General features: G+C 40.7%; 6 protein-coding genes and 1 pseudogene across 12 annotated transcripts; 3 read left to right on the top strand and 4 right to left on the bottom strand.

The window, feature by feature from the left end:
* The first annotated feature begins 697 nt into the window (after positions 1-697).
* On the top strand, positions 698-20,631 carry LOC121305395 (mitochondrial carnitine/acylcarnitine carrier protein-like). Of its 3 annotated transcripts, none has more exons than XM_041237010.1 (9): positions 698-940; positions 5,488-5,580; positions 11,562-11,689; positions 12,106-12,196; positions 14,067-14,184; positions 14,817-14,889; positions 17,207-17,316; positions 17,948-18,069; positions 19,580-20,631. In XM_041237010.1, exons 1-9 carry the CDS (start codon positions 830-832, stop codon positions 19,640-19,642), a joined length of 909 nt encoding a protein of 302 aa, XP_041092944.1. In that variant the 5' UTR covers positions 698-829; the 3' UTR covers positions 19,643-20,631. The 3 variants fall into 3 exon arrangements, with proteins under 3 accessions (XP_041092944.1, XP_041092945.1, XP_041092946.1); XM_041237011.1 differs by lacking the exon at positions 19,580-20,631 and adding an exon at positions 18,338-18,648; XM_041237012.1 differs by lacking the exon at positions 5,488-5,580.
* Positions 20,632-27,287: 6,656 nt separating this feature from the next.
* LOC121305397 (tafazzin-like) lies at positions 27,288-51,486 on the top strand. Of its 2 annotated transcripts, XM_041237015.1 has the most exons (12): positions 27,290-27,347; positions 30,654-30,775; positions 32,499-32,638; positions 33,775-33,903; positions 35,824-35,869; positions 37,259-37,344; positions 38,070-38,150; positions 38,967-39,008; positions 39,165-39,227; positions 42,460-42,512; positions 49,075-49,152; positions 50,156-51,486. In XM_041237015.1, the coding sequence occupies exons 3-12, from the start codon at positions 32,530-32,532 to the stop codon at positions 50,258-50,260; spliced, it is 792 nt and encodes a 263-aa protein (XP_041092949.1). In that variant the 5' UTR covers positions 27,290-27,347; positions 30,654-30,775; positions 32,499-32,529; the 3' UTR covers positions 50,261-51,486. The 2 variants fall into 2 exon arrangements, with proteins under 2 accessions (XP_041092951.1, XP_041092949.1); XM_041237017.1 differs by lacking the exon at positions 30,654-30,775 and having other exon boundaries at positions 27,288-27,347.
* Positions 51,487-58,995: 7,509 nt separating this feature from the next.
* On the top strand, positions 58,996-79,165 carry LOC121305385 (V-type proton ATPase subunit S1-like). The gene is made up of 10 exons (XM_041236998.1): positions 58,996-59,149; positions 60,143-60,269; positions 63,831-63,905; positions 64,683-64,876; positions 65,505-65,545; positions 68,255-68,340; positions 68,729-68,991; positions 70,967-71,017; positions 74,304-74,529; positions 77,410-79,165. The coding sequence occupies exons 1-10, from the start codon at positions 59,031-59,033 to the stop codon at positions 77,617-77,619; spliced, it is 1,392 nt and encodes a 463-aa protein (XP_041092932.1). The 5' UTR covers positions 58,996-59,030; the 3' UTR covers positions 77,620-79,165.
* Positions 79,166-79,945: 780 nt separating this feature from the next.
* On the bottom strand, positions 79,946-82,037 carry LOC121305381 (annotated as a pseudogene).
* Positions 82,038-85,615: 3,578 nt separating this feature from the next.
* usp21 (ubiquitin specific peptidase 21) lies at positions 85,616-104,060 on the bottom strand. The gene is given in 14 exon segments (XM_041237097.1): positions 85,616-87,339; positions 89,317-89,431; positions 90,946-91,053; positions 91,586-91,664; positions 93,110-93,196; positions 93,556-93,659; positions 94,222-94,286; positions 95,064-95,186; positions 97,608-97,719; positions 98,487-98,604; positions 99,174-99,233; positions 102,093-102,124; positions 102,127-102,255; positions 103,202-104,060. Coding segments are annotated over 13 exon segments (1,158 nt in total). The 5' UTR covers positions 102,212-102,255; positions 103,202-104,060; the 3' UTR covers positions 85,616-87,269.
* Positions 104,061-107,285: 3,225 nt separating this feature from the next.
* Positions 107,286-126,614, bottom strand: LOC121305394 (tapasin-related protein-like). 4 transcript variants are annotated; one of them, XM_041237009.1, is made up of 7 exons: positions 126,174-126,614; positions 124,925-125,320; positions 113,432-113,797; positions 109,855-110,139; positions 109,010-109,123; positions 108,313-108,356; positions 107,286-107,675 (listed from the first exon to the last, which is right to left on the bottom strand). In XM_041237009.1, the coding sequence occupies exons 3-7, from the start codon at positions 113,553-113,555 to the stop codon at positions 107,529-107,531; spliced, it is 714 nt and encodes a 237-aa protein (XP_041092943.1). In that variant the 5' UTR covers positions 113,556-113,797; positions 124,925-125,320; positions 126,174-126,614; the 3' UTR covers positions 107,286-107,528. The 4 variants fall into 4 exon arrangements, 3 of the variants coding, with proteins under 3 accessions (XP_041092943.1, XP_041092942.1, XP_041092940.1); XR_005948074.1 differs by lacking the exons at positions 124,925-125,320; positions 126,174-126,614 and adding an exon at positions 116,764-116,901 and having other exon boundaries at positions 108,313-108,862; XM_041237008.1 differs by lacking the exons at positions 124,925-125,320; positions 126,174-126,614 and adding an exon at positions 116,764-116,897 and having other exon boundaries at positions 108,313-108,353.
* A 364-nt stretch (positions 126,615-126,978) lies between these two features.
* Positions 126,979-135,620, bottom strand: LOC121305407. The gene is made up of 5 exons (XM_041237062.1): positions 135,388-135,620; positions 131,573-131,733; positions 129,808-129,906; positions 129,290-129,426; positions 126,979-128,091 (listed from the first exon to the last, which is right to left on the bottom strand). The coding sequence occupies exons 1-5, from the start codon at positions 135,489-135,491 to the stop codon at positions 127,954-127,956; spliced, it is 639 nt and encodes a 212-aa protein (XP_041092996.1). The 5' UTR covers positions 135,492-135,620; the 3' UTR covers positions 126,979-127,953.
* Between the last annotated feature and the right edge of the window lie 8,559 nt (positions 135,621-144,179).

Here is a 144,179-nt window from a genome sequence, read left to right as displayed (position 1 = left end):
TTTTTCCACTCTGCTCAACGGGTATAAATTCCAATCTTTGGCTCTGGGGCGAATTCAACTTGATAAAGCGCTGCTGTTGGATGTCAGTGACGGGTGAGTGGAATCTGAGCCCGATCCACCTTATACAACCAAACTACATGATCCGGCTCCAGTGAAACCAAACTCCATTCCATATTTTTTTTAAAATCATGTTACTATATGTGCTACTGAATCACCACATAATCCACTGTACTCACTGACACAGGCACCATATAAATACCCACCTTTCCCAGCTGACACAGTTGCTGTTCAGTTAGAAATATAAAAACAGTGTAATACAATGGGATATACAACATACTAAAGGTCTTCACCGTGTTAACAATTTTGCAATGCGTTGCTCTTATACTGATTACGGTACACTTGACTGCACGGCCAAGTCGGTCTATCCCTCCCAGGAAAGAAAAAGCACGCAAAAAACAAACTGGTTATAACTCTTACTTTATTTATGTACATTGACAATCACGACAGAGTAACACCAGAACTCAGTGATGCTACAAATATTATTAAGCATTCATAAGCAAATTATCTAGCAGCAGCACTGATCCTTCTTTATTGATTAGCATGTCACAACCGGCGTTCCGTAGGTCTGCATGTTGTTTCTACGGGTGAAGCCGAATTGAAGCTGACATTCTGCCAGTAGTGCGCCTCCGGCGGGAGGAGGTACTGGCAAGGTTTTAAAGTCCACATATCTGTCCCCAGTAAAATTACTGAGCGCTCATTGAGGATGTATGTATTTTTGGAAGAGTGCTTTTGAAGTTCTACTGAAAGAAAGTAATTGTTTCTGGAAAGAATGGGAGAAGCAAGGAAAGAAGAACGGGTGTCTCCTGTCAAAAACTTTTTTGCTGGAGGAGTCGGGGGAGTGTGTCTGATTTTAGCTGGACATCCCTTGGACACTATCAAGGTAATTCAGACATACACCGTATCTTTAAATTCAATAAATACAACCCCGAAACGTGTCAAAATCCGAACTGCTGTTGTATTTCCATTCTGGAATGTTATTATTATTATTATTATTATTATTATATTATTATATTATTATTATTATTATTATTATTATTATTATTTAAGCCGGCTGTGTGGTTCGGTTACACGCATAGCTTTTACGTGTGTCATAAATCGATGTATTTTAATGAATTCATTAGTATGAAAGAACAGAACAAACGCTGTGCCTATAAAATATCTGCTAGTGATAATGAAACACGGAGTTAATATGGATGTATGAGCTCGAATATGAAGATACGTTTTCTTAGTGAATTCAGCTGACTAACCCATTGTGTATAATAATAACTTTATTTTTTATTTTCTGTACTTCCTGATTATCCTGCAATGAAAGATCGCCTGAATGAAGCGAAACTCTTTGAAACTTGTGTGCGTTACCTTGAAAACCTGCCACATATTCTGTGCGGTACCGTACCCTCTAGCTTTCATAGGCGGCTGAATGTTTTGGGTACTTTGGAAACCGATGCAGAAGGCTTTATGTTATCAATTCTCGTACTACAATAAAATAAAATATTAAATAATTGCAATTCGATTGCAGTTAAAGCTGACCCCAAAAAGAGTGTTCTTCTGTTTCAATGGTTTTGTATTCTCTCAGTTAGTCAAAACACAGTGAGCCCCACGGTTTGGAAGAAACAATATAGGCATTATATCGCCCGTTTCCTAGGAATTAGCCCCTGCAGCTTGAGATGTGAGTGGGATACCAAGCGGTTGGTTTGTGGTGTTGGTGGGCTGCAGGGTGCATCAGGCCAGAACGCTGGCATGTTCTGTATAGGAGAGTTCTCCACTCAGGGAGAAGTTGAACAGTGTGCTTGTGTCACCGTTCTGGAGAGTTAATGACAAGCCAAGCTTGGTAATACCTGCAGAATCCACTGCCCTCTCTTTCTGTTTGTTTTGTGGCGTTGATTCTTTCCGGTTCCATCAAGGAGCTGACAACCCAGACCAAAACTTGAAGGATGCACAGAAACCAAAGGAAACAGCTGGAAATGGTGTACAGATAGATAGGATACCGAGGAGGAGACACGTGGTGAGGGAGGTGGAACGGCTTACCTGCTCATGTTGATGCAGAATTTGTTCTAATACAACAAGCAGGTTTCACTTTTGGGAATGTGTACAAACTGGAATGTAAACCAGACCCACATTTTGGCGAAGTTGAGTACACAGAAAGCTGAACTATGGAATAAAGTGGTAAAAACAAAAAATGCAATTCTTTTTAAGTTATTAGTATATTTTTATTGATTTTTCAATAAAGAACTTTGCATCCGGTAACAATTATTCATTCAGTTCATAAATACATCCTAATACATATAATTAAATCCCTCCAACCTCACCCCGTACAGTCAGATAACAAATAGGTCATAATATAACAGATTTAAACATGCACATATCATAACCCTTCCTAATTAAGGAATTACTGACCGTCTGTGTGTTTGTGTTTCTCAGTGTTCTGTGTTAAAATGCTTTGACTGTGAGTTCAGTTACATTGCACAGATGCGTAAGGTGTGTGTATATTGACAGCAATGAGGTATCACATCACTAGATGGCACTGGTTCTTCTATTAAGATGCATTGGACAGGTTTCTACAGCAGGCATCTAGAAGTAAGGAGAAGGCCCTGATTGAAAACAACACAGGAGGGGAAAGGGACAGTAAAAACATACAACAATGAAAGTTCAAGATCCATGAGCTGTGATTGTTATCAGTGAGGACAGTGGCCCTGTGGTTGGGTTCACCAGACCAGACAGTATGTGTCTTGTATTAAGATGCATTGGACAGGTATCTACAGCAGGCATGCTAGATGGCACTGGTTCTTCTATTAAGATGCATTGGACAGGTTTCTACAGCAGGCATCTAGAAGTAAGGAGAAGGCCCTGATTGAAAACAACACAGGAGGGGAAAGGGACAGTAAAAACATACAACAATGAAAGTTCAAGATCCATGAGCTGTGATTGTTATCAGTGAGGACAGTGGCCCTGTGGTTGGGTTCACCAGACCAGCCCTCTCTTATCTACAGTAATTCACTGTGCATTTCTGCTGACTCATGGCATTGTGTGCTGTATCTGTCTTCTGGCAGTTTGTAATTGTCAGTGGGAATGCTGTGGAGCACTACTGTATTATACTGATGTCGTTATCCCCGGCAGGGGGTGAAGGCTGCTGTCTGTAGGCATGTTTTCATATAACTGGGAAACCGCTCATCCAGTTGTGATGAAACTTAACATTATTTAGCATAAGCTATTGAGAGCATGTTGAGGATATATAGGAGTGTCTCTCTGGACACATATGTATTCATTCACATGTCACACACATGAGGAATGTTTTAAAATTAATTTTCTTTGACAGTGTTACTCCTAGCAAAATCAAAGTGCGATACACTTCCAACCCGGTTTCTCTAGCCTTTTATTACATTTCAACAAAATACGTACCAACAGAAGTGTGTGGTTTTTTTTTTTCTGAACAGACTTTTTAAATAATTCACTGCTGCAAATCGTTCTTTTGAACCTCGACAAAGTTCATCATAGTCTTTTGCTTCGGTGAGGCAAAATAGGTTTGCTTGGGATTCACAAAGTGTCTGCTTGAGGAACTAATTTTACAGAATCTGCATCATTCTGCTGCTTATACCAAGAAATGAATCCTGAGACTGAAGCATGCGTTGTTATGTGTGTGTGTGTGTGTGTGTTGTGTGTGTGTGTGTGTGTGTGTGTGTGTGTGTGTGTGGTGTACTGCTATATTCACTAACCTGTGGCAAATGACTTTGCATGCAAAATGAATCGCGTGGAAAAAGATACCGCATGCGAGTCATTTACATACAATGAATAATGGTAATCCATGGAAATGCATTCAAATTCAAAGTCCCACAGAACACTACAAATAACATGTCAGATATAGGCTACATAGGATGTATTTCACTTTGTGGAAGATGTTGCCGGCTGTCATCCTTGTCGCTGTCATTCTGACAAAGTGAGAACCGGACTACCTGTCCTTTGGAGTGCCCATATACTAAAATAAAGGGTGTGTAACGCTTGCCGCATTTCCCACACATTGCGCCAACGTCGTAAAGTGAACGATACTACAAATGTCCGTTTAGCTTGCTTTATTTCGCACGAAATAAACACGTTAATCAAATAATCACACATCTTCCTTTCTGTGTATGGGTTTCTCTACCCACACAGATTTGGTGTGTAATAAAGTCCATTTAAACGAGGTGTTAATCATCTCTGCTGCGGACAAATTAGAGAAGAGACAACGCCTGTTTGAGTTCCTCTTGTCAATGACCCTATCCCAACTCAAGGTGACCCTCTTACTGTTATTTCCAAGACTCGATGACAAATCAATAAACTTTCAGTCCACGTCACAAATTGAAAACAACCTTTCAGGTTTAACTGGAGTCAAGAAAGTCCAAAGAAAAAACTAGACTAACGTCAAACGGTTTCCAAAACAAAGCTAACACAATCCCCGATGGAGCTAGCTTACAATCTTTAAATTGAACCTGAGGTGGACTATATGCCATGTGGCTGTATCCACCACATAGTGTAGGTATATATAAAAAGAAAAAATTGAAATATAATATAAGGGACTTTTTTTTTCACTTTTTTCATTCCTTCCCTGGACGACAGAATTTTACACGTTCGTTGTCGTATGAACCGTGTGTCGCTACTTTGGACTGGACATGTTTAATGTTTGGGGTTGGGGTCCGACTCCACTTTCCCACTCTTCAAGAGTGGTGAGGGGATGGAATGGGTTACCTAGTCATGTTGTTGAAGGAGACTCTTCTTCACACAGAGAGTGGTGAGGGGATGGAATGGGTTACCTAGTCAGACTCTTCTTCACACAGAGAGTGGTGAGGGGATGGAATGGGTTACCTAGTCATGTTGTTGAAGGAGACTCTTCTTCACACAGAGAGTGGTGAGGGGGTGGAATGGGTTACCTAGTCATGTTGTTGAAGGAGACTCTTCTTCACACAGAGAGTGGTGAGGGGATGGAATGGGTTACCTAGTCATGTTGCTGAAGGAGACTCTTCTTCACACAGAGAGTGGTGAGGGGATGGAATGGGTTACCTAGTCATGTTGTTGAAGGAGACTCTTCTTCACACAGAGAGTGGTGAGGGGATGGAATGGGTTACCTAGTCATGTTGCTGAAGGAGACTCTTCTTCACACAGGGAGTGGTGAGGGGATGGAATGGGTTACCTAGTCATGTTGCTGAAGGAGACTCTTCTTCACACAGAGAGTGGTGAGGGGGTGGAATGGGTTACCTAGTCATGTTGTTGAAGGAGACTCTTCTTCACACAGAGAGCGGTGAGGGGATGAAATGGGTTACCTAGTCATGTTGTTGATGCTGAGTTACAGATATGCTTTAAGATCCGACTTGACAAAGTTTTGAGATTAATCTGCTCCTCGGAACCAAACCCAATAACCTCTTCTTGTTCCCAAACGTTTCTTGTGTTTGTTGGTGACAGGTGCGTCTGCAGATCCAACCAAAAGCTGCTCCGAACCAGGCAGTGCTGTACTCTGGGACCATTGACTGCTTCAGAAAGACTGTGGCCAGAGAGGTGAGGAGACCCACAGACCCACAGACTCACAGTCATGCACACAGGACCAAGCCCATTCGCCTTCAAAGTGATTGCTGATTTTTAAAAAAAGGGCTCCATACATCTCCTCATGTAATTTAAAGGGATATTTGATAATCTCAAAATGACTAATCAGCTGCTTCCCCTATTGACTGACATGCTTTCAGCCAGTAATATGACCCAAAGGGCACTGCTGAGGTGAAATGACCAGGGAAGTAAAGCAAACAGACTTCCTGGAAGGCAAGGCAAGCAAACTGAGAACTTTCTTTAGCCCAGTGTACTACCAGTTTCAAAATGGGAACACATGTTCGCTAAGACATGTGTTTCTTTTAAAACTGTGCCTACTAGACCTATGTAGTTAATGGAAGTCATCAATTGGTAAGATTTATGGAATTGTGTTGTTATCTGCAGTACTTGAAAAGACAAAGCACATGCTTTCTGCTTTTTAATTCGTTTTCATTCCCTAAAAACTTCCATAACTTCAAAACACTTCCGGAACAAAGCAGACGTTTTAGCGAGTGACTTCTTCTTGACTTTCTTATCTCCTAACCCCCCCCCCCCTTTGCTAAAACCTAAATGTTTTTTCCGTTGGGCCCACAGCCATACAGTACTATAAACCTTATCAAAACTCATAATGCCACAATGTGGCCCACAAATATAATCTCAGAGTACATTCTCAAGATGCGCTTGTATAATGCACTGGTGAGATTGCACTTGGAGTACTGTGTTCCATTCTGATCACCACAGCACCAAAATGAAATCGTGGCCCAGGAGAGAGTCCAAAGAACAGCAAACAGGCTAATCCCAGGGCTTCAGCTGTGAAGATTGAACAAAGAATTAAAAGGAATTGACAATGGCAACCATGGCTTTAAGCACCGCCCAGAAACCAGGACCAATAGATAGTTGGAAATGAATACTCCTTTTCCACTGGCACATCCCAGGCCCCAGGCCCACAATGTGTGGCTGCTTTTCCACTGGCTGCTGTATTTCAACTTAAATACAAGATCTCTTAATACGGCATCATGTACATGCTGCACCAGGCTGTGGACAAGAGGTAGAAGCAGAGATTTAGGATAGAGAGTAGAGCGGTGAGGATATGACACCGTTCATCAATTATATTCTTATGTGCTTATAGAGAAAACATGTTTGAGAGTTTGTGAACAGGCTGACTGTAGGGGCGACGTCAGGCCAGAAAGGAGTACACAGAAAAAGACAGTACTGGCAGGTGAAAACTGAGACGCTGCCCAAATATTATAATGAGATGTACGAAAGCTGCATCCATTTTTTAAGAACTTTTGAAAGCACGTTTTCAACAGTCACAGTTGTTGCAAGCCCTATATTTCTAAATATTATCCATAATAAATGATGGACCTGAAGTCCAGTAGCTCACCATCTGCGTTCCAGTTTGCCAGGCATGCGTTTGTTCATACGTGTCGTGTCGTTAAACCATGGGGAGAATCTTTTTACACCTGCTTTCTTCTGTTAGTTTTTATATGGTGCTTTTTATCAAAGTGCTTTACAGTGCATACAAGACATAAATCCTACTATGTTTATCATTAGGCCTATAGGCTACATTTAGGGTTACCAGATTTCCAGATTAAAACCTGGGATTTGTTCAATTCACTACTTGCATTTTCTGAACAAGTGAAAGCACACAAAAGTATGATACAGTAACATTCATTTTCATGGTGCGTACACAGAAGTAGCCCTATTTCATTAAGTGTCAATAACTGTACCTTTTAAAGTGTATAGACATCATAGCGATAAGAGATCCTTTGTAGTATAGACTTGCAGATTTTTTTTCCTGTGCGAACTACAACACTTATAATTGTTAATTCAATCACTGTTCTAGGATAAAAAAGTATACTTATATAAGTAGGCTTTGTACTTTTCTACTTTTATTTCTGTCCTCTATACATCTGTAATTAGCATTGTTAACCCATCTCCAGTTTTTTGCAATGTCAACAAAACAAAACTACCAAACAGCTACACCCCATTTTTGGGGAAATGTTGCGCCTGACAAACTGACCTGAAAGAAAACATTTCAGCCAGATCGAGTAAGGTTAACCCCCTTTTTGAACTGTGCAAAAAACAGGTTTAACATAGAAAGTTAACCTTAACTGTAGTGGCTCTACAGTATTAAAATAAGTAAAATAAAAACGGAACAGAATGCATTATACAGGTGACATTTGATGTTTGACAAAAAGTGTTATTTTGATTCTTTTTTTCTGCTGTGTACTGTACCGATACTTTTTTTTAATATAAAAAAGCACTATATAAATGCAATAAATAAATAAAAAAATTAAGTGTTGCCACGAAAATGCAAATTGCGGTATGTTAACTGTTTTATAAAGGAGTCTGTGTGGTCCAGCGGTTAAGGCTTGTAACCAGGAGGTCCCTGGTTCAAATCAGCCACTGACTCACTGTGTGAGACCCTGAGCGAGTCACTGAACCTCCTTGTGCTTCGTCTTTGGGGTGAGACGTTGTTGTAAGCGACTCTGCAGCTGATGCACGGTTCACACGCCCTAGTCTCGTATCTTGTAAAGCGCTTTGTGATGGAGGTCCACTGTGAAAGGCGCTATATAAAAATAAAGATTATGATTTTTTATTATTATTATTATTATTATTATTATTATTATTATTATTATTATTATTAATGTTCAAAAAAGAAAAGCAGGTTTTCATTTTAATCATACTGACAGCTCTGATTTACAGCCGCAGCAGGGGTCGAGCGCCCCTGGCAGGCTTGTTTCCTGTTGTAGACTGTTACAGTTGTTTAAGCCTCTCTGACAGTTTGGCTTGGCCTGTGCACTTCAAAAGTGGACCCCGAAGCTGCACTGGTTAGTGGTTTGTATTGTAGGGATCCACGGACACCTTGTGATACATGAAGAGTATTGAAAGCGTGGCTGTCTGCTGCACACGCCTGCAGAACACTCCCAGCATTCCTACCCCGGCATCGTGTTTCATAAGAACATGAGCAATATTACCAGCAAGATTAGGCCACTGGACCTGTCTATGCTTGTTGAAGTTGACTGATCTCAAAACTTCAGCTCCCTTCAGTATTCCCTGTTGATTCTGTAGTGCCCTGCCAACTGGAATCGAAATGCTTTTGTTTTGCAAAATAACCCAATTTCAATTTTAAATTAATCCAGAAATCATAAAGAGCTCGCAGGAACATACAATATTAAGCAGTGAGCAGCTGTACATGTTGTCTCACTTTACACTCCCCTCTTTGCTGTGTTACAGAGCTTGATCACTCGGAGGGCTCTGGGCTCTGTTGTTCCAATACTGAGTCTTCCCTTTACCTGACTTTGCCAGCGCTGCCAGATTGTTTTCTGTAAACCAGTGAAAAATCAGTACCGACATTTAAGATTTAAATATTTAATTAAAAAAAAAAAGCATATATAAGTGCTATGTATTTATTTAAACTAAAAAAAAAAAAATAACACAGGTAAGTAATGTTATACATTGTGTTTAATTTATTTATCTGACTTGTTTTTTTATTCTTTTTATTTTTTTACATTTCTCGCGATTAACAGAGTAAAGCGCCGCTGTTTCTGCGGTAGGTCCAGGAAAAAAAAAAAAAAAAAAAAAAAAAATCAGTTTTTAATTGTTTAATTGTATAGAACTGACAGCAGATAAAGGGTTTTTTTTGTCTTTAAATACATTTCAAAATCAATGATAATTCAATTTGTACTGGTACCGTTCTTAAATTGATGAGGTGTAAAAAATAACTTCTTATGTCACAACTGAAACAAGAACCCCAGCCAAATGCAAATGAGTGTCAATCATGTGTAAGAATCCCCATATTAACCAATCCTGAGGAAAGAAGTAGGCGGGTCCACAATTTTCTTGAGCTGGATTTCCAGATTTGCTGACTTCATTGAAAAATTACCTTTTTTTTCTGAATGTTTTTTAATCTTGTATTCGATTTTAAGTCTACTATTCAGTATTTTTCCGATATTTATAAAATTCACAATATTTTGATTAAAATGTTGTTTTATTTTGACTCTGACATTGTAATAAGCAGCCCTGCACTGTGTCCTAGGGATACACTGTAGCACGTATGTTTAGACAGAGGAGCAAGTGCAAGATGTTCAAAAAGTCACACGTGATGCGTTGGTAAAGCAACAGAACCAATTAGCACCTGATGCTGTTGGCCAGTGGCCAATCAAAGTCTGATTTGCTGGGCATAGTAAGTAGCTTGGTCAAAAACTAAACTGAAATACTTACACAAAAATATTATGCTTTCAGTGGATGAGGAACGGGGAGAAAACGTAAATCAGTTTATGAATATTAAAAACAAAAAAATGATGTTTCGAAGTATACAAAAAACGAAACAGCAGGAGTGGGCCACATAAGGCAGAGGATGGTTTGCATTGCAAATACAGTTGCATTGAGGTGCATGTTTGCGCTGACAGAATGTAAGAACTTAGCAAGTGACCAGGGGCCTATTTTACAATAGTGGTTTAAAGAGTTATCCTGATAACTTCCAGGTTTAATTGTAAAAGTCAGACTTAGTCTGTTGCACAAAACAAGATAATAATAATTCTGGCTTAAATCCACTTTATCGCAATTAAACTAAACCACTTTTGTGCAGTATGCCCCAGGTAACTACAGACCAATAAGCCTGACTTCTATTATATGTAAACTTATGGAAACTACAATAAGATCCAAAATCGAAAATTACAGTATCCTGGGAGACAGTCAGCATGGTTTTAGGAAAGGGAGATCGTGTCTAACTAACCTGCTTGATTTTTTTGAGGATGCAACATCGATAATGGATAATTGCAAAGCACATGACATGGTTTATTTAGATTTCCAGAAAGCTTTTGACAAAGTCCTGCATAAAAAATTAATTCTTAAACTGAACACAGTAGGGATTCAAGGAAATGCATGCACATGTATTAGGGAGTGGTTAACATGTAGAAAACTGAAAGTACTGATTAGAGGAGAAACCTCAGAATGGAGTGTGGTAACCCGTGGTGTATCACAGGGATCAATATTAGGTCCTCTGCTATTCCTAATCTACATTAATGACTTAGATTCTGGTCTAGTAAGCAAAAACCTGTTAAATTTGCAGACAACACAAACATAGGAAAAGTGGCAAACACCGTTGCTGCAGCAAAGGTCATTTAAAATGATCTAGACAGCATTCAGAACTGGGCAGACACATGGCAAATGACATTGCACGCAGGCAATAACAATGTGCTTTATAAATATCATATGGGAGATACTGAAATTGAAGAAGGAATCTATGAAAAAGACCTAGGAGTTTTTGTTGACTCAGAAATGTCTTCATCTAGACAATGTGGGGAAGCTATGAGCTATGAGCTAAAAGGCCAACAAGATGCTTGGATAATAGTGAAAAGTGTTCAATTCAAATCAAGGGAAGTACTTTACAATCAATGCATTAATAAGACCTCATCTAGAATACTGTGTTCAGTTTTGGTCATCTCGCTACAGAAAGGATATTGCTGCTCTAGAAAGAGTGCAAAGAAGAGCGACCAGAATTATTCCAGGTTTAAAAGGCATGTCATATGCAGACAGGCTAAAAGAATTGAATCTATTCAGTCTACGAGAAGACTACGCAGCGACCTGATTCAAGCATTCAAAATTCTAAAAGGTATTGACAGTGTTGACTCAAGGGACTTTTTCAACCTGAAAAAAGAAACAAGGACCAGGGGTCAAATGGAGATTAGATAAAGGGGCATTCAGAACAGAAAATAGGAGGCACTTTTTTACACAGAGAATCGCGAGGGTCTGGAACCTCCCAGTAATGTTGTTGAAGCCGACACCCTGGGATCCTTCAAGAAGCTGCTTGATGAGATTCTGGGATCAATAAGCTACTGACAACCAAACGAGCAAGATGGGCCGAATGGCCTCCTCTTGTTTGTAAACTTTCTTATGTTCACTGCTCTCTAAAGAGGCTTGGTGTTTAGTCTGGGTCCCTCTCGTTCCAGGGGCTCCGGGGGCTGTATAAAGGAATGGGGGCTCCTCTGGCAGGCGTCACCCCCATGACAGCGATCAGCTTCTTTGGTTTTGGACTGGGCAAGCGTCTCCAGCAGAAGGAGCCAACTGACACGCTCACGTGAGTCAATTACATGCAGTCGCAGTCCCAGTCTTGCAAAACCTGCAGTACAGTACAGTGCTGCAAAGTGTCGGCAGCTAACAAAATAATCCCATTCACTTCCATTTACTATCCAGGTCTTAAATAATGAATGGGTGAGGGGGTGCAATAAAAAAAAATAGGCTGCATTTTTGGGAAGATGAGCAAATTCAAGAAGCAATAAGGCCTAAGGACATCCCAGTCGTGTTTTGAATTAGCAGGTACTTAAGGTGTTAATTACCTAAGTATTCTTTGGGCCAGTTGATTGGAGTCACTATACGGACACCTTGAGGTATTGGGCTGACTTGCAAGGTAGTCAGTTTGTGTAAATTGTGAATTTCTCATGCCTCTATGCATGTATTCCACTGTACCTCTAATGCGTCTCTTTGCTCTCACAGCTACCCACAGATCTTTGCAGCTGGCATGCTGGCTGGTTTCTTAACAACATTCATCATGGCGCCAGGAGAAAGAATCAAATGTCTGCTGCAGGTATTGAACAGTGTTTCTGTGGGTGGTATTGTTACAGGCTTATTTTGTCCTTAACATTTGACTTGGGACTGTCTATTAGTGACTGGAGAGAGCATTCTTTCTCTTTGTGATTGAGTGAGTGGTTCAGTCTCCGTGCCTGAAGCCTGCCTTGGACTGGAGGGAGCACCCTTTCTCTTAGGGGGGTGAGGGAGTGACGGAGCAGTTCAGTCTCCGTGCCTCAAGCCTGCCCTGGACTGGAGGGAGCCCCCTTTCTCTTTGAGGGTAAGGGAGGGAGGGAGCACTTCAGTCGCCATGCCTCAAGCCCACCCTGGACTGGAGGAGCACCCTTTGGTGGAATCTTTGAATTTTGAATGATTGTAGGCTGCAAATGGAACTGTTGGCAGCCCTAGTTTAATATTGGAATGAGATGATTCAAATACCAAAGTGTGGTTTAAAACTAGAACAGACGCACGTAAAGAAATACCTTGATATTTGAATAGAATACAACTGAATAGAGTACAAATCAAAGGAGGTTACAATTAAGTTGTATAGTGCAGGTGAGACTGCACTTAGAGTGCTGTGTCCAGTTCTGTTGACCACAGTACCCAAGGGCCCTGGAGAGTCCAACAAAGATCAACCAGATTAATTCCAGGAGTTAAAGGAATGATCTACGAAGACAGGCTAAAATCTTTAAATATAGCACTAAACCAGGTTCAGAGGACAGTTGGAAATTAAGTGGAGATTATATATATATATATATATATATATATATATATATATATATATATATATATATATATATATATATATATAACATCAAAACAAACTTAACCCCTATATTTGGATAAAGTTCACTAGATGTGATCGAAAAATGACAAACACTGTTTTAGAACAGTTTTATTGTGCTGATTAACAATTGACACATGGAGATGCTGCAGAATGATCTGTCGCTCTTGGGCAGGTGTTCTGACTCTTGGTCTCCCAGTTGGTGTCCTGTCATTGACAGAGTGTGTCTGGTTATACCGTCTCGCCAGGTTTGAAACCAGTGGGTGCGAGCGCACAAGATGGCGAGCCACAGCCCGCTGCCCCAGTCCAGCCTCCAGCATGCCGATCGCACGAAGGCGCCGCTCTCTCGACAGACGTGGCAGATTGTTTCTGTGATTTTCTTTATTGCTTTTATTCAAGCTTGCAATTCGCCAGCTGAAATCACTCCACATCCAGTGTCCAATCAACTATCTCTCTAATTAGGGGATTAAGTGCATATGCTTCCGTCATAGTCATTCATGGTCAAGAATGAACGACCGAGTGATTACATTTTTTTCTTCCAAAAATAAATGTGTTAGAATAGTGATAAGGGCAATTAGCCCTCCGCAGGGAAAATGTGCGTTTTGGAGAGTGCCAAACTAAATTGTTAATTATTTTATTGTTTTAATTATCACCTGCACCTGGTAACTATTGCAAATTAGTGCCAGGTGCAGCGTTTAAAAATTGTGCAGCCAGCTTGTTGTGGGCTGCTGTGTGTGAAGAAGCCCCACTGACAAAGAAAAAGCTATTGTGTAAAGCCATTTTGTGTGTGTTTGCCTGAGTTAGGTTTCAAATTTATATAATGCTTCAAATGTGTATAATACATTGTAAGGGTTCGTGTGTGGCCGAAGATTTCTCACTGATAATTGACCCTTTCTAAGTCAAAACAGCAAGTTTCCCAGTATCTAAAAAGCTTAGAGGGAACGTCGGTAGGTGAGGTTATGGAAAGGGTTACAGTCCTGGTGTTGAGGCTGAAGCACTTGGATGGTTTCAGACCCAGTTTACTGCTAGGAACCGGATGACACTGTAGGTTGTCGAATGGCCTCTCCTGGTTTGTGAATGCTCTTGTCCTCTTCTGGTGTTCCAGGTGCAGACTCACTCTGGCACCCGGAAGTACTCTGGGCCGATGGACTGTGCTGCGCAGCTTTACAAAGAGATGGGAGTCCGCGGAGTCTACAAGGGCACTGTGCTGACACTCATGAGAGGTGCCAGCAATTGCATTTGGCTTCCTGTTGTAAACTTGGAGTGCCCCATGTCATTGCTTGTGATTTACTATTCATCTTCATAAAGTATTTAAAAACTTTTAGAAGTGTCTGAAAACTGTCAGAAGTGTCTCCTTCCCCCTCCTATCTATTTCTGTGGTGTGCTTAAAGTATTGAATAGGGTTAACTGTGTCAACTCCTTTTAATATTAAGACTCTCTTTTAAGATTAAGACTCATAGGTGCTCCCAAGCAGCGCAGGATGCGCCCTATAGCCTGGCGATCATAGGTTCAAATCCAGGCTATGTCATTGCCGAGCGTGACCAGGAGTTCCCAGGGGGTGGCGCGCAATTGGGCGAGCGCCGCCCGGGTAGGGAGGGCTTAGGTCTGCAGGGCAATCCACGGCACACCTTGCAGCAGCACCCCCTGTGGCTGATAGGGTGTCTGCAGTGGTCCTTTCAACAACATGGTGACCTGATCTGAACGCAGTGTTCTAGTGCGGTTTCAATCCTGCAGGGCCTCTGCATTGTTGAGCCTTACCACTGCTGTAGCAGAATGATTAGGTACTGAATGTCCTCTCTTTGTTAAACATACCAGCATGAATTTTTTTCAGCTAAACCAATCACTTCTCTTCCAGACGTCCCTACCTCTGGAATTTACTTCATGAGCTACGAATGGCTGAAAAATATCCTGACCCCTCAAGGCCAAAGGTGAGTCGTTGTCTCTTCTCTTAGCCCCTTGCCTGTCAGAAGCCTTCTCACTGTCCCTCACACTCACTCTGCAAGGTATATACAGTACCTGGGTTGAGCACATGCTCAAAACACCAGAGCTCAACAAATAACAACCCCATTCGTTTTTTTTTTTTTAAATTTTTTTTACTGATGCAGCAGAAAAAAGCAAGAGCCTGCAGCTCGTAAAACCTGAAATGGCTCTTCAAACTCCTATGCAAGGAGAATCTCATTTGCATCCCTGTAGCATTGTGTTTTGAGCTAATTTCAGGTTTTACGAGCTGCAGGCTCTGTACACATTGTACTGATGCAGCAGAAAAAAGCAAGAGCCTGCAGCTCGTAAAACCTGAAATGGCTCTTCAAACTCCTATGCAAGGAGAATCTCATTTCCATCCCTGTAGCCTGTATTGTGTTCTTGAAAAACTAATGTGTCGATACAGTTGCCTCCGAGAACACCCCTCAGGAAGCTAGCGAAGTGTGCTTGCAGTTGACCACCATACACAATATGCCAAGGGCAATCACAGTATGAATCGATAAACACAAATGTATATACATTGTCATGATCACGCACATGCATCAGCGTATGAAATGAACAGAATAGGTAAGAGAAAAGCAACAGGCAAGAGTATGTTAAGTTGTAATAATAAAAGTAACAGACCAACTAAACTAACTGATGACCAACTCAATTAACAAAGCACCCCTACATATTTGCAGCAGCAGCGCTAACAGTTATGAATACAGGAGCACTATTCAAGACAAGCGCACGTTTTAACACGTTTGATTGGTTACATCTCCAGTCATTCATGCAGCGCGCAGCTGAAACAGCAGTTTGATTGGTTACATCTCCAGTCATTCATACAGCGCGCAGCTGAAACAGCAGTTTGATTGGTTACATCTCCAGTCATTCATACAGCGCGCAGCTGAAACAGCAGTTTGATTGGTTACATCTCCAGTCATTCATGCAGCGCGCAGCTGAAACAGCAGTTTGATTGGTTACATCTCCAGTCATTCATACAGCGCGCAGCTGAAACAGCAGTTTGATTGCTAGGAAGAGGAGGTGCATGATGCTGTGTACGCTGCAGGAAGCACGTTCGCTTCTACAATGTCTTCCCACAAATATTTGAAGTATAAACAACTAAAGGTAAAGCTAATTCAGAGATGTTGATAACTCTCTTGCTTATGTTGCCAAAAACAGACTTTCCCAACCAAAAATATAAAAACAACAAATATCAAAACCCTGGTTTCTTGTATTTTAATGTGACATTTATTTATTTATTCATTCATTTATTCAATGTTTTTGCCATTTGACTTGTAAAATGATAGCGCTTTATAGTTTGGTTATTTTATAAGCAACGCTATAAAAAAAAATACTGAAGCTATAACATATTTTTGTTATCTGGGAGGCAGTGTGGTCCAGTAGTTAAAGTCCAGGGCAGAAGGTCACTAGTTCAAATTCCACATTTGCCACTGCCACTGTGTGTGACCCCTGAGCGAGTCGCTTCACCTCCTTGTGCTCCGTCCTGCGGATGAGGTGTTAAATCAACGTCCTATTGGAAGTGACTCTGCGTATAATGCGCAGTTCACAGCCTGTCTCTGTAAAGCACTTTGTGATGGTGTTCCACTGTGAAAGGCGCTATATAAAAATAAAGATAATATCTTCATGTTTGGTGATCAGATAGCTGATTGCTTTAAGTGTAGACTTCTCTATCCCTTAGCTATAAGATGCTATACACTTATACTCTAGCCTTAAGTGGTACCTACAAAAGACAAAGTCACGTTTGTGTGCCCCTATGTATTAAATTGGCATAGCTGAGAATCCGTTGGCAGTAGCTTTGTTATGGCTGTCGAATATTGACACCACCAGGCTTGGGCTTCCACCTGCTGTTGAAGTAAAACCTTACACATAATTCACTGAGGAAGATTTGTTTTAGAAGGACAAAAACACGAAAAGAAAAAAAAAAAAAATTTGTTTAAAAAGATGGGCCCTAACATTAGCTTGTTGCAAGACATAACGCAGTTGTCCCTATGAAATTCCTATTCAGGTATTTATTATTACTCTTAATATTATTATTATTAGCAGTCGTCATAGTAACAAGGTGGAGGGACAGAGCGTGATGGGGTTCATCCACTATGAGAATGACAGTGTGTGCGTATTGTATCAGTTCAGCAGTGGTATAAGATGATCCCAGTAACCCTGCTACGTATGAGATGTTTCTTGACTGTGGAAACCAGCAGCTCTGCTCCTCCTGATGTGTGAGTGAGCTCTGCTCCTCCTCATGTGTGTGTGTGTGTGTTTCAGTGTGAGCGAGCTGAGCGTTCCCAGGATCCTCTTCGCTGGTGGGGTGGCTGGTCTCTTTAACTGGGCCGTGGCATTACCCGCTGATGTGCTGAAATCCAACTTCCAAACAGGTACCCGCAGAAAAGCACAACCACACACTTCAGGGTGTTCAAACATGGTCTAAAATCTGCAAGCCAGATCCTTTTAATGGCATGGCTTCTCCTTGTAACCCTCAGGTGTGTGGATATTTGATTACGTTTGAACACCCTGTCGTGAGTCATGGCTTTCAAAGCAGCTTTCCTGGGCATATTCACACTCAAACAGACATCTGGTATTACAGACATAATGGCTCTCCTCCTAGCAGCTGAGTTAGTAATACTGACATCAGTACAAGACACGTCTTTACCTCTCCACTGGAGAGCTGGTCTTACGTTGAATGGTAAGACGCTTGTCTTTGAACAGTGTGGTTTGTGGTTCATGTCCAGCCCTGGCCTTTTCATTCAGTTCAATGGGCTGAGATGCCAATTCATTAAACACTAACCATGGAATTAGCGAGTTTACTGTGGTGAAGGGATATAACGGGTGGAGACAGCATTGTTGTATGGCATCTTGTTTCTTTTTTTAATAAATAATAAAGAAAACCTTTTTTTAATGTTCTTCAAAATAAGCGTCATTCTTTACACTAAGAAATAATACATTTAGTTATTTTAAAATGTGTGATTATTAAAGGAATGCCTGCACCCTCCCTCCTTGTTTGCACAGCTCCTGAAGGGAAGTACTCTGGTTTCCGAAATGTCTTGAGAGAGCTGATCAGAGAGGAGGGACTGGGTTCGCTCTACAAGGGCTTCAGTGCCGTGATGCTGAGAGCATTCCCAGCCAATGCGGTAAAACCGACTGTCTGTTGAAAAGGATATCACAGTGCCAACAATACATTTAGAAATGGTAGGATAACATGAGAAAATGCACGAACGAGAAGCGACCCCTCTATTTTTGGGCATTGTGGGCAACTGCGGAAAGGTCCATTATTCAGAGTGGACCTCAGTTCTCATTCCTCACATTGTAAAAACATTTGGAGTGCAAGGGGCATGTGTTGTGCAGGTTTAGTCAGTGAAAAAGAGATTACTGGCTTTGTCTGTCCGGTTCTTTCCACAGGCTTGTTTTCTGGGATGAGGAGTCACACATTGATCTTGCATAAGAACATGGGGATATTTGCAAGCAAGGTTCCTACTGGTTGAACTACAAACTTTGTCAAGCACAATACAAAGACCAGGTCCAGAGGACACAGAAGGTAGGAGACACCTGTTCACACAACGGTGAGGGTATTGAATGGGTTACCAAATCATGATGTTGATGTTGAATCACTGGGATCCTTGAAGATTCTTTAAGACTTGACAATGCTTTGAGATCAATCAGCTAACCTAAACAACATGACTAGGTAACCCATTCCATCCCCCCACCGCTCTCTGTGAAGAAGAGTCTCCTTCAGCAACATGACTAGGTAACCCATTCCATCCCCTCACCACTCTCTGTGTGAAGAAGAGTCTCCTTCAGCAACATGACTAGGTAACCCATTCCACCCCCTCACCACTCTCTGTGTGAAGAAGAGTCTCCTTCAGCAACATGACTAGGTAACCCATTCCATCCCCTCACCACTCTCTGTGTGAAGAAGAGTCTCCTTCAGCAACATGACTAGGTAACCCATTCCATCCCCTCACCACTCTCTGTGTGAAGAAGAGTCTCCTTCAACAACATGACTAGGTAACCCATTCCATCCCCTCACCACTCTCTGTGTGAAGAAGAGTCTCCTTCAGCAACATGACTAGGTAACCCATTCCATCCCCTCACCACTCTCTGTGTGAAGAAGAGTCTCCTTCAGCAACATGACTAGGTAACCCATTCCATCCCCTCACCACTCTCTGTGTGAAGAAGAGTCTCCTTCAGCAACATGACTAGGTAACCCATTCCATCCCCTCACCACTCTCTGTGTGAAGAAGAGTCTCCTTCAGCAACATGACTAGGTAACCCATTCCATCCCCTCACCACTCTCTGTGTGAAGAAGAGTCTCCTTCAGCAACATGACTAGGTAACCCATTCCATCCCCTCACCACTCTCTGTGTGAAGAAGAGTCTCCTTCAACAACATGACTAGGTAACCCATTCCATCCCCTCACCACTCCCTGTGTGAAGAAATGGATCCTACTCTTTGTCCTCAATCTATTTGCACTTAATTTCCAATTGTGTCCTCTGGTCCTGGTTTCCTTAAAGTTTAATCATCATGCCCTAATTCTTCTTTGTTCCAGTCTAATCGGATTCAGTTCTTCCAGCCTGTCTTCACCCTACGGCTCATTCCTAGGAATTAGTAACCAAAGCTTTGTCTGTCCTGTTCTTTCCACAGGCTTGTTTTCTGGGATTTGAGATCACCATGAAATTCCTCAACTGGCTGGCACCGAATGCATAACGAATGCCAAGATCCTGAGCCGCTGTCTTTGGGGTCCCTCTGGAACAGATCATAAAGGATGAGCACAACAGGCTCAGCTCCTGGAACACTCCTACACGTGGTCATGTGCTTCCTGGGGCAGGGTGTTTAGTTTTAGGAAGCATATTAGGGATCCCTACTGTGATTTTTATATTGCACACAATCAGTGCTGAGAGACTCTCATACCTGCGGACCAACACAGAGGGATTGAGACGCGCTTTCAGTCAAGTTCCAGCCTGTGCAGAACGATCATTTATTTTAGCTAGAGAAATCCTCACATGCACATTCCCATTTTAAGTGGTTGCAGCAACAGGACAGTTCCACAAATCTTTGGACTTCCACAAGCTGCGCAGGGCTCAAAGGTGCCGTTATGAAAGAAACAAGTTAAATGCAAAAATGCATTCATTTTAAAATCATGAGAACATTGTACTACATCAGGGTAAAGAAAGGTCTTCGTTTCTGTGCCTCAGGAAATATGTTTGCACTTCCTTGCGCATATGACCTCAGCAGTATCTTCATCGAGGTATGTTACTGGCTGTAAGAATGTCAATCAATAGGGGAAGGTAGCTGGTTGGTTAATGACAGGAAAGAGGCTGTCAAAGGGGTGTGGAAAATTTCATCCTCTAACACTATCTGAAAACACGGCTTTAAAACAGATTAATTTAACCTAATAAAATATTATAACACATGTTTCTTTGAAAACAGCACTTAGAAAAAATATATAAAAAATGAAAGTGGAACATGTCAAAATTAATATTTGTAGAATACATTTTGTTAGCTACAATCCATTTAAAAACACCTAAAGGACACATACAAAATCTCAAAGCAAACAAGTTATTTCAATACAGATACCCCTTTGATTCAATGTAAGGTTTATATTTTTACATGTATTATATGGTTACACCTCCATCTTCAATTTGCCATGTCTCAAAGCTATTTTCAGTTGTTCAGTAAACAGTGATTTGTTGTGTTTTATTCAATGTTTCCAGAGTCTTTCTGTATCAGAGAGAAAGCCATTGTTTTGCCTTGTGGTACATCAGCAGTGTAGAGGTTTGTCTGTTACATCAGCAGTGTAGAGGTTCTGTTACATCAGCAGTGTAGAGGTTCTACTATTACATCAGCAGTGTAGAGGTTCTATTACATCAGCAGTGTAGAGGTTCTACTATTACATCAGCAGTGTAGAGGTTCTGTTACATCAGCAGTGTAGAGGTTCTATTACATCAGCAGTGTAGAGGTTCTACTATTACATCAGCAGTGTAGAGGTTCTGTTACATCAGCAGTGTAGAGGTTCTGTTACATCAGCAGTGTAGAGGTTCTATTACATCAGCAGTGTAGAGGTTCTATTACATCAGCAGTGTAGAGGTTCTATTACATCAGCAGTGTAGAGGTTCTGTTACATCAGCAGTGTAGAGGTTCTGTTACATCAGCAGTGTAGAGGTTCTATTACATCAGCAGTGTAGAGGTTCTGTTACATCAGCAGTGTAGAGGTTCTATTACATCAGCAGTGTAGAGGTTCTACTATTACATCAGCAGTGTAGAGGTTCTACTATTACATCAGCAGTGTAGAGGTTCTACTATTACATCAGCAGTGTAGAGGTTCTACTATTACATCAGCAGTGTAGGTTCTGTTACATCAGCAGTGTAGAGGTTCTATTACATCAGCAGTGTAGAGGTTCTGTTACATCAGCAGTGTAGAGGTTCTGTTACATCAGCAGTGTAGAGGGTTACATCAGCAGTGTAGAGGTTCTACTATTACATCAGCAGTGTAGAGGTTCTATTACATCAGCAGTGTAGAGGTAGAGGTTCTACTATTACATCAGCAGTGTAGAGGTTCTATTACATCAGCAGTGTAGAGGTTCTATTACATCAGCAGTGTAGAGGTTCTACTATTACATCAGCAGTGTAGAGGTTCTATTACATCAGCAGTGTAGAGGTTCTACTATTACATCAGCAGTGTAGAGGTTCTATTACATCAGCAGTGTAGAGGTTCTACTATTACATCAGCAGTGTAGAGGTTCTACTATTACATCAGCAGTGTAGAGGTTCTATTACATCAGCAGTGTAGAGGTTCTATTACATCAGCAGTGTAGAGGTTCTTCTGTTACATCAGCAGTGTAGAGGTTCTACTATTACATCAGCAGTGTAGAGGTTCTACTATTACATCAGCAGTGTAAAAAAAAAAAAAACTTCTACCGAGTACAAGTTTTACTACTTAAAAAATACATATGCTTAACATCTAAAAGTTTTATTTGATTAAAGTAGTCTATAAATGTATGTGGGAACACAGTAAGGGTTACACTACAATAAAATAAAAAAACAGTATGATCCTTATGTCTATATGAATATAAGATTGAGAACAGGGGGGTATGTAAAAATACACACGAGTTCCCTGAGCAGCTTCATGCGCTGGCCGTTCTATAGGAAGAGCACCAGGCTGAGAATCCTAATGTTCCTGCACACATCGGCCAGTCCCTACGCCCTGCCTCTGCTCCAAGAAGCCAGCGACTGCTGGATCTGTAGCTGCGGTAGAAGTGCCAGGCGCAGAATCTGTACATTTACATTTGTTAACGATATCCATTACTTATTGCACAATATGCAAATTGATGCTAACAATTCATTCCAGTTCTGTGCGGTGGAAGAAGAGGTGGAGCTCTTGTTCCTGTGACATCTTAAAAGAATTATACAAAGAAAATATGACTACTACTACCACTACTACTATAATAATAATAATAATAATAATAATAATAATAATAAATAATAAATAATAATAATAATAATAATAATGAGGCTAAAAGTTCAGTTAGTTGTGCTTAACAATATGCATTTTTACAAACATTAATAACAGGCTGTACGAGGAGAGGTTTCCGTTTGCAGTGCCTTTTGTGTTCTTTCTTGTATGTGTGGTTTGGTACAGCTTTACTGAGGAATAACATGAGAGTCGACCAGTTAACAGGATCTTGACTGCTGAAATCTTGCGAGACACAAGCTTGATTCCTGCTCTGGTTTAAATGTGTCTATCGTGAGAAAGCGATTGACCCTGCCCTTAAAGTAGCATTAACCAAAGGACGTTTTTTTGCTGTTTCACAATGTATTCGCGTTACGTCACAGTCATGACTGTAGAGTCCATTTTCACATGCATTTAAACCCAGCCATTGTCTATGCCTTTTAGGATTTTGATTGCTTGAATCAGATCGCTGCGTTGTCTTCTCGGTTCAAGACTGAACAGATTCAATTCTTTGAGCCTGTCTGCATATGACATGCCTTTTTTTTTTAACATTACTTCCCTTGATTTAAATTCAACACTTTTCACAATGTATCCGAGCATCTTGTTAGCCTTTTTTATAGCTTCCCCATATTGTCTAAATGAAGACATTTCTGAGTCAACATAAACTCCTAGGTCTTTTTCACAGATTCCTTCTTCAATTTCAGTATCTCCCATGTGATACTTATAATGCACATTTTTATTGCCTGCGTGCAGTACCTTACACTTTTCTCTGTTAGATGTCATTTGCCATGTGTCTGCCCAGTTCTTAATCTTGTCTAGATCATTTTGAATGACCTTTGCTGCTACAACAGTGTTTGCCACTCTTCCTAAGTTTGTGTCATCTGCAAATTTAACAAGTTTGCTTACTATACCAGAATTTAAGTCATTAATGTAGATTAGGAATAGCAGAGGACCTAATACTGATCCCTGTGGTACACCGCTGGTTACCACACTCCATTCTGAGGTTTCTCCTCTAATCAGTACTTTGTGCTTTCTACATGTTAACTACTCCCTAATCCATGTGCATGCATGTCCTTGAATCCCTACTGTATTCAGTTTAAGAATTAATCATTTATGCAGGACTTTGTCAAAAGCTTTCTGGAAATCTAAATAAACCATGTCATATGCTTTGCAATTATCCATTGTCGATGTTGTATCCTCAAACAAGTCAAGCAGGTTAGTTAGACACGATCTCCCTTTCCTAAAACCATGCTGACTGTCTTTCCCAGGATACTGTAATTTTCGATTTTGGATCTTATTGTAGTTTCCATATTCATATAGAATACTGTGTTCAGTTCTGGTCACCTCGCTACAAAAAGGATATTGCTGCTCTAGAAAGAGTGCGAAGAAGAGTGACCAGAATTATTCCAGGTTTAAAAGCCATGTCAGGCTAAAATAATTTAATCTGTTCAGTCTTGAACAAAGAAGACTATGCTACGATCTGATTCAAGCATTCAAAATCCTAAAAGGTATTGACAATGTCGACCCAAGGGACGTTTTCAACTTGAAAAAAGAAACAAGGACCAGGGGTCACAATGGAGATTAGATAAAGGGGCATTCAGAACAGAAAATAGGAGGCACTTTTTTACACAGAGAATTGTGAGGGTCTGGAACCAACTCCCCAGTAATGTTGTTGAAGCTGACACCCTGGGATCCTTCAAGAAGCTGCTTGATGAGATTCTGGGATCAATAAGCTACTAACAATCAAACGAGCAAGATGGGCCACATGGCCTCCTCTCGTTTGTAAACTTTCTTATGTTCTTACATATAATAGAAGTCAGGCTTACTGGTCTGTAGTTACCTGGTTCAGTTTTGTCTCCCTTTTTGCAATTCTCCAGTCTGTCAGTACAACCCCTGTCTCGAGAGACGTTTGCATGATCTTGGTTAGCATTTGTAAATAACTTATTTCATTTCTTTGAGTACTATCGGGAGGATGTCATTCAGCCCAGGGGATTTATTAGTTAACTTCTACCGTCAGCTTGAGCTGGAGAAACAGAGCTCTCCCAGCCTGCACTCCTCAGGGAGGCTGATAGGATTAAAACGGATTTGATTTCGCTCTGCTGTTGATGGAAATTAACAAGCCTGATATCAATCAATCCCAGCAGCTTTTACATGGCTTCATCCAAGACACAAATTTATTAAGCTCTAAAAACATGATGGGCTATTTTGTGAGCTCTGGGAAGATCCTCCACAACGGGGCTCTGAGTCATTGTGCAGCTCCTGGTTTCCAATGCCAGAGCTAGCCTGGTGCAGCAGGCAGTGTTGTGCACCGCACTGCCCCCACGCATGCTGTCCTGTTAATAACAAATGACATTGGATTTAACACTCTCTAACCACCAATGTTTACAAGGCCAACTCTTTTGCATAGTGATTAAGATGCTCAATTATTTTACGCTTGACTTTCTATCCAATTTAGAGTGTCCAATATATGTTCCCTCATTGCAGCAGTTCCCCGCACAGCTCAGGAGAAGGTCAGGGGACATCCTCCCGTACCATCACCAAGCCAAGTCTATTGCCTCTTTACACCCAGGTACTCGAGAGCAGATGTCAGTGAGGGACAAAGGCCAGCCCAGCAGGTGTCCATTTGAGCTCAACAGGCACGAGGCCAGTAGGGTCCGTTGTAGCGTGATAAGCAAAAACAGTCCCATATGGTTTCCCCTCTCTAATCCCTGACCAGTATGCCACATGCGTGGCTGAATTTCGGGGGCTCTTTCGAACATTAGAAAATATGAACGAGAGAAGGCCCTTTGGCTCATCTATGCTCATCCAATTCCCAACTTTGTCAAGTTAACAATTCGGAATGAACAAGATGGCTAGATAACCCATTATGACCTTTTTTTGAAGACTTTAATGAAGTCCTGCCTATATATACTCCATTCCTTCTTCAGAACCAGTTTCAGTGCACATAGAACAAAGAACGGTTGTAAAGAGAGGGATGGAAAAGCACATTACAAAACATGGTAAACCAGTAATAGTAGATTCAGATAACCATGGGAAAAGCATGCACAGCTGCAAAATGACTGGGCAAATTCACCTTGGTAATCTTTTATTAAGTAGGCTATGTACCAGGTCCGTATTAGAGGACTTGGGGGACCCTACGCTAACCCATATTTTAGGGATCCTGTGCATATTATGGCGAATGGTGTTATTAGCGTATTGGTTGATCCGGCCTTGCGTTGGGGACAGAGAGTGTGAACGGAGTGGAGCGAGCCAATTCCAGCCCTCTCTTTCACAGCACTGAGCACGGTTTTTATTTTTCTCAAGTACATGTTCAGCCACAGAGTTTGCACAATTTTTTGCAGGAACATCTGCAGGAAAAATTTGAACTGCATGTGTTGTAAGCCTAACTTGGATCGCAGAATTTGACAGTTTTAATCGCCAATGCAACCAGCATACTCATTGCTAAATTTTACACGCATCGCACATTTTGAATGATGAGATATGTGTTTTTAATGCATTTGAGCTGCCAATACTATAGTCTCGTACATATTGTTTCACAACGACACCGACTCTACCCTTGCGCACCACACTCACAAAACTGTGTCGTCTGAAAAATTCACAGCATTTCAGCGTGAATGCAAGTAAAGCATAGATTGGCATATAACCTGTGCCTTCTGCCTATTGAGTACCCCTGCCTGAGATATTCACAATTTCATACGAATCATATGCAAAGTTTGAAACAGGTGAGTTCACGCACTCAAGTTATATTCCTAACTATTATATCCTCTGAAATTCGTAAATTAATTATAAAGGATTAAATGATAAACATTCAAACATCTATTATTAATTTAGAGTGACAATTACTAATTGTAAGTTTGTAGACATCCTTGTGGTCTTGTGTTTTTCTACCCCATTCCGAGTCCCCTGTATTTTCTTTCGAAGTCGGGGTCCGTCATTTCACGTTTTCGTAATACCAAAAACATCGATCTCTTTGTTTGTGCATCCAGAACCTGAAGAACGACCTACGTCTGTAGGTGTGGACTTAAACCAGTCGGAGGGCCTAACTGTGCCAAAATGGGTGGAAGAAAGGTTTTAATGTTAGGGGTTTATTATTATTATATTATTTTTTCTTGTAAAAGCAGCCTGTAACATTTCTCCGTCGGACACGTTTAAACTCTGCCTGTCCAAAAACTAAACTATTTTTATTTACTTATGCATTTACCTTCAGACTGATGTCTCTGAGAGACTGCATCTTCATCTAACGCCCGCAATTAAGTTTCATTATACGCATAAATTTCTAAAAGATTTGGAATTCTGATATATAATATATATATATATATATATATATATATATATATATATATATATATATATATATATACACACACACACACACACACACAAACACACACGTGTGTGTTTGTGTGTGGCTAAGGTTGCAAACTAGTGCGTTTTAGGACTTTACCAACTTCAAGTTAAACTGAATTTTGTGCAAAAATTTAAGAAGTCAATTTGACATGTTCTGAAGCAAGCACTAAAAGGCAAAGCTCATTGTCAGAAAGATTTGTTCTGATTTTGCAACAAGAAATGCTCGGTGCAGTTCGTTACACCGTTTGCCGTGTATTCTGCTTATCCACGTTATTTCCATACTGGGATGGACCCGAGAGAAACAAATTACACCAGTGAACTCATGGAACTACATTTCCCAGCATGACATCTTTCATTTTTAACAGTTAAACATTGCTTAAGTCAATAAATATACAATATTGTTGTTAAATATGCATTATTATTATTATTATTATTATTATTATTATTATTATTATTATTATTATTATTATTATTATTTGTTAATGATAATATTCTTTTTCTATTGTTTCCTGTGTTGATTTTCGATTATACTAGACTACAATTCCCACAATCCCGCGCGGTTTTGACCTGATTGTTTCTTTCAAAGAAGCGACGCTGTCCTACTGTCAACGGAAGGTGAATATTTACATTTTTTGTTGCATTTTTAACTTTTATAAATTAAAATACCAACCTTAGATAGCTGAACAGTGTGTCTATACCCCAAAATACTGCAATTTTACTGAGAATACTGTGTAGCAGTCTAAGTACATGTAAACATACAGTGGATTTCATGCAAAAGGTACTTAACCAATTATAGAAAACTGAAGGTTTCTCACTCCTGGTGTGTGTGTAAAAATGCATTACTGGAATTTGGAACAAGAAACTGTTTCAGAACACAAAAATAGTTAAACATCGCGAATTAATTTTAAACAGTATCTCTTCTCCACGAATAGATCAGGGCTGCCAGACTGCAGGGTCTTATTTTCATTTCCAACTTAAGCTCTGAATTATTTCAATTTTTATTCAATTTAATGTTTTTCAAGGTATTTTGCAGTGCAAAAAAAATGCACTTGATTCAAGGTACACTAAATATGAAACATTTTGCAAATAACTGCCCTTGGAGCTATTTAAACAAACATACTGAAATCAATGATAAGAATAAAATAAATTACACCAGACTGACTCTGTATAGGTAGGTAATCCAGACAAATACAAATAGGACGTTTTAAAATAAAAAAAAAACACGAACAACCATCACTAACACGTGTAATATTGTTTATATTGGCGTTTGCTCTGGTTATGCGATTCCAGGAGGCGTGGTAAATTGTTTGTCGACATTTCTGGTGGCTTCAGAGTCAGTGGCGGGGGAAGAGGAAGATGGGCCCCGGTGCAGGACCTTATTGAGGGCCCCCACCTCCCCAAACATTAATTTGACCTTTATTTCTAAGCATCAAACACACCAAATCAAGTGTTCATTATTGAACTTTGTTTAATTATCAGAATGTTTGCACGCGTGAAACGGCAGGCAGTAAGAACGTTTTCCACTCCCCTACTTTATTTTGGGTACATCTTTACATCCAAAACTAGACTACTTTTTAATCCTAAACAAACAGGTTTAATCACCAATCCTGCCAGGATTCCCCAATTCTGCAATCACAGAAATTATTACAGAATTCACAATTCTGCCCAGACATTTGCAGGAGTTGTCTCACATAGGAAACCGTTTATTATTATTATTATTATTATTATTATTATTATTATTATTATTTAAATCAGATATACATGCGTGTTGATTAGCTGTAGTTTATTTTGGTGCCCGCAGCAACACCCAACAGCTTCTGTCTGAACTACAGGATGAATCGTGCACACAGAATATAACTGCAAATGTGTGTGCTGAATAGTACCCCAAAACCTTCCATAAAGACGTGCCTCGTACCAGCCTCCAGGGGAAAAAAAGTTAGGATAGCGATACCTGTTGAAATGAGGGAGGATACAATCGGAATTACTGGCACCGCACACCGGCAGCTACAGTGACACGAATGTGTAACATCTGCAAATATAAACGCGAAGGATACTATCATTGTTAAAAACCCAAGACAGTAAGTTATCCAAGTATACCTGTGCGAGTGATTAGGGGAGTCTCCATGCTGTTGAAGTAAAAAAAAAAAAAGGCACAGTAAAGGTCTCCGCACACCACACGTGATGCAATTTTTTAAATTGGCGCTGAGACGCTTTCGGAGCGACATGACCACACGCCAGAAGCGACACTGAGGCGATAGGTTTGAAAACTGCCAGAGGCGTACAACTGTTCAAAATTGCCGTTGACAAAACTATGGTCAAGACTGGCACCCGGTCGTCAACATGATGTGGAAATTATGAGTGTGCCTCCTCTGACGGTATTTCAAGATAAGCCCCTTTAACAGTGGAGCGCCTTCCCAGGGTTGCCACATGAAGAACTCCAAAATTAGGAAGAGATTTGTGAGCCGTTAACAAATTGCCTCATTAGGCATGTCAGAAACTTGACAGTACTTAACAAGAAAATAAAAAAAAAAATGACAAGAAAATGTAATTGCATTTCTTGCAAACATACTCTGGAAATAGTCTTTGGCGTAATACTAAATTGGCTATTTGGCCCATCACTGCAGATGGAACTTGCACTTCCGTTAGACTAGAGAAAGACATTGAACTTGGTCATTGTAAAATATTTTGTTCACATTCTTTACTATAACACTTAAAAAATGGTCCAACATTTGCTCTAGAGTTGTAGTAAATGATAAACCAGACCCCTTAGGTCTTGAAATACTAAGTACGAGTTGCTGCATCACTGAGTCTTTTGGTTGTTGGTAATGTTTTGAGTCATAACAGCTTAACAGATGTTTAATTGACAGATGAGTTCAAAAGTAATATATTCATTGCAATCATTCTTTTAAAGTACATTACTCATGCTGTATTTTATTATTAGTGTCGTAGTAGTATAATAAGGGGTTAATCTGTGCCAAAGATCAGATCCAGTATCTTTTGTGTAACTGGTGAGAATCATCCAGTTAGCAGATCAATGTTTTGAAAAATAAAATCACCAAAAAAAAAACGTTATCTAAATAAATAAAATAAGCAACACCTGCACTTCCTCTTTCGAGATTGAGCGACTGACCGCAACATATATGATATGATAATATGCATCGCATCCTACAACGTGTTGTAGCGTTTTCGGGTTCTCCTGGGACAGAGTGAGACTGCAACCGGGAGTGGATAAAGGCTCAAGCCGTTTATTATTTACAATAATTAAAATGAGCACAAAATAAAACCATGAAGTGAGGGGAAGGGGACTGCTAGGATCTGTTTCCTTTGATCCCTTTTCTCCTCGCTGTCTCTCCCCACACACACCCTTCTGTGTCTCTCTTGCTGTCGCACTCCTGGTCTTTTCCCTGCACTCCCTTATATGCCCTCGCTTCCCCCGTCCCTTGTCTTTCACGCCAAACCTGCACCCCTGTTCTTCTCCACACACACAACATGCAACCCCGCCACGCACACACACAACATGCAACCCCTGCACGCATAAACCCATTATGCAACCTCTTGCATGCACACACTCTACTATCCTGATTCTCTCCCACTCCCAGGATCGCTACAGTATATATCCTCGACGCCCTCTCACGGCTGCAGATCTGAGTGGGATGTAGTTCTCGTGATAAGAAGCAGAGCGATCGTTCGACAATTTCATGAGTTCATACAAGGTGGAGGGAAGGATGCTCAGATGCCTCCAGCATTATTAACATTGCAGACAACTGTGGATTTGGTTTCCTGTCTCAAGTGAATGTGAGCAAGGATTCTCTCAAACGAACTTGATTGTCTTGTCAATAAGAACCACACTATTAACAAAAACAGTGTTTTCCCTCTTTATCCAATTGGTGGGTCTGCCACTGGCACTATTTAAACCTGAAGAATAGGTCAAAACTTGGCTAGGCAAAGGTCGTCATGCAGCTATCGACATGAACAGCAAGGCATGAAACCCTGATCCACAAGCAGACGATATGAAGGATATATGAAAACTACTGTAAATTCAGGTCAGTACATTTTGTCTATCAAAAAATGCAATGGTCATTTTTTAAAATTGAGATCCCGGACTTTTGTTTTATAAATTATAATTATTAGGTTGCTAGTGTTAAACACATTATCATTTAAAAAAAAAAAAAAAAAATGTAGTCAAATATATAAAAAAATGATGTTATTAAATTAATAGAAGCACAGTTGGTAAATTCAAGTTCTTAATGTCCGAGTAATAATGTGGAAAAACACTTTGCTTTAATACGGTTTTGTTTAAAAAAAAAAAAAAAAAAAAAAAAATGTATAGCTTGTGGATTTACATTTCGATTTGCATAAAAAGGCCATGTGCTATAGAAAGTGTTTTACTTAAAAAAACAAAACAGTAGGCTTAAATATATAATAATATTGTGCACTTTACTTAAAGTAACCAAGAGAATGTTAGCTTATTATCATAACCCTGGTTCCCTGAAATAGAAATGTAACCATTACTCGTGGGTATTAATCCTTTGATACTGTCTAACCTGAGCCCAAAGCTGCACGCTGTGCCCGTGATGCAGTCGTGTCCGCCCCCGAGGACACAAAAGAGACTGCTGGCACTCAAGACGTCATCATTTTTCCCTCAAGACTGCTGCAAGAGACACGGCGATCTCGGAGGTTAATGGTTACATTTCTATTTCAGGGAACCAGGGTTATGAATGTTGCAGATCAAGTGAAAAGCTACAGGGCTTGGCCAAGTCCACCTTTGCACCCAGTACAAGTAACAGGGCTAAATAATGGAGGGAGAACTTGCCTTGTGTTTAGGCAGTAGGGGTTCAGCTGGAGGCGCCCTTAACACTCTAAACAGGAGGCTGTCTGTGAAGGCATGAGCTGGCTCTTTGCAGAGTTTACTGACATGTGATCTGTGATGAGTTTCGTGCGAGCCCCTGCCTGTGCTGGAGATTGAGCACAAATGACCCAGTCGTCCAGGTGATCGATCACTGTGATGCCCCAGAGCCTCAATGGGTCCAGAATAGCCTTCATGCACTTTGAAAAAGCACTGGGGGCTAAAGAGAGGCCGAGCGATAGAATACGTACGCTGTCCCTTTAGAAAGCAAACTTGAGGTACTTCCTGTGCCCTGATTTGACTGGGATATGAAAGTAAGCGGTTCGGTACGGTACAGTGAACGGTAAATAACAGGAAGTTGTGGCATTACTCGCCTCCACTGTCATGTGTTTTCTTGGGGACGGGGAGACGTGTAAATCCATGATTGATTTGATAACCACTTCATCGTTCGTCTTTCATCGACAACATCGCTTGTAAGGTCGAAACTGATCGATCCGTTCACGATGTCCATGGAAACACAAGTCCGGAAACCGGATGCCCTCAGAGATTTACATACATAATAAATGATTGAAATTGCCACTGTTTTACTAGAAGAAAACATTTTTAATACTATTTAATGGAACGTACGAGCACCGTAAAAACTTTTTTACAAATAACTAATTTTCATTAGTTATCATTAGGATTCAGCGTGCATATATATTTCAGCAGTCTGACATTTAAAACCTGTATCTTAAACCCTTCGCCATCGGTTGGAGGGATCGAGTTCTGACAGCCTGTAACTGGGGCTCCCACTTCGATTGGATCTGCTCCTGGAAATGAATGAGTGTGATTTAGGTTCCAGGTCAGTCCCAGTGGTTTGCTCTTATCTGCACACTTGTAATGTGATCTGTCAGTAAGGGGTGTGTGTTGGTGTCTCTCAGGTCTGGTCTGGGAGAGAGCAAGCTGTCAGAGATGCCCCTGGAAGTGAGATGGCCTTTCCCACAGCGCCCCTGTCTGCCCCGGAGGATCGCCAGCACCGTGATCACGGGCCTGGTGGGCTCCTACAGCCACTTCTGGACCAGTGAGTTCCAGATACACTGGGGCTTATTTATCAAGCTTTTCATATCAAAATGAAATTGTGTACTTTTTTTGTGAAAGGACAATAAAACCGGTAATGTTACTTAACTTGCACATAGAGCACAAGAATGAGAGGTGGCCATTCGCTCTCTGTGCATGTCCAGTTCCAAAGATTGTCTACGTGATGTGTATTAGAAGAATTAACCCTTTAGTGGCAGTAATTGTACAAAGCTGTTGACAGGCTATGGAAACCAGACTTTGACCTAAATTGCCAGTGCTGTCAGTGATTTACATTCATATCAGGTCAGAAGAACACAAGGTACCTCCATATAAGACTCCAAAGCTTTTAATAAGAACATAACATTTACGAACGAGAGGAAGCCATTCGGTCCATGTCTGGTTCCTCATAACTGATTGATCTCAAAACTTTTGCCACGTTGGGTCTTAAAGGATCTCAGTGATTCTGGCTCAAAATCACGACTAGCTAACCCATTCCATCCCTTTACTCCCCTCTGCATGTAGCTTGTTCTTCCCTAGGTGCTAAGTCTGTTTCCATTCCACTTAACTGTGTCCTCTGGTCCTGGTTTCTCTGCTGCAGTTCTAGTGTTGGTTCGGGTTAACTGTGTTAGCTGCTTTTAAGATTTTAAAGTCTCCTCTAATTCTTCTTTGCTCTTGACTCAATAGATGCAGTTCTTTCAGCCTGTCTTCATCGCTCATTCCCTGAGCCCCAGAATTGGTCATATCAGTGCTACAAATGGTTTTCACATGCTTTTTTTTTAATTCATGTTTACCAACCATTTAATCAGAGATGCTGTTTCACCTGGGATGCCTTTTGCATTTGTTCACGCAACATTTCTAGTTCAATTACAAACTGTATCTGCTCTTTAGACATTCTTGGCAGTTCTGTGCACGCGGAGTGTCAAGGAGATATCTGGAATACCCAGAACTTTTAAAAACAACGAGAGCTGAGGTGATATTTTGCGATACATCTTAAAACGCTTGCAGGTGTTTCCGAATGAGGTATCAGGAGAATCTGAGACGTTGAGGTGGGAAGATCCAGAAATGCCAGTGTAACGAGCCTGAGGCTGCAAGTTGAGACAATGAATGCGTTCTTTACGCCCGCCTCTCTTGTCTTTGCAGAATACATGAACTATCTTACTGTCTATAACCAGGATGTCCTATATGAGCTGATTGACAAGCGGCCCAAGGACACACCACTCATAACCCTGTGTAACCACCAGTCCTGCATGGACGAACCACACCTCTGGGGTAACCATATATTTAACTTTTGTTAAAATAATTATAGCTAACAAAATAATTTTGTACTTCCATTACCACATAGGTCTCAAATGTGCAGTTTTGAAAGAAACACGTTATTGCCTTTTCATTTTTAACCCTTTGCGGTCCTTCGTGGGACCAGATCCGACATAATAATTTTCCCTTTCTAGTCCGATGTCGGACCCTGTCCGACATCATCAAAAAGACGTCAAGCACGGGTCTCTAGTCAGTTTTTCTCCGGAAAAAGCAGAGAAAACCTTTCAATGGCTGAGTGAGACCGACAGGAGCCGAATGAAGACGAAAAAAAAGGGTGCATCTGAGCAATACAGTAGCCCCATGCACCACAGAGATAAGACGAACACAAACAAAGGAGATAGCTGCTTCCGCATCCAGCACTCAAAGAATATCACAGACAGATCTGTAGAGCTTTTTGAGATGTTATAGTGATAAAATAATGATTTGGATCACATTATTGAGGAGCTTGGTGATAAAACGAGTGATCAGGAGAGGATTTATCAGTGCGCACGTCTATAAAGAGGTATGTGAAAAATACAGCGGACAAGGGGTGGGGCTTGGCTGGAGATACAGTACTGAGTTTTGCGATTCAGTGCCTTTTAAACCTGTTTCACTCTGAAAAAGAAAAAAATTGAAACGGCACGTGTAGCGCATGTGAAAATAAATTGGACCCGACGCGCCTGACAGGAGCGGAATAAATCGAATGCAAAGAGTGAAAACAGACATCTGGTACTTCAGATCAAAAGTTCTCGGTTTGCTTGCCTTGCCTTCCAGGAAGTCTGTTTGCTTTACTTCCGTGATCATTTCACCTCGGCAGTGTCTTCTGGGTCATGTTACTGGCTGAAAGCATGTCAGTCAACAGGGGAAGCAGCTGATTGGTTATTTACAAGAAAGAAGCCATTGAAGGGGTGGGGACAGTTTCACCCTCCAGGTGACCCAGGAACTGTAAGCATGGCTTGCAAACAAAGATTTATTTAAGACTATTTAAGTACTACCAGATATCATGTTTTAAAATGAAAATACATGTTTGCAAAAGCATGTGTTTCTTTCAGAACTGCACAGTTTAGACCTATATAGTTAATGGATGTGCTGTGGAGGCTGTGTGGTCCAATGGTTAAAAAAGCAGGCTTGTAACCAGCAGGACCCCGGTTTAAATCGGGGCTCAGCCACCGACTCATTGTGTGACCCTGAGCAAGTCACTGAACCTCCTTGTGCTGCGTCTTTGGGGTGAGACTTTGCTGTAAAGGACTCTGCAACTGATTCATAGTTCACACCCTTGTCTCTGTAAGTCACCTTGAATAAAGGCATCTGCTAAATAAAAAAGTAATAATAATAACGTGCATGCCAGAGAATTCACGTAACTGTGTTGGCTACAATTACTTTTGACTTTAACCCTTTGCAGTCCATTTATTCAGCGCTTGTCAGACGTGTCAGGTCCAATTCATTTTCACACGTGCTGTTTATTTTACAGGCGCTGTTTAAGATGTTTTTTTTTTTTTCAGAGTAAAACAGGTTTGAAAGGCGTTGAATCGGAAAAGAACACTCAGTACTGCATCTCCAGCCAAGCCCCACCCCTTGTTCGCTGTATTTTTCACATACCTCTTCATAGACGTGCATACTGATAAACCCTCTCCTGATCACTCGTTTTATCACCAAACCCCTCAATAATGCAAAGTATTAAGGGGATGCAGATTGCAGTTTCTGTTCTGCATTGCCAGTATTTACAGACACTGAGGATAAAGCTCTAAGAATTTGTCTACTAGTTGAAATACTTCCTATGGAAATTGTTTCACCTTCAGTGGAACTATCATACGGTATACGCTAACCCTAACCCTATTTGTAAACCCCATGGAACACAACATGTGTGGATCACTAAATGTGTTTGAACTTATTTAGGTATCTTGAAGCTGAGGCATCTTTGGAACTTCAGCAAAATGAGATGGTGAGTGAAACAGAACTAAAGCACGTCATCTGTAGCTGTCTGGAAACAGCCAGAGACCAGAGAGCTGTTGAGAAAAGAGGAAATGAAAAGGAGTAGAGCAGGGGCAGCAGCCTGGAAGAGGCGAGTGGGGATGGGGTCAGGAGCACACCTGGTGGGTGTATGGCTCTGGAGCAGGGAGCAGAGATCGGAGTTCGAGAGGGGTAGAAGGACAAGGTAGATTAGTAGGGGTTGCAGAGGGTGATGGGGAGTGAGTGAGTGAGTGGGGGGGGGTGAGAAAGGAGGTGGGGGTAGTGAAGAATTTGTGGATGTTTGTGATTTTGGAGGCAGTGTTAAAGTCATCAGCTGAGATAGAGGAGGGTGGTAAGGGGGGAGGAGAAGGTAGAGAAAAGTTTACAGGGATTCTTAGTCGAAGACTGAATGACAGAGTGGAGGAGCGTTTGGTGAAGAGAAGGAAGAGAGGAGCGAGCGATAGGTCCGAGACAGCAGGGAGATTGGTTTTTCTTCCGTTTCTTTTTAGCAGAACACAGTTTGGTACAGAGCCGAGCGGAGCACGGGGGAGAGCCAGGGAAAACTGAGCGGTGAAAATGCAAACGGAGTTGAGGGAGGAGAAGAGGTAGCGGAGTCTACAGAGAGTTGGGAGAAGGGAGTCGATAGAGAGGAGGTGCGAGAGGGAATGGAGGTTTCAACGGAAGGTGACAGAGGGGGTCTGCAGAGCAGGAAGGGATGGGAGCCACAGAGAGAAGGAGATAAAGTAGTGGTCAGAGATATTGAGGGGAGTGACAGAGAGGGCGGGGGGGGATAGCAGTCCCTGGTGAAGATGAGGTCCCGTCAACTGCAGTGCCCTCTGAAATGGGGGGGGGGGGGGAGCTGAAGCAAAGGATTGAAGGGGAAGTAAGAGCTAGGAAGTCAAGAGAGAGGTGAGAAGCGAAGGCAAAGGTGAAGTCAGCTTTGTTGGAAGCCAAGTGACAATTCCAGAGGGCACGTGAGAGAGAGCGCGCGGGTGCAGCAAGGGACAGGAAGATCAGGTTAGAGGAGTTATATTTGCAGGGGCAGGGAGAAGCAATAGGATGGGAATGAAAGGAGAGGATTAGAGAGAGGTATTGAAGTTAGTAATGGTAGGGAGCAGTAGAGGAAAGGAAGTAGAAATGGCTGCAGGAGAGGGTGGTGCCAATTGGGGGCTGAAAACAGAAAGCTACAGGAGGAGCATTAATTAATAAAAGAAAAGAGGGTTAGGGTTAGGGTGAGCTGGTGCTGAGTGCTGTGCATTAGGTTGGCATCAGTAACTTCAAACAAACACTGCAAGGGGTTCCAGAACACTTTCATATTTACCACCAGATTTAACCTTTCTTGTAAATATGTTACAGAGATGTTTTTTTTCATTTTTTCCAGGGCGCTGGCAGCTGCCGATATATGTTTCACAAACGAGGCCCATTCGAGGTTTTTCAGCTTGGGGAAATGTGTACCGATCTGCAGAGGTGATCTCATTTTGTGACCGACTTCACGTTTGTTTTGAAGCTAGCTGAATCTCAGATCCTCAGTGCTGTATCGGGAGTCGTCAGGATAGTCACCTGAAACTAGTAAGAGTAAAGAAGCACATCTACCTGCACAGGACTGAACTTCAGGGGAATTCTAGCGTTGCTTTATTATTTTGGTGGCATTCAGATTATTTTTCTGGACAGCGCTAAACACTGTAATGTTATATACAAAACAATATTTAGAAATATGTGCATATATATATTAGGTAGCTTAAAAGAATGAGCTATTACAGCCTGAGAGAACTGAATTTACTTAGCCGAGAACAAAGAAGGGTGGACTTCATTTGAAGTCTGGACAATCTTAAAAGGAGCTATCCCTAATCGGTACTTTTATGCGCCACACCGAAAGCAGGAGCAGAGGACGCAGTAGGGAATTAAATGGAGATAGAATTAGGACAGAGGGTAGGAGACGCTTCTTCACACAGCTAGTGAAAAACCCTGGCTGTCATGCAGCACTGCTCAGTTTCAGTGTGAAATGGAGTTAGTATACATGACATATTCCCTGCAGTGCATCTATAGTAATTTGCACAGGTGCAGTAATCCAGTGATGCAAATGAGTGATGAGATGGTTTGTTAGGCTACCAGGCTTTGCCTTATGAAGCCAGTTCGACCTCACCTTCTGGTCTGGAGCGGACTAGCACTCATGAGCTGATCTCTGTTCTTAGGTGACGGTGTTTATCAGAAGGGCATGGATTTTATTTTGGAGAAGCTCAACAGAGGAGAATGGATACATATTTTTCCAGAAGGTAATCGGAAGCTGAAAGCTGGTTTCCAAGCCCTTTTAAGCCTATTTTAATATTCATTTCAAAGGTTATAACTAGTGCTGGGATAAGTATTCGAATGCTGGAACAAACACTGCTTCAAATGTATTTGCTGGGCATGGTTTGTTCATATATAAATCACTGTAACAAATCATGTAAATTACTTAAAAAAATAATAAGTCACATACGCAGAAGACCCTTTCTCACAGTTCTTAATAGACAAAGGGATGGGATAGCCGCTTTGTTTTTGCTGTGATATGGTAGACAGTGTATCGTGTTTTACTAATTCTGGGTGGTAGGATATTTGAATATTAATTTCCATTTGAAACCTTGTCTCAGCACTAGTTGCATCACAGCACGGCTCATATATTTGTGTTTAGTTTCTTACCTGTTTAATAGCCCGTTACAGTATGCATGATCTGTAGTGCAGTTTCTGCTTCTTTTGCCACGCTTACTAACTTGCAGCTCTTTGATGCTGATTGTGGGGATGTGTGTTAGCGTTGCACCGTGCACTAAAGCTCATAGTTGAAGCATTGGGCCTGTGCAATGTTGATATGCTTCCTCAACTCACAGGACAAAGGGAAGGTGACACTAGTACTAGGAATGTGTGTGTATATATATATATATATGTAATACATACATGCATACATACATATACTGTTTATCTTATTTATTTTAAGGTGTATTTAATGTCTTGCAAGGTCAGTAAAGGTAAAATTGATCAGATGCATAGACGAATGCCTGTGGACTAGCACTATCGAATGGTCAATAAAATGAATCAATGTTTCTTGTATCTTCCAGGAAAGGTGAACATGACTGAGGAGTTTATCAGACTGAAATGGGGTAAGGGTTCCCTGAGAGGAATGTGTGAGGAGGAGGGATTTCATTGTAGATGCAGCTTGGATTAATGAGAATATAACTGCGTCCTAGCTAGGAGCTTTAACTGTAACGATAAACAAGTCCTTTCAAAGTGTTGCATTTTGTGTTTGTTTGTTTTAGGCATTGGACGTCTCATTGCAGAGTGTAATTTTAATCCGGTAATTCTGCCCCTTTGGCATGTTGGTAAGTTGCACCCTTTTTCAAACCTCTTTTCCCTCTTTGTATTACCCGCTACCTTCACTGCTAGGATTGACTGTCCCCTGGTGGTCACATGTAAACTGTTGCAAAGAATGCAGTAATCAAAACTTATTTCTGATAGTTTGGATATCTTTGTTATTCACACATCACAGGTAGGGTTCTACCTAATTTTGTGATTTCGTGGAAATCGGGAAGTTGAGGCATCTCTTTAGGGGCCAATGCAACTGGACAAGTAAAAAAAAAAAAGAAAATAAAAAAGAAAAAAGTATTTAAATGAACTAAGTGACGGAATACGGGACTTTATTCCTTAGATAGGCTTTTGATTATTCCTTCGCCGTCCCGTGTGCATAAAACACGTCCTTAGATAAATAGCATTTTTTCAAAATACTCCAAAGCGGTTAATTTTCTTGTTTACTCTTCACATGACTCTCTTCTGTGACCTATACTGTACAGTACGGGGTGGGACAGTGTTGCATTGTTATTTTGATTTAGGTAGCTAGCATTTCGGCTGAGGATCATGTGATGAAGTTTTCCAAAGAAACTTTACTTGCAGATGGAGGTGAATTGTTTTGCGCGTCTTTAATGTGACTTTGGAGAAATACGATCGATGGCTTCAGAATCGCACATTAAATGAAAGGCTGCTGCAGAGGCTGCTGAACAGAACATAAAACAAACAACAGCTTTCAGAAAACAAACTGGAAAGTCATCGCAGACAAAAAAAGTACTCCTGTCAGTTGTAGCCAGGTAAATCAGCACTACAGGTACGATCCAGCACAGCCACCTCGCGTCAAACAACCCTCTGCTTGCTCTTTAAATGCAGTGAGAATTTTAGACCAGAATTAGGCCTGTTTTCTTTCTTTTGACTCAATTCCTGAGTGGGACAAACAGCGTGACAACGAACGTGCTGCACATTGCCTTTATTAAACAATGCCAGATGGCCTTGAGTGTAAATGAGTTTTGGGACTGTTTCTAATCGATTTCCACATCTGTATAACTTGGCAAAGCTTTGCCTTACACTTCCAACCAAGCCAGTGGATGCAGAATGTGCAGACTTGATGCATGGGCAAGTCTTCACAACACAGACAGAGGATGTCGGCAGCAGGGGGATGTTGAATGCTTGCCTTTAACAAATGACAGCACTCCATTTTAGTAAGGAAGCAAGTACCACTGTTTTTAGGCTTTTGTAGTGATCTGATGTATTATCTTCTTAGGTCTATTTAATGTTTAAACTGTCTAAGGATCACAGTATATCCAGATCACGCTCCCTCCCGCAACAGTGCAGGTGATTGAAATGCGTGTTGTGGGAACAGAAGCCAGCATTGCTGCAGGAGGGAGTGTGATCTGGATACACTGTCATCCTTAGACATTTTTACCATGTTCAAAATATCCACAGATCCTCGTTTCTGTAAGATGTTCCCAATCTTCAGACAGACTACTGGGGGTGCGTCATTCATTGCTTATTGAACGCCACCCTTGGTTGCTAAATATTTTAGTACCCCTGAATAACTAAATGTGAGATGTAGGCAAAGGATTTTAATAAGCTAGGCAGTCATGCAAGCTTGTTTATTGAAAGCAGTTCTGGAAATGTAAGGAGGGATCTGTATGCACTGTTCTGAGGGTATAAGGAGGGATCTGTATGCACTGTTCTGGGGGTATAAGGAGGGGTCTGTATGCACTGTTCTGGGGGTATAAGGACGGGTCTGTATGCACTGTTCTGAGGGTATAAGGACGGGTCTGTATGCACTGTTCTGAGGGTATAAGGAGGGATCTGTATGCACTGTTCTGAGGGTATAAGGAGGGATCTGTATGCACTGTTCTGAGGGTATAAGGAGGGGTCTGTATGCACTGTTCTGAGGGTATAAGGAGGGATCTGTATGCACTGTTCTGAGGGTATAAGGAGGGATCTGTATGCACTGTTCTGAGGGTATAAGGACGGGTCTGTATGCACTGTTCTGAGGGTATAAGGAGGGGTCTGTATGCACTGTTCTGAGGGTATAAGGAGGGATCTGTATGCACTGTTCTGAGGGTATAAGGAGGGGTCTGTATGCACTGTTCTGAGGGTATAAGGAGGGGTCTGTATGCACTGTTCTGAGGGTATAAGGAGGGATCTGTATGCACTGTTCTGAGGGTATAAGGAGGGATCTGTATGCACTGTTCTGAGGGTATAAGGACGGGTCTGTATGCACTGTTCTGGGGGTATAAGGAGGGGTCTGTATGCACTGTTCTGAGGGTATAAGGAGGGATCTGTATGCACTGTTCTGAGGGTATATCTGTATGCACTGTTCTGAGGGTATAAGGAGGGATCTGTATGCACTGTTCTGAGGGTATAAGGAGGGATCTGTATGCACTGTTCTGAGGGTATAAGGAGGGGTCTGTATGCACTGTTCTGAGGGTATAAGGAGGGATCTGTATGCACTGTTCTGAGGGTATAAGGAGGGGTCTGTATGCACTGTTCTGAGGGTATAAGGAGGGATCTGTATGCACTGTTCTGAGGGTATAAGGAGGGATCTGTATGCACTGTTCTGAGGGTATAAGGACGGGTCTGTATGCACTGTTCTGAGGGTATAAGGAGGGATCTGTATGTACTGTTCTGAGGGTATAAGGAGGGATCTGTATGCACTGTTCTGAGGGTATAAGGAGGGATCTGTATGCACTGTTCTGAGGGTATAAGGAGGGATCTGTATGCACTGTTCTGAGGGTATAAGGACGGGTCTGTATGTACTGTTCTGGGGGTATAAGGAGGGATCTGTATGCACTGTTCTGAGGGTATAAGGAGGGATCTGTATGCACTGTTCTGAGGGTATAAGGAGGGATCTGTATGCACTGTTCTGAGGGTATAAGGACGGGTCTGTATGCACTGTTCTGAGGGTATAAGGAGGGATCTGTATGCACTGTTCTGAGGGTATAAGGAGGGTCTGTATGCACTGTTCTGAGGGTATAAGGAGGGATCTGTATGCACTGTTCTGAGGGTATAAGGATGGATCTGTATGCACTGTTCTGAGGGTATAAGGAGGGATCTGTATATACTGTTCTTAAATATGTGTGTGTCATTTATCCATGTACCTATTGTAGGCCATGGGAGATTTCTGAAGCATGTGACACCATGCATGCTGCATTATACATGTTTATACAGATTACAAAGACCAGTACTCATCTTACAAGTTAGGGGCCTTTATGAACTTTTAGAACATGTTTTAAGTGCTGCTTGTTCTCACAGGCATGGACGACGTCCTTCCTAATGAGCCTCCATACATTCCACGATACGGGCAGGTAAGATCAGCCAGCCCCAGTACATTACAGGATACAGACAGGATAGATCAGCCAGCCCCAGTACATTACAGGATACAGACAGGTAAGATCAGCCAGCCCCAGTACATTACAGGATACAGACAGGATAGATCAGCCAGCCCCAGTACATTACAGGATACAGACAGGATAGATCAGCCAGCCCCAGTGCATTACAGGATACAGACAGGATAGATCAGCCAGCCCCAGTACATTACAGGATACAGACAGGATAGATCAGCCAGCCCCAGTACATTACAGGATACAGACAGGTAAGATCAGCCAGCCCCAGTACATTACAGGATACAGACAGGTAAGATCAGCCAGCCCCAGTACATTACAGGATACAGACAGGTAAGATCAGCCAGCCCCAGTACATTACAGGATACAGACAGGATAGATCAGCCAGCCCCAGTGCATTACAGGATACAGACAGGTAAGATCAGCCAGCCCCAGTGCATTACAGGATACAGACAGGTAAGATCAGCCAGCCCCAGTACATTACAGGATACAGACAGGATAGATCAGCCAGCCCCAGTACATTACAGGATACAGACAGGATAGATCAGCCAGCCCCAGTACATTACAGGATACAGACAGGATAGATCAGCCAGCCCCAGTACATTACAGGATACAGACAGGTAAGATCAGCCAGCCCCAGTACATTACAGGATACAGACAGGTTAGATCAGCCAGCCCCAGTACATTACAGGATACAGACAGGTAAGATCAGCCAGCCCCAGTGCATTACAGGATACAGACAGGATAGATCAGCCAGCCCCAGTACATTACAGACAGGATAGATCAGCCAGCCCCAGTACATTACAGGATACAGACAGGATAGATCAGCCAGCCCCAGTACATTACAGGATACAGACAGGATAGATCAGCCAGCCCCAGTGCATTACAGGATACAGACAGGATAGATCAGCCAGCCCCAGTGCATTACAGGATACAGACAGGATAGATCAGCCAGCCCCAGTGCATTACAGGATACAGACAGGATAGATCAGCCAGCCCCAGTGCATTACAGGATACAGACAGGATAGATCAGCCAGCCCCAGTACATTACAGGATACAGACAGGATAGATCAGCCAGCCCCAGTGCATTACAGGATACAGACAGGATAGATCAGCCAGCCCCAGTGCATTACAGGATACAGACAGGTTAGATCAGCCAGCCCCAGTGCATTACAGGATACAGACAGGTTAGATCAGCCAGCCCCAGCATTACAGGATACAGACAGATCAGCCAGCCCCAGTGCATTACAGGATACAGACAGGTTAGATCAGCCAGCCCCAGTACATTACAGGATACAGACAGGTTAGATCAGCCAGCCCCAGTACATTACAGGATACAGACAGGAAAGATCAGCCAGCCCCAGTACATTACAGGACACAGACAGGAAAGATCAGCCAGCCCCAGTACATTACAGGATACAGACAGGAAAGATCAGCCAGCCCCAGTACATTACAGACAGGATAGATCAGCCAGCCCCAGTACATTACAGGATACAGACAGGATAGATCAGCCAGCCCCAGTACATTACAGGATACAGACAGGAAAGATCAGCCAGCCCCAGTACATTACAGGATACAGACAGGATAGATCAGCCAGCCCCAGTACATTACAGGATACAGACAGGAAAGATCAGCCAGCCCCAGTACATTACAGGACACAGACAGGAAAGATCAGCCAGCCCCAGTACATTACAGGACACAGACAGGATAGATCAGCCAGCCCCAGTACATTACAGGATACAGACAGGATAGATCAGCCAGCCCCAGTACATTACAGGATACAGACAGGATAGATCAGCCAGCCCCAGTACATTACAGGATACAGACAGGTAAGATCAGCCAGCCCCAGTACATTACAGGATACAGACAGGATAGATCAGCCAGCCCCAGTACATTACAGGATACAGACAGGATAGATCAGCCAGCCCCAGTGCATTACAGGATACAGACAGGATAGATCAGCCAGCCCCAGTACATTACAGGATACAGACAGGATAGATCAGCCAGCCCCAGTACATTACAGGATACAGACAGGTTAGATCAGCCAGCCCCAGTACATTACAGGATACAGACAGGATAGATCAGCCAGCCCCAGTGCATTACAGGATACAGACAGGATAGATCAGCCAGCCCCAGTACATTACAGGATAGAGACAGGATAGATCAGCCAGCCCCAGTGCATTACAGGATACAGACAGGAAAGATCAGCCAGCCCCAGTACATTACAGGACACAGACAGGAAAGATCAGCCAGCCCCAGTGCATTACAGGATACAGACAGGTTAGATCAGCCAGCCCCAGTACATTACAGGATACAGACAGGATAGATCAGCCAGCCCCAGTGCATTACAGGATACAGACAGGAAAGATCAGCCAGCCCCAGTGCATTACAGGATACAGACAGGTTAGATCAGCCAGCCCCAGTGCATTACAGGATACAGACAGGTTAGATCAGCCAGCCCCAGTGCATTACAGGATACAGACAGGATAGATCAGCCAGCCCCAGTACATTACAGGATACAGATAGGATAGATCAGCCAGCCCCAGTACATTACAGGATACAGACAGGATAGATCAGCCAGCCCCAGTACATTACAGGATAGAGACAGGATAGATCAGCCAGCCCCAGTACATTACAGGATACAGACAGGAAAGATCAGCCAGCCCCAGTACATTACAGGATACAGACAGGATAGATCAGCCAGCCCCAGTACATTACAGGATAGAGACAGGTAAGATCAGCCAGCCCCAATACATTACAGGACACAGACAGGAAAGATCAGCCAGCCCCAGTACATTACAGGACACAGACAGGATAGATCAGCCAGCCCCAGTACATTACAGGATACAGACAGGAAAGATCAGCCAGCCCCAGTACATTACAGGATACAGACAGGATAGATCAGCCAGCCCCAGTACATTACAGGATACAGACAGGATAGATCAGCCAGCCCCAGTACATTTACAGACAGGATAGATCAGCCAGCCCCAGTACATTACAGGATACAGACAGGATAGATCAGCCAGCCCCAGTACATTACAGGACACAGACAGGAAAGATCAGCCAGCCCCAGTACATTACAGGATACAGACAGGATAGATCAGCCAGCCCCAGTACATTACAGGATACAGACAGGATAGATCAGCCAGCCCCAGTACATTACAGGATACAGACAGGATAGATCAGCCAGCCCCAGTGCATTACAGGATACAGACAGGATAGATCAGCCAGCCCCAGTGCATTACAGGATACAGACAGGTAAGATCAGCCAGCCCCAGTGCATTACAGGATACAGACAGGATAGATCAGCCAGCCCCAGTACATTACAGGATACAGACAGGTAAGATCAGCCAGCCCCAGTACATTACAGGACACAGACAGGATAGATCAGCCAGCCCCAGTGCATTACAGGATACAGACAGGATAGATCAGCCAGCCCCAGTGCATTACAGGATACAGACAGGATAGATCAGCCAGCCCCAGTGCATTACAGGATACAGACAGGATAGATCAGCCAGCCCCAGTACATTACAGGATACAGACAGGATAGATCAGCCAGCCCCAGTGCATTACAGGATACAGACAGGATAGATCAGCCAGCCCCAGTACATTACAGGATACAGACAGGATAGATCAGCCAGCCCCAGTACATTACAGGATACAGACAGGATAGATCAGCCAGCCCCAGCATTACAGGATACAGACAGGATAGATCAGCCAGCCCCAGTACATTACAGGATACAGACAGGATAGATCAGCCAGCCCCAGTGCATTACAGGATACAGACAGGTTAGATCAGCCAGCCCCAGTACATTACAGGATACAGACAGGTAAGATCAGCCAGCCCCAGTGCATTACAGGATACAGACAGGATACAGACAGGATAGATCAGCCAGCCCCAGTGCATTACAGGATACAGACAGGATAGATCAGCCAGCCCCAGTACATTACAGGATACAGACAGGATAGATCAGCCAGCCCCAGTACATTACAGGATACAGACAGGAAAGATCAGCCAGCCCCAGTACATTACAGGACACAGACAGGAAAGATCAGCCAGCCCCAGTACATTACAGGACACAGACAGGAAAGATCAGCCAGCCCCAGTACATTACAGGACACAGACAGGAAAGATCAGCCAGCCCCAGTACATTACAGGATACAGACAGGAAAGATCAGCCAGCCCCAGTACATTACAGGACACAGACAGGTAAGATCAGCCAGCCCCAGTACATTACAGGACACAGACAGGAAAGATCAGCCAGCCCCAGTACATTACAGGATACAGACAGGATAGATCAGCCAGCCCCAGTACATTACAGGATACAGACAGGTAAGATCAGCCAGCCCCAGTGCATTACAGGATACAGACAGGATAGATCAGCCAGCCCCAGTACATTACAGGATACAGACAGGTAAGATCAGCCAGCCCCAGTACATTACAGGATACAGACAGGATAGATCAGCCAGCCCCAGTACATTACAGGATACAGACAGGTTAGATCAGCCAGCCCCAGTACATTACAGGATACAGACAGGTTAGATCAGCCAGCCCCAGTACATTACAGGATACAGACAGGAAAGATCAGCCAGCCCCAGTACATTACAGGATACAGACAGGTAAGATCAGCCAGCCCCAGTACATTACAGGATACAGACAGGTAAGATCAGCCAGCCCCAGTACATTACAGGATACAGACAGGTTAGATCAGCCAGCCCCAGTGCATTACAGGATACAGACAGGTTAGATCAGCCAGCCCCAGTGCATTACAGGATACAGACAGGTAAGATCAGCCAGCCCCAGTACATTACAGGATACAGACAGGTAAGATCAGCCAGCCCCAGTGCATTACAGGATACAGACAGGATAGATCAGCCAGCCCCAGTACATTACAGGATACAGACAGGTAAGATCAGCCAGCCCCAGTGCATTACAGGATACAGACAGGATAGATCAGCCAGCCCCAGTGCATTACAGGATACAGACAGGTAAGATCAGCCAGCCCCAGTACATTACAGGATACAGACAGGATAGATCAGCCAGCCCCAGTACATTACAGGATACAGACAGGTAAGATCAGCCAGCCCCAGTACATTACAGGATACAGACAGGATAGATCAGCCAGCCCCAGTACATTACAGGATACAGACAGGTTAGATCAGCCAGCCCCAGTACATTACAGGATACAGACAGGATAGATCAGCCAGCCCCAGTGCATTACAGGATACAGACAGGATAGATCAGCCAGCCCCAGTACATTACAGGATACAGACAGGAAAGATCAGCCAGCCCCAGTACATTACAGGATACAGACAGGATAGATCAGCCAGCCCCAGTACATTACAGGATACAGACAGGTTAGATCAGCCAGCCCCAGTACATTACAGGATACAGACAGGATAGATCAGCCAGCCCCAGTACATTACAGGATAGAGACAGGATAGATCAGCCAGCCCCAGTACATTACAGGATACAGACAGGTAAGATCAGCCAGCCCCAGTACATTACAGGATACAGACAGGATAGATCAGCCAGCCCCAGTACATTACAGGATACAGACAGGTAAGATCAGCCAGCCCCAGTACATTACAGGACACAGACAGGATAGATCAGCCAGCCCCAGTACATTACAGGATACAGACAGGTAAGATCAGCCAGCCCCAGTACATTACAGGACACAGACAGGTAAGATCAGCCAGCCCCAGTGCATTACAGGATACAGACAGGATAGATCAGCCAGCCCCAGTACATTACAGGATAGAGACAGGTAAGATCAGCCAGCTCCAGTACATTACAGGATACAGACAGGTAAGATCAGGTATTTTGCAGCTGTGCTTCTGTGAAGCAGCTTGTCTGTCCATGCCACTTTTAATTAAAATAGTAGCTGACTAAATAACTCCATCAGTCTTGGCCTTCTGGCACTTTCATTTGCTACATGGGTCTCAAATGGGCAGTTTTATGGGAACATGTGTTTTTTATTTTGGTAACAGACATCTGCTACTACACTAGGCTAGAGAAAGTTCTCAGTTTGCTTACCTTGCCTTCCAGGAAGTCTGTTTGCTTAACTTCCATGGTCATTTCCGCAGTGTCTTCTGGATCATATTACTGGCCGAAAGCATGCCGCTCAATAGAGGAAGAAGCTGATTGGTTATTAAAAAGAAAAGACAGTGAAGGGGTAGGAGCAATTTCACCCATCAGGGGAACCCAGGAAGCGCAGAGATTTCTTTAAACTAGCGTAGTACCAGATGTGTTTTTTTGGTAGGGGATACTGGTCTTGAATGGGTCAGAGGGTAGGAGGCAGAGAGAGATGCATGTATGAAATGGGTTATTAGTCATGTTTTTGATGCTAAATCATTAAGATCCTTTAAGATCAGTTTCTAGGAACCGGACAAGCACTGATGAGCCGAACAGCCTCCTCTCGTTTGGTCCCATGTTTACTAAAATACTTTTTTTAGATGCGCCCTTACAACAAGCAAAATACCTGCATATTGTGTAAATTACATTTCCTGTTGCTTTCTGTTCTAGAGAATAACCGTTTTAGTCGGAAGACCTTTCACTTTAAAGCATCTTGTGGAATCGCTGAAGTCTGAGAACAAAACGCCAGTAAGTATTACAATGTAAACACACACTGGAATAGGGTTGGGATCATTTTCAGCTATCGATTTGTCGTCTGTAAGTTATCACAGTAATCGTGATTATAAAATAAATAAAAAATTTAAAATTCTTGTAGTTTGTTACATTTATACTCGGACTGGTGGCTGTCATGCTGCTCAAGTCACTGAGTTTAGAAGGGAAAAAAATAGACAGTATATTATGCAGTTTTCCTATATAATAATAATAATAATACATATATTTTGTTATTTAAACATTTGTTAATTCGAGATTTTCATAAAAGAAAGTGCTACTGAATGTATTCTATAACGAAAACAAAATTGCAGAGGCTACCTGAAAGCATTTGATATCTCTACTTGTGTGGCGAATCTGCTATTACGAGAGTCACACTAGGGTTAAAAATAAAATACTGTTAGAAATATACTGAGTCCCCATGCATTGCACAGGCTGTAGTACAGTACTCATGTCTTTACTGTAGTTTAAAATACAGAAGCAACACATTGTGTAGGCTGTATAACACACGTGCCATATGGTTGTGTTTTACTTATTAATTTTTTTAAAATCACATTCAATTTTACAGTGAGCTAGCGTTTTGTTTTATTTTTATTTCCAAACAGTGATTGTGTTTTTATGTTAGAAAACCAGTCGTGCTTTGCCAGTGTACAACTTATCAAAATGAAACCCTGACGTCAATCTAAAAGCATGTTGTTTAAAATCAACACTTCCCAGCGTGCACGGTGCTCTGAGCACGTTTCTCGCCTCACGCAAACACTGCCGCTCCCTGCTCAATACAGAGCCACGTCCTGCCTCATTGGGTCACTAACGATAATTGTCAATCATTTTTCAACTGCAGAATTGTCGTGATTATCGATGTTATTGATTTATTGTTCCAACCCTATACTGGCATAGATCTTCTACAGGGGAAGCAGTGTGGCATTTAACTCCATCACGCTATCGGTGCATCAGAGTTTGTCTTTCCTTACTCTCTCTGCAGACGGAGATGCGGAAGGCAGTGACGGATTTTGTTCAGCAGGAGTTCCGCAGTCTGAAAACTCAAGCCGAGGCCCTTCACCAACGCTTCCAGACTACTGGCCAATAACAGGAGCCGGGCCTATGTGTGTGAGTGAGTGTGAGCGAGTGTGAGTAGAAGTCTGTCTGGCATCGGTGACAGCACTTCTTGAAAAAGAGGAAGTACTCTACATCTTTAAAGTAATTGTAGCTCTCAAAATAATTCTGTAAATCTCACCCCTTATGCACATTCATTAGCTACATAGGCCTTGCATTTTGAAGAAATACATTTATTTTATAGCAGAACGCTGGTACAGTACTACGCTAGGTTTAAAGAAAGCTAAAGTCTGTTACTGCTTTACCTCCTTGGTCATTTCAGCCCAGCTCATAGCATATGACTGACTGAAAGCGAAAGCAGCGTGTTGTGTATTTACAGGAAAGAATCCAGTAAAAGGGAGGGGACAAATTCACCCTCTGGGTGACCCAGGAAGTGTAAGACAGTCTAAAAGCATGGCTTGCAAACAGATTTCTATAACCTTTGGAGAATACCAGGTACCAGGTTTAAAATAAAAATACATGATTGCCAAAATGTGTTTCTTATGTGTTTTCAGAACTGCACATTTGATACCTATATAATGAATGGCTGTGCATGGTGGGGAACATCAATGGAATATTTTGTTAGTTAAAATCACTTCAGAGTTTAAATTTAGTAGTGTGATTGTCACCCGATTTGCGTATGTTATGCTTTTTCCTATACCTACAGACCTGCTCGTCCAACCAGGATGAAACTTCCTAAGGACCTTCTGTGGAGGCTGCCACGCTTGCATTTTTACAAATGCCTAGTTAACGAAACGCCAACAGGGCATTCTTTTTTAAAGAGTGTCGATTTGTAGCTGGCTGTGCATCGTTCTGTCACTCCTGTGTTTTTACTTGTAGATGTTTTTATTCTGCTGTGATGATAGAGCTCAAGTTATGGAGGGTTGCGGGATCTGGGGTGATATAGAGGTACTGGGGTGCGCTTCCTCATGCTAGCGATAGCTGTAGCTCTCTTGTGACACTTGGGGCTGTGTGTTACTACAGGGACTGGGATATAATGAACCCAGTTTGAGTGGAGCTTGTGCTGGACAAAACCACCAGCGCTTGAACAGTAGCACTTATAGAAACCTACTTCATTTTAGCTTGTTAAAAGTATTATGTTTCCAATTTTTATGATTTATTAAAACCAGGACCAGACATAGCCTATTTGCCAGCAGACCCAGCACATATAGTAGATTATTTGAGACCGGCGTTTATATTAGATCACTAGCTTCACATGCTTCATGCGGTCATTGAGAATCCTCTAACACGCAACCTTGTAGCAACATCGTAACTCAATTTAAACATTCCAGCAACTTTGTTAAAAGGCTGTATGTCAGTGGGAACTAAATAACAGTTTTGTTTTATAACAGAATTACATTGTATTGTACACCCTCAAGTTTAAAGCGAAAATATTATTAGTCTTTTTATATGCATTGGTTAGCAAGGATACGGTATGCAAAACACTGGAAAATGAACAAGCAAGCCCTCTACAAACTTTGACATGCCTGGAGGTGTCAGCAGAAGGGTATGTTAATATATATTGTGTAACAGGAAATTTTGGCTGGTATCTGTCGATTTGCTACGCTGGGGGATGGCAGTGGTTCACAACATAACGCAATATTGCCACGTGTGAAATCTTTAACAATAAAGCCGAAACGAAAATTATTTCCTTCGAAATCATTTTCCTCTTGACCAGCTCTTCTTTAACTTGTCCTGTGTACTAATCTACCAGTACTGTATGTAACCCTCTGATTGATTGGCGGCCCAATCAAAACAGCCAGTGAAGCCCAAATATATTATCGGTATTAAACGGTATAGCCTAGGGTAAGATATGCGTAAAACCCTGAACCTTCTATCACCCCCCTCCAGTCAATGATAAATTCCGCTGCCCCCTGTCGTTTTCCCTGTTGCACTGGCAATGCTTCATGTTTAATTTGAGATAGTGGCTTGGTATGCAGGGTTATGACAGGCCTGTAAACGCAAGGGTCTCTTATAATGACACTGACCTCTGATGTGGCAGAGCTACCATATTGAATTGGCTTTTCAGGGTTCCTGATGGAATCGGCACGCTTTGAGATTATGTCTTCACATCGATCCTCTTCATCAGTTTTGCTGATTTAATAACTGAAAAATAAAGCAACTGAACTTTTCAACCACTGCTTTCATGTTAGTTTTACTTCATGGCTACAAGTCATTCTTTCTGAGGCACCTTTCCTTTTAAGAAAGTTTACAAATGAGACGCCACTCCATCCAATTCCTATACATAGTTCTGCTGTGTTTTTCAAGTAACAAAATTACATTGGACTAGCAGTTTCCAAGATGTAGCCAAGTGGGTAACAATGGCCTATGTTGTAATGGCCTTGTGCAAAGGAGTGTCCGTACCAAGCTTTGACACAGCTAAATGAAATGTAGACCTAGTGTATGTGAATTTGTAAGTGTGGTGTGGTTACAGACGTGTGAAAGATCTAGAGCTGCAGACCTTATTCAGTACTGCTAAGTTACAAACTGTATTCAGCAACATTTACTAACTGGTTGCCAGACATGCTAATTATACAGTCCTGACTCATCTTTGCAGTAAGTTGCAAACGGAAGGACAGGGGTTTATAAGATGGGAATTATTGCAGCCGGGAATTAAATCTGTACAGTACTATGCAGCTGTTTCGCCTTGTTTAGAACTGCAGAATATCTTTGCAGAAATACAGAATATCTTCGCAGAACTGCAGCATGTCTTTGTAGAGCTGCAGCATGTCTTTGTAGAGCTGCAGCATGTCTTTGCAGAACTGCAGCATGTCTTTGTAGAGCTGCAGCATGTCTTTGTAGAGCTGCAGCATGTCTTTGCAGAACTGCAGTATGTCTGTAGAACTGCAGCATGTCTTTGTAGAACTTGTCTACTGCCACATTCTTTGTTTCCATGTTTATTGAATCCAGTGTGACCTCAGATTTTTATTACACAAAGAATTAGACAAGCTATTGCTGCAAATAAACCCTTTGGTAGTAGTCCTATTAAAGGTGAAGCAACTTCCAGAGGACACATTTCATTTTTGGCTGCACCTTTGTGGTATCTTAATAGACCCTTTGCAAGGTGTATAGATGGATGGATAGATAAATACATTCTGTTTGGATGGTCTGCAGTTTCTTGCTGTTAAATGAGCCCATTCATCTCTCAGCCAGAATGGTTGTTCCTTGTCTGTACACTCCCTGTTAAAACACGTGAAGTGTTTAAAAGTGAATCGCTGTGTGTTCCACGCTGCAGGGGGAAAGTGTTCATCTTGGCTGATTTATTGGACACCTATCTCACAAGCTGTAAATACACTATTCAAACTTATGTGGAAAGATTTTTTAAACTTGTTTATTTAAACAAAAAAAAAAAAAAAAAAAAAAACCCATTAATAATAATAATAATAATAATAATAATAATAATAATAATGTATGATGCTTGCTATGCTTTTTGCATGCAGCATTGCGTTTCCCTTATGAAAGTTCCCCCCATAGTAAAAGCACGGCAAAGTGTAATAAATCATAGTGACATGGTAAAGCATATTAAAATGCATGGTAAACCATTATAAACTATAGTAAATGCATATTATAATTTTTGGAAAAGCATGGGAAAATGACTTTTTAGGGCTCTCAGCACAAAAAGGTCTGGTTTCTGTTTTTTTTTTTTTATGGCATGTTCAATTGTAAAATGAGCTGAAACACATGTGAAATGTAAATTAAGGTTCTAGGTAAATTGTCACGGTTTCAATGTTAACACGGTTTCTGAAAGAAAGTCAGTATCAATCAAAACTCAGTTCTGGATTGATGTTAGTGTTCAAGTAATTTGATTTTCTCTAAGCGTAACAATACTTACTAAACCTCTCATAGAAATAGGATTCCCTCCCATGTTTCCAGGTGTCTTCATTTGCCTACTGCTCATGCTGATGCTTTTGCATTGCCCGAAAGAATGATCTGTGCTTCGTAAAGTTGAATGAACCCTGCTGAATAATGTGACGTTCACATATTGAATTACACACCTCTTTGTAGTTTTCCCATATACTTAACAAAAAAACTGATTAGTAGAAAACATTTTGAACATGAAATACTGTACTAGTATTATGGCTTCTGTCAGACTTTTCTGAAATCATTTTGCAGGTTCTATTACATGATGTCTCATTCCTAAAATTCTAGGTGATGCAAAACTTTTGACCATAGCTGTTTACTGTACCATTCTTCAGTATTATTTTGCCTCCATGCTTTAGTGCAGTGCTTCCCAACCCTGGTCCTGGGGACCCCCAGTGTCTGCTGGTTTTCATTCCAACAGAGTTCTCAGTTAACTAGACCCTTCATTGAACTGATCATGTGCTTAATTAGACTTTTGCAATTGTTTTCAGCTCTTAAACAGTTGGAGAGTTCAAGTTACTTCTAAAATCTTACAGCTAACTTGAAATCCAACTGTTTAAGAGCAGAAAACAAGTAAATTAAGCACATGATCACTTCAGTGAAGGGTCTAGTTCAGTAATTGAGAGCTTGGCTGGAATGAAACCCAGCTGACGCAGGGGGTCTGCTCGAAAGCACTCTTAAGCGCATGTACGTGTATCTCATTTTGTAACATTAACATGATTTTTTTTCTTCTTTCAAAAAGTTAATTAGTTTATAGAGGGAATGCTTTGAAAAGGACTGATGTGCTACTACACATGGTTATCTGCAGGGTGAAATTGTCCTCAATCTTACCTATCAATAACCATCTTCCCCTGCTGACTGCTTTCGGCCAGTAGCACCAGAAGATACTAGAGAGGTGAACTGACCCAAGAAGTGCACGTTTAACACATTTCTTTCTAATTAAAGTGCAAAATAGGTCAGATTTGAGAAATTATTTTGTCGGTTGCAATTATTTTATGGGAGCACTACCCAAGGTCTGGTTCAAAATCTACCTTTTTTTTTTTTTTTTCCTGGGTATCTCATCACTTCCTCTGTTGTAGGTTATGGATTGCAACATTTAACAGAAAAGAACACTGCTAATGAAAACAGGAGGCGAGACATTGATTTTAAAACCCTGGCTAGCACAAATGCAAATGTTTTAATGTAAGTTCCCATCAGAATGCTGCATACTCCTTTTGGAGATGTGCCTGCTGCCGAGTTTCTGAAGCACAGGACAAAATTGCACTGGAATGCTGGTGAACAGTTTGATCATTTGTGATTAGTGCAGGAACATGTTTTTTTTTTTTTTTTTTTTTTCATGTTTTGAATAGTATTATAAAATGTAATCGAATGTTGTATTATTTTGATTTCTGCTAATTCAATCAGTTTCCTTTGGTCTTGGAACATTTGTTTAAGCTCGTAGATTACGTGAACACAATCTTTTAATGGAAGCATAGCCATAGTCCCTATGCATTCAAACACTTGTATGCTTAACACTGTTGCAAGTACAGTCTGAAGCTTTGCCCTGCTTGGATTGTATTGTACAGTATGTGAGGTTAAACAAGGCATAGGGACTACACCATCCTTTACATAAGGCTTTGGCAGCTGATAATTCCCGATTCTGAACTACTGTATTGTAGCAAATGCTGTATAATCAAAGTATGAGCTGCTATTTGTATGTGTTTATTTTAGCACTAATATGCAAATATACTGTTTTATAAGAATACCCTTCCGTACCTGTAAAATATGTATTGCCTTATTGGAAAGAATCCCTGGGAAATGTTTTAATTTGAATGAATAAAGCTTGGACTTTGTATGATCTTGCATGGTTCCTAGTAGCTGATTTATCTCAAAACGTTGTCATGTTGGGTCTGAAAGGATCCCAGTGATTTAGCATCAACAACCTGATTAGGTAACCCATTCCATCCCTTCCCCACTGTCTGTGTGAAGAAGAGTCTCCAACAACATGACTAGGGAACCCATTCCATCCCCTCACCACTCTCTGTGTGAAGAAGAGTCTCCTTCAGCAACATGACTAGGTAACCCATTCCATCCCCTCACCACTCTCTGTGTGAAGAAGAGTCTCCTTCAGCAACATGACTAGGTAACCCATTCCATCCCCTCACCACTCTCTGTGTGAAGAAGAGTCTCCTTCAACAACATGACTAGGTAACCCATTCCATCCCCTCACCACTCTCTGTGTGAAGAAGAGTCTCCTTCAGCAACATGACTAGGTAACCCATTCCATCCCCTCACCGCTCTCTTTGTGAAGAAGAGTCTCCTTCAGCAACATGACTAGGTAACCCATTCCATCCCCTCACCACTCTCTGTGTGAAGAAGAGTCTCCTTCAGCAACATGACTAGGTAACCCATTCCATCCCCTCACCACTCTCTGTGTGAAGAAGAGTCTCCTTCAGCAACATGACTAGGTAACCCATTCCATCCCCTCACCACTCTCTGTGTGAAGAAGAGTCTCCTTCAGCAACATGACTAGGTAACCCATTCCATCCCCTCACCACTCTCTGTGTGAAGAAGAGTCTCCTTCAGCAACATGACTAGGTAACCCATTCCATCCCCTCACCACTCTCTGTGTGAAGAAGAGTCTCCTTCAGCAACATGACTAGGTAACCCATTCCATCCCCTCACCACTCTCTGTGTGAAGAAGAGTCTCCTTCAGCAACATGACTAGGTAACCCATTCCATCCCCTCACCACTCTCTGTGTGAAGAAGAGTCTCCTTCAGCAACATGACTAGGTAACCCATTCCATCCCCTCACCACTCTCTTTGTGAAGAAGAGTCTCCTTCAACAACATGACTAGGTAACCCATTCCATCCCCTCACCACTCTCTGTGTGAAGAAGAGTCTCCTTCAGCAACATGACTAGGTAACCCATTCCATCCCCTCACCACTCTCTGTGTGAAGAAGAGTCTCCTTCAGCAACATGACTAGGTAACCCATTCCATCCCCTCACCACTCTCTGTGTGAAGAAGAGTCTCCTTCAGCAACATGACTAGGTAACCCATTCCATCCCCTCACCACTCTCTGTGTGAAGAAGAGTCTCCTTCAGCAACATGACTAGGTAACCCATTCCATCCCCTCACCACTCTCTGTGTGAAGAAGAGTCTCCTTCAACAACATGACTAGGTAACCCATTCCATCCCCTCACCACTCTCTGTGTGAAGAAGAGTCTCCTTCAACAACATGACTAGGTAACCCATTCCATCCCCTCACCACTCTCTGTGTGAAGAAGAGTCTCCTTCAGCAACATGACTAGGTAACCCATTCCATCCCCTCACCACTCTCTGTGTGAAGAAGAGTCTCCTTCAGCAACATGACTAGGTAACCCATTCCATCCCCTCACCACTCTCTGTGTGAAGAAGAGTCTCCTTCAGCAACATGACTAGGTAACCCATTCCATCCCCTCACCACTCTCTGTGTGAAGAAGAGTCTCCTTCAGCAACATGACTAGGTAACCCATTCCATCCCCTCACCACTCTCTGTGTGAAGAAGAGTCTCCTTCAGCAACATGACTAGGTAACCCATTCCATCCCCTCACCACTCTCTGTGTGAAGAAGAGTCTCCTTCAACAACATGACTAGGTAACCCATTCCACCCCCTCACCACTCTCTGTGTGAAGAAGAGTCTCCTTCAGCAACATGACTAGGTAACCCATTCCATCCCCTCACCACTCTCTGTGTGAAGAAGAGTCTCCTTCAGCAACATGACTAGGTAACCCATTCCATCCCCTCACCACTCTCTGTGTGAAGAAGAGTCTCCTTCAGCAACATGACTAGGTAAACCCATTTTATTTTTATATATATATATATATATATATATATATATATATATATATATATATATATAATGAAAGGCAGTTTAATCCCATCAGATTCTATAGCGGGTCCCCCACCTTCACCCCCAAAAGCTTTTCATAATCATACAGCAGCCCCTCGCTAAACCGGGCATGTTTGTCCGACATCAGGAGGTGTCGGTTTTCAAAACAATACAATAAAAAAGCACACACATACATTTACACTTTGCGATGTATTGCGCTGCAATAACACTCATGTGTTTTGGGGAGGCTACACATTACATTATGAACAAAAATATAAATGTGAAGAGTAGGTACAGTATTAAAATCAAATGACTAGCGCATTTTTTTTAAATACTTGCCTGCTGGTAACACAAAATAAATCATGCTGCTGGATTGTACGCATTGGTGTACAATGCGAATAAAAGATTCTTTTAAATAGAAACTAAATGATTTAAGGGTTTTATTTGAATTATTATTTTTAAGTTGGCCTACTTAGTAGCCTAGGCAATTTTTCTTCTAATCTCATTACAATCCCTCGTTTGCAGTCTCAGTTGCACCCTGTTTTTGCGGATTTCTGCAGGAACCCCCAGAATTACATATTAATTTAAGGCTAAAGCGCACATAAGAACTGCGGCTGCAAAGCATTGGTTAAAACGATGCTAACAATGTTGCGTTTGGTTAGCAATGCACATCCCACGCTGCACATCAGACTGGTTTGCAACGACAGGGACAGACGCAACGCTTAACCTATCTTAAAACCCACATAATAATTTGATTTAAAAAGCGACAGGGACAGACGCAACGCTTAACCTATCTTAAAACCCACATAATAATTTGATTTAAAAAGCTACAGCAATTACCAGCACAGCGCCCCCTGCTGGGGTCACAACGCACCCTCCACACACGGCCGAGGAACCTTGAGGGGCGTGTCCCGTCAATTATTGACAGCTCAGGCCAGCAATTAGCAGTGAGAATGCGGTCTTCTCCGCCAATGGGTGCTCAGAAGGCGGTTCCTATCCTGGCAGGACAGTCAGCTGGCGAGTCGCACGGAGACTGGGACAGGGAGAGGAAGATGGCTCATGTGAGGAAGCAAAGCCGAGCAGGGAAGGCGTTGTTTTCTGTTTTATTCACGGTTTTGTCACTGGGGCATTGCAGCGACCAGGTTCCCGTGCTTATCTGGTCAAGCGAAAGGCAAGCACTTCTTCTTCTTTTTGGTGGTAGCTCTCTGTGAAAGGTTTGCTTATCATAAAACGAGGCTTTCGTGTAATTTTTCATGGTTCAAGATGAGTCACTGTCTGAGCTCTTTGCATTGACAGTGAATGCAACCATGATCACACTGATCCTAGCACGGACTGTATTTGTGTAATAATACTGCAGAGTGATGCATACACTGGCACACGATTTGCCTCTGTGTGTTGTTGCTGGCACCTTAAATACAGTGAATGTATTTATATTTTCTTTTCAAGAGATGCCCTTTGCAAACTGTTTAAACATCCATTTATCTAACAAGGTGATCATGTCAGTGTTTGTATATTATTATTATTATTACTGCTGCATTGCTTTGCTAGGGTAAAGTCTATGCTTCGTAGATTCGTAAATATTTTGAAGGTTTACTGGGATGATGTATGTATATATGTGGGTTTTGGTACACAGCTAACACACTCAATTTTAATTATTTTAATGTCAAACTCAGGAAAATACAAATTCTGAGACAGGGGAAAACATTACTGGCTATTCCTGTTTCAGTTCAGGGCGGTGAGCGTCAACTCGTACATTCAAACACAAAACTAACAAATTTCTCAGCCTTGACCTTTTATATTCCGCATTTTTTATAAATACTTAAAAAAAAAAAACATGTTATTTACACACATATAGTAAAACAAAATACAGCTGTACCGTTATAATAAATACAACTGGTTCCACTCTCGCAGCTAATTCAAAAACCAGAAAACTTTTTCAACATAACGAGTTGAACTAAATGGCATGTCACGTCTTCATTCACCTTGCCTGATTTACTTGAGGAAATGCGTGTTTAACGTGTGTGCATCGTTCATATAGGAGGGTCATGCATGCAAGATGAACTGGCATTGTTTTGTTAGCTGTGTGCTTTTAATGCAGTCAGCATGCGGTAGAGGTGTTTGCATTAATGCCTGCTATGTTAGTGACAGCCTGTGTGTGTTTCAGCTCTCTGTGGCAGTGGCAGGACGCCCCTGCCCTGGGTCATGTTGTTTCTGGCTCTCAGCTGGTTACCTACCTGAGCTCTGCAATCAGCAATGGACCTCGCAGTGTGATTCTCTTCCTGCAGGACAAGGTACATTAAAATCAGCCCCTCCCTTATCAACTAAAGTAATGTCTATTAAGTGATTTTTCAAAGGCCTTATTAGCGAAGACCCTTTCTTGACTGATCTACAATAATTCATGTTAATTTCCTTTTAGTCTAAGACTTTTCTATTAAACCCATGTAAAGTGATTGTACCTAACAAGGTTACAGCACACCATCGCTAGAACGCCCTTCATTATAACAAACCTCGACCGCAAGATATATATATAATCTTTATTTTTATATAGCGCCTTTCATAGTGGACCACCATCACAAAGCGCTTTACAAGATACGAGACTAGGGCGTGTGAACCGTGCATCAGCTGCAGAGTCACTTACAACAACGTCTCACCCCAAAGACGCAGCACAAGGAGGTTCAGTGACTTGCTCAGGGTCACACAGTGAGTCAGTAGCTGAGCTGGGATTTGAACCAGGGACCTATATTATATATGTAGCACACACTGTCAACAATCCGGTCTGTATGCACGAGATGCCTTCTCTTTTGTCTTGATAAAAAGGCACATCTCTGTCGTGAATATAGGTTCTCAAAAAGCACTTTTTTTTTTTTTGCTTGTTAGCAACCATGCAGCAAAGCAAAATTGACCAAAGGGAAGAAACAACCAAAAAAAAAACTTGATCTGATGAACTTTTCATGTCTGTTTGATTTGTAATAAAAGCTCAGTTTGGGATTCTTGTTGGATTAAGATTTGGTGCACTTTTGAAGCGACTCATGTTAGATTGATTTGAAATTAAAGTTCAGCTTCAATTTGGGATTTTTGCTTCATGTACTGCGTTTTAATTCTTTAACGAATAGGACAAAGCAAAGGCAGAATACTGCGTACATGAGACAAACAGGAACATGTGATTCTACTTTTTATTCAGTGTCATCTCATTAACTTACACCAACAGTTTGTCGTTCCTATTGATGGTCCTTTCACTATAACGAACCCCTCGATATAACGAACAAAAGGCTTGGACCCCAGCAGGTTCGCTGTAGCTAAGGTGTGCTGTAGTTCCAGACGTTTCCCTGCAATGAACATCTGTTCATTACAGAGGTTTCAGATGTGTAGTTTTGAAAGATACACATGTTACAGCAAGCATGCATTTCCATTGTAAAACATGATATCTGCTACTACACTAGGTTAAAAATCTGAAATGGGTCCTTTCACCTGGAGACTATTTCTTGCCGAATGAGCTGCCTCTTCTAATGACTGACATGCTGTGCAGCCAGTAACAGCTTTGACAGTAACAGACTTCCTGGAAGGCAAGCCAAGCAAACTGAGAACTTTCTTTAGCCTAGTGTAGTACCAGGTGCCTTGTTTTAAAATTGAAATATGTGGTTGCTGTAAGATTTGTTTCAAAACTGCAGGTTCAAGACTTGCTTAGTGAATGAAAGTGCACTAAAGGCAATATTTATGACGTTATTTTGTTAGCTACAATCGCTTTAAAAGTTTAAACTTGAACGTATTGGAAAATCATTATATGCTCTCCGGCACATTTTGTATATAAGACTGTGTGTGTGTCCAACATTTCAGTGTGTAAAGACAGTGAGGAAATATGTTGGGACAAACAAACGCACTGCTTAAAAAGCATGCTTGCATTTGTTTCTGTAATAATTTATAAACGACTATCAAAAACATGCGATCAGCGCATATATACAGCCCTATGGAATCCGTATTAACGAGAATAATTCACAATGCTTTAAATGCAGTCATGGAAAATAAATAGAAACCTTTTTAAGGATTTCAACAATTAGACAACATTGTAGACGATTTTTAACATCCGTTTTAAAACAAAGTACTCCCCACACAGACTGCTGTTGCAGTACAGTCACTTTTGAACAAAAAGATCCCAGTTCAGAGAATTTGTGGTAGTGAAACCATGGGCATAGCAGTAAATAAAACTGATCAATTTCAAAACAAGTTACAAAACTTTGTTTTGTTTTGTAACCACTCGGCTCCCTTCCTATCTGTTTGCTTTGCAGCGCTCCACACCACACACACACACACGCACAAAAAAAACACAACCTGTTTTTAAAGTTAACAATAATATTTTTCAATACAATTAGATGAAACAATACTCTTAATTCAATGAACGCGAACTCAAACCAAACGGGGAAAAAGTAGAAGCTTGTAGATTTATGGCTTTGTTTTCGCCTTGCCTGCTAAAAAACGGAAATCTGAAAAAAATGAAATGGAAAGCAGGATAAAATAACACAGACTCCTCAGGGCTCTGCGTACACACGTTTACTGTACAGAAGAGTACTTCTCTCACGTCTTGAGTGGGTCATTTTGAGGGGATACTGGGTTTATTTGAACATTATATATTTGAACAAAACCCATGTTTGCCTTAGCACTAAAATAACATGAAACTGTTCACTTATACTATGTACACATGTTTGACATGCAAAATTCTAAATATTAACACTTGGCTAATGTTTAAACATTCGAACGCAAGACTGTTGGCACCCTTTGGTGTTTGTATTGTTTTATGAGGTCTTGGTTAAATCTGGTTCTTTTAGATATATTAATAGGCTTTTAAAAGGTTGCAACAGCAGGCTTTGCAGATTTAAAGTGGGCTGAAATCTGTCTCGCGTAGCGGTGGCCTTGTGTTCTATTCTGCTCCCCCACAATGAGGAATTTTGCTTGTGTCCACATGACTGCTGGTTTCATCACAGTGGCGTGATCATGTGGCCTTGCACATACTGTCATTCCAGTAATAGGTTTATTTCACTTCCACAAACTGTAGTTCCTCTTAAAGACGCAGCATCCCCAGTTAAACATGTGAGTGCTGATAGTTGCCTATTTCTAAAGCAGGTCTGTCTGATGAATGTATGGCGCTTGAGGTTTTTACTGTAAGATCGTAATTAGAGGTGCCAGAATTTACAAACGACAGGAGACCATTCGGTCCATCAGTGCTTGTCCCGTTCCTAGTAGCTGCTTCGTCTCAAAACTTTGTCAAGTTGGGTCTTAAAAGATCCCAGTGTGTGTGAAGAAGTATTTGTATTTATTGCATTTATATAGCGCCTTTTATACGCGTCACAAAGCACTGTACAGTACATAGAAAAAAGAACAAACGTGTCAGACATTCAACTGACACAATCGGACCATTTAAATAACAGTATACACAATCATACAATAGCAGCCATTTTAAAGTTGCATTAAAACCTACTAAGATAAGAAAGCCATTTTATAAAAGTGCGTTTTTAGTTTTGACTTGAAAACTGTAGCGATCCCAGCTTCCCTGACAAACGAAGGCAGAGCATCCCATAATTTAGGAGCGCTACAAGAAAAAGCCCTCTCTCCCCCCCCGTGTTGCTCTTGTTGACCCTGGGAATAACCAGCAGCCCTGCATCCTGTGATCTCAGACTGCGGTTTGGAAGATACGGGGTCAGTAACTTCTGCAAATAACAAGGTGCTGATCCATTCAGGGCCTTGTAAATTAACAGCAAAATGTCAAATCAATTCTACATAGTTATTTAGCTTTGGTAGATTCGTAGTTTGGACTGCTGTTTTTAAAAATATGAAAACCCTTTCTTGTGTTTTGTTTGCAGCTCAGTCTTGATGACTTTACGATGTATGGAGGGGTTTATGGGAACAAGCAGGACAATGCCTTTCCAAACCTGGAGGTGAGACTCTGCTGCAGGGAAACAGTATTTCAGTCATTTATTGCAGTGTATCAACATGACAAGTCCTTTTTGAGATGCTTGTTAACAAGAACAACATGCTTAAATTAAAACATCTCACTCTGCAATGTACTTGCACTGTTTGAAGTAGTCCTGCTATTTACAAATGAAACAAACAATGACTCCGAAGGAAGGGATTGAAGTAGAGCTGACCAAAACAAGACCTACCAAAAATTATTTTCACATTTTCAGCTTGTAAATACACAGCCATTATAGCAGGCATGTAAAAAGTCAAATACACTTAAATGTTAACATGCTGGAAATGTTTTCAGAAAAGCCATCATAAGTGCTCCATCAGTTTTGTAAATTGCTGCAGCGTGCGTTTGTACAGAATTCCAGTGTTTATGGAAAAGAGTGAAGAAATATTGAATATGAAATTAGGGACAAATATTGTGTGTGGTTGATGGGCGCGCGTGTGTGTGGCGTGGGGGTTGATGGGCGCGCGTGTGTGTGGCGTGGGGGTTGATGGGCGCGCGTGTGTGTGGCGTGGGGGTTGATGGGCGCGCGTGTGTGTGGCGTGGGGGTTGATGGGCGCGCGTGTGTGTGTGGCGTGGGGGTTGATGGGCGCGCGTGTGTGTGTGGCGTGGGGGTTGATGGGCGCGCGTGTGTGTGGCGTGGGGGTTGATGGGCGCGCGTGTGTGTGTGGCGTGGGGGTTGATGGGTTTGTCTGTGTGTAGTGTGGGGTTGTCAGTGGGGTTGATGTGCCCTTGTGTGTTTCAGGCTGCTCTGGAGATGGCTCCCTCCTCCCTGGTGCTGCCCTCTGTAGACTGGCACGCCTCGAGCGCTGTGCCCGCCTTGCTGCAGGAGAAGCTGGAGACCAGCCCTGTGTACTTGGAGCCCTCCACCCTCCACCAGCTCAGACTCAACCACTCCATCCCCTCCCTGCTGGTGCTGAGGCTGCCCTACACCACCAGGTATAGAGAGGGATCCTGACACGCAGTGAGCTGGCCCATGTGTCATTCCTGAATGCTTTTATTTAAGGTTATTTCCCCAAATAATTGTGGTCCACTTATTTAAATCCCTGTATACTGTTATTGGGACAGGGAGTTGGGTAAAATCTACATTCTGCTGAGTCCCCCTCCAACAGGAGGCTAGCCTGAGAGTGTGTTTGGACTGGGTTCATTCTGCTGGGGAACGGAAGAGCCCTGTGAGAATGTGTTGGATGCTTGGTTACGTGTTGGATGCTTGGTGTTCCAGTGGTTAAAGAAAGGGTCTTGATACCAAGAGGTTCCAGGTTCAAATCCCAGCTCCGCCTGCTTGTGCTCCATCCTTTGGATGAGACCCAAGTCCTGTTGTAAGTGACTCTGCAGCAGCAGTTGTTGGTGATGCATAGTTCTTCCTGAAGTCTATAAATCGTTTTGGATAAAAGTGTCTGCTAAATGACTAATTAATAATATATTTAGTCTCTTGTGTGTGTGACCCATACATTTCCATGTGTATCCTGTAGTCTGGTGACTTTTGTTTTATCAAGCTGTTTGCTCATGTTTTGTGTTTGCAGCTCTGTATGTTACTGATAATCTTTTTTTAAATTTTTTATTTCAGCACCCAGTTTATGTCTCCTAAGGAGATGCTCAGTGGCAATGGTAGGTTTAAAAACATTCGCTACAAATCTTTATTATATAAATAATAATAATCTATTCATTTGTTTTACAACGATACCACTCCATGGTGGTGGTTCAAATGTTGGTTAGAATCAGCGGTGACCAGAAGGAGGGCTCTTGGTTGAAATGCCCACACCTATCAGGGAAGCCAGCCTTTATGTCTAGATGGAAGATATTTGAGGGAAGAGAGGTCAAGTAGTCATGGTCAGGTTTGAGTGGATAACCACAAGCTCAGCGGGGCTGTTTGAAATTGTAATTGTGACGCTCACTGTCATGTCTTGACACGAAGAGTGCTGTGAGAGTTAATTTGTATTGTGTTGAGGTGCTGAGAGACACGCTACCCTGACACGTTTCAATCACTAGAGGCGATTGTTGGTTTACTGCTCTGTATGTTGACACTTTCCTCCTTATGCAACTTTTAAAATTGTTAAGGAAATACCAAGTTCATTAACAGTTATGATATTTCCATTGCACTGCATGGAAAGGCTGAGTGTTAGTTTGCCTGTTTAAGAACATAATAAGAACATAAGAAAGTTTACAAACGAGAGGAGGCCATTCGGCCCATCTTGCTCGTTTGGTTGTTAGTAGCTTATTGATCCCAAAATCTCATCAAGCAGCTTCTTGAAGGATCCCAGGGTGTCAGCTTCAACAACATTACTGGGGAGTTGATTCCAGACCCTCACAATTCTCTGTGTAAAAAAGTGTCTCCTATTTTCTGTTCTGAATGCCCCTTTTTCTAAACTCCATTTGTGACCCCTGGTCCTTGTTTCTTTTTTCAGGCTGAAAAAGTCCCTTGCGTCCACACTGTCAATACCTTTTAGAATTTTGAATGCTTGAATTAGGTCGCCACGTAGTCTTCTTTGTTCAAGACTGAACAGATTCAATTCTTTTAGCCTGTCTGCATATGACATGCCTTTTAAGCCCGGAATAATTCTGGTCGCTCTTCTTTGCACTCTTTCTAGAGCAGCAATATCTTTTTTATAGCGAGGTGACCAGAACTGCACACAATATTCAAGATGAGGTCTTACAAGTGCATTGTACAGTTTTAACATTACTTCCCTTGATTTAAATTCAACACTTTTCACAATGTATCCGAGCATCTTGTTAGCCTTTTTTATAGCTTCCCCACATTGCCTAGATGAAGACATTTCTGAGTCAACAAAAACTCCTAGGTCTTTTTCATAGATTCCTTCTCCAATTTCAATATCTCCCATATGATATTTATAATGTACATTTTTATTTCCTGCGTGCAGTACCTTACACTTTCTCTATTAAATGTCATTTGCCATGTGTCTGCCCAGTTCTGAATCTTGTCTAGATCATTTTGAATGACCTTTGCTGCTGCAACAGTGTTTGCCACTCCTCCTACTTTTGTGTCGTCTGCAAATTTAACAAGTTTGCCTTACAATTGCAGACTAGCTGTGATGAGGAAACGCCTCCTTACTTAACTACCTCACCCTTACTTACTAATAAACTACCTCACCCTTACTTACTAATAAACTACCTCACCCTTACTTACTAATAATCTGCTATTTCCCCTGTGACCAGCTATTCATGGTTTAAAATCTGTTTCTGCTTTCCAATGGAAATGAAGATTGTAGTTTGTAACTAACGTACATTTGTTTGCTTTGCGCCACATATACATAGTATTTTAATACCACTCGGGTCTAAATTTCCGTGAGTTTATTTTTGTTGTCATGAAAAGTTTTATTACTTCTCTACACCCAGGGACAAGCTCTGTACTGCAAAAGAAAAAAAAAGATAAAAAAATCAGCATACACTACCTTGAGTTTGAGGTATGCTAACCGGTTTCTTATATATAGAGAATGTGAAGCTAGATATGTCATGAAAAACCCATATTAATGTCAGGGGCAGTGTTGAAGGGCAACAGACTCAGTTGCTGTGCCTGCCCGTGACATTAATACAGTATGTTGTGTTTTTTTTTATTCCATATCCTCTGTGTATAAGTCTTAATAAAATACATTGTCTTGAGGATGATGATGAACGGTTTGAACCATGGACTTGTACTGCATAAAACCTAATGGACATAATTCCAAAACGTTTCATCCAGTATTTAGGGGATATTTTCATGTGGTCACAAATGTATAAAAGTCAAATGAACAATTCTCAATAGGTACAGAAGTCCCATGATGTCTGAGAAAAACCTTAACCCACATGCACATTAATCCAAGACTTACTAATTTGACAAGATGATTTTGTCAGTTTTGCTCGTGAACTAATATTGGAGTTTTTGCCCTTCTCCACTTTCATAGCTTTTCGAATGCTGTTTTTAACTCTGTTATCACGTGCTCCACTAGCCCCCTGTGCTCCTATGCATCTCATTATCTGTGCATCTGTTGCTTTCAGTCTGAAATGAGACGCAAAGGTCCACTAAACTCCCATTGTTTTACAGTGTGTTTAATAATTTCTTACATTCTCCCCAGTTTGAAATGTCCAATTTATTTTTTTTTTTTTATGTTTTACACCTAGTTTAAAGAGCTTGTCCTTCATTGCCATAGAATTTTACACGAACAGCTGATGAGCAAAACCGGGCAAGAATCAATTGAAAGTAGTACATTCGAGAGAAAGCGAGCAGCATATTGGCGTACGTGAAATGGAACGGCGCAAAACCTTTGAAAGCCCTGTCGGTGAGATGCGTCTAACTGGTCCTGTGTGTCTCTGCTCTTCCAGATGAAGTGATTGGTGAGGTGCTGAGCATTCTGAAGAGCCAGGCCATCCCCTACACTGCGGTCTACACTGCTGTCCGCCCGTCCCGGGTAAGCAAGGATGGGGGAGGGCTGTAGTGGATTGCCTTTTGTGACTGTGTAGCTTAACTTGTATGAATGAGAGGAGGACTGTTTTATGCTATGTTAACTATGGGGGTTAACATGAAGACATGGCATTCTGAGAGATTCCTGTGTCAGAGGTCTTCGGTGTCTTCATAAAAGTAAGTATTTGAGTAAATGCAAATATCTTAAACAGCAAGGGAACAGTTACAAATACAGCAAAGACAGTGTCATCTGAAGCTACAGTGAAACCTCCCTATTAAGGCCAGTCAAGGGACAAACACAATGGGACCTTAACGGGGATGCCTTACTAAAGGAACAGGAGAAAAAAACTGTACACCCGACACTGAGGGCTGGTTGGTGTGATCTTGTTTCCCAGGTAATCCTGGACATGTCTCTGGCTGTGGAGAACCTCGGCCGCTCTCTCCTCCAAGCCCCCCCGAAGCCAGACGCAGCCCCCTACCCTCCCGTGATGTACAACAACTCAGTCGGGCCCTGCATCCTGCTGTGGGCTGAGAATCTGACCGTGAGCCTTGTGCACAGCGATGGGACGCTGATGTCCTTCGATCTCACCTCTCGCACCTTCGGCCCCGGGGCCAACGTGTCTCTGACTGACTCCGTGTGCAACCTCACCCGTTCCAGGTGAGAGCACGGCTCAGTGCAAGCTTATGAAACCACGCTGCTTTACCCATCCCTCTGTGCTCCTTTTCGATTTTGTTTAGTGGAGGCGGTTGTACCTATGTACTGAAGAATCACTTATCCAAAAAAAAATACAGCGTTACCCGTCCCCACATGTTACTGTTTAAATAATGTACTTGGAAAATTAGTATTTATTTTTTTATTAACATCCTGACAACTTTTTACACTTAGATGGCATTTCCACCTGTTTTTGCCTGTTATATTTGTGCTCATAACTCTATGTATAAATGTTACAAGTAAATGCCATACATGAAATGACTAACTGGGCTTTCAAAATAAAAATGTTACCAAGGCTAGCAAACACCATAGTTAGCACAGATATTTAAACACAAAAAACCAAAAAAAGAATCAAGTCTCTCTGTGCCACTTATTCTGCATAAGTTATGTGTGCAATTCCAGAAAACACTTTCATTCTTGAGTATGTGCGTGCAGCATTCAACTGAATACCTGTGGTCGTTGGAGGGGCAAAATATGGCTGCTTTGTGCTTCACATCTGCTTCTGAAGTAACAGCTGCTGCTGCCTTCATAGAGGTAGTAGGTGTGGATGCTGTTCTTGTAGCTGGAGGGGGGGGGGGGGGGGGGGTTGTTCTCTGTGCAAAAAAGACAGATGACTGAGATTCTATTTTTTTTTTCTTGTGGAATGTATTCTTCCACTTCACAAATGAAGAAAAAATTCAGACAGTGAGTTTATCAACACTAAATCTTTGTAGAATTTGCATTTACAAAGAAAGCTATCGGTGCCTGTGAGCAGGCTGCTAGTTGACAGACAGCCGCGCCCCTTTCTCAGCAGCGCACATGCAGACTGAAAGACACCTTCTCAAAGCACGTCTGTCTCGGTAAAAAAAAAAAAAAAAACGAGGTGTTTAGCTACAACTAAATAGTGGAATATGTAGTAAAAACAGCGTTCTACTCCAACATAACATACTGTGCAAATGTAGAAACAAATAAATGGATCAAACTATAATAACTGTTACGCACGCCATTTACAAACAAAAAAATTTTAAACTACATATACAGGCAAGTTTTTATCTCAAACTACATAAATAAAATAATTACAAGAACAGTCTTCTGTTCGTACAAAAATAAGCACCCAACTTACACCCTGTAGATTTAGTAACAGCAGTTTCATGCCACGAATACACCCAGCTTTTTACCATCAATACCATCAGCAAAAGCCAATTCCTCTGCTGAATCACACCTCTCCAAATCTGGTTCTGAACTGTCATCATCTATTTTTTCAAGGACGTCTTGAACAGTAAAATCCCCCCCCCCCCCCCCCCCCCCCCCACGAAGGTTTGGAAGGTCCCTGTGCTTTTTGTGATGCCGTTTTTCTATAAAAACTTTTGTTGGCAAACTTCTCCACTTGCTGTCCAGAGGGATCCGGTTTCTTCTGTGGTTGCTAGGGAACCCCACAGGCTGCAGGCCATTCAGCACAGCCTCCTGCGGCAGAGGATTACCGTAAATACATGAATAAGGGCGAAGAGCTAGGATTTGCTACGTTTGCTAACGCTGGCTGTTTCAAAGCTTTTTTAAAAATGTCTGCTGTAGTGCGCTGATATGTTTATACCGGTATATTTTTCGGAACCCCGCTACTTACTCTCAACATTGTTTAACACGAGTTGTTGAGTATCAGATCCTGGAGAGATCAGGGGGTGTCATCTGTCCGTCTGTCCATACTTACATACAGTCACACAGTTAGGTGCTCCCTGGTAAAGGCCCGGCCGCGTGGTGTGCAGGGGGAGTCATATAGTGAGTGGAGCGGGGGGGGGGGGGGGGGGGGTTCTGGTTGTGCACAGTTGTGGATCTTTGCTGGGGCTTCCAGAGGGATTGTTACACACCTGCAGGTTAGGGACTGTTTTTCCTCATTTGTGTCACGGTGTACCCTATTTATTTCTTTTTCTTTTTCTGCTTTTCCCAGGCTTGTCCTTAATTACGGAGAAGTGCGGGGTTACAAGGACTTCAAAGTAATGTAAGTAATCTTATGCATAGTGTATAGTGGAGGGGGCTGTCTGTCTGTGTGTCGCACGTGCATACACCGTGGATAGAGGTTATAGTGATCATATTTTTGTAATGCTACTGATGTTTCAAATTTAGAGTTTACTGCAGTTGCAGGGGATAAAGGTGACATGCGTATTGAAATCCTTTAGATCATGGTTTTAAACTGGACCTAAAAACTATTTACAAATCGGGGGGGGGGGTGGGAACTAAATGCCTCAACAATCACGCCCCCTCACAGAATTGTAACCCATAGCAGAAGATGAATTGGAAGCAATTGGATTTATAAATCAAAATCAGGGCAGGAAGTTAATGAAAGGCAAAGCAGTGTTGCCTTCATTGGGCGTGAATTTAGGGGCACAAAGGCAGTTCAGGGAGCAAAAAAACTAAACTTAAATACAACTCAAGGACACAACGGTAATTTCGTACTCATTCATAAAACAACAAAAAATACGGAGAGCCTCTTATGTTAAATACAGGCACTGTAAGGGCTTCAAATTAAGGGCACCCCCCTTCAGACCGATGTAGTCTTGTCCCGTTCACCAGAAATGTCCAACCTGGTTCCTTTTCATAAATCCCCTAGTCTGCATTCTTAATATACAGCTGTGGCCAAGCGTTTTGCATCACCCTATAGAATTAACTCATTTGGATTAACAAAGTTGAATGAAACCTGCCAAATTATTGAATTTTCCATATACTTAGAAAAACCTGATATTGCAAAATCTATCATGAAATACTGGACTACTGTTATGGCTTCCGGTAGACTTTTGAAATATAATTTTGTTTCTTTCATGACATGATAAATAAAAATAAAAAAATAAAAATAAAAAATAAAAAAAAGTATCAGTCCTAAAGTTCTAGGGGACGCAAAACTTTTGAAACAACTTTATCAGCTTTTGATAAAATCTTTTTTCCTATGAAGACAAGGTATGTCTTGTAAATTTAGTTTCCATTAATATTAACCCTTTCTTAGTTAATCTCAAACCCTACATAGCATCCTATTTAAATTTTATTTATTTATTAAATGTAATGCATTACTTTATAAAATGTGCACATTTTGAGTTCTCATCAAAGATAGTCAAATCCAAAATAAGAATATTTTAATTCCCTCCTTCACCTTGGAGTCTATCGGGACATGTAACCTTCATACAGCAGTTTGTGTTAAAAATGTACATACTTTTCATAGTTCAATCCAGTGTTACACAATCGCCAAGTTTTAATTTGTATTTTCTTTACGTCTCCCGTGTGTTCTCATAGAGGGAGTCTGTTTTACCCGAGAGTGTTTTGCATTGGTTTCCAGCATTGTTACGTGAGTAGATTTTTAAACATTGGCTTCACTAAAATAAAGATGGAGAATGGTAGGATGTTCACTGAATAAAACTCTTACCAATTTGAAAATTGCGTTTGTTATATAAGTTCATACCTTGCGCAGTTGATAACTAAATAAATAAATGCAGTGAAGTCATTTTTTAATTGACTGCCTGTACCCACTTTTGATACCAAGCAGACTTGTAGGACTCGCGTTTTCAGAAATTTAGAAATGTATTTCTGCAGTGCATTTATTTTTTTAGTTGTCAACTGTGCGTGGTGTGAATTGATATAACGGGTCTTTTCCTGACTCGGACCCGAGTCACGGCCGTAGCTGACCCCGTGTGACTCTTACTCGGACGCGGACATTCGAGCTCCGTGACTCAGAGATATTAACAACAAGTCATTTTTTATTTTCTATTACACAAATGTTAGTTACTAGGAAAGTGTGCACAATAAAAACCCACCCAACAAAACATTATCCAATCACTGGTTACCCCCGATGTCTTTGCAGCCAATCACAGACAATTCAAACATCAATCAATTGCATAATTACAAACATGAGAACTCTGCATGAAAGAGCTCCTGTTTCATAGGATTGCCAGCTCTCTGCGTTTATTTAGAAAGATGTTGCAATTAACAAAGTAATAGTAGTAGTTTGCATTGGTGCCTTTTGCTAAAAGTTTTCAGCTTCCATGCTTTTCAGCTTATTCTTTCAGTGTTACGTGGTGTTTTTCTGGTGCACTGTTAAAGTATGGAGTTCGCTGCGTGTTTCTCAGGAGCTGCTGATCGATCTTTGTTGCCGCAGGAGCTCTGAATCTCTGTGAACCCGCTTTGACAAAATCAGCAGAGCACAGTTCGATACTACACTGTCTAAATCAGAGTGTCAGATTTTCCTCGAATTGAAGTCACAGTAGATGCTGTAGTCGGAGGTGAAAGTAATTTTCATTTATTACCGGTGTAGTGTTGTTTTCAGGTACATGTGAAGTGGTACTCTGTGCAATGCGCTTGCTTGTGCTGCGTAAACTTAAATACCACCAATGTGTTTACAACTGTAGCATTGTAATATAAATCACAACATAACATTTTTTTGTTTTCCAATGGCAGCATTATGTAAGTATAATTAACATATTTTACAATGGCAGCATTATAACATCATAATACTTGTGCAGGCATGTCACCTTTTAGAAATTAATTTGTGTGATAGATTTCAAAGCAGATGCTCTTCAAGCCCTCATCAATGCTAACACCTTTATCTAGCACACAGACGTCAGAAAAATCACAAATTTTCAAGTTAAGTACAATAAAATAAATAAATAAATAAATAAATAGGTGGTTTTGACCAGTACCAAACCTGACAAGGCTGCCATATAACCTGTAACACCAACAAATAGATATATAGGCAATTTTCAATTTTGTATCTTATTGTAGTTTACATACAATAGAAGTCAGGCTTATTGGTCTGCAGTTACCTGGTTCGGTTTCCAGTTTAAATTTGCAAAAAATGTATAATTAATGGTAAATGTACCTCATTTTGACAACGGGAAAACACCCATCAGATTGCAGTTGATCACACCTTGTCCCAAAATCTGACAGCACACCACTTTCTGACATCACACGAGTAAAGTTTTGGTATGCATACCCCATTCTGATGATGTACCACTTTCTAACAGTACACCGGCTCTGTAGTCCAGATCACAGGTGAAAAACAACATCGAATGATAGGAACTAGGGACACTCGACTACAAGCCTGGTACCAAGTAATGGAGACTGACACTTGGTGTATTGGAAGAAGGTTCCAGTATCACAGAAGCACATCCATTCAGACTTTTTTTTCTGATTTTTAGGCTGCTTTTGGGACCTAAAAAATACCAGTATTACAGTAACAAGTGTGTGTATAACGTATGTATAATTTGCTCTGTGTTTTGACAGTCATTGTTCCCTCTGTCCAGATTTGTGATGAACAATCGTCCCTACCCAGTCTCTGCCCGGCACTGGTTCACTCTCGACAACGTTGAGATTGAATACAACGGTCAGAAGGCCAGTTTTAAAGGCAGCAGTGAGATCTATGCGCCAGAAAAGTACTCCTTCCACTGCCAGTCTGTTGCCAGCTTGCTGGTGCCCTTCAACAAAAGCGACAGCGCCACCAACTGGAGAGTCTTCTTCACAGAGTTCCAGGTAACGAAAGACGTTCATCTCTACCACGGAGTGCGGTGACACGTACTAGTGTTTATTAGATCTCAGACATTGAAAGGTAGCTTTTACCTGAACATTTAGTCAAAGATATGCAGGACTACTATAGACTTTATGGAGTATTAAGTGTGTGTAGGCCAATTGTATTTCATATTCAATATTTCTTAAGTCTTTTCTGTACAGTCTGTGGCAGAGCAAGAGCTCTGCCTGTAAATATTGTGGGCTGTTTTTTTGGGGTTGGCAAGGATTACTGTAATTCCTGTCCCTGCCAAAAACATGTGAGAAGGTGGCTGCTCCTTAATTTAATAATTAGTGATAATTGGGAGCATCCATGTCCAATAAAAGGAGAGCTCAGGACTCCATTAGGAGAGACAACCAGGGAGCTGGAACCAGAGAGGAAAGGTACGGCGTTTTTGACATTGCGATTTTAGTTTTCATGTGTTTTAGTAAAATTTACTTCACGTAGCACTCAGCCGTGGTTGTTTCGTTGGTCCCTCAGCGGCCTTGTGCCCCACTCGAAGGTTCTCCTACTCTCTGTGCCTAGGGAGAGTAGGAGAACCTCACGTAGGAGACTGGCTTCACAGTCTTCCTCATCCTTCCCCCCCCCCTTCTCTGGTTTTCCCTCCTAAGAGGAGGAGGAGAAAGAGCCACCGGTCTCATAGGTTGGAGAATTGCTGCACCTGCTCAGTCTGTGCTGTTAAGAGCAGCAGGGAGCAGTACACACAGAATGGCAGCATCGCTGCTTCAGAGTAGGTGGTTGATTAAGAGCTTCCCTCCGAGGAGGGTGACTGGGATAGCGCAACACCAGTTATGTGTGATTGTCAACAGAGCTGTAGCTGCTGATTTTGAGCCACTGACATTTTAAATGGCCTGCAGATGACAAGCAGAAATGCTCTTTGAGGATGGTCCCGCTCCTTAAAGTGCTCTGTGATGGTGGTGTACTGTGAAAGGCACTGTGTAAAATAAAGATTGTTTGATTGATTTTCCTGCTGTCTCCTCTGATACATCCGGATTTCCTTTTTTGAGGTGCATTCTTCCTGGGGTCACCTGGCTACAGCATCTGCCACTTCATGTTCCGTGGGGACGCTGTACAGCTTATCTGAGTGAGAAAAGCTTGACTTGGCTGATTTTTTTTTTCCACCAGTAGATGCTGCTATTGCATCACTAGTGCAAGCCACAAAGCTAACGCTTTTGAACAAGGACGCCACCTGCTCGAACTAAATGCAGGGTTTCGGAGATTATTCTTAGAAGGCTTGCTCAGCTGGTGCATTTGCTGGGCAGCTGGGCAATTGCAACAGCATCTTTGTGGCTTACCAGAAGTGTTTGTTAGTCTCCTTTCACAAACCCACAGCACAGCAGCTCTTGTAACTGCAGCTGGTGAATAAGAACCAGCTCTGTATGTCAGAATTTAATGGGCTGGCAGTGGGCAGGAACCTTGCTGCGTTAATAGCTGCAAGACGTCTGCTCTGGCTGACTTCCCTGAGAAGGGGCCCTGGGCCTGGGGAAAAGGCACCATTACTCTACACTTTTGATCCTGCGGTAGATGGTATGCAGCACTCTGATCTAGTGGGAGAATCTAAGAAGGAGCTGGTGCGTCTGCATCCCAAGAAACCTCCCCCAGTAAGTAGACCAGGTTCCAGCAACCTCTGAGGTCAGCCCAGCCGGCTTCTGCTAAAGCTAGAGAATATTTCCACAACTGACCCGCGGCTGCGCAAAGTGGAAGATCCAGTAAGTTCCACCATCCAGCACAAAGGCAAAAGCCTCAAGCAAAACAGTAGCTAGCAATTTGCTGCCCCAGGTCCAGGGCATCTTTTCAGGGAGTCACCTGGAGTACTGGCATCAATCTCTGACACCCGAGTGCTTAATTACTGTACAGACCGGCTATTCTCTACAATTCAGACGCAGTCCCCCTCCATTTCGTGGTGTGACCGCCCTGCTGCAGAAGAGGACTATTTGCACAGTTCATTCTCTTCACTTGGAGGGGGGGGAGGTTTACTCCAGGTACTTCCTGGTGCCCAAGCGGGATGGTGGCCTCAGACTGGTCAACCCTTATCTGAGTCGATGGAGGTTCAAAATGTTAACTGTACAGCAGCTGTTGCAGTCAATAAGGCCATGTGACCTGGTTCACTACGGTGGACTTACAGAACACTTATTTTCACACCCCGATTTTAAAACCAGGGCACAGGAGGTACCTCAGGTTCGCTTTCCATGGGACAGCGTACGAGTTTCGGGTTCTGCCATTCGGCCTCTCTTTCGCCCCCCCGTGCCTTTTCAAAGTGCATGAAGGCTGTTCTGGCCCCATTGAGGCTCTGGGGCATCAGAGTGATCGATCACCTGGATGATGGGCTCATTTGTGCTCAATCTCCAGCACAGGCAGGGGCTCGCAGGAAACTCGTCACAGATCACTCGTCAGTGAACTCTGCAAAGAGCCAGCTCACGCCTTCACAGACAGCCTCCTTTTTAGGAGTGCGTCTGGATTCCAGGACCATGTTGTCCACTGTGTCAGAAGGCAGAGTGCAGAGAATAGCCGCTTCTCTGAAGCTTTTTCAGCTCAACAGAAAGCTCACAGTAGTGACGTTTCGGAGGCTGCTGGGCTTGATGGCAGCAGCTTCACAGACCCCTCCTTTTGGTTCTTCTGCGCCGGCATTGAACCGCGGCCATCTGCTGACAGTGTCTCGGCACTGTCTGCAGGCGCTATCCAGGCGGACACAGCCAGCTCACCTACTCTTAGATGTAGTGCTGGGCAGCGTTAACAGAAGGGAGGCTATCACCACAAATGCGTCGAGCCTCAGCTGCTTTTGTGTTGTGTATACTGTTGTTTCAATTCTTCTTTTTCTTTCCTTCTTTCTTTCTTTCTTCCTCCAGATCCAGGGTTTCAATGTGATCGGGCCCAGCTTCTCGTATGCCAGTGACTGCGCTGGTTTCTTCACTCCAGGAATCTGGATGGGTCTGATCACCACTCTGCTGATGGTGCTCATCCTGACCTACGGGCTCCACATGCTCATGCATCTGAAGACCATGGACCGGTTCGATGACCCCAAAGGAGCCTCCATCTCCGTGCCCCAGACAGAGTAACCAGCCTGGGAAGCGCACACACACGGAGGCACATCATTGCCTTTTAGAGATTGCCAATGGAAATATTTGGTTTGATGCCAGAAATTACAGATTTTATTGAAGGTTATTTTTAAAATTTTATTTGAAGATTGGGTGACGGGTAGATTTATCATCCAACTGTTCAATAGCACTGAGTTTAGAAATACTAAAATGTTTAAATTTAATGGCAAATGTTTTTTCAGTATCTCTTTTTGATAACTATATTGAAGACTTTTTGCCGGAACGTTTGTTTATTTTTATTTTTATTGTAGCTGTAAAATGCTGGGATTTGCTCATTTAGCTCCACTTGTACCTAGCTTTGAAAATAACCTCCCTAGTGACTCAAAATATTTGGGAATAATTGTCTTCCATTTACTGAAAATGCAATTTCCCAGAATAGTTTCTCTAAAACTTCAATACGATACTTAAAACTGTGTTCTTCTGGGTTAAGTCTCACAATCCCATGCACAAGGCCTTTCATCAACACTCAGGTGTCCTGTAGCTCTACAGCAGTGGCACTGGAATCAGAATGGTTTGTATCAATGACCTCGGTTACTGCTGGCTTCCAGAAGGGGCAGTGTTGTTTCCTGTCAATGTCTGCCCCTCCTTGTCTTTATGAAGTGGAGGTTTAGGCAGAGAACCTGTAAAATAAGTAACGTATTTGAATTGATCAGTAACATCTGTTTCAGGCTTACTTGTATATACAGGTGAAAAATGTACGTAGGTGATTTCTATGCATTTGTGATGGTCCTCTGTCTTTTTTTTTAAATTATTTTAATTGATATGTGTTTTTTCCAGTACTTGAGTGTTCTGAGTTCTGTGAAGCCTTTCCAGTCCAAAAATGTATAAAACTATTATAATCTGAAGTAGGAAAGGATGTGTTTTAATCCCACTGGGTTTCCTGACTCTATTTTGCCATTCATAATCCCCTGCAGAAAGAGTGTTTGAATGACAGCCCTTGTTTGTAAATTTGACACGCACACAAAAAAGAATCACATCAAAGTTTATGGTAAATGCAAACAATGAGCAATTTGCTTTTATTGGCGTTCAAAATCTGGTCTTAATGTGTCCCTGTTAATTACCTTCAAATTACTTTCAGTAGAAAATACGCAACTGTTGGAATTTTGAGGAAAACTAGTCTGCAGTCTCAATGCATTGAATTCCAGTATGGCCAAACAAAACTCATGTTTGTATTTTCCTGTGAGGCTTCTATTTTATGCTAGTCTTTCTGTTTTTATATTTTTAAATAATATAACTTTAAACCCAAAATAGTGCACAGCTCAGATTTTCAAGGAAAGCAGTTGCATTTGACTTGTGTTTAGTTTTGAATCTAGCTTTTAATCTGAGTCATCCACTACACTTAAACTGAATTAATAAAATAGCATGCTTATAATTTCAAACCCCTACATTCCTAGAATGACTGGAAAGGCTGTGAGTGAGTTTCTCTGTTCACTATGGTTCTGTAACACTTAATTTACTGAGCAAAACTGTCTTGGGAGTGAATGTGGAATAAAATGTGGAAAATGAACACTGTCCTCTCCTGGTTCTGTTCATGACGGGGAGTTTGTGTGGCCAGAAAAGCTGGCAGTACACTACTGAACAATAAAACATTTGTAATCCCACCCTCCTACCAATCACATCCCTATTGAAAATCCCCTCTACAATCCGGAACCCTATTCTGGAATCCTGATTTGTAAGTCTTGTTTGCCTAAAATCTCTACAAAATCTCACTGTGTAATTGGGGCACCATTTTTTCTGTTTTCATATTAACAGGTCATTTGATTACCCTGCGATTTATGTTCAGCAATTCGCTTTGTTTTTCATATTGAGCATTGATTATTTCTGTCTAAAAGGAAACTAAAAATTACTGTCTTGGTGGTTTTAATCCCACCAATTTCTGTATTTCATAACCTGGAAAATTAAATACTGCCAAAGAGATTTTTTTGAACCATTTTAGGGTGAACCTTTATCCTGGTTACAACCCAGCTGATAAGGGAACGAGCATTTCAGTGTAAAGTGGAGCGATCAAAAAAAGAAGCCAAGTTAGAAGCAACAATTGTGTGACTGTTGGGCCCCAGCACCTTTCCAATTGTGCCTATTTGCTTGATGCTTGACACGGTTGCCCCAAGTGCTTCTCCTAACTTGGACTTTTGTGTTTCATATCATCACTTTAAACGGCTGTTGCGTTTTTCTAACTTGTTTTTGTTTTACATTGACTTAGCTTGATGCTTGACATTATAAGGTTGAAGGTTATTATTATTATATAAGGCTATTAGTATTATTATTATTATTATTATTATTATTACTATTATAACTTGAAGGCGAAAGCAGAAATAGGGGTTCCTTACCAAGGTGTGCATGCACTTAAGAAATAAAACTGCTGTCTGTGGAACCAGGAAAGGAGCTTCTGTTTACAAAGAGGCAATTATATTTGAAGATGTGTTTTTAGTTCTGCAATAATTGTATAATTTACAGTATGTTTGGTTTGGAAGCCTAGTAATTCCGAAACAGGAGTCTATGGCTTTTCCACGTAATGTGATCCTCTCGTTCACCTCTGTACAATGTGTACTGTATATCGGGCATAATGGGAAACAACTACCTTTAGATACTGTTTAAGTAGTGTTTTCTAATTTTGACATGTGTGCTTATTGACACTTGGTTTTCCTTTTAATACAAACCGTGCAACACAGCAATCTGCACACTACTATGATAGCAAGCAGACAGGCTACCTCAGCAGCCAGCAAGGCCGCTATAACGTCCAAACAGTGGTACACGTACCAGGGCATCTTGTAGGACTCTGTGCGTAGGTGAGCTGCACCCTTGTTTCTCATGACATACTCAATCCAGAAAAGGGCATTGTCCATCGGCTTGATGGGCTGGTCCTGGTGCAGTCTTGAGAGCCTCTGCATGTTCCTCCGGTAGAATGGATTCCTGAGAACCTCCTGCAGGGCATGGAGGAGATCCCCAGTGTCAAGGGAAGTGACTTCCAAAACTTTGGCTGCCCCTCGCACCTGCAGCCGGATAAGATTGTCAAACTGGTCAAAGATTAGTGGTAGGCACACTATCGGCACGCCGTGGTAAATGGCCTCATACACCCCATTGGTGCCTCCATGCGCCACAAAGGCTCTGGTCTTGGGGTGTCCCAGGAGATCATTTTGGGGCATCCATTTAACTAGTAGCGTGTTGTTGCCAAGGTTTTTAGGCCTGTTCCCTGTGTGCCTCCAGATGACCTTCTGAGAAGACCATTGACCAGCGTACCCAAGGACATAATGATGCCATGCTCCCCAGAGCTCTCCACAAACTCCTCCAGCTCGGGTGGGAGGGACTTGGTAGGCTTGCACTGGAAGCCACCCAAATAGACAATGTTGGGCATGGTGGGGCATGGAAAGTCAAAAACAAAATCTACCCTCATGAGCCAGAGATCTGCAGATTGGATAAGACTGTAGATGTCAACATCTGGGCCAAAGTAGCGAGCACACAAGGCATTATAATGTGGGCTTGAAACAAATCTGTCCATATAGAGGCCAAGACCATAATGGAGCATGTTCTTGGCCTTTTGAACAAGATCCATCTTATCCGACACTCTGGAGCCCAATGTAGGAAATCGGGGAGGGCGCAATGGCAAAGTGACCTTCCCCAGTAATGATCCAACGGACATTGAAGACCATAGGGAGTTGGAGGTAGTGAGCCACCAAAACTCCACCTGCAAAACCAGGATCTGTGAGGACCAAATTAAAGTGGGCATCCTGGATGTTCTTCATTAGCTGTTGGTCTTCAAACATGGTGACCACCATCTGGCACACAGCCCTGTGAGCTTCCCAAAGAAGGGAAAAGAGCTCCCTGTGCAAGGTGATGAAAGCCAGCAGGGAGCCCTCCCCTCTTCTGATTTCCAGCATCCTCCTCAGGAATGAGGCCATTAACTCTTCACTCTCTATGTTAATCCCCTCAGAAAGAGGGATGGAGATTGAAGTGTAGTGAGCTGCCTTTTCCTTGATGTACCAGCTGCTCACCGAACGCACCACCGTGACGTTATGCCCCCTTGCGCGCAGCTCCTGAACTATGAAGTTCATATTCACCCAATGGCTGCCATCTACTGGGAACAGGAGGATCTTGACACTATTGCAACAGGGCGTGTTAAATGCGAGAAGGGCTAAGATCAGAGCTGAGCAGATTTTCCATGGAAATCGTCCCACCATAGTTTCTGAAATAAATCATTGTTAAACATGTGGTTAGATAAAACTTTACTTAACACTTCTAAAATAATTATATAGTTGGCTAACAATGATCACATTTAGAAAAAAAGTACTGTAAATAACATTTGAAGTGCATATAAATACTGTATTCCTTTGAATTTAAGACACCCTGGAATTTAAGACACAGCCGAGATTTCCCACTCTCATCTTGAGGAAACAACAACAAAAAAAAAAAAATCAAGATTTTATAAAAATCAGTAAATCCATAGATTAATCAGTAAATGTATAGATTTACCAGTTTACTGGTCATAGCATAAAATAACCAAGTAAAGTCAGGTTAGCTTAATTAAAAATAAATAAATAAAAAGTGTCTGTATGGTGTGACTTCTATAAATTCATTTGAGCCTTGGTTTTTTAAAAATTATTATTTTGATTTATTTTAGGCATTCATTTCTAATTATTTGTTTCCTTGTTTCGTGTAAAAAAAAAAAAAAAAAAAAAAGTATGACAGAAGCAGAAGAAACTTGTGAGATTGAGAGGAGAGGAAAGTTGAAATATTTATTGACTGTGATAAAATGTATGCTGGACATAAAAAAAAGAACCCTAAATATTTACAATGTAGCATTTAATGTTTTTTAGGCAAGCATTCAAATATTTGAAAATTAGCAATTTTAAATGTGCGAAATATCTTGAAATACTTATCTTTAGGGCCATAAAATGCGGTGAAATGATCATTTTTTACTGTGAAACAGATTCAGCCCTAATTATAACACACACACAAGTATATTTCAGAAATACAATCGATAGTCACAGACATGGAGACTCCCAAAACATAAAGTATGGGTTGTTTATTAACAGGCTCTCGATAACGAATTCAAGGAAGTTCTGCTCCCGAAGTTAATCACTTACTTGTCATGAATGAAGCATATAGCATTATAACCATGCTGCTACCTTGTGTGTTCAGAATAAAAAGGGTTGCAACAGTGTAAAAGAATAGGATATGCAACACTGAGCAATGCCGCCTTCACAGTATTAACGATTTGAAATGCGCTGCTATTACACTCACTACGGTTCTGTTCAACGCACTCTCACTCGGCTTTTCTGTCTTAGATTTCTTGTCACATGGCCTCCATATGGCACATTGATCAATTCTCAGTCAAGTGACCCAATCTGATTATTGTATAAATACTGTGGTTCTCACAGGAGCAACGCATAGGGCTCTGTAAGATGAGGGTTTTCACTTCAAAAGAGCCCAAAAGGCAACATTTCCAATGAAAGTTGTTTCACCCTTTTGTAGAACGACCATACGGTCATTTGCAGAAATTAATGTGTCTATTGCCGCATTGTCATTGAACAATGTTTTGTGCTTTTAACATTATGAGGTGTGGCACATTTACACTTGCATTAAAAAAATGAAAAAATCGAACAAATTCGCACATTTGTACAGGCGATCCTACATAGGAGACACATGGACGAACACGTTCCTTTAGGTGAAACTAGTAAGTATTGCATTTTCTGGTCATCGCTTGCAGGCATCTCGCAGTATACAGACCTTTTTAATGGGCAGAGCAACATCAGCATTTTAAAGATCCAGTGTCACAGTTTTGACTTTATAGTGAAGTAAAAACAAACAAAAATATTACTTTATCTGGGGAACTTTTCATGCTGTATTTTGCTGTTACTTTGTTTCCCCATTTCAGAGTGACCCGTCTCCTGGTTTGGTTACCTGTGCTGATCCTTTGTGCGTTTTTTATTTAAATCCACAAATAAAGTTCCAGCCATCAAAATGCAAGCTGAAATAACTCACTACAGGAACAAGATTCACACACCTCATATTCAGCTCCTCCCTACAAGACTTTGGACCTGGCCACCAATACTTAACTCTATTAGGTGAGAGCCCTTGTTTATCAGGGTGTGTTCAGGTGATACAACAGTTCTCCCTCTCTGCAACCCCTCTTCTGGAAGAAAGAGAGAGAGAGAGAGAGAGAGAGAGAGAGAGAGAGAGAGAGAGAGAGAGAGAGAGAGAGAGAGAGAGAGAGAGAGAGAGAGAGAGAGAGAGAGAGAGAGAGAGAGAGAGAGAGAGAGAGAGAGAGAGAGAGAGCGCGAGCCCTGGAGACAGACAAAGCTACAACGCGTCAGCATTCCTAATACAATGAAGATATCTTCCTGTCCAACAGTATACTTATTCCATTCACAGTCTCTGTGTACTAGAGTCGTGTAACAGTTAATAACTAGAACACTTGCATCCATCAAACAGGACGCTTACATCAACAACACAAGATGCAGTCCGTGCTGATAGTATTCTCACCAATGCAAAGAGTACTTAACTTTTCTGTGATGTAGAGTCTTCACTGCATGTAGATGTGTTCTTTAGTTTCCTCCTGCTTCTCTTCAGTGTGTTTGCTGTTCCAGTGCTGCTTCGCTTCCTTCCAGGTACCAAAATGTCGTTGGTCCCATTCCAATGTGTTTCCCCCTGTGTTCTCCCTCTGTTTTTCTTTTGGTTCCAGTTATATAGGGGAACTAATCAAGGGGTGCTGTCTACTTTAAAAGGATAAAACACACACACACATACAACTCCTTATTGGGGTCTCCCTTTGAGTACATAAAACATATGAATTTAACTCCTTATTGGGGTCTCCCTTTGAGTACATAAAACATATGAATATAACTCCTTATTGGGGTCTCCCTTTGAGTACATAAAACATATGAATTTAACTCCTTATTGGTGGCTTAAGCAGGTGGCTTTGAGTCTTTCCAGGAAAGTAATATCGCTTTCTTTGCAACTAAAAGAGAGGAAAGGATTTTTTTTTTTTTTAAGTGGTTTTGTCAGTGAAAGTAGTGAGGTGTCCCCAATAATTACAAATCTAGCTGAAAATGGAACATCATAATCCATTATTTCAGACAAGTGGGATAAAATGTTTTCCCAATAAGATTTTAATTTGGAGCAATTCCATATCACATGTATTAGGGTTCCTGTGTCAGTGCCACATCTCCAGCATTTGTTTGAATCACAAGCCCCAGATATACATCCTGTTAGGGGTATAATATACTTGATGTAATAATTTATATTGAATTGACCTTCATTATACATTAGGAGAGGAACATTTTAGGTTACTCTGCGCGCAAAACACGTTACTGCTGTTTAGTGCATGAGGCCCTGTATGTGTTAGCAAAGGATTGGACATTGTCAGGTAATAAATGTGTTAATAAATACTTCACAGACAGCATCAGTGTGTGTGTGTGGTTTGGATTTCTAATGTACCACATTGAATAAAAAAAAGTTCTCTTTGATTTTAATAAATCATTAAATAATTACTTTTATGTTTGATTCGCCACTTGTGCATCTGGAAACATTCAGTGCATTCAAATAAAAGCGCCACGTACGCCAGAAGAGTGTGTTGCTATGGTAAAGATCGCTTAATTTGGCTCAGGTAAGCTGCACGTTGCCTACAGGGTCTGCCGAGTCAGGGATTTGTTGATTGAAGGTGGGGTGTTGGATGGAGAAGGGTCTAATTTTAAACCAAAGGTGTCATTGTCATTGACAAATCTGCTTCAAAAAGAGACAGGAACCGACAAAGTAAGGTAACCTAACTTTCCACTTGTAAATATAATAATAATCTTTATTTTTATAGAGCGCATTTCATAGTGGACCACCGTCACAAAGCGCTTTACAAGATACGAGACTAGGGTGTGCGAGCCGTGCATCAGCTGCAGAGTCGCTTACAACAACCCGAAAGACGGAGCACAAGGAGGTGCTGGGATTTGGTTACAAGCCTGTTTCTTTAACCACTGGACCACGCAGCCGCCCAAGGAAAACATTATTTTTGCAAAGCATCATTATTAGAGTGTGGTTCAGGGGGCCTGAGCGAGGTCTTCTCCCCTGTTCTGTCCCACCAAAATATCCGTCAACCTCCCTGTTTAAACCCTGTCATGCCTTTATTCTCTGCATTTTAGTTTCCTCCTTCCTCCTCCACTATGCTGCTTCCCTTCTGCAACGGCCTCCCTTTGGGGGAAAGTGAAGCTCACTTCCCAACCTAGAGGCCCAGCCACGCTGTCCTCATCCTCCACCAAGAAGGTTCTCCATGAGCCTCTTTCGTTTTCTTGACCATTCCAGGTTCCCCTCGGGGGAAGTACCGAATACTTTGCAGCCTTTGAGGCCACTTGGTTCGGTCTCACCTCGAGGGCGTCTCTCTGCGAGCCAAGGAGAAACCCTGTCCTCTTTCCGGAGTCACAAAGGAACTTCTCTCCTATTTCAATTCCCGAGGTTCATCCTCCACGCAGCCCTCGCTTCTGTCCTGTGAAGTGAGATTCGCCCTGGAGTTCCATTGTTTCAGATTTTTTGTTTTTATAATTCTCTTTTACATTCCTGTCTGTAGGTGATGTTGTTTTAGCTCAATGGATAAGTTTTAATGAAGTGTTTCTGCTGCTGGTGAACGTTTCCGTAGCTGTTGTAATCAGTGTATTGCCTAACACAGTACGGAAAGCTTGCTCTCCTTTTCTGTTAGTTTCATTTTGGGAATTGATTGGATTCATTAAAATAAGAAAGCAATTGAAAGAAGGCAGCTTTCAAGACATAGTTTAACTTGTTTTGTTTGTGATTATTTTAATACAGCCCAAGGTGCACGTAATGCAGTTTATTTATTGATTGATTACTCATTTCTGCTAAATGGCTTTTTGTGCATGTTGAAATTGTAGGATTGATGCAATATACATTGCTAATCTTTCAAACTACGCTTGGCACAATTAGCTCAATTGGTCCCATTCATTTACGCTGCCATGAGAGATTACCTTCACTTATCAAAAACCTGCCACTGAAATATTTTGTCAAAAATCTCAATCCGTGTTGTCACAGTTGAACCTGTCCTTATGGTATGAGAACGTCTTCCCATTTTTGTATAAATCCCATTTTAAAAATTCTCCGCCTATCTCAAATATTTCTCTGACAATAAAACTGAACCCCCTATTCTTTTTTTTTGCAGTTCAAGGTTAAAGGGCCTTCACATTGGATGCTCGGTAGGAAACTTAATTCATAAGAGCGAGATAGAGAGACACGCTCCTGCCAGCGAATTGCAATCCTAACTGGAGCTCCCACTAGTTTGATCTTCAAGCTTCTGATTGAAAGACCCTGATTGATTTCAAATCACTTTGAACTTGATCCCAGTGGCAGGTGGAAAGGTAACATAAGCCAGCCCTGATATAATGAAGAATGGCAGGAATCACGAGGTATCAGAAGAGTTAAACCAATACAAATCTATACAGCGTGCTATGGACCGTGTCGATTTTACTTAAAATGATGCATATCAGATATCCATGATACAAAACCAGCTACTGAGATGCTATTTCCAAGTCTCTTCTTTGCCAGCATCGATAAGCTCAGCATCTCACAATGACTGCTGAATATCCTGCAGCTGGTATCGGAAATGTCCTTGATTCAGATAATCACTCCATCTCATAGAAAAGAACATAAGCCTGGTTGGACTGGAGCTGAGATTCAGAAATGGGGGAGACTCTGAGGAACAGAGAGGGAGAGACATGAGGGCAGGTCCCATATGGAAAAAAACTTATATATAAACACATATATAAAAAACAATATATGTTACACTTATATGATGTTATTTCTCTTCATTTTTTTTTTTTTATGTGCACACATACAGTATATGTTCATATATACATTATATAATTGGCCCGATTTTTAAAGTATTTTCAACATAAGGATTTTATGTGTTATTATATGTAAGATATATTGCTCTCCATGTATGTTTTTTTTAACTCCAAATAAGTGTCTTTATACTTTAAATATGTTTTCTATGATCTATGTGTGTTTGTTATACTTCATATTTTGTATAATCTAAATGCGTGTTTTTTATAATCTAAATATTTATAATTAAAATATACCCCTTCATTTGGTGAATGTTTTATACAAATGACTACATATTTCATATATTATCCATTGTCCAATTAAGAAAAATGTGAAAATGAATATTAGAATATACACACAATTTATATAACACATGTATATACTTACACACTGTAACCAGAATATAAAGTGTGACACTATAACACTTTCATATAAAAATATAATTCTTAGGATTTGATACAGAAAAGACAACACTATAGCTATATATATATAGTTATATATATATATATATAACATATTTTCATATTAATAGCCTAATATAAGATGTCTGAGTGTCTGTTGTGATAATAGATATATAGATCTATATATATATATATATATATATAGAAAGACTGTAGTAAACACTATATAAAGAACTTGTACACGATATAATAATATAGAACACTTGTGAATATTAAGAAATCTAAAATACTCCGGTAGTGTACAATAATAATAATATAATATCTTTATTTTTATATAGTGCCTTTCATAGTGGACCACCATCACAAAGCTCTTTACAGAGGTAAGCTGTGAACTGTAATAATAATAATATATCTTTATTTTTATATAGCGCCTTTCACAGTGGACCACCATCACAAAGTGCTTTACAGAGGCAGAAGCTGTGAACTGTGCATTATATGCAGAGTCACTTACAATAGGACATTGATTTAACATCTCATCTGCAGGACAGAGCAAGGAGGTGAAGTGACCTGCTCAGGGTCATAATGCACACTCAGTCAGAAGTCACCGTCTTACTCTCAATACGACATTCGTCGACAATGGGACCATATGACGAATGGATAGTTGATATATACATATGTATAATATAGCTATCTATATATATATATATGACCTATATATATTATATATTATTTTTTTAGACAATTAAGATAAGAGATAAACCTTAGTAACTTAATTAAATAAGTCAATGGAATAATAAGTATTATATATATAATATATATATATATATATATATATATATATATATATATAATATCTTATTCTCGCTATTTGGAATCAGTGAATTAACTTATTCCTTATTTACTCTATCTGTCTATACACACACACACATTCATCTATCTTTTTATGGCATACAAATCAAATTGCATGCTATCATTAATTTTGATCGTGCATTTTCCTGTTTTGCTTATATTTAAAACACATTAAGAACATATGTACATCAATATATGGATATGTGATGCATATATCTAATATACAAAATGGTATACAGTGCGTGTATTTATAATATATTGAAAATATGTGTTCTTTCCATATGGGGTCAGTAAGAGCCATGAGGGCAGGTCAGTAGAGAAAGAGGGAGAGACACGAGGGCAGGTCAGTAGATAGAGAGGGAGAGACACGAGGGCAGGTCAGTAGAGAGAGAGGGAGAGACACGAGGGCAGGTCAGTAGATAGAGAGGGAGAGACACGAGGGCAGGTCAGTAGAGAGAGAGGGAGAGACATGAGAGGTAATTGTATAGCATCACACTTTATTTTCTTAATGGAATCTTTTGAACTATATTAACAACATCACACACTGTCAGGGTTTCATATAAAAAAAAAACATGCTGCAGTAAGAGAAGAGACTTACCTTGAGTCATTGTAGCAGAACCAGCCCCTTTCCAGTAGACAGTAAGCAGTGTAATGCCCAATATGAACAGTGCCACAGTGATTACAGGTAGCGTAGAGGTTATACAGAGCCTTTCCTAAACAAGACAGCACGGAAATGTCGAGTTTAAACTACCAGCACATTTTGCTGAACATTGTGCCACTACTTCTCATACCATACAAATTACACAAAAGATAAAATGCAATTCTCGTAGGATATATTCCTGCTATATTTCCCACTCAACAGGCACACTGGTATGTAAAACATGAAAAACAAAAAAAAAAACATTAACTGTACAGTAAGTGCTGCTTATTATATAGGGTTTAATATTTGAAGATTTCAGACAAAGAACCACGATGCAGTGGCTAGAGGGGTAAGCCAGTGAAAACACAACAAAAACAAAACAAACTAATAAACGTGTGCCATCCCAACCTGGACTTCTAGCACCTAACTGGGTTCACAGCTCTTTTGGTAACTAAACATTGTACTTCAGTGTTATTGCTGAAGAGCTCCAGGCAGCAATTCTCTCTCCTTAAGCTTCACAGTGAACTGCTGGCTGGAGTGCTGGCTCTCTATAGATAGCCTGGTTAACCAAGTGATTGCTGTGAGTGAAGTAGGTTGCAGACTCAATCCACCAGCTGAGTGCACCTCAGCTGCAGCAGCAAAACTCTGCTGTTTAAGCAACAGAACCTGAAGAAAAGGGTTTTACCCTGCGGTTAGCGCCTTCTATTGCTATTAGAAAACTGATACGTATAAAAATAACATTTCAAGTTTCTCCGTTTGATTTTAGGCGAAACTAGTTTTTGGTGCTGGTTAATACAAATGTTTTCCTCAATATTCCCAGAGTAATGCAGTTTACTCAGAATTCCACAGTGCGGCCTGGTAGCCTTCAGGCTTCGGTCTCCCAGTGACGGATGATGTCGCTTCAATATGGAGCTGCTTTTCAGTTCAGGTGCCTCGTACATAAAGATGAACCAAGTAAAAGTGACCTTTTGAGTGCAGCTTCGTGTATTTGTGTAAGATTCAGTATTTAAGTTACCGTTAGGCCCTCAATTTCTACATGTTAATGCTGATCATTCTGTTTTTACAGTAAACAGTACAGTACACTTCACAAGTTCAGATATTTTCTTTCATCAAGCATAGAAAAGGTAAAATGTGAGGGACCTCACATTGACCAATCAGGTTAAAATAAATCTCCGATCTATTTAGGGACCTCACATTGACCAATCAGGTTAAAGGAAATCTCTGATCTATTTAGGGACCTCACATTGACCAATCAGGTTAAAGGAAATCTCTGATCTATTTAGGGACCTCACATTGAGAGATCAGGCTAAAGAAAATCTCTGATCTATTTTCTAATTCAGGGTTAAGCCCCTGTTTTTGCTGCAGCTGAGATGAACTTCAACAGGCCGCTGTGTGATTTCTGTACAGCGTTCCTCCACCATGTTACAGAGCATTCCAAGCATGCTTGAGATGTTAACGACAATGCAAAGGTGGCAGTGGCAGACATTCACTAGATTGTATATTGACACAATCTCTGCTAAATTACACACATACAATTCTACTATGACTCAAAGTTTAAGCCTTATGTAAAAAGTGCTATACACATACCTGCACACTCAGTCCCATAATCCCCAAGGTCGAGGTGATGTATAGGGAAGGAGACAGTTGCTGTGCTTTTGGAAATGGAGAATCGTGTTGTAGAGAAACGATTCAGATCTGAGGTACGGGTCTGTCGAGGACTATAACACATTCCTGCTCTTCTCTTCTGTCGATTGACATTTAAATGTGTCTATTCCCTTCATTTTTTAAAAAACATTTAGATTCAGTTTTTTTACCCCCAATTTTAGAATGTCAAATTATTTGCCAGCCTAACCTGAGCGAGCGCCACACCCAATCCAACACTCCCTGTGCAATCACCCGAGACATTGAACAGCCAGGCTGTGAACCTGCGCTCCACTGGCCTCTCTCTGTTTATTGAGAAACAAGTGTCTTTACTGGGAAATTCTAGAAACAAGTTGCCACTGCTCAGGAGTATTTCCTAGCAGGCTTCAAAGTACTGAGCTCTGGTCGTTCAGCTTCACAGGTTCACAGCTTGACCCAAGAGATCGGTCTTCTGAGTCGCAAACGCTGTATTGTATTCAGGATTCCAATGTGTTTTTCCACCAGTTCCTTACATTTAGGCTTATTTTAAATATTGTTGTAACTGAATTTCTTCTGTGACTTTGCTGTCAAGCCCCAGTAAGGATACGCAAAACAAGGATCTTTGGGAACCTCTGGATGGTTAATTTCTTGGTGCTGTCGGTATGCTTTCCACATCTGTCACACATCTGGAAAACCAAATATATTTAATAAGAAGCAAAACACACTACATTTGGGGACTGGGTGACAGCTTTGTGTGTGGTCTCAGTTTTGTCCTCATGAGACATTAATGTAATTTACATTACAAAATCTCAATACCATTGTCAGCCCGTGCTTGAAGAGGTCCAGGATGGATGGCAGTGGGTAAGGGTTGAGGTGCACTCTCTCTTGCTGAGCTGGGAGATGCAATTGTCATGCTATTTGCCTGTCTTTCAGTGCAGAAAACACACAACTAACGTGTCATTGTGTTTTCTTATGTTTGAATACATTTAAGTTTAACTTGTTGTGATTTATGCCTCTTCACAGCTTTACTTTGTACTTTACGAGTGTCCATTTAGGTTTTTCCTCTGTTTTGAAATGCCACCTCAACCTGAACCCACCCACTGAAGGTCACCCTCCACTTCTGCAGTCTAGTCCCATCCAAAGAGCCTGAGCTGTGGATGCTGATAATCTACCGAGCCCAGGATGACAGAGCTCTGGTCTATCACATTGGCAACACAACGGTAAATGTAGTTCTCGCTTGTGGGCACCCAGCCAAGATTGGCAAGTTGACACATCCAGGATTTAAACTAGCTCTCCATAGCCTAACTGATCACATACTCTGCAACACAGAATTTTACAAAAAAAAAAAAAAAATGAAAATGTCTTTTCTGTTAACAACACTAACCCTTTGCGGTCCTATGTCGGACCAGGTCCGACAATACAATTCTTCTTCCCATCCAATGTTGGACCCTGTCCGATATCATCATAAAGACGTCAAGCAGAGGTCTGTAGTAGTTTTTTTCTCCGGAGAAAGAGGAGAAAACCTTTCAATGGCTGAGTGAGACCGACAGGAGCCGAATGAAGCCGATAAAAGGGCGTATCTCATAGCCCCATGCACTACAGAGATAACACGGACATAACAAAGGAGATAGCTGCTTCTGCATCCAGCGCTCAGAGAATATCACGGACATTTGCAGAGCTTTTTGAGATGCTATAGTAATAAAATAATGACTCGGATCGCATTATTGAGGAGTTTGGGGATAAAACGAGTGATCAGGAGAGGATTGATCAGTATGTGCGTCTATAAAGAGGTATGTGAGAACTACAGCGAACAAGGGTTGTGACTTGGCTGGAGATACAGTACTGAGTGTCCTTTTGCGATTCAATGCCTTTTAAACCTGTTTTACTTTTAAAAGAAATTTGAAACAGCGAGTGTAAAATAAATTGGACCTGATGCACTTGACAAGTGCTGAATAAATGGACTGCAAAGGTTTAAGAGTTTGACTATCATACCTACTGCTTGACATATTTTGTATTAGTGCACCCGATACATTAACTGCAATGCATTTTGTACCAATTCTACTCTTCCTCTTTCCCTTTCTCACTACTGTCTGCCCACTTTATCGCTCCTGCAACGCCCCCATTTATGTACCGGTGCATTATCTGACTTCAGCTCCTCCACTTGAGAGAAAAGTGCGAGACAGTCCTTCAGAGAAACGCGTCCTCCGGAAACACTTCCCTAGAAACAAAAGGAAAGTCAGAATATGTCTGTGTGTCAATCAATCAATCTATTTTATATAGCGCCTTTCATAGTGGAACACTATCACAAAGCGCTTTACAAGATGCAATAAATACAAGAAAATCCATACTTCTTCAAATAGAGAAATGCATAATACATGATATACAGGGGTTGATTACAATTTATGATTTTGCCATATGTATCTCTTAGACATTATGGACGGTTGTTCTCCAACCTCTCGATGCGCTGCACATCTAAACATTTACCCAACCTCATGCATGCCAAGTATGCCTCAAGAAACACATAAAACAATGTATAGATTTGAAAACACATAATATCAGATAGAGTGATGGATGTACCTTGGGGATGGGTAGTGACAGATCATAGAAGACATCATATGTTGTAGACTCATGACCACAGATGGAACATCGAAGGGAGCTCTTTAATTGACCTGCAAACAGGTCTAAGGCGTGGACAGAGAGATTTGTGGTGAGGAAGAAATAGATGTTGGCTAGAATGATCACACAGTAGAACCTCAAAAAGGACCCCATACATACAGACAATGTGCCAGGAGTTTGAATATTCAGGCCCGTGCTTGATCTACTCTGAACCGATCGCAATCATCACAGCATGAATAGATCACACCTGAGTCTGTAGTTTTGCTCATAGCAGTTGTTTATAAAGTTATAAGCTCCTAAATAATAAACCTAATTCAAAATAGCTCTGAAACCCAAGACTTAGTGCAGGGCTAGTGCGAGTTTCAAACCTGAGTACAGAGGCACTGTTCAGATATATGCAGGAGATTGTAATGCCGTCCAGTGCAGTGCAACCCCACAGGCTATCAAGTTACTAGCAATGCAGAACACCTGGCTGGCTGCACACTGGACCACTAATGCAAGGTAAACTAAAATTATTGTTTTACTTTGGTAGTATGATACAATGGTGCATAGGGAAATAACTCTGCAACAAAATATTACCTGATTGAAGTGAATGTGCACAAGATCTAGTTTGCCAGGTAAACTCACCCACTATCTTGCTGTCCTCTCTCTCTAGATAGTGCTTCCACATCAGCATTGCCTTCTTATCGTCTCTGAGAGAGACAGAAACAAGTTTTGATAAGTTTGTATGGCAAGTCATTTCAACATTTAATCATAAGTTTCTGATACCAACAATTATATTTTGGATATCCAGTCTATTTTGGATAACAGTAATTTTGTGTATCTCAAAAAATATAATTCTTGACAGCAAAAACAGACTTTGATAGGCTATTACACATTTAACAGGACTTAAAAATAATATGTCTTTGAAAACACCTGCGTGTTATGGTACTAATTCTGAAGATTCGTTGTTGTTAAATGCTTCTGTTCTGGCCCTTTCTATGGAGGAAAAAACATGCCTTAATCCTCGGACACTGTGTGGTCAGGAGATTTCTCCCCGTCAACCACGACATACTGATGGCCTGCCTAGTGCTTTCAAATTACACACAACACAGCTTACATAAGCCAAGAAGTACAGATTAATATTAATATAGAAAAATAGTTATGAGAATTGTTGATATCAAAAATGTTAGTACTGTAACAGAATTACATCTCTGTGTACCTTAATGGTACTCCAGGCCTCCCTTTGGGTTCACCTGGATTTCAATCTGCAACTCTGCTCTGAGAAAGATCTACAGCATATGGGACCATCCTGTATCTTGCTCTTGTATAAAACAATCAAATCTTTTCTAATATTACTTTGTTTTATGAACATGTCTACATAGTGCCCTTTCATGGAGTTGTACTCTTTAATTATGTCTATATACCACACGAAGGGCTAGTTTCAGTTTTCAAGTCAGTGTGCAGGCTGTGTTGGAAATGGTCCTTACCTCAGCTTGTTATACTTGCTTTCTGGAAGATCGCTGATTGGCTGGTTCTGGGATGATGTGCGATTAATTTCAGAGTGAAGCCGATCCAGGAGGAAACGTAGGAATTCCTGGGCATCTTGTTGACTGTTTAAATGCCAAAAATGTTGTTAAATATGCATTAGAAAAAAATAGTTTTGAACCTATGCAACCAATGTAGTCTGTGTGCGGGTGTGTATCTATCTATCTATCTTCTTGATTACAGAACCAATCTACTTGGAGAAAGGATCCTTGAGGAGGTTCAAAAGCATTTATACTAGGAAGGAAGGGGTAGAAATCAACAAAGAAAAAAGAAGGGAGACTACATCAAGAAAAGGGCAACAACTTATAAGATAACTTGATGCTACTGCACTAACAAGTAACTACGAAGCGATAGGTGTTACAGAAACTTGGTTATCTGAGAGTGATGGAGACAAATATAATATTAGTGGGTGTACACTGTATAAGAAAGACAGGCAGGACAGAAGAGGTGGAGAAGTAGCGCTATACAAAAATGTGTTAAAGTGTTAAATCTGATGAAGATAACAACACAGAATAAATATGGGTCAGAATAATACACAAATTCAAATGGCATAATAATAGGGGCATGCTCTTGACTGCCAAATTCAGATATTGAGCAAAATACAATGACATTAGAAATGTGTGTATGACTGGAGTAAAATTGAGAAGACATTCACAGAGAAAGGATGACTATTTAAAAAAAAAATGTAGTAATAGAGGCGCAAAACAATTATATCCCCAAAGTAGACAAATCAAAATCTAAACTAAAATGGCCAAAATGGTCAAAAGATCAATTCAAAAAAAAAATATTCAGAGAAAAAAGGCACTTTAAGGAGAGTTTAAAGGGGACCAAAAACAAAGTACACAGAATGAATCAAAAAGAAGTTAGAGACACCAAGAGAGAGATAGAAATGAACATTGCCAAGGGGGCTAAAACCAATTCCAAAAAGTGTTTCCAATATTACAACACCAAAGGAGGAAGTAAAATGTCTAAGAGATACATATGGCAAAACCATAGATGAAGAGAAACAAATAGCAAATATATTAAATGATTACTTTTCATAAGTTTTTACAAAGGAGGATACGGGCAACATGCCCCACATGCCGACCTGTTCCTATCCAGTTTTAAATAACTTTTGCATAACTGAGGCAGAGGTGTTAAAAGGACTAGGAGCTCTTAAAATAAACAAATCCCCTGGGCCGGATGAGATCCTCCCAATAGTACTGAAAGAAATAATTTACAAACCGCTAACCAAGATCAAGCAACAGTCTCTTGACACAGGGGTTGTACCGACAGCCTGGAGAATTGCAAATAATAATAATACAGATCCACAAAAAGGGAGACAAAACTGAACCAGGTAACTACAGACCAATAAGCCTGACTTATTATATGTGAACTTATGGAAACTATAACAGGATCCAAAATGGAAAATGACCTATATTGTAACAGTGTCCTGGGAGACAGTCAGCATGGTTTTAGGAAAGGGAGATTGTGTCTACTAACCTGCTTGATTTTTTGAGGACGCAACATTGACAGTGGATAATTGCAAAGCATATGACATGGTTTATTTAGATTTCCAGAAAGCTTTTGACAAAGTCCTGCATAAAAGATAAATTCTCAAACTGAATGCAGTAGGGATTCAAGGAAATGCATGCACATGGATTAGGGAGTGGTTAACATGTAGAAAACAGAAAGTACTGATTAGAGGAGAAACCTCAGAATGGAGAGTGGTAACCAGTGGAGTACCACAGGGATCAGTATTGGGTCTTCTACTCTTCCTAATCTACATTAATGACTTATATTCTGATATAGTAAGCAAACTTGTTAAATTTGCAGACGACACAAAAATAGGAGGAGTGGCAAACACTGTTGCAGCAGCAAAGGTCATTCAAAATGATCTAGACACCATTCAGAACTGGGCAGACACATGGCAAATGACATTTAATTAAAAAAAAAGTGTAAGGTACTGTGTGCAGGCAGCAAAAATGTGCATTATAAATACCATATGGGAGATACTGAAATTGAAGAAGGAATCTATAAAAAAGACCTAGGAGTTTATGTTGACTCAGAAACGTCTTCATCTAGACAATGTGAGGAAGCTATAAAAAAGGCCAACAAAATGCTCAGATATATAATGAAAAGTGTTGAATTTAAATAATGTTAAAACTTCACAATGCATTAGAAAGACCTCATTTAGAATATTGTGTTCAGTTCTGGTCACCTCGTTACAGAAAGGATTCTGGGATCAATAAACTACTAACAACCAATCAAGCAAGACGGGCTGAATTGTCTAGTTTGCAGACTTTCTTATGCTCTTATATCCACAGTAGTGTTTAGGGTTGGCCTTAGCAGAACAGACAGGCATGACTTAGTTCAGCTCAACCATTACAATGTGGACAGACATATATCTTCCCCCAGCCCCACAATACTAATCTATCAGAAAGCACCCCAATACAGATTGTGGATTTAGTATCTATTTCAAATTTTTTTTTTTTAATATTACAAACCTGTAGCCATTGAAACAAGGTACCGATTCCTTAAATATTGTGTTGAAATTCCCGGGATGTACTACAGCTGACATGTCAGTTGTCCAAAGATCAGACAGCATTTCCGAGAAAGCTACAGAATGAAGCAGCGTGAAACAGATGATGAGTTTCTGATGCAAACTAAATATGAATAAAAATTTTAAAAATGTAGTGTGTCCAATTACAAATTTTCCCCTTGATTTCCTCCCAGTTTGTTATGCCCAATCGCTTTTCTCCTCACCACAGCAATTCCCCACATGGCTCAGGAGACCCGAATATTCAGTGGCCGTCCTCCGATCCCACGACCAAGCCAGCTTCCTTTTTCTCGAGAGCGGATGTCAGCAAGCTACTGACCTCTGGAGAACAAAGGCCGGCCCTGCAGGTGTCTGCTCTGAGCTCACTGGGTGCCTGGCCAGCAGGGTTCACTGTAGAGCGATGAGGAGAAACAGTCCCTGCTGGTTTTATCTCCCTAACCCGTGGCAACGCCTGGGCTAACTTGACACTCCCTTCGGAGTCCCCAGAGAAGACCAGCCTACTTTGCAATTTTAGTATTATACACGGCTTCAACTGCACATTTTGCATAATCCCTGTGTTGCAACTCAATGCAAAACTCACAGCTTAATTTAATTTAAAAAAAATGTGTAAAATGTAAGTCGTAATTCAATCACAGAATGGAAACCACTTCATTGTCTTCCTTTTCTATCGAGTCAACAACTTCTGGGTCAAATCACGTTGCTGTCTGTAAGGAAGTCAGTCTATTCAGGGAAACCAAGACATTTGGCACACTCTGATACTGATGAGAATCATGGACTACCTCATGTTACCCTGAATCCAGCTACAGAATGAACGACTGGAATGTACCATTCATCAGCTCAGTCTTCCTGCGAGAGCTCACTTCCTGACGGTACTTCTTTTGTAAGCAGTAATCTCTGAGGATCCGAGTGTGAGAGAGACATTGGATCATAGAGTTGAGGAAACACTGCAGAAAGAGGAAGAGACAAGTACTGGTTTTACTGTAGGTCACTAGAGGGACTTAATACTGTTCACCCTATCAAATAATCTTTATTCAGTGACAAATGATTCAATGTCTTCAAGACTTCTGGTCTAAAAGTTTGTCAATAGATTAAGTGTCTTTTAGCAGATTGAAATTTAGCACAATCGAGTAATTATGAATGTTTTTCAGTTTTGCAACATTGAACTTTTTTTTTAAATCTGTTTCCAAAAAACAAGTTACATAAGAATGCAGTACACACTTTGAAAATACGTTTAGTTCACAGGAAGTGGTTATCACATAACTAGAGTGTTATTAATTCAACTTAAAGAATCTCCCTTGCTGATTATATTCAGAGAACTTTCAAATCATTTTTTTTTAAATACTCCTGGATATGTCACAGCATTAGAGGAATAGCTGTGGGGCGCCAACCCCCTAACTGTGGTTATCACAGATCAGATTATTAAAATGAAAGGCAGTTCATCCCAGCTGGGAATTAGTTGATCCACTAGTGTACTTAATCCTGTTGGTGTCTCTGTGCATAGCGGCAGATGTACCATGTTTCCCACATTGCAAAGTCCGATTTGCCCACTTCCAAGAGTTAAATTAACTTCCTTCTGCGGAGACAAAAAAGAAGAAATTATTTGGTCTGAAAATGTACGCCCTGTAACCTAAAAAGCAGAAAAGGCAATGGATACATAAATACATGTTCAACATTTTGGGAAGCCATTCTAGCTGAAATGGTTACAGAATACCATATTGTGTTTACAGTAATACATTACTGTCTTATGTACTGCATGTTATCAGGTCAGCCACCTTGGAGAAAGCGTGTAGCTGCTAAACAACTCCATTGTGATCAGCTGCGGGGCTTGTAAGCGATTGTATAGACCAGGGCGCCGGGCTGATTGCAGGGAGGAGTTTGGCAGTACAAAGGGGACACAGCTACGTGAGCATAGCCCCTTAGGCTGAATGTGATAACAAGCCATTTGGTTTTGTTTTATTGTGTGTTATAGACTACAAAGAGCCAGGGAGCTGTCGCCAGAGAGCCAGCACAACCACACGAAGCACTTGAATCAGTGCACAGCACAACGAGCACCACACCGGAGAGCACTTTGAGATTTACAATTATTATTATTATTATTATTATTATTATTATTATTATTATTAAAGGACTGCAATCCTGTCATATACCCCCCAATACCACTGCTGGTAGAGGGGCGGATTTATTGTTTCATTTAATAAATACAGACTGTTTTTGAACATTGAACTGTTGTCTGGACATCGTACTTTCACCCACACCACTCATCTTTTGACACACCGCTACCCTTAAAGCAACTTTTAAAAGTATCAAAATTACAAAAACGGTTAATTTTAAGCTACAGCTGCATACAGGGTCAACAGCCGTGAGTTATCTTCATCATCGCTCTGTTTATGTTCATGTTTAAAAAGCTGCCGAGCTTGGTTCTGCGCTTCCTCCTTTACCAATGCTGATGATGCCATTGAATGGGAATGTGCTTTCAAATTTAAAGCCAACAAAAATATTAGATTTTTTTTCAAAATTATTGTAGTTTTCATCTATTGAATAATAGAGAACTGACGTCGGATCCCCCCCCACTCTCTCCCCCCCCCCCTCCCCCCTCCCCCCTCTCTCTCCCCTTTTAGACCATTGATCCTCAAATCCCATTAAAGCACTGCTGCACAGCTATTTTAGAGGTCAATCTGACTCATCTCATTAGTGCCTGTGAGGAAACGACCTGACACAGAAGAAAAACAGCAAGGATACAAACCTCTGTTTGTGTGTGTGTCCGTGTGTCTGAGCAAGTCACTGAACCTTCTTGTGCTCTGTCTTTCGGGTGAGGCGTTGTTGTAAGTGACTCTGCAGCTGATGCATAGTTCACACACCCTAGTCTTGTAAGGCACTTCGTGATGGTGGTCCACTATGAAAGGCGCTATATAAAGATTATTATATCTGCTTTTGCTAACCAAGAGCCTTGACCTGCCAATTTAATTGAATGAATTGCATCTGATATGGTAATGTACTGTAGAGAGAATTGATTGTGAGGAATGAGCGAGCTGAAGCTGCTGGTGCTTGAACCCCTTGGTGCTGACAGTGATAAGAAGCTTTTTTCCTGACATTTTCCAAGTGCCGGTGCCAATGGGGTGGATCCTGAATATTGGAAACGGTGGCGCTGCCAACAGGCCGACCATAAATCATTTTTTAATCTCTTTTTGAATAAGAGATTGTACTGTCTTGGGCTCTTGAGTAGCAGAATGGAGGTTTTTGCTTTGAAAGGAGGAGGGAGGGATTTGAGTCTGGTTGAAAACCAGTTTTTTAGTCCGTCAAGTAAATAGTTGATGAACATTTTACCCAGATGATCAAGAAGTTTGTTTCAATTTGGGAATACTTGTAATACTTTTAAATATAAAGCAATATACATTTAGATTATTATTATAATTATTATTATTATTATTATTACTACTACTATATCTTTAATCAGGTCCAATTAAGATTAACATCTCTTTTGCAAGGAAGACTTGGAAAAATGGGTTATATTACACTGTAAAGGGGGCTCAGCTTCAGGAAGTTCCTCGAGCAGCAGTCTCCAGATGTCATTGCAACAACATTTGGAATGCATACACTGCATCTCTGCTAAAATACATTTGTAAGATCCTCATTCAAAGAATACTCTACATGGCGAACACCAGAAATTCCTTGCACCAATCTTGACCACAGTTTTCCCATACACTCCTAGCCTTCTATAGATATTTCAGATTGCATTTGGTATATCTTATATAATCTCAAATTTGTAACTTTTCTGGTCCTGTAATAGCAACATGAGTAAGACTGGGACCATGAGAATGAAGCTATAGCCAATGAGACGTTACAGGGCACCAGGAAGCAGTTTGAATCTTGTGACGTCATCGACAACTGTTTTGCATCACCTAGAATTTTAGGATTGAGGCATAAGAAAAAAACCTATATGAACATAATTTACATCTTTTCATGTAATCAAAGAAACTACAAAATGATATTGCAAAAGTCTACCAGAAGCCATAATAGTAGTACCGTATTTCATGATAGATTAAGTATATGGAAAACTGCAAAGCGGTGTGTAATTCAATATGTTAACTTAACATTATTCAGCAGGTTTCATTCAACTTTATGAAGTAAAAATTGTTAATTCTATAAGGTAACGCAAAACTTTTGGCCACAGCTGTAGATAACATTTTTAAAAAGGCAAATGAAGACCTACACCCCAACCATAAGAGAACCACTGATAATTGTGCTAACAGATACAATTATTTTATGGAATCTGTGCTTTGTCTTCTTTTCAGTGTTACAGCAAATTGTTGGCTTCTCCTGTTTTTTAATATTATCAGGACATTTTTATTTTTCAAATGTATTTAACAGCTGTTAGATGTATCCAGACCAGGCAAGTGCACAGACATGCAGATACATTTAACCCATCCCATACCTCCCTGTCAGCAACCAGTAGCAGCCCCATGAGGAGGTGTAGAGGACAGACTGGGAGATGTCTGCTCCTTCCTGCTGCAGTGTATTGTGGGTGATTAAAGTGGCACGAGATTCGAGCATGACAGTCCCGGAAACTCCCGTTATGCCGTTAGTGCAATCAGTGTCTGTGGACAAAATGAAGCAGCAATTCTGTAAGGTCTCATGTAGCACTCAGTTATAATTATCTATTGAATATAGTCCTATAGTCCTAACCTGGGCTCCTGTGATTTAAACACAGCAGACCTACACAGGGCAGGCAATCACAAACTATATTAATCATAGCTTGAAACCAGGGGTGTAAAATATATTTTATGACAATAGTGCTGTGTGTTTAAGGACTGGGTTTGGTGCTCTGTCTAAGGGCTGGGTTTGGTGTTGTGGGTTTAAAGGCTGGGTCTGGTGCTGTGTTTTTAAGGGCTGGGTTTGGTGCTGTGTGTCTAAGGGCTGGGTTTGGTGCCGTGTGTTTAAAGGCTGTGTTTGGTGCTGTGTGTTTAAGGACTGGGTTCGGTGTTGTGTGTTTAAGGGCTGGGTTTGGTGATGTGTGTCTAAGGGCTGGGTTTGGTGCTGTGTGTCTAAGGGCTGGGTTTGGTGCCGTGTGTTTAAAGGCTGTGTTTGGTGCTGTGTGTTTAAGGACTGGGTTCGGTGTTGTGTGTTTAAGGGCTGGGTTTGGTGATGTGTGTCTAAGGGCTGGGTTTGGTGCTGTGTGTCTAAGGGCTGGGTTTGGTGCTGTGTGTTTAAGGACTGGGTTTGGTCATATGTTTTTTTTTTTTTTTAAGTTTTGGCCAGGCAACTTCTTGAACTCAATAGGGTTCACACAAACTGTTTTAAAATTTCTAAAAATATAAATTAAAAAATCATGACCATATATGAAAACATCATTTTTCCAGCTTATTCAAAATGAAAGAATGTTTTACATTTTGAAGAATATTTGAGCCCCCCCCAAACAAACTTTAATTACAGTACACACATTACAAAAGAAACTACATACATTTTGTACGTTTATTCATTTTGACTAAACTTTTGAGTTGAAGATGAACAGAGGTTAATACTGTAATTAATGAATCTACTTACTGAATTATATCCGGTCTGTAACTTCTTCCTCCTTCTTTATTCAGGAATGTTTCTTTTGCAGCCTCTGTGCTCCCTGGACTGTCCTGCTTTACTTTGTCTGTGCTTCAGCTCTGTAACAACACTTACTCGCTTTGAATAAAAAGCTTATTAGCTCTGCAATCTGTTTCTTTCCCACTGTATGTTGCACTTTCTCCTGGGTGAACATGGAAGATTACTGGTCTTAATCTTAATCCCACCGTTCCTCTCTTATGTATGTATCTCCTCTCCCTTCCTCTCTCGTTAGGGATTGGGGTGTGTTGTTGGAGAGTTTGGTAAAGTTATTATTATTTTTTTTTTTGCTTGGTATGTAAGGGAAATACTGCGATGATTAAATAATTAAATATAAGGGGCCACTATGAAACGAAGCAAAGAAAAAATATGGCGAGTTTGGAGGAAAGCAAAGCTGGCCGAATTAAAAAGAACCCTTGATTTACAGCAGAACATGTTTTAAAAGGCAAAAAGTGAAAGTAAAATGCGACAGTAAAGGAAAGTTACCTTGTGGCAGAGCTAATCGCTGTCAAAGCACTTTTTTTGCGGGTGCTTTTGTAAAAGACTGCCTGCTTGGAGTCACAGAAACAGTCTGTCCTGAGAAAAAGCGTGTTTTCCAATGCCAGTCTTACAAGAAATACTGTTTGCTGGGAGAATGCATGTCCTGGCTACCGATCTTCAGGAGAGCTCACTGAAAAAGGAAGCGATTTCGTTGCCTTTCCTCTAGCTGCGTTATCTATTTTGATGTAGACTTCATTGTTACTCAAGATCTTTTGGATGTTGGAGTTATGCACCTCACTACCACAGCAAACGATACATTTCAACAGCTTGAGAAGTGTGCACGCAACATTAAATTACAGTGGGAGAAATTTGTTGGATTGACAACAACACAACAGACGGAGCGCCTCCCGTGTGTGAAGGCACTAAATTTGATTCTGTCTCGACCGAGCAGTTTAACCCCTTCCTTCCAGCCACATGCCCACAGCTCTGCATTCAGGCTGCACGCTTCATGTCAATGTTTGGCTGTACGTACTTCACTGAAGAAGATTAATAAATCCATTCAAATATATCCCCTCAATGACAAGCATCTACACTCCGTGCTAAAAATCGTTTCAGCACAAAACATGAATCCCGATATTGACAGGTTTGTCTCACGAAAAAGGTGCCAGATTTCTTCAATGAATGAGAACGCACAGGAGAGGAACCAGATATGACAGATAACATGTGTTTTAAATTAACAAGTCATATATAAAGTACATGTGTATGTATTAAAAAAACGGCGAATACAAACATGCGTTTTCTATATCACCTATTAAAATGCATGTGTATATGTAAAAGGTGTGCATTTTGTGGCCCGGGAATCAAACGTTAAATTAAGACGTTGCCCTTGCTAAAACTGAGTTTGACACCCCTGCTTTAAGCCATGCAGCGCCCTCTGGTGGTGTAATATTCCTGTTTCTATATAGGTTGATGTGTGTGAATGTGAGATATTAATATTAATTGTATTATTATGGTATGGTTTACTCTGGCCTTTCATCTTTAAAACTCTCCTGATTGTTTCCAAGCCTTTTGACTGAAGTAAGAAAAACTACTTTCCGCCTGGGTGATTTATTGACAGACCTACTGACATTACAAACAACACCCGAACAAATACGAAGACGACTGAAAGTCAGGTTTATCAATCAGAGGACAGCAATGTTAGTATCCCTGTTAATATTAATGGTATTGTTTAGAAACAAATTCAAACCCTCCGCCCCTTTGACAATGTTATGATTATTTATTTATATAGCGCCTTTCATACTGGATCACCGTCACAAAGCGCTTTACATTTAAAAATCCAAGTGGACGTTTATAAAACTACGTGGGACTGTCCAAATGAACACAGTAATGTGGAAATGATGCAAATAAAAAACAAACAAACAAACAAACAAACAAAAAAAAAAAACTCTTGACTTGTTAGGGAAAGTTTTTTCGTGTTAGTAGTTTGTTAATTCTCTTTATACTAGTACAACCAGGCATTATCTAACGCCTCAAAACACCGTCATGCAAATTGCAAATACTCGTTCAGCATCTCCAAATATCGTTTAGTGACCCACTGGCACAAACCTGCTCCGCACAGTTACCCCTAGCAACAGATGACTTTGTAACATTACTGAAATGTAAGTCGTGCTTTGGTCAATTCTCGTAACAGGCACCAATAAAAACGTGTTTCCGGATTAACTTGTTTTTTAACTTAATTTTTCAAAACAATTATATATATATATATATATATATATATATATATATATATAGATATATATATATATTATATATATATATATATATATATATATGCGCCGGCGTGGGCAAGGCGCAGCAGGGGCGCCTATTAGGACATAAGCCTGAATATTACTCTAATTGCAAAGATCCAGCTCCTTTGTACAGCAGTATCCGCGCTTTGCTTTAATGGTAAGAGTCCTGGGGTTCGTTGCCCTCCGTCCGCCGTGATGGTGTGGATTGCCGTGCCCCGGCGTTAACCGGATTGCTACTACATATATATGTAATTTATATATATATATATATATATACACACACAGAGGATTATATAGACCTACACTGTATCTTAAACATGTATTTCCATTATCACAAGAAGCAGGCTACACAACACTAACTTGTTTAATACAATTTAAAAAGCTCTGTTCACATACATATACTGTACATCTAGAAACAATACAGTTCTAGAATATTATGTGTGCTTATTTATTCACACATTTGCTCTCTTGTTGTAATTAATTGTATTGGTAATATATGTAACTTTAAGAGATTCATGCTTTGACGGGTGGTGCAGTAGGAGCACTTGTTTGTAGTGCACACTGTGAAGCAACTGTGACACAATGATATAACAGTCAGCTACTTCCTTATTTCTTAAACACAACCACCCTTGTTATTACTGTACGTTGTTTTAAATTTTAAAACACAAAACCGTTTCTAATTATCACCCTACAATATTAACATAACTTTAGCTTAACCCTATAACAAAACTTGGTTATTTAATTCCAGGTTTCCATCACCTTCCAACATTGCTCAGGGTGTTTGTTCCAGAACTCTAACACGCTTTTCTAAAAAAAACAAAACTAAAAGTATAGACATGAAAACTGTCCCACACTATTTTTTTTTCTGTTGTTGAAATGAGGATATTGTTTGCCAACAATAAATAAAATGGCAATATATTCAAAAACACACGCTGAAATACGAGAAGAAATCTTTATTTACGGTATTCTTTTTTTTAATTACATTTATTTCCACGTTGCCACATTTGGCTTTCTACATTTGCATGTCACTTTTGTTTACATTTAAGGCTTTCATTTGTTGCTTTTCGACAGTGCCTTTTACACAACTGAAATGCCAGAGCGACATGTAAAAGTCAAAGATGTAAAAAGCATTGGATTACCCTGTCTATCAAAACTGTTCAAGTATTACATCAGAGTTGTGGAACTGTATCCAACACATAGAAAAAACAACAGCAGCAATATAATATTAAGGGCGCAAGAAGAATAGCATAATAATAATAATATATGATATATGAATATTATAATGCAGCATTTTTCAGTACAAAGGCTCAAGCCATTTATTATTTACAATAATGAAGTAATCACAAAATAAAATCATAAATAAGGTAAAGGTGAACTGGGAGTCGAAAATGAAAATAAATGATTGGAAATTGTTCGCATTTGATTCCTCTGATCCTTTCCCTCTCGCTATCTCTCCCCATACACACCCTTCTCTGTCACTCTTAATTTCTCAAATCTCCCGGACTTTTCCCTCTTCCCTCTTCCCCAGCCTTGACACCCCGCTTGTCTTTCACGCCAACCCTGCACCACAATTCCCCTCGACACACACACGCAACCCCTGCACGCATACACACCCATGCAACCCCTTGCACACACATAACATGCAACCCCTGCACGCATACAAAAACATGCAACCCCTTGCACACACGCACACACAGCATGCAATCCCTTGCACACACACGTAACATGCAACCCCTGCACGCATACACACAACATGCAACCCCTTGCACACACACACGCATGCCCTACACTATCCTGATTCTGTCCCCTCCCCAGCCAGGATCGTTACATTAATAATAAGAATAATAATTTGTATCTTATCCAACCACCAATAGGGAGATCCCAGAATCAAAAAACAAGGTTAAACACCAGGAACGATCACTAATAATGTGAAGGCTCTGATTAATTAAAAGATGATTCTGTGGTTGAAGAGCTTATGGATTGTATAGGGAAAACACAACCTGCAGTCTTTACTCCCTGACACTGTCTGTGCTGCTGGACATCACTGTGGAGTAAAGAGTGAGTTCTTCCAGTATTGGGTGGTTTGGCTCAGAAGAGAAGGTGTGTGGGTGCAATGTGGACATCGTGGTGGGTTGTCTGTGTTGGATTGAGGTGTACTAGAGAACGACAAAGCACAATACATATCAGTCATGACAGCGATATTTTACATGCATTTATATCATCATATTCAGCTTGGATCTCTCAATGATTTTTTTTCTGCCTGTTGGTAATAAGGCCAACAATTAAATTCTTGCTTTTACATGTTCAATTTCAAGAATAGAAAAAAAAAGGTTTTGCTAAAACCAATCCCAAAAAGTTTCCAATATTATAACAGCGGAAGAACATTCAAGGAGGAAGTAAAATGTCTAAGAGATACAAATGGCAACATCATAGATGAAAAGAAAAACATAGCAAATATATTAAATGACTAGGGGTCACAAATGGAGATTAGATAAAGGGGCATTCAGAACTGAAAACAGGAGTCACTTTTTTACACAGAGAATGATCTGGAACCAACTCCCCTGAAATGTTGTTGAAGCTGACACCCTGGGTTCCTTCAAGAAGCTGCTTGATAAGATTCTGTGATCATTAAGCTACTAAACAACTAAATAAGCAAGATGGGCCATTTAGCCTCCTCTCGTTTGTAACCTTTCTTATGTTCTTTGTACTTTTCACCAGCTAGTAAGATTGGGTACAGTATCTCTCCTTTTACAGAACAATATCAATGTGTGTATAAACACAGACTAGTCTTACCATGATGTCTGCTTGTTGTTCCACTTCAGGGTTGTGTCTGTCTGCTGAGGAGACAGGTTTGAGAGTTACCTTTTAGTTTAGACAAACTGGCAGAGCTGTAAATAATGTACTTATTTTATGAAATTGTTCCATTGTAGTGTGTGCTAGATATGGCAGGAATACCATTGCTGGTACACTAGTGGCAGCCACTGTTTATTACTAAAACCAGGATGCCTGAGTGGCGTTTCAACCACAAAACCCTCTGTGTCTCTTTCATCTCTCAGCAGATACTCAGACCATAACAAAATACCCCTGTTACACAGACCCTGGAGATTTCCATCCAGAAGCTGCAGAAGCTGGTGCCAAAAGCAAGTCACACCAATTTACCACTGAATGGGAAATAGAAAGCAGATTAACTGGGACTCTTCTAGCACCTTTAAGAATAGCTGGCTGCACATTGATGGAGGGAGCGATCTAATTAGAGTAAAATGTAATGGATCGATACTTGCATTGAGGATCAACATGCTATCTTAGTTGGGAGGCATGTTGTGCCTTGCATGTTGTTGAAAGCCTAAAGTTAGAAAGATGACATTAGGGTCCCAATAGTACCACGGAATAGTTACGTTTTACATTTGCCTGTCTTTCAACAGAATAAAACTGTATTTTTCTGTAAGACTGAACATAACTGATGTCAGACTTGAAGTGCATAAAGCTGTACCTGTAAAGTTCCTCGAATCAGAGTATCTCGTCGTTTTCTTCAGTATCCAGATCAGCACAGGCACAAATACAATAAGTCCCACTATTAAAAAATAGTAGTAATGTTGGGGAACACCTGTTAGAATTAGAAGAAGAAGAATAGTTTATCCAGACAGGTATCTGACCTGATTCTGACAGACAGCTCCCTCAATACTGTCCTATTGCTGGTTCAGTAGGGACCTGTTATATTTTCATTATTAAACAGTAGCTTCATATGCCATTTATATTTCATGTTTGCATTTCCTTTACTGTCCTATGGTGTTTGCAATAGTTGTGAGTGCTTCTGAACTGATTTGAGTTTATTTATAGCATCCTGCTGGCCAGGACACCAACCAGCCTTCCACGTTCCATTGAAACATGACCTTTAAACTCCACTAGCTTGTATTACAATGTCAGTGTGTGCTCTGGGTAAACGATTTCCTGTCTTCTACTTTATCCAGTATGACTAGGAGATCCCTGGTGTGATACACAGAACCATCTCCTGATGCCCTACTGCAATTACAACTCCTTCCAAAGCTGGCATTACTCTCTCTCGCCTATGCTTTATCGGGTGATCATGTATGTGATCACTTGAGTATTTTAGTATAGTATGTGCTTGAATCTGCTTGAATTATTCATGCCACAGTCAAACTGGATAGGTAATAAGTCACTATAATAGCGAAAAGAGCGAGTTTATTTCCAGGAATCACCGAATCCAGAAGCCCTTGAAGTCTCATGTTCTGGTTCCCAGTTTACAATAGCCTGAATTGGATGCTATAATTGAAGAAAATGGAATCCGGCCATGAGAAGATGCCGTTTTGGGCTTACCTCCTTTCCCACTGGTTTTCCTAATGGGCTCTGCTAGAGATGGATGGTTAACTGCACAGGTCATGTCAGTCTCTGGGCTCGCCAGGAGGCTGGAGCTGGTGCTATACGTGCCATCCTGGTTCAGCGTGAGGGGATGCTGTTGGATGGAAGGGGGGATTCCGATAGGGGTGTTCTCCCAGGACACAGTCACATCTTGGGGGTAGAACCCCATTACACTGCAGGTCAGGTTGACCAGACCTCTTCTTTCATCCACAGTGCCAGCTGTGAGGGACACTACTGGAGCCGCTGTCAAAAATGCATACGAGAAAGCCATTATGAAAATGACAGTGATAAGCCTTATACTGTGGAAATAGTTAACAAGGAATTGAGCGTGTCTTTTTACATTTGCGAGGGACTGAAGTATCACGTGGATGAAACTGACAAATTTGGATGAGCAAATCCAACCTCTCAGTAAAACCTATTTATTGCACCTCACTGCACTAATAAGAAAGATAGCATAATTTTATTTGTGGGACACTTATGTCCCTTGTAACCTGATGGGTTCAAAAGGAACTTTCTTGTTATAAGGCAGAACACAAAGTCTTTAGCGATGGCCCCTGACTAGCACTGTATCTGCTGTTTTTTTAATCCCCCTTCATTGTGCTTGTCACGTTCTTTCTTCAGGAGCTGCTGGCGCCTCACTTCCAGTGCTGAAGTTGCTGGGTTGGGTTTCAGATACCCTGTCATGCTGCTGTATTACATTAGCTATCTATCCAACAATTAAGTAATCTGTAATCTGCACACGTGGTCTTTCATTGTGACCACAGCTCTATGCTGCCTGACCACAATAAGGAAATACTTGGTCACTGATGTATTGGTGGAAAAAAAGTTATGCAGTCACTGCATTAACCCTTTCTCCCCAAACTTGTGTTTCAACCCTGCTTACTCTACCCAAGTCCTTGGAAGGTCCAATAGCTGGAGGTTTTGTGTCAAATTATCCATTAGTCTTTTTAATAGTTTTTATCCCTTCGGTACCGGTAATAAGTGTCGGGTAAAGCATGGTGTTGAATTAAAAGAGGCAGGGTATATATATTTTATATGGAGAATTAAGCGAAGGCTGAGTTTTCCACCAGCTGATTTAACCGAGGTATATGTTAGAGGTTGGCACGGGTACTCACTGGGTATAAATTGCTCGACGCTACCCGGGACTCTTTTTACTATCCAGGTTTCTATATATTAATTTCAGAATTTAAAGAAAATGTGACACATGCAGATGTAAGTGTGGGTCTGTGGCTGGTGTAAAGACAACGTTAAAACAAGCTTTTGCATGAAGCCTTTTCTTAACTGATAGGACATCAGTGATTTACAGGAAACAGTAACACACAGCCGAGACAATTACACCTCAACTATTCGGCACTATTTTTCTCAGGAACTTAATCAGAAACAAATCAACATAACAACATCCTGTCGGTTAAGGTCAGTGATCTTAACCAGACACTGCGATCCATCAATAATAACCGTGTGGCTTCCAATACAGAATGCTTTATCTACATTTATTATGCAGGTATAGTTTCTTACAAAAAAGATAAAAGAAGTAGCCTTTATTTATTTTATTAAGTAAGTCCTCCTTTGAATGAAATACTTCCTTGGCAGAGTTTACAAATTCCATTTTCTCTTGTTTGGTAAAGAAATTCCACTCAATGTTTTGCTTGGATGCCGCTGTTATGTATTGACGAGTCGGAATTTAATAATCAGGAGAGGCACTTCATTCTTAACCAAACAAACGTCTTTTTTCGACTGCCGTCAAAACCCAGCTGGCTCAATTCACGGTTGCTAACAACAACAACGGAATATGGCCAATACATGTCACACGAATCCTACAGCATGAAACATTAGAAACTGTATTTAAACTGTAGGGTCGCAAAATGAAGTGCAGAGATGATCGGAGACAATCGATCACACCGATCGTTGCATCAAAGGTTTATTGCAGTGGTCATCAAAATACAGAGCGCTCCGGAGAATAACAGTCACTTCATCAGTAACTAGTGTATTCTGCCGGGGTAAAGCACATACATGGGTTATATAGTTTCTACATAAAATCCCCTGCTCCTATCAGGATTTGTCACTCAGCAGACAATTCATCCATCCCTACCCCCTAAACTCATATACTCAACCAATAGAGGATAGCTGTGGGGCATGATTGCCCCCTCCGTTGCGGTTGTTATGTTCACTTCAACCTGGAATTTATGACCTAGCAAGCAGGCATTGCCCTTCTTCTACCATCTCCCCACTGCCCCTGGACATCTGACCCAACCTTAATGGTGTACTGAAACATTCCACCCTTCCCCCCTCCTTTCACAAATTCCCTACTAAACATTGTAAAACCACACCCAAATGATCGTTGGTTGATACTGCTATCCTGTTCGGTTCCTTCAAAAAAAAGTCAAAAAGTCACCAGACATAACTACATAGTCTAGACTAATTACCGTAGGTGCATGTTTTCACTTGCAACCTGTCTAGTCTTAGCGCCAGATTGCGCCCTATCATAGGGGACTATCATAAATTGATCGTATAGTGCGTGGATGTTGAATTAAATTCACTAAGAAAAAATTTAGTAATGGGGTTTCAACCATACCCCAAAAGGAGCCGGGACCCCATAAAATTGTTTACCGCAGGTACCTGGTAAACCATTTCCAAAAAGATTGGCACTCTGGATATATATATATATATATATATATATATATATATATATATATATATATATATATATATATAATATATTTATATATTTTATCTTTATTTTTATATAGCGCTTTCATAGTGGACCACCATCACAAAGCACTTTATAAGATGCAGTACACACACACACTGACACACACACACACACACACACACACACACTGACACACACACACACACACACACACACACTGACACACACACACACACACACACACACACACTGACACACACACACACACACACACACACACACACAGTATGATAACTAGGGCTGTAACAACTAGCAGATTTGCGTAGATGGTACCAATAGTTGACTAGTGGCAACTGAAGATAGGCTGATATGTTACCAACTTCAGACACTATAGTTTTCTGCTCTCTTCAGTTGTAACTAAAAAAAAATAGCTTTGGGGTTTATTTTGATTTAATTCAACCCACTAAAATCTAGATTTTTTTTTTTTTTTTTGTATTTAAAATGAACATACAATCAATAAGACACATATTAAGTTTTATTTATAATATGTTTTTTTCATGATTTGTGCTGCATGTACACACACACACACACACACACACACACACACACACACACACACACACACACACACACAGACACACTTTAAATTAAAGACCTAAAGCAAGTTTAACTAGTAGTACAGAATACTAATTTGAAAATATTATGTTTACCTATGTAACATAAATATCCGATATCACAAATAAATAAACATCTTGAATCACAAAAATAAATAAACATATACAGTAAATATCAATATTAAACAAATATAACAACAAAAAAAAAAAAAAAAAGAATACATGTACATCATGTACCACAAAAGCTGCAAACACATATAACTGACCGTACCTTTAATTGAAAGCACAGTTCCATTTCCTCTGTACTCTTTAGCTGAGGGTACGACCACGTAAACACAACACCTATACACTCCCTCGTCATAGGGAGTCAAGTTTCGAAGGGTCAAGGAGCTCATAAAAATATCAACTTCAAAGATTGATGTGTGTGTCGAATTTTCAATCGCCAACTCTTTTGTGGCGTTTGCCTTCTTTTCTGGGTGACCGGGAAACAGATACCAGTAGAATAAGACGAGCTGTAAATTTAATTGTCTGTGATTGGAAATGCTGCAGTTTAAAGCAGCAGTTTGTCCATTGTGAACGGACAGCAGTGGCGGAGATTGGAGGATGCTGACTGGAGTTCCGCACACAGCGGCTGCACCTGGGAGAGAGAAATGTGTTAATACTTCAAATCTCATTGAGAGATATGTTGCATGGTGCTATACGCACATGACAACATACCGATAACATTGTGTAATGTCATGATGGTCTACAGTCAAGAACAACAAGACATTTCTAACTGATAGTACTGGTTTCACTGTCTGCTGTTCACTCCTTTAGCACAGGGGTGTTGTATTGCTATGTAATTGACTGTTAACACCTACTAATCTGTAGCACCCTTTTGGTAACCCCTTTCGATTAAAACACCGAGAACATTGAAATAGGATTCAATTTCATCACACTCTTTAACAAATAAAACAAAGAACACTTCCAAAATATTTAATTGTCCTTTGCGTACATTTATTAAAACACTTAAAAGTCTGTTTCTCTACAAAAATGAGTGTTATTTTTTATAATAGCTACGAGACAAAATGATCAGCTTAAAGAGGACCTTTTTATAAGAACATAAGAACATAAGAAAGTTCGGCCCATCTTGCTCGTTTGGTTGTTAGTAGCTTATTGATCCCAGAATCTCATCAAGCAGCTTCTTGAAGGATCCCAGGGTGTCGACTTCAACAACAGTACTGGGGAGTTGGTTCCAGACCCTCACAATTTTCTATATTAAAAAGTGCCTCCTATATTCTGATATGTTACATGTTCCCATGTGTTGCTTCAACTGTTTAAGTAAGGTGTGTGCATTGTTTTATTTATTTATTTTTTTCACATTCTGACCAGTTTTTTAAACTTTTAAATTACATTCCCTGCCTTGGATTCAAGATGGCTTCACATGTACCCTCATTGACCTCTCAGAACTACATTTCCCATCATCCTCCTGCTCACATATGTAACTGAGATGGACTTACCAGTGAGCAGGAGGACGATGGGAAATGTAGTTCTGAGAGGTCCATGCGGGTACACGGGAAGCCATCTTGAGGCAGAGAATTCATTGTGTAAGTTTTAAAAAAGTGGTCAAAATGTAAAAAAAAAAAAAAAAAAAAAAAAAATAAAAACAATACACACACCTACGTAAACAGTTGCAGCAACACATGGGAACATGTAACACAATCAAATAAAAAGTCCCTTATGTACCCTTTAATATATAGTGTTAGTATCCACACAATACAAAGGTTGTATTGGATAGAGTTATCCTTTTGAATAGTAACAATATACAGAATTATTATTATACTTATTATTAGATTATATTATTATTAATCTTATTAATAATTAATTAATTTAATTAATTAACGAATTAATTAATTAATTAATTTGGCCAACCCCTTTATCCAAGATGACTTACAGGTGGTACAGGGCAGTATAGGATTACACTATAAGATTAATATTTCCAAACAGTATGGTTTACAGTAAGTGCAGTAATACAGATCTAGGAGGCAACAATTTAGGAACACCAGAGTTATATCTACAAAGACATTGATAGACAATAATGCATTAGCTGAGGGTCCAGTAACGGCAAAGTGCGGATGGAAATAAGGGTCCCACTGTTTGTTTTAGTACATTGGGAGTCTGATTTAAGGGCTAAAACTGGTCAAACAGATTTTTCAAAACTGGGGTTTAACCTAAATTTCACACAGAAACGATGCCAATGCAATTTTTAACCTGACAGATCTTTGCCTGAGTTTTGCTGTTAAGAATCAAGGTCATTTAAAAAAAAAAAAACAAAGGAAAAAAAAAACAAAGTGTATTATGTGATTCAAATAGAAAGCCTCTCATGTTTAATATGGTTAAAGAATATTACAAAATGAAAATTTACAATTAAAAAAATACTTTTAATGTATTTATTTTAAACAATAAATTCCCCTGAAAATAAACATTGGTTTGCAATAATTCATGCTTGCAAAGCGTCCATTAAAACTGGACAGCCCTGTATTTTAAGCTCCATGCCCTCTAGATATTTTATTGTTTCTATGACTGCAATATTGTTTTTATGGGTTTAGAATGAGTTAAGTCACTATAGCGATAGACTTGTGGTTGTTTTCCGAGTTTATTTTAGTATTTTTGATATATTTTAAAAGGTATTCAAATGACAAAAGGGTTGCACTTTCCGTTAAGTGTCTCTAATAATTAATTCCCAAAAAGAATACGAGAGAAGAGCAAACAAACTTGAAAAGGCAAACACAGAAGCTGCTTATCACTCTCACTTCCAGAGCCCTTGCTCCAGTTTCGCCATACTGTCCATTAATTTGCTTTTTAGAATGATTTCATATGTTGATCATTCAAATAAATTACAATTATGCAATTGAATACGTATTTAAACAATACTGTTTTATAACAATAGAAAAATACTAAATTAAACTAGCAACATTCTCTGACACTTTGATTAGAACTCTTAAAATCTACTGATAAAGACTTAGTATTTTTGTATCTTTTAGAAATACAAAAAAAGTAAATGATTCAATCACAAGACACTTTACACTTTAATTAGTGTGTATTTAAATAGTAGTTACATAGTAAATACATGTGTACCTATGCATCATTACAATGTTATTATGCATAGTTACAATATACTTAATGTGTATCTTTTTGCAAGATCTATGTAAGTTCAGAAAAAGGATTAGGGTTAGGATTAGGGTGCTATCATGACATAATACACACTATGTACATTGAAACTATGAATAATAACATTGTAATTTTGTGTACTAAGTAACTACTATGGAAATACACAGCAATTAGAGACACTTAATGTAAAATGTTACCGGCAAAAGTTAGCGACAACACTGAAGACATTGAGAAAGACTCTGTAGTCAAAATGGTTGTCTTTGAATTTTCTTTTAGTCTTTCTAAGTCTAGCACTATTGTATGATGATTATGGGTGATTTTTAAAATATTATAGTTTTTTTTTCAGATGCCGTAGACCCAACTGAAGCAAAACATGCTATAGCTAGATAGTAGAAATGCAGTTAAAAGTACAGTAATACAGACTGAACTGCCCCCCCCCCCCAGAATACTTACTAATTATTAATAAAATGGCGATGCAGTGTTTATTCCAGTGGAAACCCATTGTTCAGAGTTAAGAAAACCATAGATGAGTGTGGTTCAAAATGAGAATTCATCATAGGTTAATTTATAAAAACCTTTAACCACTGACGCAATTCACACTTCGTCGTTGTCACAGCCTTTCCTGTAAGCTTCTGTGAATTTACAGATGTTATCAGCTCATATTTTCTAACCCCCAAACTGCCTAACCACAGTCATGAAGTAAGCATGCCCCCCAAACACATGAACACCTATTAGCTGTCCTCTGTAATACCACAAGGCAAACTAACATGACCCAAATAAAAAAATAAAGTTAGAATTTGTGGCAACGCTAATATGATAATGTAAACAATATTGCAAAAAACAAAATCAGTGATAATGCCTTTACATAACTGCTCTGTGTTTTACTATATCTGCTTAGATTGCAGGATAAGGCGTTACAAACCTCTACAGCCCTCCTCCAGTGTTTTTCAACTGGGTCTGTGACATTTCCAGTTCAGTGATCTACGTTGGGTGTTAATGTTGGTGCAAATGCCATCTTAAAGCCCCACTTGAGGAGTGTTATTATTGTGTGCACGTTGTATGTGTGTGTTTGCTTTTTTGCACTGTTGTATATTTTCTTTATTTCTTTATTAAGCACGTTTACAAAAGTATTGTAGTATTAGAACTCGCCTTATATTTTTACACAGAAAACTTATTAGGATGCTTTGTCAATTTTTTATACAATACAGTACTAGAAATAAAAATGAAAATAAAGTATAGTTTAAGGAAAAATAAATACAAATACATAATAGTATATGTCAAATTACAGTACTATAAAGTAATACAGTAATGAAAGCACATAAAAAGAAAATTGGTCATAATGCAGTGCTTGTGTGTGGAGCCTAATGGGGGGGCCCCCTTAATAAGGTGCTCAGCTATGTTATTACCTGCAGCCGACCAAGAGGTCAACGTGGCCGAGCTAGCCAGATGTAGCCCAGCCATGGACCTTTCAAATAAAATCATCTCATGGAAGAAATGTAACCACGCGTTTAGAAATGGTATACCAGGCTCCACCCTTCCCCACAGGATCACTTTCTTGGCTGCAGTCAAACCCAGCAAAAAACAGACATTTTGGACATTCTGGGAATATCTAGTTGTGAGTCATTTGCCAAAAGGAGCACTACAGGACACAACAGTACCTGAACACTATCATCCCAGACACCACTGAAACTAACCCTTCCAATGGGCATAGACCCTGGGGCATTCCCAAAACATATGAAGATAGGTGCCAACTGCACACCTAGGTGCACCCCTGCCAGCAGGGGTCTTTCACAATTCTCATTTGGTATTTTCTATGTGGGGTCATATAAACTCTATGGGTGAAATTAAAATATATTAGCTGGTGTGCCAAATTTTTGAAGGATGTAAAAATATTGCCCTAGATTTGTTCCCAGTCCGGAATAAAATCAAGTGTCTAATTCTCTATTCCATATGCTGGTGATCGGTAAGGGGTCCTTTTGTGAAGAACAAAACGATTATATAGTGCGGAAACCAATCCCCTATTTGAGCGTATCAGGGAAAAGAACTGAGCCAGATGAGTTAGCAAAGCTGAATTCCAAGGGACACCGTAAACCCAAAGGGATGAACAGAGCTTGAAATACAAGAAGAAGCGCGAATCCAGGGAGTCAGTGTCTTGAATGTGCGTGCGTAGATAAAGTCATTTAAAACAGATATTTTTTGTTAGTCCAGGGTGAGTAGATAAAGGGTTGAGAGCAGAAATATGTTGTTCCAGATAGGGGAGAGTTTATGCAGTTTAGGGTTAATGCCAAAACAGCTACTGACCTTTCTCTAGCGTGTCAGCCATAATAAAACCCATATGTAGGGAGGCATAGCACTGCTTTAGGCCACTAAAGGAAATATCTTGGAGTCTGATTGGTTTTATCAGCCTCAGTAGGGTGCCAGAAAGCTAAGATGGAAAGTTTGGTAGAGCCAATCCTCCAAATGCTTTCATTTAATGCCACCAGCTAAATCTAGGACGCTTGCCTTTCTAAATAAATTTAGAATTAATATCTTCCATATATCCAGGGGGAAGAAGCAGGAGCAGCACAGAAAACCAAAAAAAGTTATATGAGGGGGAACATTCGCCTTTATAACCATGTAAAGTAATCTGCCCATCTCTTTGGGTCGGATTTGATTTTATTCAGTTTTTTTGGTGCAAAAGTACGGATCCACATACAAAGAAATACAATGCTACGTTGTTCTAGTTAATTCCTGTTTATTAGTTAAAAACAAATGTTTCGACTCACAAAAAGCTGTCCTCAGTGTTTTTGTAAAATTCTCTTGTTAGAAGATTAGTTTGACTCTTGATTCCCAGATAAGTAAAGCCTAATGTCTGGAGCAAGAGAAGTGTTGTGTTGGCCCCCAAGTTTAAAGGCATTAACAATGGATTTGGACCTGTTGATTCAGAGTGAGTACAATTGAAGCCAAGGTTTCAATCTCAAGGCCAATAGTCTACTAGGTCTCTCTGCATGCTTGTAGTAACTTTGTCTGGCTTTATGAATCAAAAATCCTGCTTCGGTCCTGGTTGCATGTTTATGTTGTGCCTTTAAAGCAGCTAGTTTCTTTGTCTTTCTCTGTGTTGTAAAGTGTTTTACGAAGGATTCGTTTTGCAAGAGGAAGGAATTGAACCTCCATCTTCTAGAACGTTGTACTTGAGGACAAACACTGTATGTGTATAAAACCGAGGTGTGAACAGATATTAGGTTTGGCAGAATATCGGTAGATATGATATATTGCAGGATATTTGGAGAGTTAAAAATATAATTAATTCTAGAAAAAGTTTTGCATCTAATATAAAATCTTTAACACCAGAATTGCTCAGACGCCATGTATCCTCTGCATTTAGCTCATGTGAGAATTCTTGAAAAGCTCTAGAAGCAGCAGGCAAAGAGACCGCAGTATTGTTGCATAAATCTAGTGCGGGGTCAAAGGTCAGATTAAACCTTCCATCATCGTCACTGACCTTAGAATGAACAGTAATATTCAGTTTCCTATGCACAGCTATCAGGAAACTCTTTGATTTGGTTAGAGAACATGAATAGGCAATAGCCATGTTGTATTTATCTTGGTATTTACATACATCTGCTGATTTTAGATGAGACTCTTGTATCAAAGCAATCTCTACACCCTTTCTATGTAAAGAAAATAAAATCTAAAACTTTACATCTCTTGACCAGACAGTTTAGACCTTACACATTCCAGGACCTTGCAATTAGACATAATAGATAAATATAATTATTGGTCTTTGCAGTACATTCAATATGACAGAAGCTCTCCCACTCTCAACAGTAAAGAACTATCCACAACAGTAGCAGTACATTACCACACCGAAAGTATAGATCAGCATATATTTGCATTGCACGAGGGGAGTACGCTGTGCACGTTTTTTTTTTTTTTTTTTTTTTACCTTTTTAGTAGTCTTTACACTCAACCTGTACGCTCAATTTTAGTTGGTTGTCTGTTTGCCTGGTTAGCCTGCCTGGACTGCCATCTCTCTGCCCAGCTGTCTCCTCTGCTACACCCCTGAACTGCAGTCTATCTGCCTGGCTGTCTCCGCTGCAACCTGCCTGGACTGTTGTCTCTCTGCCCGGCTGTCTCCGCTGCTACCTGCCTGGACTGTTGTCTCTCTGCCTGGCTGTCTCACTCATCGTTGCTACCTGCCGCTGTGTTTTACCTGCCTGTCGTGATTGCCTGTCCTTCGGCTGCCTCCGCCTGCCTGTCTGCAGTGTTATCTCTGCTCATCGGTCTCTAGAGAGGTGCTCTTTCCTGCTTGCCCGGTGAGCTGGGTGCTGGCTGGGTGTTTTCTTATGGCTTGTCGAGGTCACTGTCTGCTGTGCTGTTAGTTCTGCTGCTCTGTGTGTGTGGCCCGGCCTTTGCTATCCCTAGTCGCTGGGGCCTTGCTGTGAGGAGTTTCTGGTTTTGCAGTGGCTGGTTCGGTTGCTGACCGTTTTTCAACTGTGGATCTCTGATCTCTGGCCCTCTCGACCTGGTCTCCACTGTGGTTTTAAGGTACTCTCCTTCTTTACTATTGCATTATAAACAAAACTTTATTCTTGCTCCTTTTGCTTACAGAAACTGTTATGAACTTGGGATTTTGCGCTCTCTTAAGGCTGGCTGTCGTAAAATTGATGGTAGATGGTGGGATTCTGCTCTTACTGTCCATCTACACTCCTGGAAGGAATCTCTGTTTGAATACAGGGCTCTTTGGCAGCTGCCAGATTTCTGCCTATTTCTAAAATATTATTTCTAATAATCAAGATAATCCTAGACACTTGTTCTCTACTACTGATAGATTGTTAAAGCCTAATTGTCCCTCCACATTACCAGCTTCACATCAGCTATGCAATAGTTTCTTAGAGTTTTTTAAGTCTAAGATTGACAATATCTGCCTACGCATTAGTATCTCTTCTCAGACTCCTCCTGCACATTCCCTCGGTCTGCCTGGCTTTGTGGTGTCCTCTCTATCCTGTTTTACACCTCTCACTCTTAATTCTCTTACAGACCTGGCCCTTCGCGTGAAAACTGCCTGTTGTCTGTTGGATCCTATCCCCTCTGCTCTTTTTCAGTCCTGTTTTGAGCTGCTCTGCCCCTTGGTATTAATTATTATAAATGAGTCCCTGAGTTCTGGTGTGGTTCTGGTTGTTTTTAAAACAGTAACGCCTGTGCCTAAAAAATGTCACATGGCCTTGGATAATCTTAATAATTTTTGCCTCATTTCAAATTTGCCCTTTCTAGCTGAGCTTCTAGAATGAGCTGTCACTAGAAAATTAAACTGGCATCTCATTGATAACAATCTTTTTGAAACCTTTCAATCTGGCTTCCGACATCTTCATAGCACTGAGACTGCCCTGGTCAAAGTCACTAATGATCTGTTAATGGTGCTTTATCAGTTTTAATCCTTTTGGATCTTAGTTCAACATTTGACACTGTAAAACATGAGATCCTACTTGATAGTTTAGAGAGTTTATTTGGTCTCTCTGGCACTGTCCTTAACTGGTCTAGATCATATCTAACAGGATGTCAAGAATTTATCTCCCTGGGTGGGTTTAGTTTTGAGGTTGGGCCAGTAATTTCTGGTGTTCTGCAAGGCTTTATTCTCGGCCCCCTGTTATTTAGTATTTACATGTTTCCCCTCGGCCACATTTTACAGTCTCACGGCATAAACTATCGTTTTTACGCAGACGATACTCAAAACTATATTCATTCTAAACCTGATATCAATGTTGCTGTCTCTGCCCTAACTGTCTGTATCTCTGATATAAAAAATTGGATGTCACAAATTTTTTTACACTTTAACTGTGACAAGACTGGGATAATGCTGTTAGGTACTCCCCGCCTGCTGAGTAAAACCAGTACTTTAAATCTGTCTGTTGATGGAACCATGCTTGAGTTCAGATCTAAGATGAAAAATTTGGGTGTGATTTTCGATCCTGGGTTAACTTTTGAATCACATGTGCTGAATACTGTCAAGGTTTCTTTTTTTCACCTTAGAAATATTGCCAGACTGCATCCCATGCTTTCTCTGAACTGTGTCATGCAAGGAACGTCAGATTTAATTCTTTGGAGACTTTTCAGCTGAAGTGCAGCTCAATGAAATGCAGTTTATGCATGTGAAAAAAAAAATACTATAGGATAAAAATATGCAATATGGCATGATTTACCCAGCTTGACCTCTCATCACCTACCTGAATAAGGGTCATCTCTTCAAAACGCTTCAGGAGGCTGAAAAGTTTATTCGGGACACATTTTCATTGGAGAGTGTGGAGATGAAAACAGCACAGGTTCAAATATTGACTGACAGAAAAGTTACTCTCTCCAAGAACAATATTAATAACAATAATATGAATTGTCGAGTTGTTACAGGCATGGTTATTGAAGAAAATATTACCAAATTCTATGTACAAAGCACAAATAATTTTACCCTTCAAACCCAACAAAGAACACTAAATGTCCAGAATTATTGTTCTAACTCTTTGATGCAATGTGATGGAAAAATTCTAGCTTCCCTTCTAGCAACCAAAGTACAAAATGTTTTACCCAGACTTATTCATCTAACCAAACTGGATTTATTAAGGGCAGATTCCCTCACAACTATGTAAAATGTCTATTACAACTGATCCTGTATGGCTTTATCTCTTGTTGCAGAGAAAGCATTTGATTTTATTGAGTGGCCTTATATGTATAAGGCTTCAGAACAATATGGTATCAGTGAAAGTTTCTTAGAATGGAGCTGCCTCTACCTACTTCGCCACTAGGAGGAGAGGAGCAGGAGCCTTACCCACAGACACAGGGTGCAAGGCAGGACTAACCCTGGACAGGATGCCAGTCCATTGCAGGGCACCACAGAGGACAATTTCAAATGACCAATCAACCTGAACAGCATGTCTTTGGACTGTGAGAGGAAACTGGAGTACCTGGATAAAACCCATGCAGACACGGGGAGAACATGCAAACTCCACACAGACAGACCCCTAGGCTGGAATTGAGTGTGTGTTATGAAGAGGACTTCTCTAAAGGGGTGAGTGTGTGTTATGAAGAGGACTTCTCTAAAGGGGTGAGTGTGTGTTGAGGGTATTTTTGTCTTTTGTATTTAGATCATTAAATCAATTTAAAAGAAATAAATAAATGTTCAGAATGTTAATCTGTTGAAATAATTACTGAAAAATAAACAACTCATGTATATTTTTTAAAGAAACAACTTATTTTTTTTTTTATTAATCTTGTACTGAAATTGACAAGATGGTATTTACACATGATGCCTGAACTGGTGTGATATCTATGCTGTCCACTGTGGGGCGCCATGGCGTAATATATATGAAGCCTGTACTTGGTATGCTTTGTAGTTTTTATTTTACCAGGACAGAAAAAGAAACCTCATCATTTATAAAGTTGTTCTGGTACAACAGCAGCCCAAGTTGAGTTTAACAGTCAAATATTAGTCTCATACTGTGGCAGAGCAAAGCTCTGCCCTTTTAAATTGGCAGAGATGGGGTTAACTTCCCCTACCTGCCTGGGTTTATTATGTTCAGGTGGCTGGGGTTGATTAATTGATTAGGTTGATTAACGATCAATCAGCGCCCAGCCACCTGATATAAAAGGAGGCCTCTGCTTCTCATTTGGGGAGAAGGGAGCTGAGGAAGCAGGTTGGTGTTTGTTTTCTGGTTTTTTGAATTTTCTAAATCCAGTGAAGGCATTGCCCAGCCTGGAAACTTTATTTTTGTGAGTTTTGTTTTTGCTATATTTGTGTTTGAGTATCTGTTATTTTGCCCTTGTGCACTTTATTTTTGTTTATTTATAATAAAATTGTTATTTTTTTGAACTGCAGACTGTCTCTGGGCCTCTATCCACTCGCCAGCCTGCCACACATACATTTACAATACATTCAGTATAAAGTAACAACAGTAGACTAATTCACTTGACCTGCACTGAATTCTGTTATCGTATGCCAGTGGTGCTTCTTTCTGTAACAAAAAAGGCAGCCTCCCCATCAACTCCGCTATCATCAACCATCATCACATTCACATTTACACAAGTATATAGATTAATATGTGCATAGGCATCTAGCATTGCTTATAACAAGTGCTTTTTGTGATCGCCTTCATAAAAATAAGGAACATCCCTTGAACACTGCACTGTCAGATCACACCTGTAGGGGGCGACTGCATTGAGATTCGCAACTGAAGAATTCACTCCCGACAGTCTGAAAGGCATGTGAAGGACTTGCAGCATGAGTGCATCATCAAGTAGCACTGGCTCACAGTACATCCATCATATCCTAGACAAAGCTCACTTAGGTACAAAAAATTACTTTTCCCACTGTCACAAAATGAGTCTGGAATGGAGCATCCAAACTCAGGATCAACTGGGTACTCTTAAGTTTGAATCACTTGACTACACCTTGTTTTCATTCATTTACTTAGTCCATTCCAATAACGAAAGCCCTGAAAAAATCCACACAGGCAAAAAGGCTGATTGATACACATTGTGATTAAAGTAACAGAAATTGTCTAAAAAGCTTCCTGCAAGATCTTCTGAAGCAAGCAGAGGGTCCTCAATGCATATATATAAACACTCTTCCCACAGCCTAATGTCACACCTGTATTTATTGCTTAGTTTCCCATCTTGTTTCCTTACAATGGGCGACGCCTAAACCAGACTGTGGCCAGGAAAGGCAGGCACTCGAGAGCCTCTGTGAGGGAGCTGGGGGCTGGATGGCCGCTCAGGAGGGGCTCCACACAAAACTGCAGTGTGTTCTCAGTGGCATTGAAGACCTTGCTGATGTCAAAGCGCAACCCACACTCCTGGCTCAGAGCTACCTGGCCGGAGTAAGAGCTCATGAGTTCTGGCTCGGCAGGGGGGGTGGGGCGCAGTTCCAGAGAGGCAGCCGAATCCAGGGCCCCATCTCGGAGAGGCAGCAGCACAAAGACCTTCTTGAGGAGCTCCCCTTTCCCACATGGCAACTGCAAAGGCCAGCAGTACTCACCCCTCTCCCCTGTGGAGCAGAAGAACAGCTGTCATTCTGGCAGTATTCATTAACAGTGTAGGGTTACAGTGTTGATGTGGCAACCCACTATTTCTCAGTGTTTATATGAACTGTTTAATGACTCTATTAATCAGAGTTACACATAACATGTGCTTAATTATCAATTGATGTTAAATTCAACATCGAAATTTCCATCCCAGGGGATCTAAGGTGGCAATGTAACAATTTGATTTTTGACAGTACCGGTGTATGACACTGCAAGTAATCTGTTGAAGTGCTTCTACTATACCTGTACTAGAATGATAAATATGCTGCAGCTAATCAATTACTCAATTGTTGATCGCCATTGCTTTTATTTCAATTCTCAATTCAACATTCATTGATGGATTGATTGCCTTGGTGTCCTATTTGGAGCGAAACGTTCTACATTTTGAGTCGTAATTGAAGGTTTCTTTTTTGAAAAGTCTTTGTGTTTATTTTTTGCTTTTTTGATAATACACAGTTCTCATCGATTTATTGTTGATTATTACCTGTTTTATATTCGATAAGGAAATTGGTTGCCGATTTAACCTCTACTGAACACTGTCATATAGGTGACCCTGTAATACTGTGGTCTGCTAATGGCTATGCTTAAAGGTAAAACAAGAATGACTGACATAAACCATGATTTTAAATGTTTTCTAATGTTTGAAAACCACGAGATCAACCTAGTCGGGCTGGTGCTATTCAAATTCTTTAACTCTGGTCTAGAATACGAATAATACTAGAGAAGGTATTCTTTAAAAAACGGTTGTTACATTGTTATTTTGTTCTGTTCTTCCCCCGATGTGAATGATTTGCCTTTAGCTGAGCCATTGCTTACCTGTCACTGCTGTGTGGAGACGCACTGTCACCCTGTCTCTTCTATTGTACATCCACTGGTAAGTCTGGAGTGTACATTTCCACATACATTCGCTCGGAACTGACAGTTTATTTGGTCCCCTGGGCAAAAGTTGGTCCTCCTCTTTGCAGAGCCTGTTGTTGCCCGATACCAACAGAACCCCCTCCAGATTAAAGAAAATCGACAACAGGAGACAACAGCCTACCCCAAGCGAGCAGGAAAACTGCATCCTGCCGGAGTATAAGACCTTGAGACACGGCAATCTTGTGTTAGGAGGCACTCGGAGAGCCAGGGTGAAGTCTTAAATACATTGCCTTCTTAAAAGACAGCAGCAGTGCTTGTTTCACAGCCTGCTCCTCAATGAAGAGCTGGGGAACTTCTTTAAGTCCTGAAGCAGGCAGGACTTGTTGGACTGCGCTGTGAATTTTGCTGCCAACAATGATCTAAGTATAACTTTATAGCTGACAGGCTTATAAAAGAGAAGATTAACATTTAGAAACCTGATCTTTTTCCCCCAAGTGTTTGTATTACTATATTGTTGATGCAATGAGCCTCAAATATTATAAAGTATGCTTAACTATGCTATTTATAGCTGTACACAGCAAACGAGCAAAGCAGAACATATTTAACCAAAAATAGAAGATATATGAACGATTCATTGATCATCAGTTTTTGTGGGTTGGATTTCAATGACCATTTCCCATCAAAATGAACAATAAAAATGCAGTAATATATTCTGAAATTTTTTATTTGATTACACTGTAAATACAGGATATATGGACAGATGAAAAGGCAGAACATATTTTAACAATAGCAACATTTAAAGGGTATGCATCTCTGTATGTGAATTCAACTGCAAGCTGACAAATTTGTTCAGTTCTTCAAAAAGACAATTTTGCTTTTGAGCAGCAAGGTTAATTCAAGGACAACATGGCATGAGTTATAAGTTACTGCTGTGAGAATTCAATGATCTTAGCCCACCTGAACTGAAACTGTATTTCCTGCTAAAATGGTAGATTGAAATCAATTTGATATATGCTGCTTTGGGAACCAGAAACACAGTGTTCCTCCCAAGCTTGTAACTGAGATCCATCTGCTGGATGAACATGTGCCAAGGATGGAAACTAAAACACAAACCAGATGTGAATTTCAGTTCCAAACAGCGCAATACTTTACCCTCAAGTGGAAAACTTCTGCTGATGCCAGGGAATTATTATGAAACATTTGCATGCTGGCAAATACACTGCCAGGAAGTAGCGAAAACAATAGGGCAACGCAATTCTTTTTTGGGTAAAAACAATTATTGAGTTAAGGTTTGAACAGTTTTAGTCAAAGGTTATCCTGTCCTTGAAATAGTATTGAGTTATTTTGTATTTTTGGAGAGCAAAACGAGTGCACAAAACCAAATTGTATTAAAAAAAGGAAAAGTTTATATCATTTTGAAACTACTAATGCTGTATCTTCCATTACTATTAAACAGTCAGTATTGCTGAATTTAGACCTATTTAGAAATAAAGACTTCCAGTCAAAACGTAATAAGAATTTTCATATTTCTGAACTCTTAATGCTGCATTTATGATGTGGCAGTCGTAACAAAACTGGCAATCCTGTGTAAATAGAGAGACACTTCCCTTAAAAGATAAAGCATTTAGGACATGGTTTGTAAAACTACCCAACTGACAGACTTAGCATTGACATAAAAAGGCCAGTTCATTACTTGGGGATGAAAATGCAGAGACTGAGGAGGCTAATAGAGGCGCCTTCACTTCTGATCAGCATGATGCTCTGGCTGGCAGCCGCACTTCTGCGTCAGCGGAACATTGCTGGTCACCAGGGAGAAGTCATCACCAATGTAGACAAATGGAAGCCACACCTGCTCCACAACCGAGCAGCACTTAACCTGAAAAACAAGAGCAGAGTTAATCATCAGACTTACTTTTGTGTGTGTGTATTTGTGTCCATATGAATATGATGGAGATCAGGTGTTGCCCGACAGCTTACAAGTGACCTCGAAGAGCTGGCTATAACAACATGTGTGCACAGTGTGTCCCATTGCTTATCCACCCAGAGAAAGCAGGTGACCCGAACCAAAACGTTCTGGAGTTTTCAGTTGTTTCAATAGTGAAGTTGAAGTTAAAGTGGGGGGTGTTGAGTTAACTCAATTCAATAGCTGAGGTGGCTAAAAGAGAAAGGTGGAATGCAAACCCATTGTCTCATGGCTCCTTTCCCCTGCTGCTAAAATCTGAGTAACTATAAGTGAGTACGCAAGCGTGGTTCAAATCTCTGTAAATGGGAGTTTCTTCTCAACCGTTTTATTACCTGGCTCAATAAAGGAATTGTAATTGATTGATTGACTGACTGATTGATCTTGGCCCACAGCGCTGCTTTGGGCTTCGTGGCTTCAGGAGAAAAATTGTCTGGTGAAATTTCAACTCATCACACTGCAGGTGAGGCAGAGCTCAGCCAGGGTGGGACTCACTTCACAATTCACTATTTAACTCTAGCAACATGTGTTGCTTAGGTCTGCCAGGTGAAAAGAGGAGAATCACTTATATACTCTGTTTACAATATAAACACAGCCTGTCTTCAGTAGATCTTCAGTCCTCCTGATCTGTAATTGTGATAATATATTTGATATAGTCATTTTACAAGAACCGTTCCCAGCCTGGCTACCCTAAGATGATACTGTTAAACAGACACTATTAACAATTTCACAATAGTTTTTGATCCACTGCGAGGCCACCAGACCTATAGTGCCAGAGGACAACACAGATTGGGTGGCTCCACTATTGGGCGCAGGGGTTGCTGGTGTGCCGTGAACTGTGGTTTCCTTTGCCAACCTAAGCTCTCCCTACCCAAGTGGCACTTGGCCAATTGTGCACTGCCCCCTAGGAACCCCCAGTCACAGCTGGCTGTGATATAGCCTGGATCTGAACCTATGATCTCCAGGCTATAGGGCTGATCCCCACACTCCAAGCAGAGTGCCTTTACTGGATGCGCCACTCAGGAGCCCCCTGACAGACCATATGTATGAGCATTATATTCCTCATAATAGTAAAGAAAGGGAACAGCCTGTGTGTCCCTGTGAAGGTGTATACCTCTGGGAGGTGGAGCTTGCTGGAAGGGGTTTTCAGCCTGCAGTGTTGCCATGTTCTCCCCTCGCCGCGTGTGCAGGCCACACACTCTGTGTAGGTGTAATTCTCTGGATAAATAATCCATGAGTCCCAGCCCAGATCTAATAGGAACAACAGGTAGCTTTGTCAGGAGAAGCGGAAAAAACAGCCACAGTCAAAGAGCCAGGTCACCAGAGGCAGTCTTGATGTTTTACTGTCTTCATTTTAACTTTAATTAGAAGCACATGCAAGGATTTGGTAGCAGGAAGCAGCAGTAACTTTTTATCTCTTATGTTGTATTTAAAACATCTGCACATCACAAATTAAAGTTATCAAAAAAAAGAACCATGGGCATTACATTCTGCCTATGTCCACACTGTACAACACTAAACTATGTTACTGGAACTGTAAAAGGTATACATCCTGCACCTGTTACTTTAGTACAGATATATTCACAGGAGACCCAAATATATGCATGGTGGAGTGCTGATATACTGAGTTACCAGTGATGGAGATCTGCGAGGTGATCTGGCAGCAGCGGTGCCCTGTTGTGTTCTGTGTTTCATTCTCTGCTGCAACACTGACAGAACTACTGCTCTGAGCTGTAAAAAAACAAAAAAACAAAAGGAGAAATTTACAATTTGACATCTCAAATTAAAATTACATCTGCGATTTTTTCATGTGCCTTCCCACATGTTTGATAAAACTCTCTGATACCATCTTCTACACTGATAATGACAACGATATCACTCAGCGATTTCCTCTACTAACGATACCATCCTATAAAACCTGTTGCCAGCATCTGCACAGAACCTAATTGTAGAAAACCCTCGCTGCAGTCGTTTGTATTCACTTCCCAAAATCCACAAACAAAGCAATCCAGGTCATCTCATTGTATCAGCCTGTTCCTGTCCCACTGAACTACTCTCCAAATCTCCTGATGATATCTTGAAACCCATTGTTGAATCACTGCCTGCATATGTCAAGGTCTCTACACATTTCCAACATAAATCAGACAATTTCAAAGAACGCTACCTCTGTGACAATCCGATTTTGTTTACAATGGACATTGAAAGCCTCTACACTGTTATCCCCAATAGTGAACATGTTATCGATCACAAAGACTGTGATTTTCCAGTGTTATGTCAATATGGCCAGTCTTCGAGGAGAATTTGTTATGTGCTTAGTGATGTCATTGATGATGTCATATGTGATGTCAAATGTGATAGGTAACATGCACATAAGGGTGCTGAGTTGAAGTTGCTTGGCTACCTTAACTTGCAATATCCTAACCTTTTGGACTTTTGCAACCAAACCTTAATGTTACTTTAACAAGGTGTTGGCCATTGAATTTTGTTTGTTTTGCAAAAGGCATCCTGGAAAATCAAACAACCACATCTGCCACATAATGCTGTAGTGGAAACACAATTTGAGGCACTAGATAGCACAGAAAAAAAAAGACATGCACCAAGTATGTAAAGTTTTCTTTTTTAAAATCCAGATTTTGTGTGGTCCAGTGGTTAAAGAAACAGGCTTGTAACCAGGAGGTACCCGGTTCCAATCCTAGCTGAATTGAATCATTGTGTGACTCTGAGTAAGTCACTTAACCTCCTTGTGCTGCGTCTTTGGGGTGAGGCGTTGTTGTAAGCGACTCTGCAGCTGATGCATGGTTCATACACCCTAGTCTCGTATCTTGTAAAGTGCTTTGTGATGGTGGTCCACTATGAAAGACGCTATATAAATAAAGGGGCTGCCCCTGAGGCTGGAGAGGTGGGGACAGCAATGATTGTACCTGAGACCTGGAGAGGCGCTATATAAATCTGGTGATACGCAGCAGTATGTTTATCTTCTAACGCAGCACAAGTGACATTCCAAATGAGTCGTTTTTGATAGGAATAAAAGTATAAAATGCATCCATGTTTTTGCAAAATCATATACCCCGTTGCACCTCTACACACCGGGACTATGTGTATGCCGAGCATTGTTCCTTAATTTGCTATACTTTTGGAGAAGCAGGTATATAAAAAAGCGCCTTAATCATTTCTTTAAAAAAAAAAAAATGAAAACAGTTTATCTCAAAAGTATTCAAGTGAATTCTATCCCGTTCATAGGGTTTGCTGAGTCTGCAAATCAACCACACATAAAAATTGCATTTTAGTGGGGTTTTACCCACCTTTTGAGCTGGTTGTAAAATCGACTTTAAACAGTACATTTGTTAAAACCTTAACTATGTCTGCGCGACCACAGACATGTGGTGCAGTCATTTACCTCCTGAAGAGTGGTTTGAATTTGGGCAAGTGGCCAACAGTCCTGTCTTCCAGGTAGCCCTGAACTGGCTCACTCCTTGGAGCTTCATGTGGGGTTCATGCTCCAGGTTTAAAGCATCCAGCAGCATCTCTCTGGCATCCTGCAGCAACTGCTCCTTACAGCTAGAAAAAGGAGACACATCATTATAACAAGTGAACACATGTACCTGCAGGGATGCAGGACTACATCTGCTGAAAGGAGAGAGGCTTTGTAAGCACAACTCAGAGACAACCGGCAATGTATGTGACAGAACAGTTTATTTCATCCCATAAAAAAAAAGAACAACATTTTCTTTGGTTTTGAAACAAAATGCCCTTTGGATATTATTAACTTGAAAAATAAAACTAGAAGCACCTACATAAACACATGTAACTTTAAAATGACTATGAATAGTCTGCTGGAAAAAGATCTTTTGAACTTTTGTATCAGTCGGGACTGACACTGTGTTACGAAATCTCTGATATCATGCGTAATTGTTAAAATGCAAATTAACACTTTGTTAAATAGTAATGTCTTTTCTTACAATTAAAAAAACGATTATGTGTGACCCTGAGCAAGTCACTGAACCACCATGTGCTCCATCTTTGGGGTGAGATGTTGTTGTAAGTGAATCTGCATCTGGTGCATAGTTCACACACCTTAGTCTTGTATCTTGTAAAGTGCTTTGTGATGGTGTCTGCTACAAAAGGTGCTATATAAAGATTATTATTACAGTATGCAATTACCAGAGTTAACCATGGACTGCCAGGTTTCTAATGATGTTTTACCACACCTCTCCAAGTTTTACAATGCTTTACCTTGCCATACTATAGTTTATTACACTTTACTATGCTTGTACTATGGTTAACTTTTATATGAGCATAAACAGCATTTACAGGCAGTCTCTGTGACTTTACCCAGCATGTAGGTACAATGATTGGTCTAGAGTATGTTTATAACCAGATTGCAATGCTAATTATAAAAAGAGAAAAGGAGAAATGCTTGAAACAGAAATGTTGCTGGTACAGTACCAAGGCTCAATCTATACTGAGAGCTTTGATTTGTATAACTCCAACTGTAACGACAAGCTTTGAACTCCAGTCTGTGATCAGGTGTGTAACTGTGTCTATGATTATTGAACTCCAGTCTGTGATCAGGTGTGTAACTGTGTCTATGGTTTGAACTCCAGTCTGTGATCAGGTGTGTAACTCTGTCTATGATTATTGAACTCCAGTCTGTGATCAGGTGTGTAACTCTGTCTATGATTATTGAACTCCAGTCTGTGATCAGGTGTGTAACTGTGTCTATGGTTTGAACTCCAGTCTGTGATCAGGTGTGTAACTCTGTCTATAATTACTGAACTCCAGTCTGTGATCAGGTGTGTAACTCTGTCTATGATCATTGAACTCCAGTCTGTGATCAGGTGTGTAACTGTGTCTATGGTTTGAACTCCAGTCTGTGATCAGGTGTGTAACTCTGTCTATGATTATGGTTTGAACTCCAGTCTGTGATCAGGTGTGTAACTGTGTCTATGGTTTGAACTCCAGTCTGTGATCAGGTGTGTAACTCTGTCTATGATTATGGTTTGAACTCCAGTCTGTGATCAGGTGTGTAACTCTGTCTATGATTATGGTTTGAACTCCAGTCTGTAATCAGGTGTGTAACTCTGTCTATGATTATTGAACTCCAGTCTGTGATCAGGTGTGTAACCCTGTCTATGATTATGGTTTGAACTCCAGTCTGTGATCAGGTGTGTAACTGTGTCTATGGTTTGAACTCCAGTCTGTGATCAGGTGTGTAACTCTGTCTATGATTATGGTTTGAACTCCAGTCTGTGATCAGGTGTGTAACTGTGTCTATGGTTTGAACTCCAGTCTGTGATCAGGTGTGTAACTGTGTCTATGGTTTGAACTCCAGTCTGTGATCAGGTGTGTAACTCTGTCTATGATTATTGAACTCCAGTCTGTGATCAGGTGTGTAACTGTGTCTATGGTTTGAACTCCAGTCTGTGATCAGGTGTGTAACTCTGTCTATGATTATTGAACTCCAGTCTGTGATCAGGTGTGTAACTCTGTCTATGGTTTGAACTCCAGTCTGTGATCAGGTGTGTAACTCTGTCTATGATTATTGAACTCCAGTCTGTGATCAGGTGTGTAACTCTGTCTATGATCATTGAACTCCAGTCTGTGATCAGGTGTGTAACTGTGTCTATGGTTTGAACTCCAGTCTGTGATCAGGTGTGTAACTCTGTCTATGATTATGGTTTGAACTCCAGTCTGTGATCAGGTGTGTAACTCTGTCTATGATTATGGTTTGAACTCCAGTCTGTGATCAGGTGTGTAAGTCTGTCTATGATTATGGTTTGAACTCCAGCTGTGATCAGGTGTGTAACTCTGTCTATGATTATGGTTTGAACTCCAGTCTGTGATCAGGTGTGTAACTCTGTCTATGATTATGGTTTGAACTCCAGTCTGTGATCAGGTGTGTAACTCTGTTTATGATCATTCAACTGCAAACAGTTGCTCTTTGATTGTTTTCTCTGCGAATGTTTTTCTTTAGAATGATTGTGATGTGTTAAGGCCAGGCAAAAACTCAAACTAGAACAAGCTCCAAATCAAATCCTTCTTCTGTATAGAAAGACCCACAGAGATAACCAACAGAGATTATATGGGAAAGAGAAAAACTGTTGGTGCTACAGAAATAGTACTTTGGAGACGTATACTTTTACTCAGCTCCTAATTCATAATTCCTAACAGTATGACTTTCTATTTTGTGTACTGAAGTCAGTGTTACTTTTTGGACACTACAACACCACCCAGCTAATTTCCTTCCTATTAGATTTGTACAATTATTTTTAGAAAATTTAAAATTAACCTATAAAAGGGATACATCTAAACAATTTGTATTGCTAGTCATGCTGTTATTGTCGTGTAACAGTAAGGTACAGTTTCTTAAATATCAATTATTGTGTAAAAAACTAGATTTCAAGACAGCTTCAACAGGTGGTGAAGAAAAAGCAAGCAACTATTAGTGAATAAACGAGCTGGGTAAATAAGCTCTTTGGAGAGACACCGTAATGTGGGAACAGAGAACAACTGAAGCTGTGCTAGCACAGTCCTTAGAGAACAAGTGCTGTTCATCTTATTGTATTCTACTATAAGCAACTTCTCTTCTAGTGCACCAAAAAACAATTCACTGACAAATGCAATAAATGTTTCCCTGTCTCAAAGAGAGGTGACAATTGAAATAAAGTTCTACTGAACAAAGATGATTCATTGGGTCTATTCAAATAATGTAACAAGTGGCAGATCTGAATGCTGCCATTATTTAAAGCTTTCAAAGAGACTTTGTGAAAACCAACGTTTCTACAAAAGTGCATGACAGTTTATTCAGTGTATTTTTAAAATATCCTATCTTTCATATTCATACTGTCGTGATATTTAAATGAAAATGCCCATTATGTTCAGTAAACACTGCACCTCCTTGTACAAAAAATAGTTTTCAATATCTCTAAATGAGCATATAGAAGACTAAACCTCTAGTAGCCAATGCTGTAATTCTGATTATGCTTTTAATATTGTTTCCTTTTTTATTTCCCCAATATTACAAAGACTGTTAGGGTAAAAGCATTGTAGAGTGAAAATTGAAGCCAAGTCAAGCTACAGTATAATTTTATGTTTTTGTTGCACATATATCTATTCTAACCAGTCCTTTATTTTCTTAGCATTTGAATTCTTAAACTCACAGCAGTGAAACACTTGTGGACAGGCAGCTATAAACCTGTACTGTCATCTCACCTGGCTATTTCTGATGCAGGTTCCTGAGACAACGGCAGAATGAAAGCCATTCCCAGCGCAGTGCCCAAGCACAAAACAGCCGACAACAGAAGTAGTGTCATCATGAGGCTTGTGGTCAGGTAATGGATATCTCCAATCCCAGGTAGCCTCAACCAAAATATCTCCAAGTGTAAAGGTGATGGAGTCCAGTGCAACAGTTTCTGAAGACCCTCGGTCTCCTTGGTGATGTCTAAAGGATGAAGCAATGCCCTTTTATGGTTCACTGAATCCAGAGTTGTGTTTCAGGGAGTAAGTGGGAGGGAAGTCCCATGAAGTGAGTTGGTTCTTCAACAGAAAGAACACGCGCGTTAAAACATAGCAGCCTGGGAACACAATTTATCTCTTAACAAAGTAGCTTGACCTTGGCGTGTTTTGCATTGTTTTCCAGGGCTCCTCAGTGCAAGATGGAGAAAAAGAGAGAACACTTTCTTTGTTACTTGGTGTCTGTAGAATGGCCACATTGTCCAATCTCCAGTTTGATAAGCTCTTCTTCACCAGCAGGTGTTCTTTCAGCTATAAAAAGGGCCCGATTGATAACATCGGGTGAAACAAGGCCACTTTTCAAAAAGTTAATCCCAAAATAAACCTTTCTGGTTTGCTGTTAAGGGGGTTGATGAAATAATCTGTTAAATCTCTTTTTGCAATATAGATATAATGGGGCTGATGTAGGGATACGTGCAAAGTGATTGGCAGCTACAAAACACCCATATTGCGGCCAAAATTGGTGTAAAGTAGGATTTTAGGTGCCACTAAAAATGTGCCTTATGTAAAGAATGGTTTCCACCTGCCGTTCTTCACCTGTTGTAATATTAGCAATTAGCCAGCATTAATTCATTTAAATAATATTGAAATGTATTTGAATAATGAAAAGAGCATGTAATTGGGCAGGTACTAAGTGGGGGCAAACATTATAATGAGATATAAGGATTTTGGCTTGCACTTGGGCAATTGTTAGCCTCCAAGGACTTTGCACCTCCTCTTACAAGGGCAAACCATTGCAGAAGCGAGTAATTAAGAGCTGTATGAAAGCACACACCTGCAGAGACCTGTCGCTGGCCTCAGGATGGCTGCTGTGGTACACTTCCTGATGCAGCGATGCTTGGCTCTGGTTGAGAACAGGCAGAAAAAGCTTGTTCTGTAAAGTCATTTACATTTGCTTTGAGAAGTCAAACTTCTCTATTTTGGCTATATGAAAGAAGAGCAAATTGACTTTAAGTTCACACATTTTGTATTACTTACAGTGTCTTGTATTTTACTTGGGAGGGATTGTTATGTTGCATATAAGCATGTTGCATTTCTTCCCACTCAATGGTATTGACAGTGTCGACCCAAGGGACTTTTTCAGCCTGAAAAAAGAAACAAGGACCAGGGGTCACAAATGGAGTTTAGAAAAAGGGGCATTCAGAACAGAAAATAGGAGACACTTTTTTACACAGAGAATTGTGAGGGTCTGGAATCAACTCCCCAGTAATGTTGTTGAAGCTGACACCCTGGGATCCTTCAAGAAGCTGCTTGATGAGATTTTGGGATCAATAAGCTACTAACAACCAAACGAGCAAGATGGGCCGAATGGCCTCCTCTCGTTTGTAAACTTTCTTATGTTCTTATGTTCTTAATTAGTTTACAGTATAGTTTATAATAAATGGGTGCCCAGCTGCACACAGGTGCCAGGGGGATTTTTTGGGGGGAAAAGGGGGACTTTTCAATGATTAACTTGTATAATAATAATAATAATAATAATAATAATAATAATAATAATAATTAGAACTGCCAGGCAGTTTTACGGCTCCCTAGCCCCAGTATCAGTACCCGTCTAAGAGTGTTTAGTTCTCAATGTGCCAAGTTTAAAATCAGCAACTTCAGCTGTTCCACAGAAGAAGATTTTGAAAGGTTTTTTTTTCAAAAATGCGTCAGGCAGCCATCTTGTTTAATGCAAGTTTCTTTTTAATTTTCAGATGTAAATGTACACCTGGCGGCCATCTTGTTTTAAAAAACATATTAGTTTTGACATATTTGTATTCCATTGTTACTGGGACGATAACTACCAAGTTTGGAGTTTGTTGGTCAAACGGTGTTCAAATAGCGGCAGTTTGCTGTTAATTGCACATTTCGTTAAAGTTTGTGGCAGAACTTCTGCTTTACAAACTTGATGTGGGTTTGGATGCTGATGATATATGCCAAGTGTCAGATCAATGGCTTCACCGGTTCCCAGAAGAAGATTTCGAAAGATTCCTAAAAAAAAATGCGTCAAACGGCCATTTTCGTTTCCAGTCAACACAATTTTTTTAAAAGTCTGTTGTACTGATACAGTTTGAGGGAAGATCGTTTGTCAACTGACGCAGGTTTAAATTTCAAATGTAAACGTATAAGTGGCAGCCATCTTGTTTTCAAAACATCACCATTTTCACATATTTGTATCCCATTGTTACTGGACTATAAATACCAAGTTTGGAGTTTGCTGGGCAAACAGTTTTCAACCAGCAACAGTTTGTTGTTAGTGATTATGATTATACCTCAGTATTCTCTCCAGTTTGGAATCACCAATTGTATTTTTTTTAATCCCTGTTCACCACTGCAACTGCCAGGCGAGTCTGGGAACGATGACTGACACACATGTTCTCTAAAACTGCCTAGCCCGTCTTTCTTCACACTGCAGATCCACTATAGATACCTATAGTGCCGGAGGACAACACAGATTTGACTGGCTCCAGAGCAGACCCGAGAATCCACCATTTGGCAATTGCTAATAAGTAACCTGACGGTCCTCTGGTAGCCTTGTCATCTGGGCATGATACACACAGCCTCCTATGATATGGATTTCAAATGGCTCAGCTAAGATTTCTTGATTATGTAAAATGTAATTAAGGTTAAACATTTGTAAATTATTCCATTAGTAATACACATTTTACATTTTCAATACGCAAAATAAAAATAAAACCACACTAATAAAACTCAAAAGCCGCATTTTCTGTGTGATGGATGTGCTGAAAGAATTCTATCACACACAGCAAGGACATCCAAGCAGGTTTATTTTTTGTGTGAAGCAAAACAACATTCTTGGCTGCGTTTTGATACGAGGAGTGTTTGGGAAAGTTGCTCATGGTTGTGTTTGTTTCCATCTCTTTTGAGGATCAGCTGGAGTCAAGGGCAGTTATAACTGGACTACTGCAGTCCCACAGATCTGCTAATGACCGCTCCAATTTGATCAAATTAAACTACCCACTCTGAAGGCTAAGTGCAAAATAGTATACCAGGTCTTTGTCCCAGTTTAAAGTACAGACAGCTAACAAAATTGTTCCCGTAAATCTTATCTTCTATCACTTTACAGATCTCACATTTTCGTGTGTTAAAGATGCACAACATTGCACTTGTTACTCAATGAACTACCATATTACCTTGGATTTCAGACGCCCTCGAGTTTAAGACACAGCCTCAATTTAAGAAGAAAAATAAAACTTCAAATAAATTTACAAAGATACAACCTCAGTTAGGCATATCGTCCGTCTGCTGTCACACAAAGCATTAGTTTTATGTGCTGCTTCTCGTTTCCAAAAAACAGGTCTGATAAGAATTTCCGATCTGTCCAAGGAATACAGTATATCATAATTAGGGGTCTACTTAAATCATTGAGAGCTTACCTATTTTTCCCAGGTAGGTTATGGAATAAAATTTGGATTTCGCTGACATTTTGCGGACCAGTTTAAATAAATAAACCTAAGTAGATAATACTTCAGAGCACTATAAAAGCCTAAAACCAGTGGTACTTGCTTCCTTACTAAAACAGAGTGCTGTCATTTGTTAAAGGCAAGGATGCAACATCCCCCTGCTGCCGACATCCTCTGTCTCTGTATTGTGAGTACTTGCCCGTACATTCAGACTGCACGTTCTGCATTCACTGGATTGCTTGGAAGTGTAGGAAATGCCAAGTTATACAGATGTTTCACAGGGTGGAGCAAGGCCACTTGATGTAGAGAACATGGAGTTAGAAACGTAGAAACATGGAGAGAGGGGTTCTGCCTCTTTGAAGGCCCAAAATATAGAAGGGGGTTCCCGACAGGAGAACAGGAGAAGGGTCAACTTCTCTGAGGAGATCTGACAAATGAAGAGGCTCGCGAACTGGAAAAGGAAAACATGGAAACCTCAAAATGGAGCGAGGTAACCAGTGGAGTACCACAAGGATCAGTATTAGGCCCTCTGCTATTCCTAATCTACATTAATGACTTAGATTCCGGGACAGTAAGCAAACTTGTTAAATTTGCAAATTCAAATGTTCTTTATTGGCATGACTATATTACAAGTACAGTATTGCCAAAACAATTTATAACACAACAAATAAACATTACTAAACATTAAATATCTATGACCAGAACAGATCAGGCTGTGGCAGGCAGATACATATTTGGCTGCTAGATTTGCAGTCCGCTCCTCCTCTCCCAGTAGGATGCGTCCGAGAGGAGTTTAAATTCTAGTATTTGGCTTTCAAATTTAGGAATATATTTCCCCTGCATTTCTATGTATGTTGAGCACAATAACAGGAAGTGCATCTCTGTTTCAACCTCCAACACTGAACAGTGTTGGACTCAAACTGCAGCCCTGTCTCACTCCACGCCCCTATGAGAAGAATTCTGTCCTTTTGTTGTCAATGTTCATACTGAGTTTATTTTCTGAATACGCTGAATTTATTATGTCATGTACTTTACCCCCTACACCACTTTGGAGGAGTTTAAGGAAAAGTCCTTTGTGTCAGATTGAACCGAATGCTTTTTTTAAATCAATAAAACAAGCAAATATTTTTCCTTTATAGTTTTAATTGATGTGTTTATTTATTAGGGTGTGGTCAGAAGTGCGGTGGTTTGGGAGAAATACAATCCGGCTCTTACTCAAAACACTGTGGGCCTCATTTACTAAAGGTTCTTAAAAGTAGCCATAAAATGCCTGATAACACAATCCCGTCTCAAAACTATAAACAAGCTGGTATTTAAAAAGTAGTTCGCTTATACGGTATAGTACCCTATTCTTTTTTTTATCCATTGTTTTTTTTACCCTGACATTTAGACCAGGTAGAATATTTAGGTGATCAACGCATTTCTGTGCATTGACATGCTGTTTACGTGTTTTACAATGTGGATCTCACAGACACCAATTGCAAGAACAGGTAACAATAACTAGGACTAACTATACTGGACATAGCCTGCTGTATAATCTATTGTAGCTAGACAAATAATCATTTTGTACAGGATAGTGAAAATCAGTTACGCTGTGAAGGTACAGAATTATTTGTACAGAAGTAAAAGCAGGTATGCAGAAGGTATCGACCCCAATGCCAGTCGACACACGCAGGTATGTGATTTAGGAGAACACTTTCCTTCTTTGATATTGTGTGCTGTTGTGATTGTAACCTGTATTCCCTTTATTTACTTATATTACCGTGTTTCAATTATGTCTATATGAAAGCATGTCTTTTTTTCGTTTGCGTGGTAAGCTTTTGCATGCTTTTTATGTCTATAAGCTACATAAACACATTTATTTTCAATGTCCTGTTACTTATTTTCTTTGTGCTGTTTTATTTCATCTTAATATACCTGAGACCCATTTCTGTTCATTTCGTCTGAATATCATTAACCTCATTAGTGCTCTCATGCCACTTCATTTGAATTCATCACCATGCATTTTTCATATTCAGCAGATGCTAATATACCCGTTGTGTTATTTTTAAGGCATGCGTGCTAACTCACATCTTATGTTTTAAATCGCACTTTATCGTGGTTGATAAATACAAGATTATCTAGCACACGCCTTATCCTTGGACAACACGCGTGTGATCGCAAGAGAACCATTAGCAAATGAGGCCCTGTGTTTGGTAAGGAAGGCCAGTATCAGGGTGTTAATGATACTGCAGATCACCTTCCCCAGATTACTGCTCACATAGATGCCTTGGTAGATACTGGGGCTGAATTTGTCTCCACTTTTCTATATAGGGGCAATTAGTCCTTGATTACAGATCTCAGGGAAACACCCAGCTCCCAGTATTAAATTAAAAAGTTTAAGCAGGGCCCCCTGCATTGTAGGGTTACTTTGTTTCAGCATCTCATTGCTGATGTTATCTGTGCCACAGGCTTTCCTAGGTTCGAGGGTCTGGAGTTTCTCCTTTAGTTCCTGCAGTTACTGATGAGTCAGGCGGGTTCTGGTTGTCTTTTATCATTTGTCATATTTTTTTAGGATTGAAATTTGTTCAGAATTTAGTTTTTTGTTTTCTATCCTTTGGTAAAGGTTTTCAAAATAGTTTTTCCATATATTGCCATTTTGGATTGCCAAATTTGTAAAAAATTATTTTAGTGTTAATTTTTTCCACAATTCCCGAAAGGAGGTTTTTTTTATCAATTGATTCCTCAGTCTGGGTCAGTTTTGTGTTCATGCGGTCTTGTTTTTTCTTGTTCAGGAGGTGTTTGTGCTGCTTCAGTGCAGTCCAGTGGTTGAGGCTTGACTCCAGCTGGTGGGGTCCCTGTGTTTTTGGTTTGACAGCCGTCTCACGTGTTACTAGCTGAGCTCCACTCACTGTCAAACCATTTCTCTTTGTGGGTTTTTTGTCTCCGGTGTTTCCTTGCTGAGCTCCACTCACTGTCAAACCATTTCTCTTTGTGGGTTTTTTGTCTCCGGTGTTTCCTTGCTGAGCTCCACTCACTGTCAAACCATGTCTCTCTGGGAGTGAGATTTTAGGATCTCACCTCTTTTAACAGGGGAGATGGAGATTTTGAGTTCCCCTCTGTACCACACTATTATTCTCCTCAATGCCATGTTTAATGCAGAAGTTTTTCAGGGAGGACACAATCAGCTCCCTGTAGCCACTGGGCCAGTGTTCAGACACTGTCTCCAGGTTTCATAGACAATGGTTATGTCCATTTTATTTATATAATTTACAAATTCAGGGTCTGTGCTCTTAGTTCAAAAGGTTGAGGAGCACAGACCCTGAATATTCCAGCTGCTAATTTTAAAGGAACCTATTTTTATTATTATAATTTTTTCCTCTCTGTTTTAATTTTGTGGTGTGCTAGTGTGAGAGTTAACTCATTAGCTAGATTTAAAAGGTGTCTTATCTCGTTCAGGTCTGTGCTGGCAGGGTTTCCTGTCCAGGACACAGCTGCAGTGTAGCTGTGCTGTGGAGGCTGTGGGTGGCATGTGGACCTCTGGACCTCTGCGAGACTCCTGCTGCTGGTACTTCTACCTGGGCTGCGCTCCATGATCCCCCTGGGGGAGGGGGGGGGAGTGGGGGGGGGGTGAGGGGGGCTGGGGGCTCCTGGTCTCAGTGTATGTGTGTGTGTGGGAGCTGGTGTGCTCTCGGCTCAGAGCAGTGCTACTCTCCACTTCTGCACCTCAGCCCTGTCCTCCTTCTTCAGCCTGTGCACCTCGTCCCTGAGCTGCTGTGATGGGCTGGCCTAGTTCAGGGTTGCCAGGATGTGCTCCTTAAACTCAGTGAACTGCAGCTACAGCATTGCCAGGCATGCCTTCAGGGTTCTGATGTTACTGGACTGTTTGGGGGAGTCAGGGACAGGGCTGTGCTGGGGGTGGGAGGGACAGGTTCCACTGCAAACACCCAACCCTGTGTACGTGAAACACTGACTCTTTTATGCAGCTAATCAATCATTCTCCGTGCCCAAATACTAACACACATTTTATCTGCATGTGAAGTAATTGTGCAATCCCTGAGCCTAAATACAAATTTTCTGTAGCCGGGTTAGTGTGGCTGCACTTAGAGTAATTATTGAAACATCAAACTTTCAAAAATATAGGCAAACTGTTTTATTCTACATTTTGTAATTTTGTGTTACAGAAAAACAATACAGTACATTCAAGCTGCAATATAAATGTAATCAGTAAATAAATCTACAAAAATAAACAAGCAGTAATAAGTAATAACCATAATAAATAGGAAGCACTTTTTTACTCAGAGAATCGTGAGGGTCTGGAACCAACTCCCCAGTAATGCTGTTGAAGCTGACACCCTGGGATCCTTCAAGAAGCTGCTTGATGAGATTCTGGGATCAATAAGCTACTGACAACCAAACGAGCAAGATGGGCCGAATGGCCTCCTCTCGTCTGTAAACTTTCTTATGTTCTTAAATTCTTTTGAGCCAATGTGTAGTCTCTAGTTTAGGTCACTATCACTATAAAATATATTAAATAATAATATAAAAAAGTAAAGTTTAAAATCTTATTGCTTGTTTTCTTTTTGCAGAATTACCATGGGGATTGCATAAGCACAATAGCCCATGGCAGGAGGCGGTAACATTTCTTATTAGACATTATTGTTATTACATTACAAATACTGCTATTGCCATGCTTACTCAGGTCAGAAAATTCATTACGAAAAAGTTTGGTAAAAAAATGTTATGATTTGAGCTTGATTTAAGGATATTCCTTGAACTAATGTTCTTACATTTTCCCTGCTCCCTTATCACTGAATGCTACCCTGCCCGTCACATCTCAGTATCTCTGCTAAAAGCCTAACCCGGATTCAATTGAGTTATGGGTGGTGTGGCATTTCCACTGAAGCTGCGCTGCTGAAACTAATTTAATTGTCATTTATTTCCCTAAGGAGTTTCTTGATTTTTGTGACTTCAAGCTATAAAACTATAACTTTTTTTTTAAATGAATAACTATCTAAGCATTATGCTTTGTTACGCAAACACCCTTCTAGTTATTAAACACATTCCATACCCTGCTGGCATGCATTTAACAAGATAAAAACCATTGCA

The sequence above is a fragment of the Polyodon spathula genome, chromosome 43, assembly GCF_017654505.1.
Source record: "Polyodon spathula isolate WHYD16114869_AA chromosome 43, ASM1765450v1, whole genome shotgun sequence".
In the NCBI taxonomy this organism is placed as follows: domain Eukaryota; kingdom Metazoa; phylum Chordata; class Actinopteri; order Acipenseriformes; family Polyodontidae; genus Polyodon; species Polyodon spathula.
This window is presented reverse-complemented; position numbering and strand designations above follow the sequence as displayed.

Excerpts from the sequence above, each read along its gene's own strand:
- LOC121305394 (XM_041237006.1), bottom strand. The coding sequence starts at position 116,812 with ATGGGTTTCCACTGGAATAAACACTGCATCGCCATTTTATTAATAATT. Across the intron at positions 109,124-109,854 it reads GAAAACCAGTGGGAAAGGAG|GTGTTCCCCAACATTACTAC; the intron begins GTAAGCCCAAAA and ends TAATTCTAACAG. Across the intron at positions 108,357-109,009 it reads TGATTCGAGGAACTTTACAG|CAGACAGACACAACCCTGAA; the intron begins GTACAGCTTTAT and ends CTGTCTCCTCAG.
- LOC121305407 (XM_041237062.1), bottom strand. The coding sequence starts at position 135,491 with ATGATGACACTACTTCTGTTGTCGGCTGTTTTGTGCTTGGGCACTGCG. Across the intron at positions 131,734-135,387 it reads CCTGCATCAGAAATAGCCAG|CTGTAAGGAGCAGTTGCTGC; the intron begins GTGAGATGACAG and ends TCCTTTTTCTAG. Across the intron at positions 129,907-131,572 it reads TTCAAACCACTCTTCAGGAG|CTCAGAGCAGTAGTTCTGTC; the intron begins GTAAATGACTGC and ends GTTTTTTTACAG.
- LOC121305395 (XM_041237010.1), top strand. The coding sequence starts at position 830 with ATGGGAGAAGCAAGGAAAGAAGAACGGGTGTCTCCTGTCAAAAACTTT. Across the intron at positions 5,581-11,561 it reads GAAAGACTGTGGCCAGAGAG|GGGCTCCGGGGGCTGTATAA; the intron begins GTGAGGAGACCC and ends CTCTCGTTCCAG. Across the intron at positions 14,185-14,816 it reads TGTGCTGACACTCATGAGAG|ACGTCCCTACCTCTGGAATT; the intron begins GTGCCAGCAATT and ends CTTCTCTTCCAG.
- LOC121305385 (XM_041236998.1), top strand. The coding sequence starts at position 59,031 with ATGGCTCATGTGAGGAAGCAAAGCCGAGCAGGGAAGGCGTTGTTTTCT. Across the intron at positions 60,270-63,830 it reads TTCTCTTCCTGCAGGACAAG|CTCAGTCTTGATGACTTTAC; the intron begins GTACATTAAAAT and ends TTTTGTTTGCAG. Across the intron at positions 71,018-74,303 it reads TACAAGGACTTCAAAGTAAT|ATTTGTGATGAACAATCGTC; the intron begins GTAAGTAATCTT and ends CCCTCTGTCCAG.
- LOC121305397 (XM_041237017.1), top strand. The coding sequence starts at position 32,530 with ATGCCCCTGGAAGTGAGATGGCCTTTCCCACAGCGCCCCTGTCTGCCC. Across the intron at positions 42,513-49,074 it reads ACATTCCACGATACGGGCAG|AGAATAACCGTTTTAGTCGG; the intron begins GTAAGATCAGCC and ends TTTCTGTTCTAG. Across the intron at positions 49,153-50,155 it reads AGTCTGAGAACAAAACGCCA|ACGGAGATGCGGAAGGCAGT; the intron begins GTAAGTATTACA and ends CTCTCTCTGCAG.